Source organism: Melitaea cinxia, chromosome 19 (assembly GCF_905220565.1).
Source record: "Melitaea cinxia chromosome 19, ilMelCinx1.1, whole genome shotgun sequence".
Lineage (NCBI taxonomy): Eukaryota > Metazoa > Arthropoda > Insecta > Lepidoptera > Nymphalidae > Melitaea > Melitaea cinxia.
The window spans coordinates 9,295,027-9,397,695 of NC_059412.1; the positions used below are offsets into that span (position 1 = coordinate 9,295,027).

General features: G+C 32.4%; 2 protein-coding genes across 2 annotated transcripts; one reads left to right on the forward strand and one right to left on the reverse strand.

Annotated features, from left to right (window-relative positions):
- Positions 1-11,664: 11,664 nt before the first annotated feature.
- Positions 11,665-82,114, forward strand: LOC123662949 (paired box protein Pax-6-like). Its single transcript, XM_045597713.1, has 9 exons — positions 11,665-11,749; positions 12,496-12,661; positions 15,832-16,012; positions 47,672-47,927; positions 72,572-72,748; positions 74,927-75,009; positions 75,493-75,740; positions 81,735-81,919; positions 82,026-82,114. Exons 1-9 carry the CDS (start codon positions 11,665-11,667, stop codon positions 82,112-82,114), a joined length of 1,470 nt encoding a protein of 489 aa, XP_045453669.1.
- Positions 82,115-84,975: 2,861 nt separating this feature from the next.
- Positions 84,976-95,542, reverse strand: LOC123662637 (zinc finger CCCH domain-containing protein 11A-like). The gene is made up of 7 exons (XM_045597450.1): positions 95,364-95,542; positions 95,064-95,146; positions 94,529-94,648; positions 94,283-94,420; positions 93,810-93,939; positions 90,264-90,431; positions 84,976-86,378 (listed from the first exon to the last, which is right to left on the reverse strand). Exons 2-7 carry the CDS (start codon positions 95,121-95,123, stop codon positions 85,375-85,377), a joined length of 1,620 nt encoding a protein of 539 aa, XP_045453406.1. The 5' UTR covers positions 95,124-95,146; positions 95,364-95,542; the 3' UTR covers positions 84,976-85,374.
- Positions 95,543-102,669: the final 7,127 nt, after the last annotated feature.

Genomic DNA, 102,669 nt, shown 5'->3' on the forward strand with positions numbered 1-102,669 from the left:
TAAAAATTAATCCAATACCGTTAAGCAGATTATGTGTTATGGGGGAACATTGAGATTCAGGGGAAGAACATTCTAATGGATAAAAGTAATGATATAATAATATTTTTGCTTTTTACTTGTATAAATACCCCTATCATTAGTTTATCCCGAATATTTGTAGCCATTTCCTGTACAGACATCAATCAATAACAATTTTATTTATATGTGGATATAAATGTATCTTTTGGAACATGATTCCCTGGTACAGAAGTCGTCTTGAATGAAAATATATAAAAATACTGTATTATATGTAACATACTGTCCTACAGCTGGACCCAGAACTTATATAAGCATTAGAGATTAAACCACTATTCTGCTATTTTTTAACAAATAATTAATTGTAAAATGAAAAAAAAAACAACATGTTGATGTCATTACAAAATGATTATTAAGTAACCTATTCCAAAATCTTAGTCGAGAAAATTCGTAATTTTGGATTTCGTTCTTATCTTCTAATCGTCATATTACTTTTAAATGTATCTTAATATTTCTAAAACTAGATAATAAGAACACCAAAAGTATCTCCTCAAACAGACGATAAACGCAAAAATCCACAACACTCATTAAAAAGAAACAAAAACTTAGCACTAAGGGAGCGGTGTTAAAATGAGCATTTCAATTTTTGAAAACAAAGAAACATCAAAGTGACGCGCGACACGAGACCGTTTCGAGCACTCGATTGGCTGAAAATGGTTGAAACTCACGTGCTATTGGTCAAAGATAATGTTTGTCTATCAGTTTTGCGGGGGAGATAAACCAAAACTTAACCGCAAATGTTGACAGAAGCTTTCCTTAAAAAGAATACGAATAAAACTCAACCTTATTTTCTTTGATATAAAGTATAATTTCTTCTAAATGTTGTCATTACGACTGGGTGAAATCTAGATGATGAAGCGAGATGGAAAATCAATAGAGTTTTTAATGGGTGTGAAGAAGAGAGATACTTCGTAAAGGGGTTGCGTTACACTTTATAAGTAAAATGTTATGTTAATGTTTGAATATATTAAGCCTACGTTTTCTTTCTAATGAATATTAATTCAATGAAATTTATATTTGAGTGTAAGTGACAGAAAATTAAAGGTAAAAATCTGTCAGAAGATGTTTACTTAGCTTTTCTTTTTAATTTTAATTTTAGATATAATTATTTAAAAAAGAAAAATTAAAAAGAATGTAATATTTGATTGCCTTGTAATAGAAAATATTTTTATTTTATAATATTACGAAATAAAATTTTACAAAGAAAAAAAACCCTTAAAATAGTTTACTAACATTATAGTAAAGGTAGCTTATAATTTCGAAAGAAATGAAATACGTCATTACCAAAAATCAACTCCTTATTTTACGAAATAATTTTATTACAATAGATAATTTAAAACTGTCCAACTTCACCCCACCACTCGAGATAAAAGAGGGATGGGCGGGGCGCGAAATCAAACTGAAACACTATGAAAATCTAGCTATCCCTTTCACGCAAATGAGCAGTCCAAACTGCAGTAAGCGGCTTACAATGGGAGTTGACACTGGGTAGTATAGCCATCCTTTTCTGTCCCACTCTGTCAAATAGAGCTATCTCGTTAACAGCCCTTCGTAGATATAAAGGTATAAGCGAAGTACAGTCGGTTCCACGTGAGACTGTATTTTGTAATCAGTGAAGTGCCGCCTTTATTCTGAAGCGCAGGCACAATGTTCGCGCGTTTGACAATTTGACATTTAGTTTGGCGGGAACGGCATTTTATGTTTTCAGATAGGCAAAGGCTTAATATTATACAGTCCGGTATTTTATAAGTGAGCTCTTTTAATATAATAGTTGTTATAGTGATGTTAAAAGCCAGTTGAAGATTGTTACAGTTATTGCGTTTGCAATAACTCGGATTCTAGTTTAATTTAAACCAATAATAAGGTAGGTAAGATATTATCGTTATAAGTTATTTTAATGTTACTGCTTTCCCATAAAAACTAATGGTCGCTGAAAAAAAAAAACAATGAATAAGTAACTAAAATAAACTATACGCAAATAAATTTATTTTAAGTATATTTAGTGTTTGAGGGTCAAATTAAAAATATATAGTTATATAGTTTTAAAAATAACTTACGCCTAAAGTGCTCCTTTTTCTTTGTTTAGAAATATTCATGGAAGCTTCAGAATTTACAGATAATTTCATCGTAGACTTTCTCTTAGGTTTTTCCTTTTCTGTAGTAAGTTCTACCTTAACTGTTTCATCTTGCAATGTCTTTACATCTGTGGTAAGTAAATCTTTATTATCGTCCACGACGGTTTCCAATTCTTTAATATTTTTATCTGTTACACTAGATAGGTCTAGTTCTGTTGTTTCTAGATCTTTCTCTGTGATATTTCCTAAAGCTGTTGTAATTAATTGTTTCTTAACATCAATAGCACTTGATGATAGTGGAGTGTTTTCAGCTTGGTCGCCAATTTTCTTGGTTACGTCTAAATTTACTGTTGTTGCTGTAATTTCATCTAAGAATCGATTAGTCTGTGTATTAAATTCTTTTAATTTTTGCGTAGTATTTTGCGTTGATTCTTCTTCCTTTACTATATTTGTAATATTAGTGTAAACTTTAGTTATTATAGTTTCTGTAGTAAAAGTATTAGATATTTCTTCATGTGCTACAATGTCAGTTGAATTGGTTATTAATTCTATTTTTGTCATCAATTTAACACTATTTTCTTTATCAATGCTAACAGATGCTAATTTCTTTAATTTTGTGACATTTAATGGTATTTTTCTGGTCGTTTTATTAGGTTTATTTGTCAGTTCATCTCTTTGTTTCATTATTCTATTTGTTAGGACATTTTTAAATTCTTCCAGAGTCAGGAATGCTTTGGGTATTTTCGATTCAACGGGATTATTTATGTATATAAAAGGGTCTGGCCCAGTTCTTAGACTTTCTTTAACTATAAGGTTATGAACTTTAAATCCATTTACTTCTTTGAGTTTTTTTATATGTATTTCGTATTGTTTATCGTTTTTAAATATTCGCCGTGAGGATATATTTGTTTTATCTACAAAAAAAGAAAGATAACAAAAAATAATTATGTTAAAAAGATTAAAATAAGCAGGTATTATTATAAAAATAGCTATAAGAACTTCATTAAAACAATTTTATGTCGACGAATAAAATTGATAAATTATTAAGCCTTTAAAGAACATTTTTTTTCTACAAAAATATGTTTAAAAAATATACCATCAGAAACGGCTTCAACGTATTTTAAGTACAGATCCGATACCACATCATTTGGTAGAATTTTCATTTTACCACATGATATAAAACATTTTAAACACAAAAACAATATAAATAAAATTAATTTGAAATCAAATCTCTCCATGCGTCTCATACTTCGCTTTACTTCACATGTTTATAAATGCAACAGATTGATAAAGATTACAATTTTACACTTTAACGCATGTGTGAGTTTAATTACAAAAGTTTGAAACGATGTTGATAATCTCAGAAGCAAAAAACAAAAAAAAAAAAAACAAAAATGCTTTTATTTTAATCTCACCTAAGTAGATTGACCCAGCATGTTTTGTTCTGACAACTTTTTGTTTTTTTGTGAATAGATCGACTTTTTTTCAATTTTATAAATGTATTTCTGGTCTTTACAACAACGAAAATAAATAATAATAAAAGGATTGCCCAAGTTAGTTCAGTCATTCGAAAATATTGTTTGTACGTAGATTACGGTGATTAATTTTTATTTACATAGTCATCAAATGCTTAAATAGCAAACATACTTTTGTTATTTTAAATTATTCCTAATATATAAGTATTTTTTTAATCAAAATAAAAAGATTTAAAAAAATTATCAAAAGATTGAAAAAAAACTCTGGACATGGAAACCCTAATCTCCAAGTGCTCGGAAATATACTTTACTATTCTCATACCTACCAAATAAATATGAAATCATAAACAAATAATTGTGTTTGCTCGCAAACGAAAAAAAAAACCGACTTCAATTACATCGACGAGTAATACAACGTAAATCGACGAAAAAATGGTCAAGTATCACGCGTTAAGATTACTCAAAAAGTAGTTATCAGATCTCGATAAAATTTATATGTTACCATATGATAAACATCAGCTTTCGATTAAATTAAAAATTATCAAAATCGGTATACCCAGTAAAAAGTTATTGCGGATTTTCGAGAGTTTCGCTCGATTTCTCTAGGATCCCATCATCAGATCCTGGTTTTTTTATCATGGTACGAAACTAAGAGTATCTTCTTTCCAACAAAAAGAGAATTATCAAAATTGGTACATCCAGTAAAAAGTTATGTGGTATAATACAACGTAGGTCGACGAAAAAAGCGTCAAGTAAAAACGCATTATTAGATATAACTAGAAAAGTAGTTGTTAGATCTCAAATAAATTTAAATGGGACCAATTGACACATACCACCTTTCGATTAAAAAAAAATTGTCGAAATCGGTCCATACGATCAAAAGTTCTGATGTAACATACATAAAAAAAAATACAGTCGCATTGAGAACCTCCTTCTTTTTTGGAAGTCGGTTAAAAAGGAAAGCAATTGTCAATACATTTTGTATTGACTATTTCGGAAAAATGAATTACTAATGTGATCTATGGCAGCCTAACTATTATTTCTAAAAGTTTTGACTATTTGAATTTTTGATTCTGCCTCACGCAAAAGCTGCTCCGTAAAATGCGCTTTAACAGTTGTACTTCTGGAAATCTAAGCTTAAATTTTGTATAACTTTCCTCTTGATACACAGTTCAAAAAAGTGTTTCTCCCAATTATAGTGAAATAGAAACAATATGTTATGTTCGCTTTGTTCCTAGAGTAAACAATATGGACGAATACAGGGTATTTGTTATTAATATCTAATAATAAAAATAAGGTGTACAAAAAGTGTATTGACTTACTTAAAACGGAATTATTACTCGCATAACAATAAGACTGTTAGTATTTGTCTATTTTTTGTTAATGACATTTAACTCGTGACTATGCTAGTCCGCTGCTATGCTGTACCGGTGCAGATTTAATTTGATTTGATTTTATCATAATAATGTTGAAATTTTGCGTGCTGTTTTCTTTAAAATAATTGTAAAATTCTAAATATATCTAGCTAAGTTTCATTATATTATGTAAAATATTTATGTGTATCTAGAAAATATTCAATACCTAAATAGAAATAAGACTTATAATAATTATTTTAATAACGTCTTTATTTCTTTATTCTTTCAAACCATTAAAATAAAAAATAAAAATATTTAGTATTAAATTAGTGAAAAGCGGGTTTAGATCGTCATTTGATAGAGTATAATATATTATTTCTTATCTTTAAAATTGTAAATTATTTAGCGATTATTGAATCGAAATGTATGACAATATAATTATGTTAGTATAGCCTCTGACTTGTCCACAAACTTTTATTAACTTTGACTTTTAATTGAACCATTCCGTTTTTATGAGTGATTGTTAATTGTAAAAATCAATTGACTACCAATAAAAGATTGCTATATTAGATAATTATCTTATATTATGGTTAGTATAAGTATTCCTCGTACAAACCTCATTATCACCCTTGTACCCGCCACAGTCAGTTAATCAATGTCGAGTTAATCGAACCAATGAATAACAAGTGTAACCAAGTACCGCGACAAACCTTTCATAGGGTCCAGTGGTCGGCTGGAACTCACGCCCACATTCCTAACGTTTGTCCACTCATCGCACTTCTATACTAAACAAGTGAAATAATTATTTACTAAGATAAATTTAAAGATTTAAATCAAATCTGAAATTGGTTATGCTAATTTTTTTTATTCTTTATTTAAACACGCCTCAATTTGGTTAAAATTATTCGTACTAAATCGAATGCTAGAAATTCGAAAGTTTTTAAGGATAGACTTGGTACTCGTACTCTCAAAAATACTGAACTGATTGTAATGAAAGTAGTTACATAAATAACATTAAATTAATAATAATAAGTTTAAATAAACGGGATTAGAGCTGACGCGAGTGAAACCGCGGGATGCAATTTGTCAATATTATCTAAAACAGTATCAATCCTTTTCAAAGATATACAGAGCAACAACATATAAAAAAAATTGAAACTAGTACCACTTATTAAATTGTAATAATTTGTTTATTTTTTATCATTCATCATTACTTCATCACTTTAGATTATCGCAGTCCATTATAGACCTCCACAATTTCGCACCAAAAAATGGTGTGAACCCCGTCCGAAGTCCGTCTTACGAAGTCTGTCCGGGCAGCTAGTCTGTATAAATAAAAATGAATGTTGCTAAGTGCATAACTCGAGAATGGCTTGACCTATTCGGCTCGTTTATTTTCATTGTATGTTCCTTAAGGCCTACGGGGGCCCAAAGAAGGGTTTTTATTAAAAAAAAAATTAAAAAAAATTACTATTAGCTTTTTGGTGCTGTGTAGCGACAGCAGTAAAGAATATAGCCACCCCCTCTCTTCCCGTGGGTGTCGTAAGAGGCGACTAATAACAAAGTTCCACTACCATCTTGGAACTCAAAAAGCCGACCGATGGCGGGATAACCATCCAACTGCTGGCTTTGAAATACACAGGTCGAAGACGGGCAGCAGCGTCTTTGGTGCAACAACGCCAGTCCTGCAGTCACTAACCCGCCTGCCCAACGTGGTGAGTATGGGCAATACGCATGAGGTCATGCCATTTTTGGCGTGAACTTGTGGAGACCTATGTCCAGCAGTGGACTGTGATAGGCTGAAATGATGATAATGATGATTAACCCTTTTGAGGCGGTGTGGTTACGGCAGCAAAGAATATAGCCACCTTCTCTCTCCCTGTTGATGTCGTAAGAGGCTACTAAGTTCTAAGGGATAACACAGTTCCACTACCACCTTGAAACTTAAAAAGCCGACCGATGGCGGGATAGCTATCCAACGGCTGGCTTTGAAATATACAGACCGAAGACGGGCAGCAGCGTCTTCGGTGCGACAAAGCCAGCCCTGCGGTCCCCAACCCACCTGCCCAGTGTGGTGACTATGGGCAAAACACATGAGTTCACGCTATTTTTGTCACGAACTTGTGGATGCCTATGCCCAGCAGTGGACTGCTATTAGCTGGTGTGTGTATGTGTGTGTGTGTGTGTGTGTGTATTAACTTTTGACAGAACAAAGTCTGTCCGGGCAGCTAGTAATAAATACGCTAGCTACGCTAATACGCTAGCCTGTAATATCCCACTACTGGGCATAGGCCTCTTTTCCCATGTAGGAGAAGGATCAGAGCTTAATCCACCACGCTGCTCCAATGCGGGTTGGCGGATATATTCTCTACTATGAGTAACGATCGCTATCAGGTATACGTGATAACAACCGGGACCGACGGCTTAACGTGTTCTCCGAGGCACGGTGGGGAGACCCACAAGGACTGCACAAACACCCAGACCACGGCAAACACCTGTATGGCCAATACAAATATTTGTCATGTGCGGGAATGGAACCCGCAACCGCCAGCGCAACAGGCACAATCCATAGCTGTAACCATTGCGCCAACGCGGCGTCTAGTAATAAATAAATATAGTTAAATAATTAAAAAAAACTATAATTTATATACAATTACTAGTGGACTCGGCAGACGTTGTCGGGAAATCAGCTACCAAATTTGATAGCTTACTTGCCGATAGCAGCGCCACCTACCGGGTCCAATTATGATAAAAACTACCCTATCTTCCAAGTTGGATAAAACTACAAATGCTTACAAAATTTGATAAAAATTGGTTAAGTAGTTTCGGAGCTACAAACATTTAAAATTTTCATTGTTAACGCCCACCCCCGCAATCCTTATTAGGGATGAGTTATCATAAAATGCGCTCATCGATCATTTCAACATCAAATATATGAAATTTCTACCAAATTTGGAGTCGATAGGAGCTGTAGTTTAAAAACGGGAATTTTCCATTGTTAACGCCCCCGCAACCCACTCTTGGAAATTCTTAAAAAGGAATATCCCCACCAAATTTCAAGTCTCTACGCCTTATGGTTCCAGAGATATCGTGATGAGTCAATATATAGGTGGAAATCTCTTATATATATATATAAATGTAAATAAACATACGTTATATCCACCAGCTGTGGAGTTAATAAGAGATAAAAACAATATAACAAAAAAATTGAAAAAAGAAGATAAATAAACCAAAAATAACATATGTACACGGTAAATATAGTATCCGCTTACCTTACCAAAAGAATAACAACAAATAAGAAGAAAAAAAAATTTTTTCAATTAAACAACATTAAAAAGATTTAGTAAAATTTTGTATTGTTTAAAAACAAAGATGAATTTAAAACCGTATGAAAGGATAACAAAAAAAAGTAAATTACTATACAAAATACAACAAATCTAATACAACAACTTATAGGATTACATTAATTAGCACAAATTCAGACTTTATAGATAAAAACTAGCTGACCTTGCAAACGTTGTTTTGCCGTATTTGTCATTAACCACATTAATCCCCCTCTCCCTATAACTTAGGGGGATGAAAAATAGATATTGTTCAATTCTCAGACCTACCCAATATGCGCACAAAATTTCATGAGAATCGGTCAAGCCGTTTCGGAGGAGTTTAATTACAAACATCGCGACACGAGAATTTTATATATTAGAATAAACTTAAAAATTTATAAAACTTTACGTGTAGGTAGACAAAAATAATAAAATTGACCTTTAAATTGAAGTAAGCAGATGTAACAATTTTTTAATAGTTCTTTTCGTACGCGGAACAGTTTTCCGACGGTCTGCATTTGTTGAACCTGCGTCCGCTATATAGCTTTCTTGTGATTTCAACGGCGAGTGAGAAATCTCCTGAAGCTCCAACGCAGATTGTACCTGGTGACGTGAACCACCAGGTGCTATTACAAAGATACTGTCCTCTCGGGTAAAACACTTCCGAAACTTTGTTTTGCTAGCTGAAAAAAGTCGTGCCGAGTCTTCGTCAGAAATTTCGACTGAGTTATACATGTGCCCTTTAACTTGGTCTTGGCAAACCACACTTTATCCCGGAAAACGATGTCTGTAAACTTCACTACAATCAGCCTGTTTTTATCGTTAGAGGGCTTGCCAAGACAATGTGAAAATTTGATGCTTGCACTGGAGAAGTTGGGCAAGTCCAACGACAAGAGACACGAGCGGTTGTGTCTTCTGATTTGTTTTCCTCTATTCCATGTAGCAGTATCGTTTTACGTCTTTTTCTCGTTTTCAGGCATTCCATTTCAATACCAAGAAATTCTACTTGGCGCTGCAGTGAAGCCAAAGCTGACATGATAAATACCTTGAAGCTGTTCAATTCGGCTAATAGTGAAACCATGGCGATGAGGCCTTCTGCAATTCTTGCTGAAACTCACGCATTTTAGTTTTGAATGTGTCTGCCATTAGATACTATTTCTTTTAAGGACTCCATTGTTTTTATATTACAGGAAAGGTGGTACGTCATTTAAGACTAAATATGCACAAGCATAAGAAAAATCGCACTCAAAACTATTTAAATGAATTAAATTACTACGAGCACAAAATTTCTTATTACTTCTTTCACAACTACCCTAAACATTATAAGTACCCCTCGTTTCGGATTTCTGGAAATCGATTAAAAAGAAAATGGTATAAGCACATTACCGTGGGTACTAAAATCGTTTTACAACTATCAACAAAATTAACATAATTCCATAACCAACTGGCAATGTGAATATAGTATCCAGGTGGAACTTTTAAACCAACTTGTTCCTGATTTACCATCTTTTTAAAATGACTTGACTAGATATATCTTATACTATTAAACAAGCAATTCTTGTATATATATAGAATCTGATGATCCAACGATTTTCATGAAATTTAGTACGCAGGTAATTTTGGTGGAGATAAATAAATCTAGCGATAAAGCTTTAGATTAGAAAAAAACCGTATTTTGGGACCGTGGGGAGAAGGGGGGGACGCTACCCCTGGTACCACTGTCACACTTCGGAACCTCATGGTTATGGAGATATCCATGGTTAAAGTTTTGAGGTTAGAAGAAGAATTTCGCAGCTTTCACACGTTATTTTCACATTTCACACGCTTTTTTTACATTTCACACGCTATTTTCACATTTCACACGTTATTATCACGTTTCTAATGTTTAACAACTGAGAAATAGATGTTTTAATAAAAAATGACAGGCCACTTATCATTTCGCTCCAAAACAATGTAACCATAAATTCATTTTTTTTGTTTAAATAACTGTAAAATGAAGTAACCCTGTTTATCGACATAGTTTTGTTACAAAAAAAATAACCCTAAGCTATCTAATTTAAAAATTACACTGTTTATCGACATAGTTTTGTTAAAAAAAATAACCCTAACCTATCTAATTTAAAAATTACACCGTTTATCGACGTAATTTTATAACAGTAAATAAAAATAAAATATATTTAATTAAAAAACATAACATGAAACAAGGTTGTATGGTCTAAGACCTTTGCCTTTACAGTTATTTAAACAAAAACAATGAATTTATGCTTACATTGCTTTGGAGCGAAACGATAAGTAGTGCGCCATTTTTTTTAAAGCATCTAATATCTCAGTCATTAAACATCAGTTGTATCGTTTGTTAAAAAACCGTGTGAAACAAGTTAACGTCTAAAATGTTAATATCAAGTGCGAAATGTGAATATAACAATTGAAAGGTACGGAACTAAGCATGGTTACAGCAAGTTGTATCGTTTGTTGATCTTGGAGTCGAGACGTTTTTACGTACTCCTGTTTGAAAATAACTTAGAAAGTTGCGAAACGGCGCATGGGTGGACCGAAAAGACCACGGTTCAAATCCTCGATCGATTATTATTTTTTCTTTTTTTTTTCTAATTGCACTCGTTCTTTTTTATTTAATAATATATGTAAAATCGAAAAATATTATTTATATTTTATCATTATTATTTTTTAATTATTTTTTTTTATTTTTGATTTTTTATATTTATTTATACTTTTTATTATTGTCGGTAAAAAAATACTATTCATATTTTATAAATATGTAATTCGTATTTAAATATGATTTCCAAAAAACACGATTTACTAAAAATACCGAGCTAAGCTCGGTCACCCAGGTACTAACATTTTTTATATCCATTAAAGATATGGGTAAATATCTTTTGTAGTTCGGATCTTAAACCAATAAGATTCAATTGCTTTCTTTAATTTAAATTATACCGTCCCTAACTAGGAATCTAATTATTCAATTAAAACCAATATTGAGATCTTCTTCTTTTACTTTGCCTCCCTGAAGGATTTGAGAGGAGAATGTATAAAAATGACATGTCGTATATTCTATTTAATACGTATCAAATTTGAATGTTACAAATTATTAATGGTAAATAATAAAAAAACACACAAATTCAATATCACTCAATATTTACTTCTATTTAAACTAACTTTGATAAGTATTTCTTTGAAAAAACCATGTCAAGTTATTTATTGTAATTATCCTAATTTTGAATTGATTTTAAAAATGTTATATGTATGATATAATTAAATTATGGTTTTATAACTTCTAATCACACCCCCATTAATCGATCAATATTTGTAGGTCACCACCATAGAAGAATACGGAGTATACACCATGCTGCCGGCGCAGCAACTTGCGCCGATAACCCCATGGCCACCCGATGCCATGCTCGACCGCATGGACGACTTGGCGCACAAAGGTAAAGGTAATGGTGACCACCATTTATAAATAATTACTACAACAACAGCGGAAAACAAATCTGCTGATATCAGCTCAATAATCTATCGTTATCTGTATTTGCTTACTAGAGACTTACTTCATAATCATAATATCCATGACACACAACATTAAACTTAAGAAAAATTTAAGTTTTAATCAAAAATGTACTTAGAAGTATATAAATAAGAAATAGATATATGTGAGTAGGTTTACGTAATAGGCATACTTCTTACTAATTAACAGTAATTGTTTCTAGTTATGTTGAGTCCTCTTTATATTTAGTACACCTGCACCACAAGCATCTTGTGTTGTCTGAAACACCCGATCCCCATTGACGTAGCTAGGGATCTTCTTACATACAGGGAGATAGGTCTACCGTCTAAAATCTTTTCATAATATTTTAATCTGAGTCTGGTAATAAATAAATTAAAAAAAAACAATTACCACAAAAATATCGTATCGTCACAATTTAATTTTTATAATCGAACTAAAGTAACTCATTATACCTTAGTTTGATTTATATATATTAAAAATAAAATAATAATAATAAATGCTTAAAAAATCTTTAATACAAAGTTTTTCTTTAGTGGGAATAGAAGATTTCAAGGGGACTTTTGACCTTATTCCCTAACCCCTAGCTACGCCCATGCTGATCCCCATTACGTCTTCTAACTAGTCTGTCATATAAACGTGATTAATTGGAGTAAGCAGGCTTGTGGTGAACAGGGCACAGCGGTGTTAACCAGCTCGGCGGCGTGTTTGTAGGGGGACGACCTCTGCCTGACTCCACGAGGCAGAAGATCGTGGAGCTCGCCCACTCGGGCGCGAGGCCCTGCGACATCAGCCGCATCCTGCAGGTCTCCAACGGCTGCGTGTCGAAAATACTCGGCAGGTTTGTCGAATTTCATGTACATAAACTTTAATGTTACAACCAGTAATTGTTCCACTCTCAAACAAAGGCTTTTTCTGAAATGGAACTTCATTTCGTCAAAATAGGTGTTACTTATGTCGAGTGGGCATAAACATGGACATTATAGAAAAAATAACGCTTTTTTCGGTCCAGCATGCGTTCTTCTGTCTACTATGGTTACGGAAGTATTAAAAAAAAAACAAACAAAATTGTAAGCTAATTTTTGAACTGAACAGTTAAATCCATAAAAATAAATTTAGAGACACGTACAGTCGAAGAAGTCAACAATCCCTTTTTAACAGGTAATTGAAATTATTTATAATAACACAATTACACTATTTCATTACAAATCTGTATATATTTAAGGTTCCAATCAACGTACAACTCACATTTCATCTAAACACAAAAACACAAGTATAAAGAAAAGTTTTCAAATAAAATACGTATCTAGGAGAAAAATTCTGCTTGTACATTATTCAATTTTCTTGGTTTCATGGTTTTCACTTGACTTCTACACTAATCATGCTTCATTCTTGTCTGTGGCGACGCCCACACATCGTCACACATATTCCAATAAGATGGGATTTACGCTAAAATTATTCAGTAAATAGAAGAACGAACTTGTATAAATATTTTCATTTTTTCTTCCATAATATCACGTCACGTTCCTTCGGACGGAAAGTTTGATATTATTTGTAACTTATAAACGTACTGAATAGACTCATTTGTATACGCTTGGCGATTACAGAAGATGTTGAAGATGTTCAGTTTATTTTTGTTCTATTGCTCTGTATAATGGCACCGTTACTGAACCGCACTTTTTTAAAACCACGATTATCCGGTGTCTTTTTATGTATTTTTGTATTATGAGTCAATTTGGCACTAATTATTGCCTGTTACAATAAATTTATAGCATGTAACACTTGACCTTAAATCAAAAAATCGTACTAGACAAAGTATCGAATTAGCCCAAACCGCAATTGTCATAATACGAGCACGGAATTATGTTACACAGAACCATCCCAAAAATGCCGTTGAAACATACACCGCATCTAACTGGCTGTAACCACAGAAATGTACTCATGACCACACACCACTAGCGATAACCTTGCCAAATTAAACAGACCCCGGTTTGTTGGAAGTAGCTTAATGTGCCTATAGGTGCTTCTAAAGTGGTTACGCTATACGAGACAAGGTGACTGCAAAGGTTGGTTAGGATGTAATATGAGAACGACTATTTCACGTGCAATGAACGTAGTTTATTTTTTACCCGACTACGGCAAAGCTAAAAGGAGGGTTATGACATTAGCAGTCTATGTGTGTATGTATGTATAAATGTTAATTTGTTCCCTCATATTTCCCAAACTACTTGTTATATTTGGACAAAATAGGCATCATTAGAAACGTTTTAATTATTCGTTGATTATAGGCTATATAGTGTCACATTATATTGAATCTGGCGCCCTCTAAAGGACATAAAGTGACGTAATAAAATTTTATTTTTGGGTTCGGTTTTTAGTTTTTAACTTTATCTTGTGTTCATTTTTCTTAACGCTAATTACGTTGTTTGAGAATGTTTTAAGAATTTTAAATAATACATAAAAATTAATATGTATCTGCTTCTAGTAAAGGTCTTTAATTAAAAAAATCGACATATACATGTACCAACATATACAATTTCAATGTTGTGTAATATTAAATGACACAAATATATTTTTATGCTACCTAACTCAAATTTATGCTATGTCTACGACGCATAAGCGCTGTGGTCACAGCACTGTTGCGTTAGCGCTCCCGAGTTCGATCACCGCTCATAAAAACGTTTAAATAAGCCATACAGATTTTTGTCGTCGCATGAACATTTATAATTGTATTTTGTATTTCTAAATCTGCTACATAGAAGAAAATACGCTTTAATCTTCTTCTTAATAAGCCCATATACTTTTGACTAGCGGTGGACTCTTACAGAACCATATTGAGGTAGGATATAATAGCATATACCTGGAGCAGTCCGTCTGGGAAAGTACCCCAACCTTACAGAAAATCACACCTAAATAATTTTACTCTCATATATTTTTGTGTCCTATGCGTCTTGGTGAGTAACGTGACCAAAGCTCCTAAAAACAATTGAGGGTAAGGACAGCACCGTCTTTGCGATACTTCTGGTGTTGCAGATGTCTATAGACTACGATAACCGCTTACTATCGCTGTGCGGGCCGTACGTTTGCCATCCCAATCGTATAAAAAGAGAGTAATATAATAATTAGCATATTATTACATAAAAAGGAATGAAGCAGCAGTGACATGCAATAATTAATATTTACTTTCATTACAAAACTGAAATGAACACAGATCGACATATGCACTTAGATATTTTATTTAGATAAAATTACCAACTTATTAGGTAAAAGTGGTATAAGACGTCTGACAGCTGGCCGGTAAGGCGAAGGTACAACCAGGTATCGAACCTGATACCCGGCAACCTGATACTGTGCCCTACCGCCGATGGTATCACCTATAGGTGACAGCTTACGCAGGAAGCTTTAGGGTTCGCTTTAATTAAAAAATATGATGAAACTTGAGGTTAAATTTTAAAAAGTAAAGTTTTTTAATACAAATTAAAAACAAATGCTACCTTAGTACAAAATATTATAGCTAGAGCTATATTATTTTTTATAGGTATTTTGACAAATAAAAAAAAAGTTGCAGAGTATAACAAACCATGTAAATGTATATTTTAATATTTAGCTTGTATAGCTTGAAAGATTTAATTTTATCGATTACAAGAAAAAAATATAATAACGGCAATACTATATTGTATAGTATTGTAATACTTAGAATTGTATAGTATTGTAATACTAGAACAACACGAAAGAAAAAAGGTTTTTTTTTATAAGACTTATACTGTGTGTAAGTTCTTAACTTTAGCTACTTAACTGTTAATTTAAACTAAGAGGTTACTACAAAAAAGTATTTCTATTATATAATAATCTTTTCTTTTTATTTAGTCCGTTACGTTGCACTCCTGGCATAGAACTTTTTAATAATATAGAAGGCTTCTTGTATTCGAATAAAGATAAGAATTCAACTATAAAAAGATTGAAACTAATCATTTTATATGTCAGTATATTAATATTTTTTTTTATAAATAGGTATTATGAAACGGGATCGATACGTCCTCGGGCTATAGGCGGTTCGAAACCGCGTGTGGCCACCGCCGAAGTTGTGAGCAAGATCGCGCAGTACAAGCGGGAGTGCCCTTCGATCTTCGCCTGGGAAATCCGAGACCGCCTGTTGAGCGAGGGAGTCTGCACGTCCGATAATATTCCTAGCGTGAGTACGATTTTATCATTTTAATTTGTAAACTACCTTCATTTTTTTACCTTGTAAATTTTTTACGAAATATAAACCGACTTTAATTTGTTAAAAGTGCTTTTGCAGCTAACTTGAAATGAAGAAAATTTTGATTTCGAATTTTTATTTACTAAGAGCCTATTTCACAGATTGGTGATTAACGCTATTTAACGAATGACAGTTAAAAGTTTCTGATATATTATTCTTTATTCAAATCAAACTGCATTATATTTATGAGATAATACTATTCGCAAATGTTAATTTAAAAGTTGTTTATTAATTGACGAGAAACAATTCTTGATAGCCTATTCTACCTCCTCCTGTTATAGTTTAATTCGTAGCTTATGTACAGGATAAACTTTATCTATAATCGGCGAAATTTTATAAAAATTGCGCTGACGGAGGAGTATAAAATTTCGCACACTTATAGTTTATATAGAGAAGGAGTGCAGTTTTTTTAAGTATGCATAAAAAAAATTAAAAACAAATTTATATAAAACTAATTAAATATAAATTATTTAAAAAAAGTCGAAAAGAACTTGTGTAGAAATATAGCAAATTCAACAAATCCTTGTAAAAGACACGGGCGAGATATTATGTTTTACATGTTTCTACAAAAGTTTTCTTTCAGTACAAGTAAAACATTACATTGTACGGACGTAGAGGTAAAATACACATTTATCTACACAATTGAAGAAAATCCTTTCGTAATTTAAAATATACATATAATTCTATAATTCCATAGAACGTTATATCTTAAGAAAATACTTACTTTCCTTTCAAACTACCTTTATTTTTTCACCTTGTAAATTTTTTACGAAATATAAACCGACTTACGGCAACACCTTTCTTGAGTACTAAAAATGAAAGGGCATCGAAAAACACAATGGTTCCTATAGCTATACTTCGATTATATACAGTGTGCTATAACGCCTTATCTTCCCGAGCACTATACAGGCCTCCCCTTACGCTTTCCCCTCCCACCGTGGCAAAACAATATGACGTTATAGCTTTTTTCTTCATCTTTTCCTTTTTTTTTTGAATACGAAGCTCCCTTCACTTGGACGATATGTATAGGATGATTTAAAACACGCTTAATATAGAGATGTTTATATATGCACAATATTATAATTATCTTTTTATATGTAAAGTATGAACATCTTGTATTCTTATTTTACACCAACACAGATTAAGTATATACCTATTTGGTTAATACTTTAGAAAACCTTTTTTTTTCATGTAACTTCACCGCTATGTAAAAAATATATAAGTAGGTAGCTAAGCCGTTAAATAGATCGTAAAAGATACTAAAAAAAGCGTTATTTTTTGTTTTATATAGTATTAAAGTTAACGGCCTCACTATCAAAATTTACGATTCAACTCTTTAACGTAATGTGTAATGTAGCGAAAAAAAATACTCCTGAAACGCTATGAATACGAAAATATCATTGTAATAATGCCTTCTTTTTTAACGACAAGAGAATCTTAAACATCCTTTACGACGAAAACGTTCCCTTCGGTGCTTAACATAAATTAATTAAGAATTTCGCGCCATCACCCTGTTGCTGACGGCTTAGAAAAAGAACCGACTTTGAATACCACCAAGATCGTGAAAAACATAACCGTCATGAAAAGTATGACGTGGAAGAAGGGACAAAGATATGCATTTTTAATGAGTGCGAAAGAGTTGGCTATCTATCTCTTTTTCGACGTCTGAGAGGGAGCGATTTTGACACGGTATGAATAAAGAAAATATGAAGGTTTTGTTGCCGTAAAAATTCCAGTACAGGGGATAAAGTCTTTAAGTTATCTGCGAGGGTACGAGGGTGGTTCCGGAGACAGGTACTCTCGAAGACAAAAGATCGTTTCGTAGGTATCGATAAATTGCACGGTTATATTATTTAAATATTTAAGTTGTATATTTTTTCTTTCTATTTGTTACTTTGGTTCGATATGACTACAAATAATACTACACAATATATCCTACTGTTCAAGTGGTGAGATTTATAACAACAGAATGTCGTCAATGATACACATCATATTGATTCCATAACTATTTCATAACTAAGCTTTAGAAGACGGATTAAAAACTTATAATAAAACAACTGCAGTATATATGCTGCCAACAACTGGTGTAAATATTAGTTCGATGTTCAACCTATCGCTTAACGCCTGAGTGTCTACTTATCAAGAATACGACACTCAAAAGTTACTTTTTGATCAGCAGATAAACGATAGCTAGTTGAATTGGGCATTACATTTTTCATACACTTAGCATTTATTCGGAATATGTGCCTTAAGTCATACACCAGTTTGAAACCAAGTAAGCTTAACAAAACCGTGTGTATATCAAAATAGATCTGTCTCTTATTGTACAAGGAAAAGGAAATATGATGTGGCACCAATGATCGGCTTAAACAATAATCTAAGCTCTGACTTAAATAATGATTACAAAAAATATTTAGTAACATGATAAATCATCAACTGTTGAAAGAAAGTATAAAATGAAAGGAATATAATAATAGATTATATATATATCAATATAGATGATATGATAGGAATATAATATCTGATTTTGTCTACTAGCGTTAGATTTTTGAGCCAATTTGCATAAAGATTACTTGTCAATCAATCATTACAGCCTATACAGTCCACTGTTGGACATAGGCCTCCACAAGTTTACGCCAAAAATAACGTGAACTCATGTGTTTTGCCCATAGTCACCACGCTGGGCAGGCGGGTGTCTTCGGCCTGTGTATTTCAAAACCAGCAGTTGGATGGTTATCCCGCCACCGGTCGGCTTTTTAAGTTCCAAGGTGGTAGCGGAACTGTGTTATCCCTTAGTCGCCTCTTACGATACCCACGGGAAGAGAGAGGGTGGCTATATTCTTTAGTACCGTAGCCACACAGAACAGATTTAGAGATTACTTGTATTAACATTTTATTCATAATATTTAGTTGTATATTCAATTAGAGTCTGTAACATTATTTAAAGAGAAATTATTCAAACCCGCTTTTCAATCCCGCGGCACTGAATAGGCTGCGGGGTAGCAATACCTACGCACTTCTGTTCGAAAGTGATTGGAGGCCGAATATTTTAATATAAACAATCGATCCGTAAGGAGTTCACGTCGGAATCATCTAGCCGTGTATGTTTTATGTTTAAATTTATGTACACCGTCACACGCTTACGCACATCGGAAAGTCATTTCATGAGACAAGAGGCGTATAAAGGCACGTGTATATTTGAGATTAGTTTAAGTAAGATTTTTTATGAAGAATTAAGATAAATTTACAAAAAATGTTTTGTTCACATTATGTGTTTACAATACGTATGTAGGTATTTATGTTTCTTTTTCTCTTATATACTTCACTTATCATTACATAACTATTTATATTATTATATCCACCGCCTACCTTTTATCACACACTCGTCTCTACCTAAACGTTGTCTAGAAGAGATTGAAGTTAGGAGTCGAAGAGAGATCTATTGGTAGTAATAAGGCCGCTTTTTATATTAATATTATATTATATTTAAATTCATTTTAAAACATATATATGTAAAGCTGGATTTCTGGATAGTAAAGGATTTTTTTACCTCTTTTTCGTATTTCGTAAATAATAACTATGGAACAAGACCGGAATTTCATATTCATTTAGTTCATAATAGATAGTAGATACCTAAAGAAGAAAACTTAACTGGCTTTGGTCTTTTCTTAAAGTGTATTTGTTACGAGTAGGAAAAGGTGTTGTCAGCTAAGTGCGTCGAAAACAGTCGTAAACAGACTTAAATTGTTTTATTTGAATAAGGTCGTACAAGCAGTTTGTCCGCTAAATGTGATCATCACCTTTACAATCATTGGTAGGGATTTATGTAGAAAAACACGAATTAATAAATAATATTAAAATAGTTTTAAAATGGTTAATTTCAAGTACGGTTTATTGACAAATTATAAAATATTGTTTTATATAAATAAGTCGTAAAATTGTTACTGTTTCTTTTTAGTATTCTGGGGAAATAGAATATTTACGTATTAAAGAACTAAAACAATTTGTAAACGAGTATTAAAGAACTTGTAAGACCCATTGAAATAAATGAAACTGATCGATACAATTCCATTTTAAAATAAAAATAATTTACCTTAAACTGAAAACATACAATACTTGAAAATAAAAATTTTAACTCGACAATATTTATTTCTCTTGGAGGTAAAATAATTTAAATAAAATTGTTAAATAAAAATATTTTCAATAAAATTATATTAATATCTTGAAAGAATATTTATTATAAGTTTTACTGACATTTAAAAAGGGCTTTAATAAAATTTACCTGGAGTTTAAAACTCGATTTAATAAAAACATTTACACCGTTTTTTAATACATTACTTGTTTCTTTGTTTATTATTTATTCATTCATTTGGTTATGAAATAGTACAGACATAGACAAGAGAGTGTACTCTCTGTAGTGTTTAATAGTATTTTAAAAATGTATTGGGTCGGGGAAAAAGTTTCTTTGTATTTCATATAGAAATTCAAGGTCTAAATTAATATAAAGTTCAGTAAGTGAAAATAAAGGCTAATATGATATTTATACAAAAATGAGACGCACTTTCATACGAAACGTTACTTATTTGTGATTTTTCCTTAATTTCAAAAATGCTGATAACGTCTATGGAAAATTCTTAAAGTTTTTAACTCCAGAAATAACGGATTTCCATACCTATTTCATCTCCTATTTCACCCATTTATGATTACAATTTTCACAAAAATCGAAACACGTTAGCACTCATTTTTAATTATTAAACGCCTTACAAGACACCTCACATTCAACGACGAGCGGATGTATGATAAATATAAACTTTCAGTTTTTGAAACTATAACTACTTTACAAAAATATGTGTTCAAATTAAATCATAAACTAAAGACAATTCAAATTCTTAAAAAAAATTTTTTTTTCAGTTAACTCATAATCACATCTCACATAAACTTAAAAATATTTATAAAGAGAAGAAAAAATTGTCATTGCAGATGACATAAAAAAATAATAAAAGTATAAAAATATGGTGTTTGATGAAAACGGAAAATAATAATAAAATATAATTAATACAGAAGAATTATAAATAATAAACATAAATTGTCGTTTCTCTTATTTTCAGGTGAGAGTGTCTATAGATTTAAGTGATTTTTCTTACAATCTAAATTAAAATTTAACGAAATAAAAACTCTTATTTTCAGAGCAACGCAATTTGTTTATTATTTACAAAGAAATACCTTATATATTTATTAGATTTATTGTATGTATTAAAAGGTATTCAAGAATACTTCAAACTTAATTTTATTATTTGGAATTCAAAATAAGATAACAGAGTAAAAACGTCACAATAAGTAGTTTAACAGCAAACAAGACGGCAATAAGCCTTTAGTAAGGGCCCTTCGTTCTAACGAAGCCAGAAAAAACTCAACCCCGTTTTAAAAAAAAGAGATATGCCAATAAAAATGGAATTAACGTGTATAATTATAGGGTTCAATATTAATTGATATAATAGTTAGCTAGGGTTGTCACATGGTATCGCATGTTCCCGTAGCAAATCACTTCCGAGCCACTAAATGCAGGCCAAATTAATGCGTTTAGCACGCTCCCGGTTTGGGGATGACAACTTTATTTTATTATATCACGATATTTTCTTGTCACTTCGGCATCAGCCGTTGATATTTTTTTTTTGTTAGTAACAACCCTTATCGAAAATACACCATATTAATAACGGTATATTGATGTGTTGGCCATGTTTAGTAGCAATGTGAATACTAAAATAAAATACTTGTTAAATGTACTTTTTGTCCTCCAATGTTTGAAGTTATACTTCTTTTGACGGTTAGGGAAAAATGATGAGAGTAAATTTTTACGATGCTCGCGCACACCGTCACTAAAAACCGACACCCTGAAGTTAGCTAGCTAATAAAGTATAACTTCTTAAGTGCGTACATAAGTATACTTTTTTGTCTAGAATTCTAAACGATTCTAGGATTGAAGAGTAGTGCTTAGATTTTCTATCTTTATTATTACAAATTCACCGCCCATTATTTTAGTAATAAAGTCAAAAACGAACACAAAACTTAAAAAATAGTACAAAAGAAAGTACAATTTTGTAATCAAATAAATATAAGCTGAAGAATTATCTATTTGTTTAAACGTGGTAAAAATCCAATAGGAGTGATCCAAGTGGATATTTGTGTTTATACAAATATTAATTTCCGGTCTGGTTGTTAGTCCTTATGGGTCTCTCAACCGTGCCTCGGAGAGCACGTTAAGCTGTCGGTCCTGGTTGTTATCATGTATACCTGATAGCGATCGTTATTCATAAAAGGCAATATATCCGCCAAGCCGCAGTAGAGCAGCGTGGTGGATTAAGCTCTGATCCTTCTCCTACATGGAGAAAGAGGCCTATGCCCAGCTGTGGGATATTACAGGCTGAAACGTAAAGATCCAATATAGGATACTTGATAGCATTAAAATCTCAAAATGTACAAACAGAAATCTTATAAATTTTGTTATTATAAGTATAACTAAATCTGACATTAAATAAAACTTTACCAATATGTAAACAATAGTTTCGAGAAAAGTGTTCTAATGACTACTTTATCACTACAATACTTTTAGACAAAAATATAATTATTAAAACGCGTTTAACACCCAGTATTACCTTTTGCCTAAAAACTTACATCTTTCATTTTAATTTTAACTGTCCATCACAACACACTGACCATCACATTCTTCATATTTCACCAAAACATTACCAATATGTAATATCATACCCCCACGTTATTGGCAATGATCGGTCCAATGAATATCTCATACAGAACACTGATTTAAAATATCATTAGAGCATATCTAAGATCTCACAGGGCTATCGCAACAAATTGTAACAAAGGCTTTAGAAAAAGAGATTATCGAAGACGGCACACGACTGGCACGCGACTGCCTCGCGACCGATCTATGGACCCGTACCCTAATATTGTCACTCGTACGAAAATAAACCCTAACGCTCGTTGTATTCAGTCTAATTTTCTTTAACAGTTTGAGGAAAAGATTTAACGGATTTTACGAAGCTTAAATGACTTTTATTGTGATAGCAATAAAGTGCAATTTGCATGTAACGTTTTTTAGTAAAAGTTACTTAAAACTAAGAAGTGTCGGAGGGAAATTAATACCACAATCGATGGATTTAAAGCTTATAGTGGAGTTGAGTACGTAATGACATGAACAAATAAATACGTATCGCTACAGTTGTCTTGTCAAGTTTGTTTGTTGGGACGTCACACGCAAGTATCACTTCAGGCGAGCGAATTACATTGATTCCTTTTTAATTCTATTCCGCGTTTGCTTTTGACTCGAAGATATTTCGACATATTTTTTTTCATAATAAGTATTTGCTGAATAACTTTATTTCAATAAAATTGTTGATAATTTAGTGGATTTAAAATGAAAAAACTGTTTAGAATACAGAAAAAATTGTCGGCCTATTTTATTGAGTAACTTATAGGCACAATAGGAAGTAAGTAAAAGGGAAGAGAAAGAAAATGTTGCCAGCATAATACACAAAGAATAATGGTTGCGTTCTCAATTACCAGCAAAAATGTATAAAGTTTTTTTTAAATAGCTTTTTAATTAAATACGAATTCTCATATTATCATATTCTGTAACAGATTAGTTCTTTTTTCTTTTTTTTTTAATTAAACATCTCACGTTTGATCTATTATAATTTATCAAAATTGTTTTACTAAAACAATAAATTTTATCATATATATTCATATAGATAAGTATATTTTACACCAGAATATTTTAAAGAATAAGATGTATTAAATGTTCAAACATACTAATAGTTAAATACGTATAAAAATATTGAGTTATACACCTTTCGTATATAATCGTTGAAATGTAGGTATCAAAAAGGTCGGATGCCAACAATCTGCGGTTTCACCTTGGCAAATCACTTGTGGCCTTTTGCGGACAACCTAACTTTGAACCTATTTACCATACAGTACATTGTAGGAAAACGAACCAATTAAGAATTAGCAAAAATCTACCTAAAAAGTATTAATATTGAGTTTAATAAAACTAAAAAAAAACACAATTTTTTTATATCAAATAGAGCACAAATACAAAGTCATTTTAATACATACATTTGTCATGACCATAAATGTTTGGGTTTGTTTGTGTTTTTTTTTTCGGCTAAACACAATACAAGAATTTAATCTATTAACAAGTTATATCGTTACACTATTCGACAGTATACCTACTATGTAATATATGCTTGAAAATAATTTCACAAGATATGCTTACTTTTGACTATCATAACAAGTAAATTTCTCCTTTTATTACCATAAATTATAGACATTAACATAAATATTTAATCATATATATTAAAATTAAATATGCTCTCATTTGTTGTAATAACACACTGCGTAACAATTACGTTTAAAATACTCACTTTATTGGACGCTTGCATTTTATTTATAATATTTTAAAGACCATTAATTCCTAATAATTCCGTCGTCGATATTCTAAGCATGTGTTGATCGTTTCTCATTCATTTTACATGAAATCATAATATAGATTATAACTGCGATAAAATTAAATATAAATCTAATAATAAAGTAACCAACATTAGCCAAAACTCGATACACATTTTTTAATTTCCAACCTAGAGACTTAAATATTAAAAATCCAAAAAAAATCCCAATTTTTATATTTTCAACGACGTTATACCTACATCATTTATCTACAACGCTTTACGCATCACAGACGATTTTCTTGATGTCAATATTAAATCCCATAAATAAAATTTAATACGATCGAAATACCCCATACATAATAACTTAATTACTAGGTAAGATGCAATAAACTGGGGTAGAGACACGTGTGCTGGCGTGGCGCTCTCCGCCCTTCACGCTTATTGGTACCATTATATTATACTCCACTGTGATATCCTGTATACATCCTACTGTTGATCTTCTTCTAACAAGCAGAAGGATTTTAGCTATATGCGATATGCTGATTCTCACTAGATTGACCCATAAACAAGTCTTAGAATAGTTTTTGAAACTTGCAGCTTTTTTACCGCTGAATAGTATGAGATGAATTTTAAAGGTAAATCTTGAACTCTAAAATTGAGCGGTTCCAGATCGAATTGTAATTCTGGTATCAATTTATACTGTACACGTCACAATGCATGATATGAGTCTATTTTTAAAGTCAAGGACTTTAGGACCATCCGAAATAGTGCTCCTCAGCGGGTTTACTTATAAACATTTCGTAGTATATCTTCTTAAACTTGCAGGTTTTTCTGCTTTTTAACGCTTAATATGAGACAATTTTTAAATATCAATCCAACACTTAAAAACTTAGTTGTTCCAGGTTGAATATGAATCCACTCATATCTCTAACATTATAAGTACCTAAATGTGTGGGAATGTGTCAAGCGTACGGCTCACCTGATGGTAAGCGATTACCGTAACCTGTAGACGTCTGCAACACCAGAAGCATCGCAAGCGCGTTGCCGACCCTACCTTCAATCCTCTTCACGACCTCTGGTCACCGTACTCACCACACTCATCACTTTGTGGTGACACAGAAATACAACACTGCTTGAAAACAGAATTATTTATCTTTCATATTCTGTAAGGTTGAGGTACTAACCTGAGTTGGACTGCTCCTGATTTTAAGAAGCATATTTATTTGTTTTTTATTTTTATTTCAGGATATAATTTATATATATTTTTAATATTGAAAATTTAACAACAAAAACTCTCTTCATAATAACCGTTCGATTTCGCCTACGTTGAGCTGATGGTAATCCTTGTAAATAAAAATGAATGTTGCTAAGCGCCTAAGTCGAGAATGGCTCCACCGATTCGGCTAATTTATTTTTTGTATGTTTCTTAAAACCCACGAAAGGTTTCAATACAAAAAAAAAAAAATTACTATTAATTTTTGACAGAGCGAAGTCTGTCCGGGCAGCTAGTATTCAATAAAATGTAGTATGATATTCTTTGTGTAACTTATAATCCCAGAACCAACTCTCCGCTCTTACTTTTTCTGTTATAAACATTGTTTTTTTTTTTAACAATTTTCTAGAAGGAACATAACTATGGATTTATATTAGTAGAACATAATATCTTCGTTATAATTTTATGATTTGTGCTAATTAGACAAAGGAAATTTGCTTTGGATGTAATATTATAACAATAAAAGACGTTCTGCATGCTCAATGTTTATAATTTTATCAAAAATTCAAAAGGTACGTTATAGATACGATAAATCCATCACTAGTCATAAAAAAAATCTTTGAAATCCACTTATCAATCACTTAAGGTCAAGGAACTCAATCACTAAATCTCCATTTAAAAATATTATCACCAACTAACAGCTTCATTCCTCGCTCTTATTATTATAAATTGATTCCTATCAATATGGACGTAGGGTCTGAAATATCAAAAGAATTTATACAAATCCTGTTGGACACAAGTCTTAAAATATGTTATTCTAATATGACCTTTATTGCCGACGTTATAAGAGTTGATATTAGTGAGGAATCGTTTGTTCATGCGATGTTGTCTTTAAGGGTGAGAATGCAGTATATATTTCGAAATGATCGGATGAGAGGATGAAGCGATGCGAGATAAGTATGGCACAGGCACGTGCGAGTTGGAAACATGCAATTTTTTGTATTCTACCCCCTTATTATTATTGACTTTAACATGTTTTAACGTTGCTCGAGTGTTTTATTGGTATTTTGAAATATTATGGAGCATTATTATTCTGAAGTTAAAGTACATATGTATATAGTGTTTATTTTGTAATGTTCATAAGTATGTTTACATTAGCTTTATGGGTACTTAATGTTGTTTACATAAAGGTCTAATAAAAAACATACTTAGTAATGAAAACGTAATAAAATAATGTAACAGTGTTTCTAGATTTTTTGCTTTATTATTTGAAAACTTTTTTGATTGAGTCTAGTTATAAAAAATGATTACAGGCTATAACGCTATGATACACTGAACAGCAGTTTACAAAAAATGTTAAAAAGTCTGTGTCCAAAATAACTGAAATAAAGGCGCAGGAATAATAATTAATAAACAATTCAGAAACTTAAAGGGTTAAAAAATAAAAAAATTAAATTCCAATAAAATGAGGGATTTTTTTAAAATTATTTTTTATATTTTATATTTGAAATTTCTGTTAAATACCCGTGCGAAGCCGAGCGGAATGCTAGTTTGATATATGTATACAAAATATGTTTAAAGCTAGGCTCTTTTTTATGTAAACATATTTTTTGGTATATACATATGTATACATAACAGTACAATTTACAAAAAAAAAATTAATATAATATAGGACGATTTATCCTTTTGAAATTAAATTAAGTAAAATGTTTACTTTAATTTTTATACAAATAAAAATTTGTAATATTTAATTTGCGTAGTGTTAAATATTATTTAGAGATTCATATCCAAAGATCGGATTGCGTCTATTACCGCTTAATCCCAACATTCTGCCCACTCCTCTCCAAATAATGCCTCTCGAATCGGATCCCACACGTACAGACAGCATAATAAAATATTACACACTGATATTTTTAATTTTTTTTCACTTCGAAGATTCCGCAATGCTTGAAGACAAAAGTTTTCGAGCAATGCATCCTGCCTGTGTTAACATACGGAGCCGAGACGTGGACACTGACCAAGGGACTGGTCCACAAGTTTAAAGTCGCTCAACGTACAATGGAACGGGCTATGCTTGGGGTCTCTCTCAAAGACAGGATTAGAAATGAGACTATCCGCGAGAGAACGAAGGTAACCGACATAGCCCACAGAATTAGCAAGTTGAAGTGGCAGTGGGCTGGTCATTTGTGTCGCAGGACCGATGGCCGTTGGAGTAGACGGGTCCTAGAGTGGAGACCGCGTCTTGGCAAACGCAGTGTGGGACGTCCTCCGGCCCGCTGGACCGACGATCTACGTAAGATTGCCGGTGTAGGCTGGATGAGGATTGCGGAAGACCGGGATGTGTGGCGCGAACTTGGGGAGGCCTATGTCCAGCAGTGGACTGCGATAGGCTGAAGTGATGATATTTTTAATAATGTTTTTACTAAGAACAGACCGAAATTCCGGTTTCGGTTTTAATTTCGGCCAAATATGGGTCGAAATTTTCGGGCCCACCGAAATTTTGTGTTTGTTGAATGTCATGCGTTATTCTGCTAACTTTACTGCCCTCCGCGCCGGTTTAGGTCTCAACACGTAACTGAATATATTGTTTTCTAATGTTTACGCGAATTTTACTCATTTAATGAAACAACTTTTTTCGGATCTTAGTTTCGAATAACTTTGTAACGTTGGGACGTCTGACACCTCAGTCCTCCCGTGACCATGGTTGCTGTAAAGTATCCGAAACGTCGGGAATCAAAAGTTAATAATAAACCGCGATAAAATCCGAAAAAAGTTGTTTCATTAAATACGTAACTGAATAATTTAAAAACAAACTATGATATCAAAATGAATGTTGTTTTGTACTATGCGCAAGTAAATGCTTAAAATACACTAGACTTCAGTATATACTATTATATTATTCACTTGAGTGTAACTTTCAGTTCAGACGTTCGTGTATATACGTCAAACATATTATCTAGTATATTTATTTTTTTATATATCTATATAAAATGACGATTCAAAAGTGATTTGAAAGAAAAAATAAATAAATGTTCGAATTAATTTAACAATTGAAAACGTAGTTAAAACATTATTTTATTCTGTTAATCGTCCCTCATAGTCAGTACAATTTCAACAGATACATGGTGAGATAAAATACGTGATAAGGATCAACTTGCAACATATTGGGGTACGAAATTAAACGAATTTGTTTGGAAGCATTATGTTTCAAATAACCGGAATGTTATATATCGCGGAATTAATAGGTTTACTAATTTAGATGGTCTAGTAGATGAAACACGTGGATACTAGTTGGAGTAGTGGAGTAGTGGAGAGTTGCAGGTTGAAAAATTGAGGAGGACGATTAAATTTTTGGCATTAAAACCTTTTTTATCTACAGTGTATCTTCTACTTTTTTAATTATTTGCTAAATTGATGAATGAAGAAAACTGAAACATAATTATTGTATATCCGGGAATAATTTACTATACAATTTTAACATAGATCGCTCTCTCAGCGATAAGACCGCCTTTGTACATCTTTCATTTTATGTTTTTTTTTGTTGTTTCTTTTAATGGTGTACAATAATGAGTATTATTATTATTATTACTACACAGAATAAAACAAAGTCGTTTCCCGCTATCAGTATGCTTAGACCTTTAAAACTACGCAACGGATTTTGATGCGGTTTTCTTTAGTAAATAGAGTGATTCTAGAGGAAGGTTTATATGTATAATACATCCATAATATAAAGGAGGAACACTGATAGTTTTTAACCGACTTCAAAAAAAGGAGGAGGTTACTAAATTCGACTATATATATATTATGTGTGTTCAGGGATAACTTCGTCGTTTATGAACTAATTTTGATAATTCTTTTTTTGTTGGAAAGAAGATATCCCCAGTGTGGTACCATGATAAGGAAACTAGGATCTGATAAAGGGATCCCAAAAAATAATCCGCATAACTTTTTACTGGGTGTACCGTACCATTATTTGAAGTATTTAATGCTTATAAATGTTCCGTTAAGGCCATTTTTAAGTTCTTAAAGTAATTTTGTAATTAATTATATGTAAGACAACGTATTTCTATTGATGTACATTACATTAATTATTTTTATGTTAAATTAGATTAATACTTATTATATCTTTGACTAGCCCGTTGGCGCAGATTGTAGTGGCCCTGGTTTCTGTGCCGCGGGTTGCGGGTTCGATTCCCGCCTGAGTCTGGGTGTAATATTTGTATTAATATATTTATATTTGTATTATTTCTATGTATATTTATGTATAAAAAAGTAAAGTTTTAACATTCGGCTGTTACCTGTATCACAAGCATTAAGTTGTTTACCATAGGAACAGACGATCGTGTGTGATGTGAGATCGATATTACAAAAAAAAATCTCTACGTATAATATTTTTTTCAAGGTCATATGAGCACGCTTTCCCAGTGAATTGTAATTGTTCCCAGTGGATTTTAATGATTTTTAATTTAAACGAAAGCCGATGTTTATCATGTGGTCACATTTAAATTTCATCGAGATCTGATTACAACTTTTGGAGTAATCTTTGATAATGCGTATTTACTTGACTATTTTTTCATCTACCTACGTTGTATTACTTGTCGATATAGTTGAAGTCGATTTTTTTCGTTTGCCTGCAAACACAATTATAGAGGTTTCTATTTATTTTATATTTAGTATCAGCATTGCACCCGAGCGGAGAAGGGCGGGTCGCTAGTTTTTATATAAGCACTAAAAGCAATAATTATGTAATAATAAAATAAGCAGTAATTCTCGTTAAAATTTAATAAGTTTAAATATTAACAACAACATCACAAGTTTATAACTCGTCAATTATTTTTATTTATATTTTGATATGAAAATTAATATTTTGAACGCAAAAGCTGCGTTTCTAAATTGAGCTTCTTCACTTGACTTTATCGACAGCTAAAATTAAATGTAAGTACTTAAATTTTAATGTTTTGAACTTTTTATATTTACAAATTACGAAGAAACGTATGGACATGTCGATAGTATCACTTTCTTTGAACATAGTAAAAATCATTATAAGTATACGTTTAAGCTTAAAGCGAGTATATAAAGTAAATATATAATTCACGTTAAATTATAACATAAAACGCAAATTAAATTCCTTTAAATACGATAATTTTGTTTATCAAAGAAAGCCTAAGCGCCTGATTATGACTCTACCGTCAGCCCAGTCTGATCGTTTGATGTTCACTCAGGCGGGAAGGCCCGAAGAATGCCTTGTGGGGACCCCGGACTGTCTTAAACTGGCTTAAGATGTAAACAAACGTTTACTAGGTACGATACATGCTTATGTTAATACAATTTTACTATTTACCACGTCGATATAACTTGATCTTAACTACTGATTAAATTCAGTTGTGAACCTTGTGCCTAAACTAGTGCTAAAGTCTACTTGACTGTTCTTTTTAACGTCAGCAAAAATATGATTATTTCTATTCATTATTTGACATAAAACTGATTTTACATTTAAACGATATCTACACTAAATATCCAATTTTTGTACAATTTTAGGCAATTTCACTTTTGATCATTACAAGTATATTTAAAACTAGCATTCCGCTCCGGCTTCGCACAAATAAACAAACAAAAATTTCAATTTTTTTTTAATTCCTAATTTTTTTTCGTAAGTCTATGTCACTCGCCGATAGTGTAGCTTCCCAATGAAAAATTTTTCAAATCGGTTCAGATGTTTTATAGCCTATTCAATGCAAACAAACAATTAAATATTTTCTTATAATATTAGCATAGAAAAAATCCTCTTATTTTCTAAACGCCATTTCTATGTATCAAATATCAATATAAGAACTCCTAAAAGATTTTCTGCAAACGTGTTCGATATTCAAAACATTGAAATAAAAAAAAGTTTAAATATCAGTCCGTGAATCTAAGTTATTTGTTTTTTAAATAAAATCTTATTTAGTCGTTAGGGTGCGTCCCTCGGTGCGGCACTCAAATATCGACATATGTTATGAGTTTTACGCGAGCTTAATTTTAATCCACTCCGCTGTCGGTAGTTATGTAATATTGTTTATTATGATATAGGTATAGATAATTTATACATTAAAATTTAATTTTAAAAATATAGCTTACAACACATTGTTTATTTTAAATTTCCTCATAAAACAAAAATTTTTTGAATTATTATTGTCACTTGAAAATTTAATAAATTTGTTCACATATAATAATTAAATTAATATTTAGATAGAAAGAAGCTATCTTTTTAATTATTTATTCACGCTATATAAAAATTTCAGACCAAAATAATCGATTGATAAGTTTTTGTAAAACGAGTTGTGTATTTTTTTAAGTATCGGTATTATAATTCTGTACACTCTATGACTTTAAAAACGTTAGCAACAATCTGACAATTACAGAAATTTTCATTATTGTTAATTAATAAAATGTAATTAAAATTTTACTTTGTTCAAGTATGCTTCAAAAGCACTTGTAAATCTTCATTTTACCAAAATACATTACACCAACGCTACTTGAAGCTAAAACCGGAATCGAGTCGTCGATACTATTTATCAAACAGGCGATGTGTATGTTATATAAATCCGAATACAAACAACTAAAGTGCGAAACGTTTCTGGAGAGCGAAATCAAAAACGATAACTCCTAACTCTAGTGATATTAAATTCGAAAACTGAAAACAGTGAATCGATAAGCCTTTTGTGGCTCGCATAACGTATGTATCAAAGCGAACGATATTGGCTGGGTGTGACTAATGTTAGCCATAACTGCTCAAACGGCTAAGCTATTCATTAGCCAATCTGGGATTAGCGTTTCCGGGATTCCGTTGAATAGCCGAATTACGTTTGTATAACTTCAATAACCAGGAATAAACCGAACACATATGCGCTTATTGACTAATATTGGGTCATATTTTTTGCATTATATATAACGTACGTAGATGTTCTAAAAAATTAAATCGAAGCTTCTACTTAAACAAAAAAAGAATATAATGAAAAGTGACATGTAAAAAGAAGAATTACGTATGTATATATTATATGTATGTATGTATATATTATATTGTTAAAGTGCATTATTATTATTATTTAGCTTACCTACACGTAAGTCTATGTACCTCAATTTGTACTACCCAAATTTCATAACTAATTTACTTTTACAAAAGGTTGTCTGGTAGAGATCGCTGATAGCAATAAGACCTCCTTTGTACACTTAACTTATGAATATTTTATATTTTCCTTTATTATTATTGACTTTAAATTTAGTGCCTACAGTAAAATTTTATACATCTATCTAATTATACAATTTCTAAATTAATTGAACCTTGCATCATATATTATTTTGAAGATTTCTTAAAGATTATATCATTAATGCTTTATTTTCAATCCCATAATAAAGCCAACATAGTAAATTAATATAACAGACAGATAATAAGCCGAATATTAAAAAATAAATTAAATTAATATAATTGTAATAGTGAGTAGGCTTAATTTAATATTGAATATTCTAACTCAAAGAATAATAAGATATTACCAATACTGAAATATTGATCTCAACAACAAAAATTCTCGATAATTGTAGAAAAATAAAAAATAAGTAAAAAACCTACGAACAAGCTACGCCGTAGACGCGCGCTACGGAAGAATAGAAATTGATTATTTTTTTATGTTTTATTGACGTACTTGACGTCGCTTGAAAGTAGATAATCTTTTTTATCTGCTGCAGTAAACTTTGTCAACTTTTTAAGGAAAATAAAAATTATAAAATGGATATTTAATATTTTTTTCTTGTTCATCACTTGAAAGTAGTTTAGGGTGCATCAAATCCATAAACGATGTTCAAGTGTAACATTCGTACCCTAGTTATGAAATTTAAAGCCATTTTACAATAATTTCACAGATGACACTGCACCCCAAAAAGAAATCGTACGTTGACAACGAAATCATCTCACAATAGATCCGATCCGAATCGAAGTTCACAGTCATTACGATGCCCTTCGCGTTAACATGAGTTATGACTTATTACCGTACCTACCCCAGAACGAATGTCCCCAGTCCATGCATTGTCACCTACTAAATTTACGAATGTGGTAACATTGAAGGGATGACCTGTGTTTCTGTCTCTTTCTTTTATATAGCAAGTGTGTTTCGTCTCCCTCTATCGATATTTATTATAATTTTATGCGGCGGACGCTATGCATTGTCGCTTTTGTACTTAAACGATGTCCTCTCGGGGTTTTTGTCGTTCAAGGGTGGGTATTAAATGTAATAACAGCACTATCGAGATGCGTAACTGTTGAATATTTATGAAGTTTTTTTTTTGTCGATTGTACGAGAGATTTAATTCGGTGATTATGGAGTGTCAGTTGTCTGTAATTATGGAGACGCCGCAAGTGTGGTGTCAGTTTAAATTGTGTTGTATTTGGTTAATGTTTAATGTCCTCGAATCGATTAATTATTTCAGTTGATATATATATTTCTTTCACAGAATAAATGTATCGTTAAATTAGACAAATCAATAGATTTATTTATTAATTCAAGTGTTACATTTAAAGTCAGAAAAATCAACCGAAAATGGATTCCGTTTTATTTATTTCTTTATATTTTTTACTTAAATGATAATCTTCTAATGATATATTATGTTAAGAAAATTAAAAATATACATACTTTTTACTAATACAGCGCAGCTAATGTTAAAATACTAACTATACTTAGTAATTAAGTAGTAGTAGTAGTATTAGTATTAAGTACTTGTTATTGAACGAATAATATCTACCTATAATAATGTATAGTGTATACCTTAAAAAGTGACACCAACATATATAAAAATTTAGCACTATAATTATATATAGCAACCAATCGCAATAATTATGAAACAGCTTTTGTTTTTATTACCTACATATATTGCCAACATTGAAATCAATATAAACCTTCATACACATATCAACAAAGCGATGACATGACATTTACTTTTAAAAAGTAGAATGGACCGCTTGATATGTTGATCTAACAAAATTAAATATTCAGACAACATTATCTCTTTCATTGGTGACCTAAATACCTATCTAAGACTGAATTTGTTACCAGTCTCACATTCTAAAATATTATTATCTGTATTGGGTATCACAATTATAAAATACATAAATACATGAAAAAATGATGATAAATAAAAATATAAAATATAAAGTATTTAAGTTTGTAGTATATCCGACAATAACAATCTGTTACGACAATCTGTTATAGCCGATTTACGCGGTTTTCCTCGTGTCTATTTTGAGGGTTATTGTTCAACTTATATAAATCAAGTCTCGATATTTTATAGTCCACGGTCTCTAAAACAGATAGTAATTTCTTTTCAATTATGTAAATTAGTCAATCCATTATTTAGTATTAAATTGAGCTTTTTCCATCGTTCTTCAACCGAGCAGCATGGCTTATTAAACTTAATTCTTCTTTATTCATAGATGAATAGACATAAGCCCATTGTGAGTATTTGGGATATAATAATCTTCAGATTTCTAACTTATAATTTTTTGAATGGTTACTGACTAAGTAACTGAAATCAGTTTAAATTCTAGTAATTTAAAAAAATCTATACATATTTGTATAAAAAATAAACATACCTATTTCACGCATAAAACAACCACCAGAAGCATATATGAAATGCTAAAGTACGCTAAAACAATTTACAACAATAAAAAGACCACATACTACGAATCTGATCATTACAACCAGACTTCGTTAAAATAAAAAACTTTATACTAAATTATTTCCATAAATACTATAGAGGTACTGTAGCGCGCGTCAAACCGAAATATTTTTTTCGCCCCAAACAAAAGTAACGTTATATTTGAACAAAACATAAACGGTTCTAAAATAATTCCTCGCTCTGTCATTCTTAACCACTCATGCGTTCATCCCTCTTACAATAATACACTATTATATTATATTATTATTAATAATACTGACGTTTATTGTCATTAAAATAAAATCATCGAGTATCGACGGTTCGCGAAGTTAACACAATCAACTTTTGCTATTCGGTTGACTCTCAAAGACGAGCGTAATTATGTTGACCCTTCGATTGTTCCACTTCATTATGAGAATTTTAAAGAAATAATAAATATACTCGAATGAGGTTTTTATTAATTTTTTATTTTACTTATTGTTTATTAGTTTCTATGAAAATATAGCTTCAGATATTACGATCTATTTTACGACAATTCAAACTTTTTGTCTTCTATCGTTTTAGTTTTTTTTTTTTCATTAATAAATTTAAACATTTTATACTTACTGATTGTTTCGATTTTCTTTTTTTAGAATTAAAGAAAAACTATTTTGAACTATAATAATAATAAATCTAATCATATTCATATAATAACCGCAGTTATTGTCAATTATTTGTCATTTTAAACATGTTAATTATGTTTTCATCAAAAACATCTGTAAATTTTTTGTTTTAATTTTAAATATTACTGCTTTCTTTGTATCTTCTTTGTATATCGTAAGATTCTTTAGCATTTAAATATCTTATTTCGTTTGCTAGCTTACTTATCATCATCATCATTAGCCTTAGCCTTATTCCGTCTATTGCAGACGATTTAGACAGTGCCAGATAGACACTGTGTCGCCTAGAACACTTTTCAGGAAAACGCAGAGTTGCTTAGGCAACTCTGCGTTTTCCTGAAAAGAGCAGAGCTTAGGCTCTGCGCCACCCTCTCGACCTCACTGGCTAAGCCCACAGGAACGACGAGTCGATACGTGAGGAGCCAGTTCGACTGCAGGAGTCTTTCGCATTATAGAGCTGTGCCACAAATGCTTGACGGAGACCCATTCCGGGCTTTAAATGAATTTTCCCTTCTCCAGGACCCTGATAATTTTGAGCCAGGTTTATCCCTTGGTCGCCTTTTACGACCCTCAAGGTAAGAAAGGGAGTGGTGCTATTCTATTCGGCCGACACCACACGGCATAGCTTATTTATATACTTATATATAATACAAAAAAGTCAGGCTTTATATTATCGTATTGGGAAAAAAAATGATTGAAAAAAAAATTTGGAAAATTTCATTCAACTACGCAAATGTAATAAATTTATTCAATTAAAAATAAAATAAAACGTAGACTTTACTTGCTACCCCACTGAGAATTAGAAGATAAGTAATCGTAAATAAAATTAAATTAACCAAACGACGAACAAATCTATTTTAAAGATAATACATTAATTGATATCGAAACCATCGATTACACTTGATCACAGGTTCACGTCCGGAACAATTATCCTCCACGCATCCTTTCATCCCTATACCCTTATCCGTGTCATAAAATAATATGAAACAAATCAATAATCAATTTTCCGCCAGCTCGGCCGTGTGCTATTTTTGTCGGGATTTTATTTTTCTGCCAACACTGTCACTTCTAGCGTGTAATTTGACAACTTTAGAGAGTGTAAATCAGACGTATTTGTTATATTTTGAATAAAATATTTCTTGTTTATTTTACTTGAAATATTGAGATCAAGAATAGGGTACTTTTTATGCCACGGGACCAGAAATAACGCGGCTGAAACAGCGAGTCGCGGTTAGTAACATATTTATCAATCTATATTCCTAATTAATTTAATATGTTTTTGAATTAAAAAGGATTAAATAATAACCACAAAAATAATAATGATAATGATTTAAAACTAAATGTAGTGCCGATCAAGATGAACAGTTCAAACACTATGAAAAAAGGAGTAATTATTTACTGATTTTTTATGAAAAACTTATTACATATTTAAAATTAAAAATAAAGAATAACACGCAAAAAAGAAGAACAAAAAAAAAGTTCTATAAAGGCAAATTAAAGAATGATAAACGTCTTTTCTTGCATTTCTTTTAATTTATTTTAGTTACTTTTTATTTATTTAATTAATGTTTCAATGCAAATTTTATAATTATTTTAAAGTAGAATAGAATGTTCAAACCTATCAAGCCTAAAGCGAAACTATCACTAAAAGCTATTTCTTACAAACAAGCCTGTCTAAAAAGAAAATAATAATAAACGACACAACTGGGCACACCGAACAAATAGTTGAAAAAGCAAATCTAAATCTATTCGAATCTAAATTAAATAGATTAAAGTATGAAAATTAATTTATTTAACTAATTAAATAAAAAAGGACTTGTAGAAACAAATTTAAATGGAAAAGTTAAGAATAACTGAAAGCTTTTCAATATATTTTAAATTAGAACGAAACACCAGATTGAAGCGCGGTTGAATTATTAAACTGTAGACTAGGTAGAACTCTTTATTAGACGAAGTTCTTCGCATTATTAAAAAAAAACAATAATCAAATATTCATTTTAAGATTTATTCATATCGATTAGAAAAATAGACTAGACAAGAAATTTAAACTTTAAGAAAATAGTTACTGCAGAATAATTTAGTTCTCTGAACCGACTGACTCTTAAGTGGCCCGTATAAGCAAAGTTGGTAGTGCCCTTCTTTATTCGCCAGTTTTGGGAAATATGTATATTTATATACTAGCTGTGCCCGCGACTTCGTTCACATGGAATTTAACAAAAAAGTTATTGTTTAGTTCACAGAGTTATCTATATCTATACATATAATAAAATGGTAGAAAAGACAAAACTGTACATTGAATTTTTTTTAAAGAATACTTGGGGTGTGATCTACAATCGATACCGAAGCCAAAAATATAGTTTTTAGAATTTTTGTCTGTTTGTCTGTATGTATGTCCGGGATAAACTCAAAAAGTACTGCATAGTTTTACTTCAAATTTGGCACGAATATTATTAAGAAGTCGGGTCAACATATAGACTACATATTATCACGCAATCACCTACGGGGAACGAGCAGTGAACCTTTATTTCTTCAATGCACTCTGTAACAACGTGTAATCTAACGACGCATATATGAATGTTGTTGTTATTATGTTAATAACCATGCTATAAGCTAGCTTCACACTATAAAAATCACGTAATATAAGAAACTTAGGCCGATAAACATAATTAAATGAATATAAGTAGTAGCAAGATAATTTTAAAGCAGCGCCATCTATGAGATAACAAAAACATCATCATCAATCCCTTTTTGGATATAAATAATATATAAATACAGCGTTTTGTTTACGTATGTTAAAAAATATAAGCATAATTATAATATAATGGTTCTTTTGAACAAGACATAATTTTATAAGAATTATGAATAATATATTTACAAGTTATTTTGTTTCAGTTCAGCTATTTTGTCTGCAATAATATAAACATATAAACGATATATTTTATAAATATATAAAAAAAATGAATAAATTCTTCCCACGAAATCTCTTCAAATGTATTTACTTATAAATAAAATAAACGTACACGTACCATAAACGATAATTATAATTTAAAATGATCCCCGTCTGGAACGTGTTTTGAATATATAATAAATAACGTTACAAAGTGCACCTACCGTCAAACGGAACAGTAAAAAGTATGAAAGGTGCCCCCTAAATACCGGGTGAGGTGGAGCGGTAAAATTATCTTATATTTGCTCAGACTCCGTGAACGTAGGGCGAGAATACTTTTCAATAAGCTTAAAGAGCGATTTTTTTTTTCGCGACCCATCTTGTAAAGAACGTTTTGTGAAACGCGCAAATAGAGGGTCTTTATTGATCGATTCGATTTTGTGTATATTCAAATAATTATTAATTTTTTTAGGTGTTACCAAATAAATCTTAATAAAGTTTTTTATTGCTATTTTTAATTATTTGTTCTTTGATCTATATTAGTTTTTAATCATAAATATAATATATATAATATAATTGTGGTTGCAGACAAACGAAGAAAAACCGACTTCAATTATATCGACAAGTAAATCAACGTAGGTAGACGATAAATAGTCAAGTAAATACGCATTATCAAAGATAACGCCAAAAGTTATCAGATCTCGATGAAATTTAAATGTGACCACGTGATAAACATCGGCTTTCGATTAAATTAAAAATCATCAAAATCGGTACACCCAGTAAAAAGTTATGCGGGTTTTCGAGAGTTTCCCTCGATTGCTCTGGGATTTCATCGTCAGATCCTGATTTCCTTATCATCGTAACCAAACTAGGGATATCTTCTTTCCAACAATAAAATAATTATTAAAATAGGTACATAAACGACGGAGTTATCCCTGAACATATATAAAATATTTGAGTAACCTTTTTTTGAAGTCGGTTAAAAATTAAAAAATTTTAACTTTCATAATAAAATTACGTAAAGTATAATAACATTGAGTATAACATATCTTTAGTAGCAGTGACAAAATGCTAAATACAATAAATAATAATAAAAAATACTAAAATAATAGAAAAGATCTAGTATACCGGCAAGTTCGCACACATTAAATTGTACTAAGTACTTTGAAAAATCTTCCATTCTCAGAGAATCCCTTTCAATTTTGAACATATTTTGTGTTATTTTTTTTTTATAACAACAAAATTTATTGACATTTCTTTATACATTTTAAGTGACTTTTACAATTAGCGCCAAAGAATACTTACATATGATAATAATGTCGTCCTAAATACAGGTATGAGACATGCAATAATTATAATATTAAAGTAAAATCTACTAATGTTAAAGTACAAATAATATCAAAATTAAATAACTACTAGTTCAACTAAGATGATATATCAAGCCTCGTAAGACTCGACTACTTAGTACGGAATTTCGATTCAAGCCGAAAAAAGCAGTGCATTACCATTGTAGGGTACAGGGGTCGTCAACAATGGGCACCTGCTGGGCGTATTGTGCGCCAAGTCGGCACTTTGCGAGTCAATATTTTGGGTGACTTTACTCTCTTCAGATGTTCTCAACCTTTGCAACGTAAGCGAACAACTGCGCACCTACCCGAGTTTTGCACTTCATTTATTACGCTTTTGTTTATTTTTCTTGTTTTGAATTTCGAATTCATTTGATAAATTGAAGTTTGTTATCGATCGGGCATTGTTTATTGTTTTATATTGAGAGTATTGGAATTCAAATATGATTGCTATTGTTGGTAATTAATATTTTTTTGTTGTCTAAATATGTTTTGTATATTCAAATGTACACTTGACGTGTGTGAATTAAATAAAGGCATTAATTGTTAGACATTTTTAATTATTAAGAAATAATTATATTGAGCTAGTCCTAGTCAACTAAATATTTTTTTACACAATTTTTTTGAAGTGAATACTTCTTAAGCCGCGTAGGAGACTTTTTGGTACAGGAAAAATCTTATAAGCTCGCGTCACCGAGTGGCCCTGTGCTGTATGCGTTAGACGGTTTTTGGGTGGGTAGAATCTTGTGCGTTCGTGTCAACGACACGCTTATAGCAGTATATCTATAGCTATACAGCTGACGTATTTGTAACATTATACACATAATTTTAATTCAAACATTATAAAATTTCAAATTTTTATATTAAAAGACCTAAGTTTTCGCTTCTATCAGCAGTCTCTATAACTACCATTTTTTTTAAAATAGTAACAATGATTCTATAATGCAACTTAACGAAGGTTCAATTCATAAATCTAAACGAAGTCCTCATTAATCACAAACACACCTTTTGATTTCTTTAAGCATATGTTTAGTACTTACCTGTATTATAATTAATTTCCCATGATAACAATAAAAACTATAATATAAGAAACTTCTTCATATAATTGGAATAATGGTAACCGCACAACGCCCATCATACGCCTCCTGAAGAAAAAAAAAACTCCCGCCCATGCGCGATGACAGCTAGAGTCAAACGCTTAATTCGCGCCATTCCCACGATTCGAAATTCAAAATTTAATTGTCGTTACTTCTTTCGAAAATTAAATTTTATTGTCGTGTTATTGACCCGTTTCTTTCATTGTATGCAATCAAAGAAATGGGTCAATAACTCAATAGTTGAGGCTTGAGCTCATTTTTCATTGTTTGATTACTTATAGACTTAAAGACTTATAGGCAGTTTGTCAATAACGCGGTACATTGTACCCCGCGGGGTTGCTTCGTATGCCATATTGTACTAGTCGTCTTCTAAGGTATTTTGGGGTACAATTGGTATTCGGTCTTTTGATGGAAATGATATGCAATCGTTTATTAGACGCTTTCTCATGGGTGTTTATTGATGTAAGAATGTCGATGTGGATTAATTAAGTCGAGCTTTCTGACAACATTAATCCTATTACTATAAATGTACTGTAATTTATTATGTTTATGTTTCATGGTTATATTATTTTAAAGACAATTAAATTTTTGATGATAAATATTTTGGGGTTAATTGGCGATAGCAATTTAGGCGATTAGCGTATTTTATATGAAACACTATTTAAATTCATGAGTCACGTTATCTTATGTATAAAATTCTCGTGTCACAATGTTAGTTAAAATACTCCTCCAAAAACGGCTGGACCGATTTTTATGAAATTTTGTGCACATATCGGGTAGTTCTGAGATTCGGCCAACATCTATTTTACATACCCCTAAGATATAGGGCGGGGGGGGGATTACGGAGGTCAATAACATATATGGCAAAACAGCGACTGCAGTGTCAGCTTGTAAGTTTATAAATTCATTTTCTGCAAGTGTATATCACTGTCGATGACTTTAACTGTTACTTCCTCCCTTCGGTCGTATGTATATTTTACATATTATATTTATAAGAATGTGTATTTATAAACAGTATTTGAGTACAGTAGTAGTGAGTGATATGTAATATTTATTTGTATGTATATTTATGTGTATGATTATATGTATGATCTATATATGTATGTGTGTCATGCATTCTTTGTCATGTCCTTTCCATGCTTGAGGTTGTCTGGAAGGAATTGTTCTTTTAGCGATAAGACCACCTTTTGTACATATTTTCGATGGAAAAATTTCCTTTTTAACCGACTTCCAAAAAAGGAGGAGGTTCTCAATTCGACTGTATTTTTTTTTTTTTTTTTATGTATGTTACATCAGAACTTTTGACCGGGTAGACCGATTTCGACAAATTTTGTTTTAATCGAAGGGTGGTGTGTGCCAATTGGTCCCATTTAAATTTATTTGAGATCTAACAACTACTTTTCGAGTTATATCTAATAATGCGTTTTTACTTGACGCTTTTTTCGTCGACCTACGTTGTATTATACCGCATAACTTTCTACTGGATGTACCGATTTTGATAATTCTTTTTTTGTTGGAAAGGGGATATCCCTAGTTTAGTACCGTGATAAGGAAACCAGGATCTGATGATGGAATCCCAGAGAAATCGAGGGAAGCTCTCGAAAATCCGTAATAACTTTTTACTGGGTGTACCGATTTTGATAATTTTTAATTTAATCGAAAGCTGATGTTTATCATGTGGTCACATATAAATTTTATCGAGATCCGACAATTACTTTTTGAGTAATCTTTGATAACGCGTAGTTGCTTGACTATTTTTTCGTCGATCTACGTTGTATTACTTGTCGATGTAATTGAAGTCGGTTTTTTTTTCGTTTGCGAGCAAACACAATTATTAGTGTACAATAAAGTATATTTGTACTGTATGTGAGACTTTAGACTGACTTATACACATTTTAATAATAAAAAAAGAGTTTTAATCTGTCAACTGCGATTAAGTTGCAATTTATCGTAATGGAATCGTACTTGCGTCAAAATTTCGTTTCAAACGGCAAAATCGTAGATAATTAATTTTTCTTTAAAAAAACATGCAGTAAATTAAGATAAACACAAAGCGCAGGTTAAATTATCTATTCCCACGATTAAAAAAAGTTAAATACAACCTTTATAATCTGTCCAAAAATAGCTACTGGTATTTACCGTAACACAAATGCATTTAGGTTCAACCAAATAGAAGCTCCTTTATTATTTAAAAAAAATAATTCAGGTGTGTACATAAACAAGCATTAAAGGGTTATTTAGTAATTGGCGAATTAACCGAGTACAATTGTGGAAATAAATCATTGAGCGTGTAAATCGAATTAGGACGGTTTACATGTAGACTATATTTTTTTTATGAAAACGTTTTCACACATGGCCACACTCGCACGGATCGGTTGATGTGTATGGTTTTAAAAAAGCATTGTTTACACATAACATTAATATGGTGGTCATTAATAATTTCCATTGCCTGATATTTTTTTCGTATGCAAATTAATTATTTTAATCAATTACAAGACTTATTATATTTTTCTTAACTTTTTGCTTTTATTTAAAAATACAACAAAATTATTAATAAGCACTCACAACATTTTAAAGTAAAATAGAATTTTACAACAATTAAGCTATTTTAAAACAGACTCGACAAAGTAATTGCTATGAAGTTCACAATTAAATTGAATGTCAATAATTAATTTTAAACAAAACAATTCCAGATAATATTTTCTTTATCGCGACCGATTGATCGGCAACTCTTCGGTAGCTTGTTAAAAATTTCCGTTTCATTTTGTTTTTAAACTCGTAACATCTCATCTTTACCCTTTCGAGGAAACGTTTTTCTAGTTGAATAATCGAAACTTAAATATTTTAATTAGATAGCTTGTTAAAATTTTCTCACTGAACAGTTTTTATCGTTTATTAGTTTACTTGGAAAATTTAAATTAATATTAATATCGTTTTGCAATGAATAAGAACTTGTTTATATGTAACTTTTTATTTCTTATTTTTAAGATCAACTCTGAATCTTGATGTAACTTTAAAATAAAATGAAGTACAAACATTCGAACAGATAACAAAAATTATCATTAGTACAAAACTGTCAACTAGACTAGCCGATCATACAACACAAAATAAAAATAAATTAAAAAAGAAGAAGAAAAAAAACAAAAATTATCGTAACTAATCCGTCAACTATCCGATCCTAGACCACGAAAATTAAAATAATAAATAAAAAAACAAAAAAGCGCTCGTTTTTCGAACGTGCCGCGCTTTCTCGGTCCATCGGGCATCTCGGCAGCTGCCAGTCAGCGAGCGGCGCGGACCACCGCGGCGTTGTATCGAGTTACCATCTATCGTCTTACTTCGCCTTCCTGTCTACGTCTAACTTACGCGCTACGTCCGTTTCGCGCGCTGTCACATGACAGTGACAGTTGGTACCCGCGGACATTTTTGGTTTTCCTTTATCGCAAAGCTGGGTGGCCTATCGGTTAACTCGTTTAGTATCGAATTACTTACATTACTATAATATTATATATTTTGACAATCCAATAAAATATATATTGGGATTATAAATTAGTTTTATTATATTAGTGATTTCGTAACTATGACATATAAATATATACTAATGTAAAGTAATTTTATAAAATGAAAAGATTTCAACTTTTCTTTGTATGTAATGAATAAAGGCAAAACTATTAAGCCGATTTTAGAAATTCTTCTAAAGTAGATTGCTGCGTTATCACTGAGTGTATGTCACGTAGCGTGTTTAATAAAAGGCTATGTTTTAAAAAGTATGACATGCATAGTGTGCTAATTTTATAAAGGACATTCAGACAAACATTCATTTTTAAATATAATACATAAGAATTTTAAATTTTAAATTATCATTACATTTTTGTTTTGACATAATCATTGAACTGTTAATTCGTATTCAATTTTAATCTACGGTACTATATTTATTAAAGAACATTATATATTTTTATTATCTTTGACGTACTGTGTGGCTACGGTACTAAAGAATATAGCCACCCCCTCTCTTCCCGTGGATGTCGTAGAAGGCGACTAAGGGATAACACAGTTCCGCTAACACCTTGGAACTTAAAAAGCCGACCGGTGGCGGGATAACCATCCAACTACTGACTTTTAAATACACAGGCCGAAGATGGGCAGCAGCGTCTTCGGTGCGACAAAGCCAGTACTGCGGTCACCAACCCGCCCGCCCAGCGTGGTGACTATGGGCAAAACAAATGAGTTCACGTTATTTTTGGCGTAAACTTGTGGAGGCCTATGTCCAGCAGTGGACTGTATAGGCTGTAATGATTATCTTTGACGCCGCATTGGCGCAACTGTCACAGCACTGGTTTGTGGTTGTTGCGCTGGTGGTTGCGGGTTCGATCCCCGCACATGACAAATATTTTTATTGATCATACAGATGTTTGCCGTGGTCTGGGTTTTTGTGCAATCCTTGTGGGTCTCCCCACCATGCCTCGGAGAGGACATTAAGCCGTCGGTCCCGGTTGTTATCATGTACACCTGATGATCGTTACTCATAAAAGGCAATATATCCGCCAACCCGCAGTAGAGCAGCGTGGTGGAATAAGCTCTGATCCTTCTCCTACATGGAGAAAGAGGCCTATGCCCAGCAGTGGGATATTACAGGCTGAAGTGTATTTGTTTGACAACCTAATCGCTTCAGCCTGTAATTTATACATACCCTGATTGACAACCTAATCATAAAGCCTTGATTGGATTTTTTTTTATTTCTTTTTTATTTACCCACAACTAAATTTATTTCTTTTATTCTTTTTTTAGGGACTTGTCTACACAGACATGCCAGCCCCATCATACCTTAATTCCCACTATGTCTAAGAAATAGAGAAAGAATCATTGATGATGTAAGATCATATTAACTAACAAATTTGCTGCATCAGACAAAGGTTCTGTTAACACAGATAAAAATGATCCCATATCAAATTTATTTATACTAAAACGTTTCATCAATAATTCTCTCTCCGTTTCGTATTTATCACATTCACTTAGTATGTGATGTACATCATCTAGCAAGCCGCATGTGTCACAATAAGGGGATTCAGCTTTTTTCATTAAAAAGGCAAACTTTTTGGGTGAAAAATGCCATGAACGTAATTCGAATGCTGTAATGATGTATTTTCTATCAATCCTTGCTTTTATAAACCAAGGTAAACGAGGGGGCTGATTTTGAATAATTTTGTACCATATACCCTTTTCTTTACTTCTTTGGCCACAACTAAATTAATTTAAAGATATAAAAACATTACAAAATCTCTATGTATAACATACGATACTCAAGTCGTAGCAAGTCGTAGTTATCAATCCGTCGCACGCCTCTCCGGTCGCATGTCGTCACTACGCTTTAGCGAACATCGACACAGTGCCGAGACACGATAACGATGTATCGATATTTTACAATATTGAAAAACATGCTTATTTTTAAATTTTTTTAAATTTGTTTTAAAATCTTAAAAAAAAAGTTCATTATATCATAAAAGTATTTTGAATTACTATTTTATTATGCTAAAGTGTATTAAAGAAACTGACTGTCACTCGCCTTTATCAAAAATCAATTTAAAAAAATACATATGACACATGAGTTCACGTTATTTTTGGCGTAAACTTGTGGAGGCCTATGTCCAGCAGTGGACTGTATAGGCTGTAATGATGAATTAAAAAAAATATATGTCCTCAATTTGGTTTCAAAAGCACTTTTGAATAGTAATTTTAAAAATCGTAATTTTATTAGCCTTTTTTAAAATTAAATAAATATGTTTAATGTGAAACTACCAATGGTAATTTTCTCACCAAGTTGCTTCTCTACTAAGTTACGCAACTTAGTAGAGAATCTTAATATTAATATTACCACATATAAGGTTAATATTACCACATGTAAGGTTAATATTATAAGGTTAATATTACCGTAATAAATTTTTTTTGCGATGACTATACCTTAAGATAAGCGATTTAAATAAACAACTAAAGTTATTAGCCACACACATAGATTAAAAATTCAAGATAAATGTATTTTATTCTGGGAAAAAACATCAAATCTTTTTGCACACTTCCTGAAATAGATTTACATACCCTTAAGACTACCCATTTAATTACTGCTAGTTTAGTCTATATGATTACTTAATATTTCTTTACTAGGCTTAAGAACTGACTAAATATACTATAGTATAATATTTTAAAAAATTAGAGTATTATTAAACCGTTTTTTTTTTTTTTAGGTTTCATCAATCAACCGCGTACTTCGCAACCTAGCTGCGCAGAAGGAGAAGTCTAACAGCCAACAAAGCACTGACTGTTCGACCCCTGTGTATGAACGTCTTCGGCTACTGGGAACCCCTGGGTCGACACCAGCCTGGCCAAGAAACCCCTGGCCCTCGCAAATAGACACTAGGACGCCGCCATATCAGCTACATAGTTTGAGTCCTGGCCCTCAAGCTATATGTAACGGAACCGAACTACCGGTGCTAAAAAAAGGTAAGGGTTTATACAAAGTGCACGTATGCGTATATTTTAAAATGTTACTAGTATTAAAAAAAGTAAAAACTCATAACCACTGGCCGCAGACACGAATAATTAAAAAAGCCAGCAAAAGGGGCAGAGCATCCGCAACGGTCACACTGTCTGCGTTGAAACACAACTTTTTTCACAACTCGCCGGCATTTTGATAGTCGATTTGCGGCTCCCCCCTTGTGGGGGGCGACCCGCCTCCGGTACCGTCAAAAACATTACTCTGTTCATCCACTTGGAAGATTTAATTTTCATTTTTATCTCAAACATCCCCCTTTGTAGTGGTCTGTAGTCAGTATCCAATTAGGTGGCTTTGAACATTTTTCTCGAACTTGGTAAATTCGGTTTGGAGTTATGGAATTTTTTAATTTTCGATACAGGCAGTTGATGTATACTTAATAAAAAAAGGGTAAAGAAGTTTGACATTTGAAAGGCGGTCGCTCTCAAGCAAACTGAAAAAATCAAAAAAGTAAAGATTGCGATACATTTTAAATATGAAAACAATAAAATAAAGGCTATATGTATAATGTTCTATAATACTTATAACTTTTCAGTTTATTTATCGTAGATGTTAGAAACTTAATATAATTAAGTTCACACACAAAATAGTATAAGACAGTTCCCATCTATCATTGTAATAAGACACTGACATAAAATGACAGTAGCATCATATACTCGTATATTAATAAGGTTAAGATGTTTGCCTCCCTTTTTCGAAAAAAACCTCACAATTACTTCACCTAATTTATACATCATTTTATAGATAATTGCTTGCTCTACCGGTATCCTCAACTAAAAAAAAATATTATCGCTTTTGTTTTTGTAAATTGATTTTTGAAACAACGTTAACATGATTGACGGTCGGTAAATTTTTTACTTATTTAGTGCGACTTATTCGCACGGGTATTGCTAGTATTATTACATAATCGACAGTATAAAATGTAAAGCATCAACATCACAGCTAAAAGACAACCTAAAAAAAATATAAGGTAAAAACAGCTACCTAGTAAAAAAGCTAACTTTTAAATAATTAAAAAAAAATTGGAAAACGTTTTATTTGACAGTCACAGATATTTTACAAACTCACACTGCCTACTTAATGTACTGGATAGGTGTAGGTACCTACACTTTAAGTAGCTTGGTAGTCGAATTGCCACTTGTAATATAGACCAGTAAAAATATAATTTAAAAAGAGCTATTTTTACTGGCCTGATATGAAAAAAGATTATGATATCCTACAGCTTAAAACTCATCTCTTTGCTATATGATGAGGAATTATAATGAGCTATATATTGGCTATATATTTTAAAATCGTGACATCGATATTTCTTGCGAGAGGATAGGTACTTTAAAAACAAAAATGTTTAAAGTTTTTAATAACTAAATAAATCATCAAATTACCCTCTTTCTGTAGTTAGTACAAAACTAAAAATATTCGTATGTATTTATTCAAAACTAGTTATTTAGTAAATTATGATTTAATTATGATATGATTTTATATTGTGCATACCAATAATTTAAAAGCATATTTTTAAATGTAATTATTAATATTTTTTAAACTGTATAAATAATATAATATGTATTTAGTTGGTAAATACTTCACTAAAACAAAATAGGCTTTAAGGCTCTATAATTTAAGTCTCTATCTCATTGTACGTTGGCAGATACTTTCTCGACCAAGAGTAAACAATGTTATACATATGATGAAAACCAGGACCGACTGTTTTACATATCACCGATACATACAAACTAATATTATAATCTGAAGCAAATCCTACATGATATTAATAATATGATATTAATCATAAACGCGGTAGTATGTTAGGATGGATGGATTTTTGTTACTCTTTCACGCAAAAACTTCAAGACTAATTATTGTAATCAAGCTTCGTGTGAAGATAGCTGGAGGTTCAGAATTATACTAGGCTATTTTTATCCCAAAATTTTTACGGTTACGGATATCATGCGATTAAAATCGCTAGTGTTTTTTAGTTTCGTGTTAGGCGTCAAAAAAACTTTCACATAACATCGAAACGATACTTAATTTGAATCATGCTTGTTTAGTATTAAATATATAGGAACGATTTAATACAAAAAACCAGAACCACTAACCACTAATAACAGTCATCAAACACAGTAGTAATGAACTAGTAAGTAAGCGTACCTGTTCGCCGTGAAAGCGACCAAGTAACATGATACGCCTTGTCTCAGCTCGTACCTTGACTTATCAATATAAATTCAATTGAACGTGTAATAAGACATCGATAACAACCTACTGTTTTGTTATTTCATTTTGTAATCTATACATATGTAGAAAAATATAGCATCTATATGTTTGTGTTTGTAAAACTCAAAATGTACACGATGTGTCAATTTGAAACTTGATGCGTTTTTGCAAAATATACTTTTTTTAATTTCATTTTTTTTAATTAATTTCATTCAAAGATTGTCAACAAAATAATATCCTCCTAATATAAATAATAATATTATTATATAGGTACTTAAACAGAATAATAATAGAGATTAATAATTTTTAATCATTTTATGTTTTTTTTTTTTTTTTTTTTTTAGTTATGTGATAAATCCACAGGCTTATTATGCCCGTGCTTTTGTTATTCCATATATTGTTATTATTATTATTTTTTAACATGCATCGGTACTTAATCATTTTATGTTGCTTAGCCAAGACTATATATCCTCATATATATACGCTAAGATTAAGATGTTTGCCTCCCGTTTTAGAAAAAAACCTCGCAATCAATTCTATATCATTTTATTGATAATTCCTTGCTCTACCGGCATCCACAACCAAAAAATGTATTATTGCATTTATTTTTGTAAATTAATTATTTAATAAAATTATTTAGTGCGAATTATTTACACGAGTATTGCTAGTTCAATAAAAAGGCAACAGACAGAAAATGCACGAGATAGATTTCATCATATCATGTAGTTCACACATAAGGCACATTAATGCAAAAAAATCTAAAGTATTTTGTAAACTAATACTAAAACACTAATGCGAGGGCACAAGACCTCCCTCAATTTTGTCTTGTAGTGGCTTCGTAGTACTAACCTTTGATATTACTATTTCAATCATGATTGGTGAGATAAAAGGGTCACACTGATTTGTATCATTCTAACCAAAATTCATAACAACAAAAAAAAACATAAAAATGATCCAATATTGACCACTGAAACACGTTTTAATAACAGAGTTTTCATACTCCAGATTTCTAACTCTACATATTTCCTTACAACGCCGCAATAAGATGACCGAACGGTGTCTGGCATCTTTCATATTTATTCTACAGGTTTTCTCAAGGAATAATATATAATACTTATTATTATATATATTATATTTTACTCATCTGTCGAAAAGGGCGCCTCAGCTAAGGTTTGAAAATTTCTACAAACACTTGGAGTTGGCAAACCCCCTAATAATACATCTTCTAGTAAAATTGATATTGAACTTTTAAATAAGCACTTTTCATCTTCTAGTCTAATGGAAGATAGTGAGAAAAAACTTACTCTTACATCTCTTTCGTCAATTCCAACTCCTGATTTTCAACCGTTTAATTTCTCCTCATTTGCGGAATGTGATGTTAAAAAGTACATTTATTCAATCTCATCGAATGCCGTTGGTACCGATGGCACTAGCCGTAATATGATCTTACCTATCCTTGATATCCTTCTGCCTATCTTAACTCATATCCTCAACGTATCCATTTCTTCTGGTCAATTTCCCAACGCTTGGAAGAGTGCACAAGTTACTCCTATTCCTAAAAAATCTAATCCTTCAAATTTCTCTGACTTTCGACCTATATCCATACTCCCATTTCTTTCAAAAGTCCTTGAAAAATTAGTCTATAATCAAATAAACTCCTACCTTATTAAACATTCCCTTTTAAATCCCTTTCAACGTACGGTACGGTCACCGCACTGGTCAAGGTTACTGATGACATTCGCTGGGGTATGGACAACAAACAACTGACAGTTCTTACTCTGCTCGACTTCAGAAATGCTTTTAATATTGTCGATCATGAAATATTGCTAAAACTTTTACGTACATTTAACATATCTCCATCCGTAATGAGTTGGTTTCAGAGTTACCTCGGTGGGCGCCGGTAGTGAATAAAAATTGAAGATTCGTTATCTTCTTGGTGTGAAGTCCGAGCTGGCGTTCCCCAGGGTGGTGTGTTGTCTCCATTACTGTTCTCCATCTTCATAAACTCCATATCCCAAAAAATTACTTCTCTCTACAACATGTACCTATGCTGACGATTTGCAAATTTATACTCAGTCAAGTCTTGATAACCTATCCTCTGCTGTGGTTTCCACTAACAATGACTTCGCAACTATATACTAATGGAGTAAATTATATGGACACAAAGTTAATCCTACCAAGTCACAAGTCATTGTCATTGGTAGTCCCAATATCATGTCGAGAGTTGATAGGGGTAGCCTTCCTTCTGTAACATATAATTCCTCTGTAATACCTTACTGCACCTCTGTAAAGGATTTAGGCATTTACTTAGACCCAACCTTGTCCTGGAGCAATTATATAAATAACTGAGTAAAAAGACATTCGCGGCCATAAGCTCGTTGAGACGTTTGCAGTCATTTCTTCCCATTTCCACTAAAACTATGTTAGCACAATCCCTACTACTGCCCGTTCTTGACTATGCTAACGCAAGCTATACCAACCTAACTGAAGATCAACTTAATAAACTTGAGCGGCTTCAAAATGTTGCAATCCGATTCATATTTGGATTGCGCAAATTCGATCACATTTCTGACTTTCGCTCTAAGCTTAACTGGCTTCCTATCCGTCTTCGCCGAAATTTACACGTTCTCTCACTTCCGTATTGTGTACTATTTAAACCAACTAGTCCTTTATACTTGAAGAACAAATTTGAATTCGTTGGAGATCACAGTAAGGTACTTCGTTCGTCTGGAAATCTTACGCTTAGAATGCCTGTACATAAGACCAAATATTATCGAGGTTCATTTGCTGTTCAGGCTATTATTTTGTGGAATACTTTACCCTTACACATTGAATCAAAGAATTGGTTCATTTAAAAAACTTGTAAAAGACTATTATCTGTCTTTTAATAGGACTTAATTATATATATATATATATATATATATATATATATATATATGTATATGTATGTATGTATGTATACGTGCATGTGTGTATTATTTACCGTGTACTTATAGTTTATTGTTATGTACGTGTCTATTTATACCTATAGGAATATTGAATAGTTTATAATATTATATATTTTATTTGTATTCTTTGTATCTTATTTTGTTTGATGTACGTTTATTACAAGCCACCTACTTATTTCTTTTTTTTTCCCTCTAATCCTAACCCTAAGGTTGCCTGGAAGAAATCGCTATCGAGTGATAAGGCCGCCTCATTGTGCATTATACTTTTTTTCATGACAAATCTGTATTAAATTACTCTTTGTGGTGTACAATAAAGAATAAATAAAATAAATAAATAATATGTAGATAAGCTTGGAAACTACGGGCGACCTTCATGCAAAATCTTTCAATCCTTCAAATCTTTTTTTGAGAAATTAATTAATTTATTCATTTAAATAACATTACAAAATATTCAGTAAAATACTATTGTCATATACGATGTATTTGAAATATACGACAGTAACTTAAAATACAAAATATACAATTACTTTATTTTAAAAGTGTAAAAAATAATTAAATATATTCATGTAAATTCTCTCTAATTTTGTCTTCATATCTTGTTTAACATAATCGGTACTTGTTACATTGCAAATGACTTCAAAGTACGCCCTCAGGCAAGATGTAGCGTAGCATTACTTAAACTTTAAAATATAATTTTAACTTAACTTATAGTAGTAGATAACTTAAGCTTTATTTCAACCTTTTTAAAAGTAAAGAGGATATTAATAACCCTTAAAGAATTTTTTGTCGAACGCTTAGAAAGTCGATATTATTTTTGACATGTAATGACATGGGTCTCAACACTCAAAAAAAGGATAAGAATTCAATATAATTACAAGAATTTAAAACTTATACGTAAGATGGATTAGACTGGTCAGTGAAAATATATTCATTTTAAAGATAAGTTCTAAGGATTAACACTTAGAGACTCGAATCTATTTACTAGAAGAAAATTGGTCGTCGGAATACACATCCAACTTTAATTTATAATAAATAACATTGCCTGTTTTTCTTTTTAATCCTTGTTCTACACGGAGAAAGAGGCTATGCCCAGCAGTGGGATGCATGGGCGTATTTACCCTAGGGTCAACAGGGCCATGGCCAGGGATTGTATTCTGTTAGGGGCGGTGCAAACTGAGTATACGTACTAGGGGTGTGAAAAAAATAATCGAGTTTTCACAAGAATAGATAATTATTTGCAAATAATTTTATTAATCAGTTACATTTTTATGAGGGGCGATTAACTTTATTGGTCCGAGGTGCTCAATTTTGAAATACGCTACTGGTGGAATGTAACAGGCTGAATCGTGCACATTTACTATTTAAGAACAAAAACTTATTCCGAATGTAATTATGTAGAGTAGTTCTGGTTGTTTTGTATACGTTGTAACTTAATATACTTACAGTGACATCACACAGCAATGACAAAGTTAATGTGAATAAGAGATTTAATATGTTGTGTTATATTTCATATAATATGTTGAATATATAATTTTATATGCTATCTAAGGTTGGCCCTGTAACTGCGTGTATCAAGATATAGTAATTATTATTCAAAATCTAGTTTATAATATTTCCACACCTTATAGACCCACCAACTGACAAACACGCTAGGTCAAAGAACGGTAGTGAAGGATAAATACATTAAGGAGACAAAACTAAATAAACCGTTACGAATAAAAGGGAGGCTCGGCGCTGATAAATGTTGACGGAAAGAGATAGATTCATACATAAACACAAAAGGGAGAAGAAGACGCAAAATCGTCTGGACTCCTGAGATAAGGCGAAGAAAAATGTCACTAGATTTATTCGCAGGGACCCCAGATAAATGGTTATTACGGTGTTCCGCAGCAGTAAATTAGTGAGATGTATTGTTTGTTGAATATTTATTGGTTGACCGCTGGGACGCGGAATTTGACCAAAAAGGGCACCACCAATCTTCAAGTTGTAGGTGATAAAAATGTAAAAATAGCTATCACGACCTAGATATTGTTGTAGTTGTGACGGCTGTTTAACTATTAGTAACCCATTTCACTCATAACTAAAGTGTGTTTTATAACGCTTACATTATATACTTACAATGACGTCACATATCAATGTACAAATATTGAAACTATCAAAAAATAAATAAAGTCGTAAGAGATGGCTAGTATCTGAGGTAAAACTGAGGATTTAATGCAGTTACGTCATGCTACAATTATACAGAAAAATTAATGATAGTTTCTCACTCTGCCATAAAATACGTAAAGCCTTCTTGAACTATACGAGGAAGCTTTTCTTTCCTATTAAGCTACATTTTGTCAAACGAAAATTTTCCGATAAACTCCAACTAACACTTATCATATTATCTGACATTACTAGCAAGCCAAAGAAACTGATAAGCATAGGCGTTCTAGGGCATAAGAGGATATACACAAAGGACCCTGTCTCGGAATTCAACCTTGCGGAAGATCACAGCTAATATCAAGTAGTGCTGTGTTCGTGTTGTGAGTAAGGAAGTTAGAACTCCTGGGTATGCGCAATGATGACAGCGGGGTTAAAGCCAGCAACGCGTTTACGATTCTCCTAATGTTGTAAGTGCCCATCAGCTGTGGTAACCACTTACGGGCAGGAAGATTAGGTGGGTCATACGCTTGTTTGCCAGCCTAGCTGTATAAAAGTTGCAACAAGCTTTCATCGCTATCCACTGGAAATTAAAAAACTTGAAATTTCAGTATGATAATATCATAAAGTATTAAAATAAAAATAGTTTCTCCTCGCTCTGTGTATATACATACATATGTTAACAATTTGTATCTACAAGTAAAATTAAGTAATTTACGTAATATCCGTGCCCCCACCGTGCCTCGGAAAGCACGTTAAGCAGTCGGTCCCGGTTGTTATCATAATGATGTTACAGGCTGAATCGTGTCGTACGTTAAATTTCAAGTCACAAATTCTCAAAGTATTTGTAAAATATTCTTATTTTTGTTTTAAAAAATTAAATACATATAAAAAACAAAGGCTCCATAAATCGTTACAATTAATTTCAAAAGATAGAGAAAGAGTTATTTAAATAATAATAGAAAAAATGCTTTCTTTTTAACCGACTTCAAAAAAGGTTACTCAATTCGACGATAACTTCGTTGTTTCGTCGTTTCGGGGATAACTTCGTCGTTTATGAACCGATTTTGGAAATTCTTTTTTTGTTGGAAAGGAGATATCCCTGGTGTGGTACCATGATAAGAAAACTGATGATGGAATCCCAGAGAAATCGAGGAAAACTTGAAAATCCGCATAACTTTTTACTGAGTGTATCGATTTTGATGATTTTTAATTTAGAGAAGATTTCCAATTTCCATTAATGATTCTAAATGATTATTTAATTGAGTATTGCACATAATTACCACTAAATCAGAATTGACACGAGACACTTATAATCGAAACATACATAATGTCTATATACGAATACAAGGCCAGAATCCTATGTACACATACGTCGGCGAGCTCAAAGTGCGGCAGCCGTTTCGAACCCTTTGATCTGCCGGTCGTATGGAATACCTATATAGAGGCAGCCCTTCTATTTTGGTATACCGTCTTAGAGCTATATCTGTTTCAAGGTATGTTTAGTATAAATGATTTTTATAGGATTAGAATAATGTCACTTAGTTTCAAAAGGAGTGCGCTTTGAGAAAATATCAAAGGATAGCGTCGGATTGAAATGATTTGAGTATTACGTGTTACTTCATTTGTATATTATGTCTTATATATCGGCCATTCTCCGATTAGCAAATTTTTCGTGTCCGGGCTTGTTTAAACCGTAATATCATCCTATTCAATCATGCACTTTTTTATATATTTTAGATAGCATCCGTACCTAGCTGTAAAAAAAATATTGGCTTCTGTTTTAAGTAATTAAGACTAAATTAATTTAACTTATGTTCAAAAAACCTCTGTTCTCTAATTACCGTGGCGTGTCCGCACACCAACTTAATCTTAAAACTTGCTTGTAATTTTTATAGCGTATAGATTTACTTTGATCCATTAAACGTTTTAAACGATATTAAGCAGCGTCTATCGCATAACAAAATATCAACTCAAAAGAACCAGTCTACAAATAATTATTATGAAGTAATCGTATGTCCAACGGAAACTTCTAATTACCGTAACATCTGCTGTTCTCGAGTGCACATCCCTAAATAAAAGTATTTGGCACATCACTACCGTACGCATCGCGTCTCCTCAGTATGTACCGAGGTCCATCAGCAGTTGTATGACTCTCATGTTAGTGTACCGCCAATGAAGCACGTAAGTATATAATTACCGTAGCCTTGGTTAAAAACTTTTCTAATTACCGTTGTTCTTATTTTAATACTAGATTTTTAAGATAGACCCAAGTTGATCATGTAAATGAAGACAGTACTTTGGCCTCCGTACGTTATAATAAGCTAGAATTTGTATACTGTGTCGGTTTTAAACATTTTCATGAAAATTTATCGTTTTCTAATTACCGTATACTAATTACCATATGTTTATAATTACCGTTGTATGAAAAAGTAATACTTGTTTACCGCGGTTTTCGTAGATTATTATTATTATTGTCCGTAAATATGTCTATATTATATGCTGACCATTCATCAAATTATTTAATTTATAAGATAAACCTAAAAAGACCAAAGAGGAAGTTAAAGAAAATAGAAGACTTGCCGCGCGACAATGCCGAGAACGAATTAAAAATGCCCCTTTTTGTATTAGCAATCAAAAAAAATAAAGGAGAAAGAAGGGTACAATAAAAAAAAATACTGCCTATCTGCGAAATGTCACCAAAAGCCGGAAGAAAACTCAAAAAAGAAGTAGAGAAAATTTCAGAGCTTACTATAAAAGACAAAAGGAAAAGGGAAAATTGAAAACAATCGAGGAAGAAGTGACCTTAGATATAGAGGTGCTTGATAACAATATAACAGATCCTCTTGAAACTTTGTCACACCACATCTCAATGATTTATCATACTCGCTGCACTAAAAAGTACACTAAAAGAGTACAAAATTGTCCCGAAAATCCCAAATCAAAAAAAGAAGATAATCAGCAAGACCAAATTTTTCTGCAGTCGACTTCTTTTGAAAAAGAATTAGTTCCCTTGAAAAAGGCACCAAATTTTAAACCTTCTTTAACCACATCAACGCCGCGTCCATCTAGTGCTCTGTCATCATCTTCTACTGAAAGTATGTTATTTTATTATTAATCAATAATGAGCATTTGACCGAAAATAAAGATACAAGTGTGAATATTACGGAACGAGCGTCTTCCTTGTGTTCAACACCAACTTCACCATCTTCAAAGATAACTGTCGAGAAACCGATACGTAAAAAAATCTCACTCTTATTGTTATTTAGAAGGCATGTATAGAAAACACATAAAGAAATGTCATATTTAAGACCAAACAGTAGAGCTAAGAAGAGCAAAAGAAAAGTACAGGAAGCAAACATTAAGACTGAAATATAAAACACGCCACATCCAAAACCAAAACAAAGTCATGATAAAGAAATAGAACCAAAGTATTTACATAGTAATAATATATGGACTACTGTAGAGAAAACCAAACAAGACGTCCAAATTTTTGTTGAGCAAGATGAGATCAGTCGCATTTGTCCTGGCAAGAGAGAATATATTTCAAGAAAAACGTGGCGTGAACTTATGTGTCTTGTCTTGTCTTGCCCATAGTCACCACGCTGGGCAGGCGGGTTGGAGACCGCAGGGCTGGCTTTGTTGCACCTAAGACGCTGCTGCCCGTCTTCGGCCTGTATATTTCAAAACCAGTAGTTGGATGATTATCCCACCATCGGTCGGCACTTTCAAGTTCCAGGGTGGTAGTGGAACTGTGTAATCCCTTAGTCGCCTCTTACGATACTCACGGGAAGAGAGGGAGTGGCTATATTCTTACTGCCGTAACCACACAGCATATTCTAATATTATTTCTAATTACCGTTACATTAAATATAAAAATTTTCTAATTACCATACCCATAAATTTTTTAAGTCTCATTATCTAGAAAACCACAATTAACTGTTACATGCCAAAATAATTATTGAATTCGTATTTTTGATTTGTTTCATATTTTAATGTGTTTAAGTCAAATCAGTGAAAAATAAAAAACGTCACGGTAATTAGGCAAAGAACGCCGAATTGGAGAATGACCGATATACAATTCTCGTGTCACAATGTTAGTTATGATACTCCTCCGAAACGGCTGGACCGATTTTCATGAAATATTGTGTGTATATCTAAGCAATAAGGGGGTGGGATAAAGGGTGTTAATAACTTATATGGCAAAACAACGTTTGCAGGGTCAGCTAGTAAAGATATAGATTAACTTCGAAATTTAGAAGTTGTTTATTTCGTATTTAAAATTTCTTTTTTGCGTCATCTTTTGGAGTATTGTCATATCTTTTGTAGATATCATCTTAAAAAAAGATATAAGTATGTAGTATAGTATAGACTACTTATTATAAATAATGAAAATGAACTAGAAAATTATGAAAATATGTCGATACAGTTCTACTTTATTAAAAACTCTATACAAAAACCTCGTTAAAAATGAAAAGAAGCTTATCTACCTCAGAATACTCAATAAACAAACTTTAACATTAAAAATATCAACTAATAATATTTCTAAGCCATTTATATTTAATTCGTACTAGCTTGTGATTAAAATTAAGTTAATTCACTTGAAATTGTTATTAAATCGATGAAAGTAATTTGGTAAATAGCAAACGCTACTAATTTTATTGTTGTAATTAATTATGTGATAAATAAAATAAAAAAACTGACAATATTTACATATAATTAAAAAATGTGGATAAATTTAACCTTGTGTAATACTTGTTAGATGATTACACGCGTGTCGTCCTTGTAGATAATTGTACTGATTGTTTGTAGATGATTACACGTGTGTTGTTAAAAATGCATACAAAACAGGGATACGGAAATATTGCTACTACAAAAAATTAACGTACCATTATTTTTCATCGTCAAATCTTATAAACATTTTAATAATAATCTTTCTAAGTATAATTAAAATTAATATATTTTTTTTAATTTAATAAATAATGACTGTATTACCATTACTGAATACCATTACACACACAGAATACACCTTTTTCATGCCGCAAACGACATAACCAATAGAACAAAGACCCGGATAGGCAGTTCCCTGTCCTAATCCTCTGAAACAAGATGAAAGCCCATACTCACATGCAAAATAGCAATTAAATCTGCCTTCATTACCTATCGCCCCTTTAGGGATACCCACACGGCTGTATATAGTGTGCTAAGCGATTTAAATATTGTTTATTTGATTACACATTTTTGAATACGTAATATAAAAAATGATTTAAGATTTTGAAGTTTTTGATCAATTACTAAGTAAAAATTGTTACTTTAAAGTATAAAATAATTTATTACATTTACATCGATTGAGTAAAGTTAAATTTATTTCTACTACTCGTAACTAGACTATGGATATGCATATACGTTTTTTTTTTCAAGCTTTGTTTTTAAACCGTTTAGCTATTAATTAATTATTTTTATAATAATTTCCTAGCATCCACAGTTATTTTGTTTATTCTTCTACAATGACACGATATTTTCTTCATATCGATACGGTCATAGACATTACAAAGGTTCTAACTTTAAAGATTAAAATCGTAGAAAAAAAATTGAGCAGTGTTGCTATTAAAAAAATAAAAATAAATATGTCTCCACGTATAATAAACGAATATTCTCTATTACCGCAAAATCATTCATACGAATGGTCAAATAAACAAGTAGGAATGACGCGGTTAAAAGCGCACGGTGGTTACGCGAGCGAGCTACAAAGGGTTTGCGGGGGCCAATAACGCATGAAACAGGATTAAAACATGGAAATATTCGTTAAAGGGTTGTTACCCCTCGCTTACGTGTAATTATAGCTGTTAATAAACGTTTGTTTGATGAATTTACATAATGTTTTAATGTTTCATTTGAGGAGACTACTTGTAAATTAATTGTATTAGTATTACAGTATATACCTATAATAATATCACGAGCAACGTTTTGGCCTGTAACGTTCCTCTGCTGGGCAGGTCTCTTTCTCCATGTAGGAGAAGTATCGGTCCTCAATCCACCACGCTGCCCCACTGTTCGAGTTATGAGTATCAAACGATCGATCAGGTGTATATGATAAGAACAAGGAGCTTAAATGAGCTTAATGAGCTCTCCGAGGCACGGTGGTGAGACCCACAATGACAGACATCCAAACTGGAAAGAAATATTTGTACGAATACAAATATCCATCCCGAACAGGAATCGAACCCGCAAATCGCCGGTGTTAAGGCATGGACCATTACATTAGAGCGGTTGTTAGCGGTCAAAATTATTATAGCAATAATTTAGCCTAAGTGTTTTGTTTTGCTTTTAGCAGTTAAATACAAAAATAAAAAGTATACGGGTTTGGATACTAGATCTCAAAGGCAATTAAGTACCTACTAACTGTCGCTTGTTCGGATCAGAGACAAAAAGAATTAAAAAATCAATTTAAAAGTGTACTTAAAAAATAATTAATATATGGTAAAACCGGGAGAGATGCCGCAGTGGGATAGATGCCTCATGTTCTAAAAACCTAATATCCCGAACTCATAAATAAAAATTAATCCCATAAGTAGGAGTCGAAGTCACCCCGTACCTCGGATATCCACAGAAATTCGTGTGGCAAGGACGCGTTTGGATCGTGTGTGTAATTTTCTCCGTGGCGAAATTTAAAAACACGTCAAAGTATTTAAGGTTGTATAATTTTATAAATAGTAATAAATTCCGTTATATTTTTTATCACGTCTATATACTGGGTCATTGAGTCTGCATATAGTTGTAAATAGATGCTATTTTGTTTATAATTTATTTAAAAAATACGTGGTCATCTATCCCAATCACCAAGGATAGTTGCCCTGATTTTTTGAGGTATAGGTGCCCTTAGACTTGACGCAGAGTGATGAAAGGTACAGAAAGGGCTCTGAAATTAACTTTTCATAAATAAAAAATTCATTATATATTTGTACGAGTATTTTTTATTTTATGTTCCTACATTCGTTTTTTTTTTTGGCGGGGGGTTTGTATATTCAATTACAACCTCTCAGTGGCTCATGCAGCCATGTATGTTCTTTTAAACATCGAGAGTTTGCTAGTTCGATTCCCGCCCGGAAGGGGTGCTTGCATTTGTATAAATATTTCTTTCCAGTTTGTAAGTCTATTCTTTAGGGTCTCCCTACTGTGCCTCGTAGATTACGTTAAGATGTCTGTCCCGGCTGTTTTCATATACATCTGGTAGCGATTGTTACTATCTATCCCTTCATTCACCATACACAGAGTAAGTTTATATGTATATTTTTTTTGTGTCTGTTATATTTTTTATGTATTTAGGTATATTTATGTTTGGATGTTTTACTGATTCTAGCAGAACTATGCCACGAAAATATAAAAGAAAGGAAGGAATGCGAGCTCGAGTATGTTCTTGGACTATAGAAAACCTACAGTCAGCTTTTGATGAGAAAGTATGATTGTGCAATGTGCATGTTGACACTTGATATGAATATTTTAGACCAACAATTAAGAATTTATACTTTTGTTGAATAAATGCTTGTAAAATTTAATTAAATTTATATATATATAGTATAATCTGTGTGATATAAAAATTATATTCTAATTATAACAATTAAAAGATATAAAAAACACACAAAAATTTTTTCATTGCTTATGGCCCATGTTTCTTGGAGACAATCGATGTTTTAGGAGTAGCCTAACCTAACATTTGGTTTTTGGTTTTTCATTTACACGGTTTAAAGGGCATCTATCCTACTCACTATTTTCATGGTGAGGCAACTATCCATATAGGAAGGCATCTATCCTCGAAAAAAAGGGTTCACGAAAAGCTAATTTCTGCTTAATCTGCATTGGCTAGGTTGAAAAAAAATAGTCATAATTCAACATAAAGGATTGAGCTAGCTACATTAATAAAAATTATTCGTATAAAAATCATATTTTTAAAATTAGGTGGCTATTTCAAAAAGTGAGGCATCTATCCCGGTTTTACCCTAGACTTTTTAGAAGACATCTCAATAAGAATAATATTTTCTGTTACTAAGAAGTTACAAAAGAAACATAAAACTACTCTTTTAAAATTTGTCAATACTTATACAATTTAGAGTATTAATGGTCCGTCTCGCCGATTGTGAATTTATTAAAAATTAATTGTGAAATTATTAAAGAAATTTGTCATGAATATAAGTTACGAATAGACATTGACAGCAAGAAGTAAAATAGGCTATTAGGACCTTTCTCATCTAGACAAATAAAGAACTATTTTAGATTCACTGGTAGCAAATCCAAATATTTCATAAATATAATAGATTGCCATAGTGAAAAGAAAAAAACTTTAACTTTTATGTGTTGAAAACCGTCAGACCCTTAACAGCAATCACTTACACAGATACCTTTAACAACAGCAATATGGAAGCCAGGTCTACCAAGTCCACGAATAATTATTGTAAAGAGGATAGGTTCTCTTTCGTGCTTATGTTCTTCGCTATTGATGATTCTGAAAACTTATTTTCTTATTGTTTATTATACCTTATATTTCATCCTGAAACTCGTATAAGAATTCGTTATAAAACAACAAACTGTAGCTAACAGAAGTGAAGCCGGGAAGCTGATTAATATTCAAAATAAATGTTAATAACCAAAATGACGTCATTCCCACGTCATTTCGAGTTCATAAGACCTGTTACACCTAAAAACATAAAATTTTATTTCAACTTCCTGATATTTACTACTATCTGCATTACTATAGGTATGTGTTACGTTACAATTTTACTATTGTTTATAGAGTTACAACTCAAGGAGCGACTCGTCATTGGTGTGAATCAAAATCGAAAATAACTTTCAAATAGGCCCCAAGAGCACTTTCGAATCGTCATTTTACAAATTTAAATTTAGAACTAAATAAAACTTTTATTTATAAATATTATTTTATAAATTAATAATTTTCTCTTTTTTTAACTGATAAAAATTAAAAACGTCAATTTTGGATGATGAAATTAAGAGCAAGCATACTTTATTTCACCGTCTGTGCTGTACGACTTCACACATCTTATTCCCGTTTTCGTGCAGATTTCGGGGACAGAAGACATATCTATAACGAAGTTAGCACGCATTCAGTTAACATCATTCATTAACTTATAGATTCATCGGTAATTATAAATTTTGCCATTTATAAATAAGTTAAAATATTAAATAGCTTGAAATCGTTAAATATGCCAAGGAGAAAAGGTTTAAATCGTTAAATATGACCTGAAGAGTGCAAGATTTTATAAAATATTTTATTTCTAGACTTCCTTTTTGGCTTCTCCTATGTAGGAGTAGGTATATAAATACAGTTTTTTGCTACACAGTGAAACGTAACTTGTGGATAGTGTGTCAAACATGAAAACAAAAAAAAAATATTCAATACAAACCAACTTTTGAATTTTTTATAGAATCATCAGGTAGAGATGACAATTTGAAGACAAACGCAAGTAAAGGTTCAAAATTATGTAATACTAGCTGTGCCCGTGACTTCGTCCACGTGGAATTTAACAAAATAATTATTGTTTAGTTTTTATTATTGGTTAGTAGATATCTAAAATAAAAGAAGCCTAAGTTACTCCTTATTACCTCAGTTATCTGCTAGTGAAAGTTCAGTTAAGACAGGCAGACAAAAATTATAAAAAATGTTCTTTTGGTATATATATATATATATATATATATATATATATATATATATATATATATATATATATATACAAACAGACACTCCAATTTTATTTATTTGTATAGATTTACATAAAACATACACCTCTGACTGATATAAACCCCAATATGGTCAAATATTAAAATTAATCTAATTTCACATAAATTATATTTTAGAATCAATTTTATAGAACAACTTTGGCCTGGTAAAATATTGCGCTTAAAACTCTGACTATAAAGATATACACCTCAAAATATTGTCAAATATTCAAATTAATCTAATTCCACATAAATTAATATTCCATCATCAATTTTATAGAACAACGTTGGCAAGGTAAAATAATGTGGTAAAAAGCGGGCGTGGGCGGGGCCGAGTTAGTGCCGCCCCGCTGCGCGCCGCGCGTAAACAACACATATAATTATACTATACAACTGTACTATACAATATACGTGCCAGTCTATACACGTAACATGTGTCTTACCTACTGCTCGAGCTTGAGCATTTGATTAAATAATTGTTTTTAATGCCAGTTACATTACACAAAGTTTTCTTTAAAATGTAATTTAAGTATTTTTCGACTTAAGTACCTAATCTACCTGTACAAGAAAATAAAATTAGAGTGTCTGTTTGTAATATTAAAATAACCGCTTTTTACTTAGTGCATATAGATGCATCCACGGTCCTTATAACAAAATAATAGTTTTTACAATTTTTGTCTGTATGCCTGTCTGTCTGTCTGTCTGTTTCTTCCGGCTAATCTCTGAAACGGCTGGACCGATTTTGACGTGGACGTGACGTGAATAAGGAGTAACTTTTAGTAACGGCTACTTTTATTTTAGAAATGTATTTTATAACTCTGCGAACTGAACAATAACTCTTTGTTAGATTCCACGCGGACGAAGTCGCGGGCTCAGCTAGTACGTAAATAAAAAGAAAGGTTTTTGTCACAGAAATTAAAAATTTTACAGAAATTTAAATAGGTAACTAACTACACGCTAATCGCTTTACTACCGAACTCTTACGTGTCTCCAATTTTTGACATACTTATTGGTGTACTGCACCTAAAACGAACAAATATTACTTAACTATATATAATTATAATAGTTATTAATTTAAAATATTTCTATTTAAAATTACAATATAATAGTATATTTGAAAAAGTTGTTTTTATTTTCGGCACTATACGTCTCTACCCTTTTGTAAGAACTCAATATAGCTATGTATAACTAAATAACTCTAGATACCAAATAAAAAAATAAAAATTATGTGGTGTCATGGGACACCAGGTAGGAGCGAAGTTCCTTCGGATAGTATAGAAGTAACACAATTTGAAAAAAAAATGTTGAATTTTATATATATTTTCTAGTTCTTGATTTTTTTTTTAATTTTTTTGATTGGTTTTTAATTAAGTACTTACATAAAAGTCTTTAGGAAATTTAGTATTTTAGAAAATAACAAATACCGTAAAATAAAATAAATCAAACAGAATAATAATAATAATAATAATAATTCAAACTATTAAGTGAAATAAAAACATGTCTTTATTTATTTTTGTTGACAGTATAAAATTACATAAATAATTTAAAAAAAGATTACTAGTAATATTTTAGTTTTACAAACATCATATTATAATTTGACGTTTGTAAAACTAAACTATATAAATAAAACTATATAAACGTCATATCAGTCGTGTGACTGATATTACGTCACTGCCGTTATATATTTTTTTTACGGTTTTAGTATCACATTTTTTTCAGTTCGATCGCCCAGCCAAATGTCAAGCCTGCCGTAAGGAACTTCGTTCCAAAAACCAAACAAAATTAATTAAATAAAATAAAAAGTAAATAAACCATAATTGAAAAATAATATTGAATAAATTTAAAATTCACGTCGCATCCGTATCGGTTACAAAACACCTGCGCGCTCGAGCGGCGGCTTTTCCCGCCTTTCGCACAAAATGGCGGACGCGTGACTGGACTGCTAATGTCGAATTCATACGCTTATAAATGGTAAACATACTTTATATTTCATCTATTTCGATTTATCTTGTCGTAAGTGATTGCTACGAAATGTCAATCATTTGCTTTTTTTTAATTACAAATACAGAAGTAAATGGATATTTTACTTATATAAAATTAAACTTCCGTAATTTATTACGATTTCATATGAATATTACAAATACGTCACAAAATTATTCCCTAACCAAATTTATCGTGAAAATTCTGATACCAGTCAAATCTTATCTCTGAGATTGACAGTAATACCTACGTTTCATCATAAATACAAATATAATGGGGAACAAAACATAACTCCCTGAAGGGAAGGCACAGGGGAATCGCGAAATGAAACACGTCACTGTGACGACATTTTTGCGATAAGGCAACACCGAACGTTTTGTTTATTACTTAGCCGCCATCTTTTCTTTGGTGGCGGAAAATAGGATTATTATAAAATATACTTTCACCGTACCTTTACGGTTTTATACAGTAGATAGTTTGACCTTACAGTTTAACACAACTATCTTCATACATATTTTCATAATACCATACTTAAAGAAAGGTATAGTCAAAGAAAATTTTACAGTAAGACCTCATCAATTTGAAACTCTACAGCTAAAAATATTTCTAAATATAGACAAAATATTTTTTTAATGTGTCCGAGTCGATCCACCCTGTCCGGACTAATTTTGAGTGCCGTCAAATAGAGACACATCTATTATCTGATACGGATCTCGTACTGCCTTCATGAAACATTAATGTTTTCCCGCGACGCCTGACAGATGGGCTTCTGATACACCGAATGACGTTTCGCCTTCGACGTATTAATGTCATAGGAACGACGCCTCTATGTCGTTGAAGCGACGGTGTAAATAATAATACGGCGTGATTATAACGAGAATTTCTTACCAAGTGTCACATTCGTGTGATGAGATGTGGGTGGTTTATAATTAAGAAATGGACTAGTCTTTGTCGTCATACTACACTATTGAAAATACACGCTAAATGACGATACCAACATTTAAAAACATTTTCTCCTATCTCAGTAAAACTTTAACTTTATAATAAAACGTCAAGTCATAGACAACTTAAATCGTCCAATATAATAGATACTGTCGGTTAAAAGTATGCGCTTAAATACATTCAACTCGGATAAAAAAAGGTATTTAAATGTCATAGTGCTTCAGGATAGAGTGAGTTCGTAGTTAGTCGTTGTGAAAACACTCCAGTCCGAGGCAAGGGAGCTACCACGGTTACTTTACAAATATAAACTCGCAAACGAGAAACAATACAGAAATTTTAATTTATAAAAAAAGCTTTATTACCTAATAATACCATACAGCTATATTCTTGTGTGGAATATCTAATATCATTATTTATTTATTTTTTATCTATAATTAGAAAATTCGATTTAAAAATAATGTTAACACTTGCTAAGCTTACACAGTAACTATAATCTGTCTCGCAATTATATATATTAACCGAAATAAATCTAAAATCCATTATCAAATCTCATTTTTGTAGATATATTTATGTAACCATGACTCTACATTTCCCAAACCGGATTAAGCCAGTTTTTGCGATAACAAACTCCAGACCTCTGTTTTTCATGTACAGAATTATTAAAACGTTAGCGAATCGACTACATTATTGGGCATACATTTTTAAACGATAGCGCTATCGCAGGGTTACGTAGAACGTAGTAGGCCGGGCCGTTATCGTCTCCTTCCGCATGAACGCCCCCGTTACGGAGCCCCGAGCCTCCGCCCCTCGTACACCCTCACCGACACTTCTTGACACTTGAATTTAATTTATTTGTTAGATAGTTTGTTTTAAATTAAGATAGATGTGTTTATAGTAGGTACTTTTGCAGGCGATGACAATTTTTTCTAGTTACTGTTAAAACTTTGCAATATTTACGTACTTAATTTAACGAAATCTGAATGACAGTTATTGAAAGTATATTAACTACTTCTACGACAATGTTCTTCCTAACAGTTCTAAAGAGTTAAAAAAATATACCTAGTAAGGAATAAGTATTTACTCAATATCGTTAATGTAAGCAGATGATATTCAAACTTTTAGTTTCACAAAAACCGTGCACTCTTTTGCATTTATGCTTTCTAGATGAAACTTAGGCCAAAGAATGTTGATTAAGTTTTTATTTAAATTACACTACACGACTGAAGTTAAACTCACGAAACGTAACTCTCTCTCTGTCTCTCTTTCTATCTTCATTAACTTATATCTCCCTCTCTGTCCTCGTCCGATCACACTTTTCGTAACGCTCCCGTCACGCATTCACCAAACTTACTCCCCAAATGAAGCGTGCGTAAAGAAGTTTTACTTTAAAAAATTATAAACCTCATAAAAACATGGCTAAATGCATTCCAAATTCTCATAGACCTCATAGCATCTCATGGCTCGGTATGAGAATTTGGTTTGCATTTGTCAGTGCTTTTGTCTAGATTTTTCCCATAGTATTATGTATATATGGTATTTACAAAAATGTAGTGTTATTTTTAAAATAATGATTTTGTTGACAAGTACGTAAAATGTAGCTTCGTGGAAATAAGCATAAAATATTCATAGGATTAACTTTAAATATTTTATATAAGTACTAAATACCAAGACTATTCGCCCGCAGTGCTAGTCCCCTGTCTGCACCCCGCGGCCCGCGACTCCTCGGCGGATTACGAAAGCGGACACGCCACAGAATTACTCACTAAATATGAAACTCACATTTTTTTTCTCATTTCTATAACTCACTATTTTACAAGTTTATTTTTTGATATATAAAATTATTATTATTAATCACACGGCTGCAGTGGTTCTACCCGTTATGGCATTTATGTTTAAATACTACACCCCAATGAATTGTAACGTGATGTGTAATAATAAACTATAAGCCTTCTCAAAAATCTTTTTGAAGAAAACTTAATTTTTTGCTTAAAATCATAATATTCTAATGTCAATTGTGTTTGCTAGCAAACGAAAAAAACCGACTTCAATTACATCCAAAAGTAATAAAACGTAAGTAGGCGACAAAAATTAACAAACGCACTAGGCGTCATCACGATTTTCGCCATCAGATCCTGGGTTCCTTAAAAAAGAAGAATTATCGAAATCGGTTTTAAACGACGAAGTTATCTCCGAACATACATAATAAAATATATATATACGGTCGAATTGAGTAACCTCCTCCTTTTTAGAAGTCGATTTAAAAATAATAAAGAATATGATGTAATAAATACATTTTCGTCATCAGTCAACGCTTATCCACTGCTAGACATAAATTGCACCATTAATTTCCAATATTCCCAGCCCAGAGTAACTACAAAATAGATACGTCATCCCCAAAACTAGGATGAGTAGTGTGTTACTGCCATTGATATTGCTGCATACCTTGTCGCACGCTTCGCTGCAGTGCGTCTTAGGTAATGTTTGGTGTTACACTGAGTCTGTGTAAAAACGAACATAATATATTTTCTATATAAGCGTTTCAACACTTGAATTCACTGATAGGCGATACAATTGTGTGAACTATATACATATATGTATATGTATGTGTTAAGCTACTGTACAGTTCACTACAGATATGCCAAAATATAATTCGCTATGTGGTTACGGAATTAAGAATTTAGCCACCCCCTCTCTTCTCGTGGGTGTCGTAAGGGGCGACTAAGGGATAACACAGTTCCACTACCACCTGGGAACTTAAAAAACCGACCGATGGCAGGATAACCACACAACTGCTGGTTGCCTGCGGCAGGCGGGTTGTCAGCCTGCGGTCGCCAACCCGCCTGCCCAGCGTGGTGACTATGGGCAACACACATGAGTTCACGCCATTTTTGGCGCGAACTTGTGAAGGTCTATGTCCAGCAGTGGACTGTATTAGGCTGAAGTGTGTGTGAGTGTGTAAAGTGTGTGCCAAAATATGCGCCACATCTTACTGATGTACCTACCTAGTCCACAAAAACTATAAGAATAAGTCATACCTACTCGTGTGTGAATTAGCTTTTGTGAATCTGGTTATTGCATGAAACCCAGAACTTATTTTTAATCTAATGATTTAAACAATTCGCAATGGCTTACGAAAATAGATTGTAATCGTGACTTAGTTGCGAGATGCATCTGTGAATTTCCAACAACATATTATGTGTCTTGAACACAATATTATTCTTAATCACGTCTCTATTGACAAACTCCTTCCGCTTTCAGAAGTTATCTGGTAATTACGTCATCATACCTCTATGTTCGTCAGATACTAATCATTTACGGACTGATATCCAAAATATCAATTTAATCAACCATTCCAGATTAAGTTAGTTTTAAGGTGGTCAGACAGATCTATATAAGGTTTATGGAATATTTAACTTCTTTGTCGCAGTTTTGGCATAACACGTCGTTCCTAGATATATACTTATAGTCTTATTAGAAAAATTGTGTTACTATCGTAATATAAAATAAATTTTGTGTCAAAAATATAGTAATATTTTGCAGTATCACCTTTAAAGCAAATATACTTTTACATTTATTAAGTTACACAGTTACTGTATATCTAGCAAACTTTTATTTGTTTGTACTTAAGCATGAAAATAAAATCTTGTAATCCTGAACGTAATAACTTTTAAGGTTTTATAATGAAATACCAAAAATGCTTACATACTGTTAAGCTCACCATATTTTATACGGAAGGTACCTACTATGAGAGCTGTAAATAAATTTCACCGGTTCGAAAGTATCTTCAAGTAATGTTCTAGAATATATTTGTCACAAAAACTACCAAAATATTAGTAGACTTGTAATGGCATCATGTTATAACGATAAATTGAAATATAACACAAAACGCTTTTTTTATTTTTTATTTTTTGGTCGTACCAGCTCAGAAACCTTTGTGGACTCATACACAACACTTTGCTGAAGATCATGACATGATCAAAGGCAAAGTATACGATTCTATAAAGGACATAGGTATAGACAAACATTGATTTTTATATATATAAACGAAGACTACTAACATCGGCGCTATTCAGTAAATATGTATTGAAATCTGCAACCAAATATTCTAATACATAAAACAAAGCTTAATTTCTATACATTTTAATGGGTATTGTGTTAAAAAGAAGTCGGATAAATCACAGAACGGGACAAGATTAAAGCCTCCAAGTCGAATAAATCTGGCGTTATCGAATTGTTTGGGAAATTAATTATTACTTACTTGTTCACTTCGCGGCCGCTAAGTTTGTCGAGGGGGACTGTTACAGATTCTTAGACACAAAGTAGATAAACCGCAGCTCCACGCTTAGATTGGATTACGGTGCTAATTTCGAGCAATGATTTTATTTTGTTTAATTTTAAATGACTCCTTTGCAAATTGTGTAGTTGTATCTTTTTTAATAGATTAAGCTGCTTGTATCACTTACATTTTACAAGAACATACTAAAACTACTTAATATTTTTTTTATTGTAGTTATATTTATAGCCCGGAAACCGAACCAAAAGCAGAAAACCTGGAAAATTTTCATTGTTTTTTTTTTACCTTTGCCGAATCGAAAGACATTCATAGACAATTGAAGTACATAATATTATTTTGGTTTTAATAGGGGACGATCAGATAGAAAGTCTAGAAGGTCTCCACTCCGACGAGACGGGTTCCGGCGACAATTCCAATGCTGGCTCAAGCGGCGCTGACGAGGACGCCGCGCGTCTGCGTCTAAAGCGCAAACTACAGCGGAACCGCACTAGCTTCACCAATGAACAGATAGACAGCCTAGAGAGAGGTCTGTACTTATATTATATATGCTTTAGCTACAAGAGCACACTCAGAAATTGTAACTATTTTCCAGTTTAAAGATGGCCATCAACAAATTTTAGTGTACTATATACGACTCGTAATAATTTGTAAAATATTTTAAGCTGGACGTAGAATTTTGACGCAAAATGTAATATTAATAGAATATTTGACATTTGTACAGATTAATAAACGGGTTGGCGCAACGGTCACAGAGCAGGTTTGTGGCTGTTGCGCTGGCAGTTTCGGGTTCGATCCCCGCAATTGGTAAACATTTGTATTGATCATACATACATATTCCGTGGTCTGGGCGTTTGTGTTGTGTATGGTGTGTTTCCGGACACCGACTCAAGAATAAATCCTAGTAGGGGCCGTTTAGTGTGAGTCATTTGTTTTATTTATATTATTTTTATTTAAAAAGATAATCACTGCAGCACAATGTTTATTTTAAGTTTTTAGTTCAGTTCTTAATATACATAAAAAATTACAAACATAAAAAGATTAATTAAAAAAAACAAAAATTTAATTACATCGACAAGTAATAAGTACAACGTAAGTAGACGAAAGAAAAAACCGTCAGCGTCGGACCACTTCCTAGCCTTACTAGGCCGGACTGTCGATTTGTAGTTCTAATGATAAATCGCCTGTGGTATTTATAATGCAGTTTAACAAAAGGCATGGGCATTTTGAGCCCGGGGATGTTAATTTTATATATAAAAAAAGAAGACAAAAAATAGTCAAGTAAATACGCGGTATCAAAGATTACCTAAAAACTAATCAACAGTTCTCGATCAAATTTAAATGGAACCACAAAACAAGCATCAGGTTTCGAATAAAAATCATCAATATCGGTATACCCAATGAAAAGTTATGCGGTATAATACAACGTAAGTTGACGAAAAAGTATTCAAGTAATTACGCATTATTAGATATAACTCAAGAAGTACACGCAACACCTTTCGATTAAAGACAAAATCACAGTGTTGCAAAAGTGTAAAATAAAAAATCGGTATATTTGGCTCCGAAAAATCGGTAGAAATCGGTAGATTTTTAGTCGGAGTAAAACAAAAGTATTTTAAGTCAATAATGCGTTCATTTATTTAAATTTATTCCGTTAAATCAAATTCTTTATTTGCATGAATATAGTTAATACATAAGGTGTTATTAGTTAGAATGTCTCATATAATCTACCTTAATCGGCGTGCAAATTTTTGTTCCATTTATAATTATAATTATTTTACATTACAGAAAAAGAAAGTACTCAAAAGCGTATACGTTTTATCACTAAGAAACATTAATTATAGAAGTAGTCCATACAAGCATCATAATTACAAACAAACCAAAGATAATAATTGCATAATATCATTCTTCGCAGCAACTGCTAAATTGCTAATAATGAAACAGATTATTAGTATTCCCGACTTCCCGTGGGTGCAATAGAATAGCACATTGCCGTGAAAGAAGTTTATATTAGCGATGAATTCGCTTAACACTTCACAAAATTTCGCAACTACATTTAATTTGTTAAATGCGAATTGAATCTTCCCATGTCAATAATGAATCCGAATACTAATCCAAATCTATCGATATAATCCAAAAATAATCCATCACTAGTCCTATACCTAATTCAAGAAACAAACCCGAAGAAAGTTATCTTCAGGGATTTTCCCTTGTATACTCACCAGACAATAATAAACTCTATTATATGACGTGTTAGTACAATTTGTTTTAACACACCGCGGATTTGAACGGTCATATTCGACGTCGTGGGAAGAATTTCGGGAAGTCCCCGTGCATTGATTTTGTGTTACCGTTTTCTTTTAGTGTTATGGATTAAGAATATTATTTTACCTTTTTTTTAGAAAATTATTTTACATTAGTTGACAATTCAAAAATTCGGTAGATAACACTGCTAAATCGGTATATCGGTAGACAAGGGCCAAAATCGGTAGATCTACCGATAAATCGGTAGCTTTTGCAACGCTGCAAAATCATCGAAATCGGTCCACCTAGTCAAAGCTCTGAGGAAACGTACATTTAAAAAAATCGAATTGAGAATCTTCTCCTTTTTTGAGAATCGGTTAAAAAGAAGCTACAAGCGCAAGAATGTTTTTTGTGTTTGATAAATGGAGGTATTATCATTATATTTATTATGTTGTGCTTACAGAATTCGAGCGAACGCATTATCCTGACGTGTTCGCAAGAGAACGACTTGCGGCTAAGATAGGACTGCCGGAAGCTAGGATACAGGTAAGCTGCAATGCATTTTATTTGTCGTGTGAAATATTGCCTTTTGATTATATCTCAATTTCATTTAGATATATCTATGTTTTTTTGAAATTGAAAAAAGATAAAAAAGCTAATACTCGACCAGAAAACGATTGTTTTTGCTGTCTTTGTGTAAAACAAAAAAACCGACTTCAATTTGTATTGACAAGAAATAAAATGAAAATGTCCATGCGCATAATTAGAAATATTTGAAAAACTACTAGTTAGATGAATACATGAGAAGCTCTAGCTTCTGAACAAAAAAAAAAAACATCAAATCGGTATACCTAGTAAAAAATTACAAAATAACAGACATAAAAAAAACATACTTTAATTGAGAACCTCCTTTTTCTTAACTCGGAGAAACATTAATGAACTCATAAGACAAGTTTACACGTAATACAAGTAAGAAACGTAAGCGAAACGCGTAGCGCGCGCGTCCCGTTAACCCGACTCGACGTTAAGGTGTGGTTCTCGAATCGTCGCGCGAAGTGGCGTCGCGAGGAGAAGATGCGCAGCCAGCGCCGGAGCCCCGAGTGCTTCGCGAGCGCGCAGCCCGCGCACGCGCCGCTCGGGCACGCGCACGCGCACGCGCACGGACACGCGCACGCGCACACGCACGCGCACGCCGCCCCGCCGCCCGCCCTTCCCGCGCCGCCCGCCCAGCACCCGCAGCACGCGCCCTACCAGCCGCTCAACGTCGACACGTACAGGTGACACACTCAACGACACTAGGATTCACTAGGCTTTTCTATGCGCTGTCCTATACCCAAAGGTTGTCTGGATGAAATCGCTCTTTTAGCGATAAGACCGCCTTTGTACATCTTCCTCTAATTATACTACTTTTGTTTGTATCTTTTAATGGTGTGCAATAAAGAATATTATTATTATTATTATTTCTACGTTGTATAATCTCGGCTAGTAACCATTAAGCCGGGTAGTCGATGACACGGGCCTAGGCCAAATGTACATCAACGGGTCAGCAAATAAAGGGTTATTAAATTTATATACATTATATTTCATAATCGTTAGTGTGACAGTTTATATAAGTGCTAGTCTTTAGTCGGATGGGTTGGGCTCACTTTGGAGAAATTTTCTTACCAATCTGCATGTGTTTAGAATTGCTGCTTTTTGTAATAATTGGTAAGTGCTCGCTGGTAATTTTAGTGTTTGTAGAGACGTATGTAGTTGAGTAGGTATAACTCCTGTTGTGGAAAGTACTATTGGGACTATTGTAACTTTTTGTAAATGCCAAATTCGGGTTATTTCATTTTTTTATTCGGTATATTTAGATAGTTTTTCAGATATTGTTGATTGTAAGTTATGTGTGTTAGGTACTGCTATGTCAATAAGAAAACCAGTCTTGCTTATTTTGTCAATTAGTGTTATATCGGATCTATTAAAATGGATTGTGCGGTCTATAAGGATGCCTCGGTCAAAGTACAGTCGTGTAGTGGAGTTTTCTAACGCGGGTTCTGGGGTGTATTTGTAATATGGTAATAATGTGTCTGTTAATTTACATTCATAAGCAAGTTTTTGGTGTATGATACTGGCTATTTGATCGTGTCTGTGTTTATAGTCTGTTTGGGCTATTGATTTGCACGCGCCGGTTATATGTTGGATAGTTTCTGGATTACTGTTACATTTTCTACAAGAATCAGTGGTGGTTAAATTTTTAATTATATATTTTCTATAGTTTTTTGTTTCAATGACCTGATCCTGTATAGCTATCATGAATCCTTCAGTCTCTGGGAAGAGTGCACCTCGATGAAGCCACTCGTTCGACGCTTCTTTGTCGACGTTTGAAAGGCATAGATCCTGGCGGTGTCTTCCGTGTAGAGATTTCTGGGCCCATTCTGTGATTTTAGTTCTGTTGTCAATTAGTGTTTCATTTTTCTGAGCACTCCTAATTATTTTAAGGTTAAGAGGCGTAAAAGCTTGATCCATTTCTGTTATTATTTTATGAAGTCTGGAATATTCTATTTTAGCAAAAAAGTATTTTCTGAGAGTAGAAATCTGTTTATTGTGTAAATTTAAAATATCTACGAGGCCTCTACCTCCTTCTTTTCTGGGTAGTGTTAGTCTTTGTAAGCATGATCTGGGGTGGTGTTTGTGGGATTTAGTCATGGTGGTGTTAATTTTTCGTTGTAGGCTCTTGAGTTCCGATTTTGTCCATTTTATAATACCAAAAGAATATGTAAGTATAGGTATTGCAAAGGTATTGATTGCTTTTATAGTATTACGTGAATATAGCTGTGTTTTTAGTATTGTGTTTAGTCTGTGTTGAAATTGTTGTGACAGTCTAGTCTTAGCTTCCTTGTGATGTATTTGTAATGATTGGTCGTATCCTAAATATTTGTAGGTGTCTTCTTCATTTAACGGTTCTATTTTTTCTCCTGTTATTAGTTTATATTGATGTTGATAATTTTTTCCTGCCTTAATTGAGTTGATTCTACATTTATCAATCCCAAATTCCATTTTTATGTCTTTTGTGAACTGTTCTGTTATTTTAGTTATTTCGATTAGTTGATTTTCAGTACTAGAGTATAATTTAATATCGTCCATATACATGAGATGGTTTAAAATGTAATCTTCACTGTCTATGTCCGTCTGTTTGTCAGTTTGCCGATCAGATAAGGAAATTCCTAATGAAGTAGAGTTTAGTATATTAGAGAGTGGGTTAAGAGCAAGACAAAACCACAAAGGATGAGTCCTTTGTGGTTTTGTCTTGCTCTCAGAGCATCTCCTTGAAATATACCTCGTTGTATTTTGATTTTTTTGGTCTCTACTAGTGATGTGGCTTGCGTTGTGAGTTGGAGTACGGTTGTCCAGTTTGACATTGTAATTTTTAAAAAATTAATTATAGTTGGATGTATTTTGTAAATTTTTAAGACTTTCATAAGCCACGAGTGAGGAACTGAATAAAAAGCTTTTTTGTAGTCTATGTACATACTGAATAAATCGGATTTGGTTTTTTGGACTTTTTTAAGGATTATGGAATCTATTATTAGTTGTTCTTTGCACCCTTGGCTATACTTTCGGCAACCTTTTTGTTGTTCGGTTAGAATATTGTTTAAGTCGGAATGCGCGTATATTAACTCAGATATGCAAGATGTTAATATTTTGTACAAAGTTTGTAGGCATGTGATAGTTCTGTACTTGGCTGGGTTAGAGAGGTCGTTTTTGTCTTTTGGTATCATAAATGTTATGCCCGCTGTTAAGTACAATGGAATGATTTCTGGATTTTGTATAAAGTTATTTGTAAAGATATTTATGGATATTTGTGAGTTTTTTGTACCAGTAACTATGGATATAATCTGATCCTGGTGACTTCCAGTTATGTAAATTTCGTAAAACTTTTTCAAATGTTAGCAGGGGGATATGTTCAAATGTCATTGGTCGTATTGTTTCGTCGTTGTTTGATATTTCGGTTTGTATCCAGTTAGCCTGATCATTGTGTTGAACAGGATCTTCCCACATCTTTTCCCAATATTGTCTCACTAAATCCGGATCAGGTGTTTTTGTTGTAATTTCATTTGATATGTTATCCTGCGTGTTGGTTGTAGTTTGTGTAATTTTTCGATAGAATTGTTTCTCGTTTTGAATGAATTGGATGTTTTGTTGTTTTCTTAAAGTACATGCTTTGTATCTTTGTAGTCTACCTGCAACGACGGCTAGTTTTTGTTTTAGGGTATCTAGTGTATGTGTAACTTTTGTATTTTGTTCTTCGTGTATAGTATGAACTTTATATTGTTCTATTATTTTATTTACATGATTAATTACCTTTCTACTTCTATTGCCATTATTAAATTCTATTAATCTACCTATTTTGCTTCGTAAGTCCTTAACTTTTCTTTCTAAGCGTTTCTGCCAATTCGGTTTATGTTCTGTTTTATTTTTAGAATGTTGTGTGTGAATTTGTAAATTTATTTTTGACCCATTAGCTTTAGCAGCGGTGAAAGCTGCACAGTATATTATAGTTTGTAGTGTTAAAAAGTCTGTATTTTCATTAACATTCTCAGGTATTGTTACTTCATTCAAGTAGTTGACTATATTTGCAAATTTTTTGGATGGTTTTTGTTTGGGTATGTAAGTTCTATTTTCTGGTTCAGTGTTTTTGTAAAATTCAAATGTTTGTTGAAAAATCTGGTCAATTTCCAAATGCCTATTTCCATTAATTATTTCACTTTGTGGTTCACCTGGGTCGTTTACGGTATCCATAATTAATGACTGATTATTAACTGAAGGTTGTTGTATAGTGTTTTTACTGTTATTTGTAAACTGAGTGTTGGTGTTATCGCATACAGAATTTGTGACGTCGATGCAGTTGCTTATCTCTCTACTATTTACTTGTAATTCTTTAGATACTTCTAGCTTTAACTCACTTAATCTATTACTATCGATATATTTATTATTTACAATTGCTCTCCTCTGGTCAGCTACTCGTTGCTCATTTAGGAATGTTAATGAAGGGAATCGGTTTATGAAATCATTGTACAGTTGTTTTCGATATGCACTGTTATTTAAGCCTAAGGATGTTATTCTATAGTATAATCGCATTATTGCACTCATTGTGTTCGCGGGTCCATCTCATCCGGCGTTGTGTAGTGTTACTAACTATAGGAACTTCTGAGGGTAAACAATGTGTTTGTGACTTGACTGACTCAACTTCTAGAGCATGATGATGTTTTGGTTTTTGGGTGTAATGTGACGAAATGCTGTTATTCATTTGGGTTAATTCTGTTTTTACTTCATCGTATATCTGGTCTATTATATTTTGTGGTAACAGTTTATTTCGGACTATAGCTCTACGTTGATCTCCTATTCTTTGTCGACTAACTTGCATGTTTGGAAATTTTTCTGTAAATTTTGAGTGGAGTGGTTCAAGATAAGATCTTGTGTCTAAATTTAATTCAGTTAATTGAAGATAAGTACGCAGTATGAACGTATTCATTTCTCGTGTCCATCGCCTGCGCCGATTATGAGCACTCTCAATGGGTGCAAGCTCAGTGTCAATATTGACATCTTGCACAACACTTTCGAGTGAAGTGTTGGTGTTCAATGATTTTCTTGTCATATAAGAAGGGCAAGTAGAAGGAACAGAGGTAAAAAGAGAATTGGTTTCATCGCCCGAAGAGTCGGCTGTAGCATCAACATCGGGAGTCCGCCTAATCAACTCTCGAGGTCCGGCTGTAGTCTTCTTGTCGATAGGAGCCCGCCTGTTCAACTCCACATCGCCGATGGTTCGCATACTGTGCACCCAGCATCGGCTCCAGGTGCGCCCCGGCGACCCCCGGGCAGCGGCCGTAAATTATAAATTCGATTACTATTCTCCATGAAAAAAGGGATGTTTGGGAATCGTTCGTTGGGAAGAACCTAAAAATGCCTCAGGTGTAAGTGGCTATGATTACAGTATCTCCCTATTCCCCTTCCCGTAAGCCCACCACGACAAGGTGATTCCCCTGGGGGGTTATTATTATTATTATTATTCACTCCTTTGTCGGGATACAGAAACAAACACAGTACACGAGCACTTACGCTGAGACCATGGCAAGCATGTTTGACCTATACAAAGGTGAAAGCTTTGCAACGAGGGTATTAAACCAGTGACTGCCAGAGTAATAGATTTGACCGCTACGCCAACATGTCTAAAATTAATACAACTTTATATCTACTTTAATTATATTGATTTTACGTAGTTTTTATTGACTTTAAGTAGTTTTTATGATGTAGTACCCACTTTACCTACTACTACGAATGCAGATAAAACTCCACAGTTATTCGTATTGAGGAAGGAACTAAAACTTACAGAATCACAGCTAAATAGCATTGCTTTAGAGTGTTATATTCTTGTGCTGAGTAAGGTATAGCTAGAGCTTCTGGAGTTGCGCAATGTTGACAGCAAGATTAAGTCCAGCAATTTATTTAGAGTTTCATTTATTACTACATATTACCAACTACATACGCTTTATTCAAACTGAATATTAGGGGATTTTGTGTTGTCACTTCCTCTATCTAATGCTGAACCGAAAAGTAAATTCTGCGAAAGCAGAATATAGAGTTGGGAAGGGTAGACATAAAACTCAAGTTCTGTGTACATTAAATTCACTTGTATCATGATAAAATAGTATTACCTTTGTGATTTTAGAACTTACTCTATTAGAACTTGTTTGACCTCGGGAATTTCGGTTTAGAATATAATTTCTTAACCTTCTTCAGAAATAGATGCAGTTTTAATTTTGATCATGTAGTTCATATAAGTCACACACTCGTTTACATAGATATATGTATATATACGTACTTACTAGCGTATTGGAAAGTTTTTTCCTACCCAAAGCTTAGATATTATACGATGTGATAGTTATAATATTTAGAAAAGCTCTTTATACAGTTGAACAGTAGTTAATAACAAACCAATTAAGTTTGGACTGGTATAGTATTGCTAGTATATTAATTACCAGTAGTAAGTTTTGACCCCCATCTAAATCGGCATATTGTGATTTGTCATCGACAACATCAAAATTCTGCATGTGACGTATTTATAAAGGCAATTGGTAGGTGTATTACTTCTATGATTACGTTACATTTACAAATTTTTGATATCATACATTTACTAAGTCAATATAATTTTCAATTACAGTAGCATGGAAATTGTAATATATGAACAAATTCTGGGTCTTGATCGAAGTTATTTTAAATATTTTCAGTCCACTCACTCCGATGGGCTACAGCACCAGCGGTATGGTAGGCGACACGCCAGTTTGCGACAGCGGAGAGCCAGATCTGTGCAAAACCGGTTTTCTGGGCTACCCTCGATACGAGTTGCCCTACCGACAGCCCCATCCGTACATTAACCACAGCTACCAGCACGAACCCTCATCACCGCCGCCAGGTAAATACATCGATGATAATAAACCTAACCAATTCCGTTAAACTTAACATTAAAAATATTGCAATCTGATCAATACTTATAAAAGATAATACGAATTTTATTTCAGAGCTTGGTGGGTTACTGGGTGCGGGAGTATCTGTTCCATTAGCTGTACCAGGACAAGACTCCCAGCAGTACTGGTCGCGCATCCAGTGACCTTGGTGGAGTTAGGCACCATACAAAATACAATGTACATCAAACACGCCATAACATTACCGAGATTTTTTTCTTGGTATGACTAGAATGAAATGGGTATATGATTATTTGTGTTAATATTTAAGCTACAAAAGTGTAGCGCAATTATTACTATACAGTTAATGTTAAAATAACACTTGAAGTAATGAATCTAAATTATTAATTGTACATTATATTATCAATAAACATTTAAGAATTATCACCAAACCTTCCTTGGTTGGTATTGAGAAAAAAAAAACATTTACCATAAATCATTCATTAATTTGGTTAAATATTTAATTATTATTAAATTTCAATAATTTATAAATGTAAAAATCTAAATCACCCCAGATGTATTAGTTTGGGTAGGTTATAAACCGGTATAATTTAAACAACTTGAAGTTATGCCATTAACAAAAGCAAAACACAAATAACTCGCACAACTGACCTAGATATTTTTAAGAATTTTATTTATATTTATTAGACGAAATAGCATAAAGAATAAACATATCTACACAAGCCACAAACTGGAAAACGAGCACAAAATAAGGCTCAAATGTAATTGTAGCTGTTCATTAAACTATTCCATTCAAATAAATATGTAAGTATAGTTAGGGTCACTACGATTCAAATTAAACGATTTGGATCAGCTGTCAGTTTAATATAATGTTAAATTTTAAAAGGAATTAATCTAAAAGATTTTAAATTCCTTTAAAATTTATCTCGCACATTGTATATGGCAGCCCTAAAACATTTTTTTTTTCATAAATGTTTATATACGATTCAGAATTTGTATAAATTATAAATTATATTTTTGAATGAAATCATTTAATATCATACATATAGGTGTTAAATTTATTTTATAAAATTCTTTTGTAGTCTTAGATAGGGTAGTTTTAAGTCAATATGTATATTTGTTGTAAATGTTTCTATACAAAAACGTAACGATGCTTCAAGTAGCAATCCACCTTCGACATTTGTCTAAAAATATGTGTATTGGTCAAAGAATAATAATTTATTTAATAAAATTAAGTATGAATATTGACAAGAATTTTGCATAAAGTACCTAATTAATTATTCCCTAAAACCTACTTGTTTCAAATAGCTGTTATACTTTTCGTACTTTACTCATCCCATTCTCTTTAAAAAACATGATAGAATTAATTGTAAATAACTTTCTTAGGTGTTTGACTGTTAATTGTGATTTGTTAGTGTATAAATTGTAACAGACGTAACATTCCATTTTTTCTACATACATAATGCAAGTCCACTACACTTAAGATCAAATATATTAGTGAAGCTAAATTTCAATTATTTAGGGTATTCGTTTCGAATTTATTAATATTAGTTGTAAACTGTATAGGAACTATTGAATTGTGAATAATTGTGTGATGTCGATAACGCATTTTATTGGTTGGATTGTAACTATAACATGAAATACATTTTTGGATCAAAACTCTAGCATTATTTCATTTCAATACCTTATATACCTATATATAAAACCACCATACCCATTTTGGCAACTTTTCATTATAAAAATGTTAGAGCTCTTGTTTTTAATTCATTCTTTTAATTCTTAAACGTTAACGATAGCTTACCATAATTCTAAAAACACAGAATCGCCACAACAGCACTTTATTAACACTTGCGAGTTTTTGAAGACATTGACGAAAGCATATTATTGGTCGCCTTAATTTTTGGAGTATTACAAAATTTTCACTAAAATAAAAATAAAATGCGTCCGTACAAAGTACACATGACAGAAGTGAAACTTCTTTGGCAAACTAATTGAAAAAAAAAACGAATTGAAAAAAAGCAAAAAGCCAACGTCACGCGGTGTTCCCAGGCGGTCACCCATCCAAGTACTGACCTTCGTGACCCGTGACGCCGTGACGGGTTTGTTCCGTAAAAATTTTATCCCTCATGCGCCTAAAGAAGTTTCACTTCAAAAAAACTTTTATTTGATTTAAAAAGTTGCAACTTTATTTTTGTGTCATATTTGGTTTGAATTTCAACGGCGCATAACTATTATACAATCTTAAGGTTGGTGTCTGCAAGGGAAGTATAATAAACCCGCTTATGTATGCCTTCTGTAACTAATGTTATTATACAGCCTGACTGAATATATAATTTTGACCTTTTTCAATTTACGCAATTTTATAAGATTCATTTAAAGCAAATGCAGATTATAGAATACTGCTTCATTTAGAATATTATCTACTTTTACAATTGAAATTAGAAACTCCTACTTCACCCTGGCATAAATATGTATTTTTATGTAGGTATGTATTCTTCTGGTAAATACATAATTTACCGGTAACATGCAATTTGATATGTTATTTTTTCTTTATTTATCTATTATTTCAAAAAATGTTACTGTGCAGACTACAAGATCGTCAAAATGTCAACGTAATACAAAAATAAAACAAAGTATCAAATAGTAGTAGGTAGTAGTAGTAGTAGTAGTAGTAGTAGTAGTAGTAGTAGTAGTAGTAGTAGTAGTAGTTGTTGTTGTTGTTGTTGTTGTTGTTGTTGTTGTGTTTTTATTGGTGCAACGATAGAACCAAGTTCTTTTATGTTGTGTACTTCTGTAAGTGACTAGTTCACCATAAATTTATTTTACGAATATTTGAACCCTGTATTGTTTAATAGTGAATAAGTCGTTGAAGTACCTTTATAAGAATAAAAAAATGTATGACCTATACAAATGTTTGTCATTTGCGAGAATCGAACAAGTGACGGCCAGTGCAACCAACCAGTGCTGTGACCGCTGCGGTAACGCGTCGTCAATTTAATTTGCATAGGAAGCGAGAAATAGTTAATTTTCAAATAAAACAAGTTCGTTTATAAAATTAATATAATTAAAGCTATCAATATTTTACATTAGAGTAACAAAAAGAATGTTATTTCCATAACAAAATAATCTTCGATTTTGAACGGACGTCCAAATCACATTTTCAATTAAAATTAAATCATATTGTGTGACAATTAGAATAAACATACATAGTTACTATACCACAAAGGTGCTTTACCACGATAGAACGGTAGTCCACTAAATAACCTTACAATTTTAATAAGTCACGTTTTTGAGCTAATGTAGTACCAATAGTAATATAGTAATTTTTTCTTTTTTGTACTTCAATACCAACTAGCAATTTACTAACAATGTCTGTCTATATATCAATTGGTTCGATTCAATGTAACTATATTTAAAAAAATTACGTTCTAAAAACCAACTTAGATCATAACTCTTCGTCTAATAAAGCGTCAATTTCGTTGAGCAAAGTTTTGTCCGCGTTGTCGCTTTTGTTTAAATTTTTCTGACAGCTCGCCACAACGTCTGGTACATTTTTAGCAAAATCTAAGTCTATATCGGAAGCATTGTCTTCCTGTTCACATAGATCGACGATATCGACTGGATCGCCCATTTTAGTCGAATCTAAGTCTATAATAGCGTCATCGCTCAACACTGATACATCGGAACAACCTACTTCTATACCTACGAATTGAACTTCTGTATCGGAATCATTATTTTTACCAGTCTCATAATCATCTTTACTCTCGCTTGTAGATTTAGTCACACTTCTGTTCCTAACTAGCCTAGGTTTTGGTATTTGTTCGGCTATTTTGATTCTCTTAAATTCATAACAATTATCAACAAGCTCATCTTGTAGTTCATACAAATCGCTGTGTTCTGACAGCGTTCGTTTCCTATTATTAGTCTCTTGACTACGCTTTTGTTCCGTCTTGGCTAGATTCGGTTGTGCGGGTGCGTTGTTGTCAAGTTTCTTATAAACTACAGAATTACTTCTGACGACTTTTAAAATTTTATTACCGGACGTAGTGATCGTTTCGTGAGTCGACAGTTTTCTCTTTCTATTCAAGTTGAGTGTAATGGGTGTTTGGAGAATTGTTGCCTCTGAAACTTTTTTCCTAGCCCTAATTTCGTCTAAAGATAGAACTTTGAAATCTAATGAACCTTTTCTTTCTATTGCTTGTTTCTTGCCCGCTATCTCGTCGAGTGATAACTTATCGTATTTAGTATTTAGGGTCGTTCTAACTATTTTGCGTTCTTTGGGCATTTCGACGGGTGGGAGAGAGTCGTAACTGTAGAAGGCAGCGGCCTCCGCTTGAATCTTCTCAAGGAGCAGTAGTTCCTGAGATTTACTGCGAGCGATTTTTTGAGCATCGTCTGGATTCGCGTTTTTTGTTGGCGTCGAGGGAGGAGCGCTCTCAGTATCAGACTCTGCAAGAACACACCAAGTAATCGTTTAGTATATCTCTGTACAAGCACGAATGATTTTCGTAATTAAATTTGATACGACCACGATTACTGTCGGTGTGTTCTTGTTTAATATAGTGTTAAGCTGAAAGCGTACCTGGTGAAGGTGGGCGGTCAAAAATAATTACAAAAATCATATTATAAAACGAAATTTATTTGCTCGTTGATAAATCAATACAATTTCATTGAAAACAAAGCCAAACTACATTCTTTTCCAATACCGGTCCTATATCAGATAAGAGTTAATTAGCTTAAATAAATCGTCTTAAACACACTCAGTTCTACTATTAAACATATCATGAAATTCTTATACAACCGTAAGACTAATATTAACAAAACAACAACCCCGTACAATGCAAACAAGAATGCGGTACTAGCGCGATAAATTCATAATTAATAATTCATTTACTAATGAAAATTCGTCTATAATAAAAAACAATTCAACTTTCCGACAATCGATAAAAAATATTTCATCAATGACTCTTCTTTTCAACGGTGAGAAACATAATTAATATGTCTAAGATCTGTTCATATTTTTGTTTGTAGAAACAAAATATATATCTTAAATAAATCAAAAGTGTAATTAAAACTAAACTCAACTCCAATTAGACACATGAGTTTAAAGTATTTCAACTTTTATACTTTTATAATCATTACATATATATCACGAGCTATTAATTTCCATTTGCTTTTATAAACGTTCAAATACTAGTGTTAAAATAATGTTAAGTATCAACTAAAATAACACTTGTGATTAAAAAAATGAATATGCATTCATAAAACTAAATGTTACAATCTATTGATTAAAGAGTGAAATAAAGACATATTTATTCATGGCTTTTATTTTATTTTTAATGACGTTATGTAATAAAATTTATTTAGACTTTATTTTCACAAATGATAATAAAAATTAAAATGTATCACTCGGATATTCTATTTGCAATATTTTATAATTTCTATTCCACCCTTTAATAAAAGACCTACCTAACCAAGACAATGTTTTTACAACTAAATTGGGTAAATAATTTTTCAAAGAATTAAAAAATTAAACTTAATAAAAATTGTAATATACATAAACACTTAGGAGGTACGAGCAAAACCGATAATTAAAAAAATAGTTGCCTAGTAATCCAAGCAACCACATTTTGTACTAATAATTTTATGAAACATTAAGTTCTATTTCAAATATAGTTTATGAGTGAATTAACCAAAAAGAATTTTTTTTTAATCATTATTATTTTTATGTAAACCAAGGGAGAAAAAAAATCACGCTTATCTAAGTCTATCCTTCACCTGTTTTATTTTATTAATAAAATATGGACATTTAAGTTCCACACATAAATAATAATGACTAGGCGTACCCATGGACCCTAAATAAACACACCCCTTGACCTGTCTTATTGCAGTTCTTTGTTATAGGAACTTTGCTATCAGTGCAAATATATTGAAAATAATTTTCAAAACAAACAGTCGCCACGCTACCAGAGTACTATTATATTGGTAATTGGAAGCATTATCAGATATTTCCACGAACCGCTAAGCTATCAGTTTTTCGGTTATTAGTATAGTACTTTCCTAAAGTGTTAATACAATCGTAAGCGCGATAATTTTAGATAATCGATTGCGCAATATGGCGAAATTTTAGAATAATTTTTATCAATCGAGAATTCTGACGTTCCGTCGTACTGCGTAATCTGTGACACGTCTAAACATTTTTTTATTTTTATTTTATCATAACTATCTATTCACGGTGCGAAATGTAATACGAGGGAGACCCAGTGTGTATATACTAGAGCCCCTCTAAAAACCCTATACTAACATACAAACAATTTAAAGGCATAAAGCTTTTTTTTTTTCTTTTTTTTTTCTTCACTTATTATTAATGAGTTAGAGTAATCGTGTATATATATTTTTATTTGTATTTTCACATATTGTTTAATCCTATATGTACTTTACTATCAAAGACAAGGATTATATCAACATCTAATTTAAAAAAAAATAAGTTTCGACTTGACAGTCCTGTCGTTCGACTCGAAACCACAAATCGTTTTATAATTTAATTATCATTGTAAATCTACAAACAAAAAAGCCACAATACAATAATGAAGTATAATTAGCTAAGATATGAAAGAGAAGTACACTATAATTTATTGCACATATAAAAATACCGACTTCACGTTTCATATTTGAGTCGGGAGCTAGCTACAATGTATGACTCTACGACTCGTGACGTACTAGGATTTAATTTTCCTTCAAGCACAAGTGAAACACAAGGCCATTTCTTCTGGTAACACAAATTGCAATAAACATCGATTCAGTCGTAACTAGCTAGCTTTTAACTTTTATATTTAAACTGAATCTTGCAGTAGCTTTATAATTATTATATAATTGACTAACCAATAATATAAGAGAAAAAAAAAACTAATAACCTTCTGTAATAATAATCAGGCTCTTAGTTGCAGACCGGTCACTTCAATAACTCAACATATTCAGAACAAATCCCTTGTAAACATTTAAAACATTATCATACCAGTCTGCGTTCAAATGAAAAAGACAAATTGAAAATTCTTAGTGAGTAAAAATAAATAACATTGCTAATGCATTGTTCACACTTGTGACATTTAATGTTTGTTTATTACTTGTAACTGAATTTACTACTACAACATTAAGACCACAAGTGTAGACAATGCTACAAATAGCTACACATTATAATGGTGAATCTGTTAATTGCATTGGCACTCTACGAATATTAAATTCTGTTCACAATAAATGTCGTTTTGTCCACCTATTATCTCGACATATCATCATATATATCACGACAGAATCTACAATTTAGTGCCAAATTTAGCATTTTACTAAAGCACAGTGTTTATAAGTGAGCGTTCGTTAATTTAACAATACATCTTAATACTACATGCGCTCACTGTAGGGCTTATGAGTTTTCATTGTAATTTCATTATTATGACATTCTGGCACATCTATCAATTCTTTTATTATGCAATGACTTTATATCTAATGTTTGAATGAAAACTCTTAAACTCCTGTAATAGATCTCAAAAATCACTGAATTTAAAATTGAGTCTCACAATAAGCTTCTGTTACCCCACTTTAGTGATTAACTATAGTCCTCAGTGAACGGAGACCGTAAGCCCTGAGACGACTTGAGAATTAACTATAGACGCTCCATATTATTCTTTCAAATTTTTAATTAATGATAATAAAATAATATTTCATGCTTAAATCACGTATATGTAATCACAAGAACAATTTGCATCCCCTTGACATGTACTTATTAAACAAATTAATTCAAATCAACCTTTGAACCACAGCCTTCCTTAAGTTAAATTATATTTAATTATATTGCATTATAATTTTTAAACTAAGGCAGGTTTTCTTCGAGATAAGTGATAAAAATGAGTGATTAAGATTGTTTAACTCTCTTTTCATATTATCTTAGGTTCATTCTTTGTTTGTTTAAAATGCATTTTTAGTATTAATTACATGCAGGTAAAATATTGGACACACTGTGAAACCAGACAGTGTCATAAAAGCTTGTAATATCCTTCTCCTATGTAATTAAATACACCATGGAATATTCAGTTCAATATTCACAAGACATTTTGGTATCAATTCATAAGATGAGTAATAAACAAACATAGTTTAAGGTTTCAGAGATGTGTTATGTAAGGAATTTAATTGTATGTGATGTATTGTTTATTACCAAAATTTAAAAAAAAAAATTAAAAGATCCCATTTAATAGGGCCAAATCATCAAACTTCACTCAGTGAAGCGTCCCTCAAATCGTCTTGGCAGGGCTTAGTACATATAATTTCAGTACAAACGCATACCTTCCTCGAAGTTAACCACCAGGGGGTCGACGGGCATCGCGTACGCGGAGGGGTCGTGCGCGTGCGTGTGTGTGTGCGCGTGTGCGTGCGCGTGCGTGTGGACGACGCGCCGGGGCAGGAGCTCACTTGTGCCCGGCAACACTCCCAGGATGGCCGAGTCTAGCACTACTATGGAGATAATTAACAATTATCATATATACACTGTGTATTTATTTATTTTAGTCTATATAATATATATAAATTTTATAGTGTATATAAATTTTGTTTTTCAATCAACATCGAAAATAAGAGGAGCATTTCAATGCTACATGCATTTTTTTTTAAATATACTATGCATTAATATAGATAACCCAAAAAGTATTTGAGCACAAGTACCATAGGATCATCAAAATCGTTACACCCAGTAAAAAGTTATGAGGTAACTACACGTACACATTCAAAAAATAATAATAATACAGTTAAATTGAGAGTCCTCTATTTTATATTTCATATTGAATATTGTTGGAAATAGACTTTATTCCAATTGGCTATTACTAGTGCTAAGTATTTTATAAATCATATTGTACATTAAGTAAACAAACACTTATAAAATCTGTACATTCTTTCCTAATGACAACATTAACTAATGCATTCATATTAAAATTGTTCTAAAGGGGGCCATTGACGGTCAGTTCAACTGATCAGTTTAACTGATAAGTTTTGCGCGCTCTCCGAAATTTGATCGTGAGTGTAGAACCATCGCTCCAGAGTTTTAACTGACGACGCGCCACGTAAATCCATCAGGGCGCGTCGCACCGAACTAGGATTGTTGATAAAATATCGATATATCGAAATATCGATATTTATTACTAATACTTTTTTGGACGATATATCGATAGTTTGATATTGAAATTTTAATATCGACACTCGATATTTTGAAGTAAAACTTCTTTACGCACACTCGACTTGGGAAGTAAGCTGGTAAATACGTACTGAGAGTGTTATGAAAAGTGTGATCAGGCGAGGCAAACGGAAGTTGAGAGGGACACATTAGTTAGTGAAAGTAGAAAGAGAGACAGACTTATGTTTCGTAACGCTTCGTTTTGTTAAAGTAAATTTTTATTATTTTATTTTTTCTCGTCAATTATTTAAACTAGAACATAATGATAAGTTTATTATGTTCTAATTTAATCCACTAACTTCTTCTAATATACTGAACTTTATTTACACTACATTATTTTTTTAACCGACTTCCAAAAAAAGAGGAGGTTCGCATTCGACTGTATTTTTTTTAATATGTATGTTACTTTAGAACTTTTGACTGGGTTGACCGATTTCGACAATTTTTTTTTTAATCGAAAGATGTTGCGTGTCATTTGGTCCCACTAAAATTTATTTAAGATCTAACAACTGCTTTTGGAGTTATATCTAATAATGCGTTTTTACTTGACTACTTTTTCGTCGACCTACGTTGTATTATACCGCATAACTTTTTACTGCGTGTACCGATTTTGATGATTTTTAATTTAATCGAAAGCTGGTGTTTATTATGCGGTATTACTTGTCGATGTAGTTGAAGTCGGTTTTTTTTTCGTTTGCGAGCAAATACTATTATTTTTTTTAGTTTAGTTATTTATATACTAGCTTTTACCTGCGGTTTCGCTCGCTTTGAAGCCATTAAATAAGTTAGGGAGATCTTATTTTTCGTAAAATATATATATTTTTATATAAAGTATTCTATGTTGCTCTGATAACTCCAAGAATATATATACAAAGTTTCATGATGATCAGTTAAGTAGTTTTTGCGTGAAAGAGTAACAAACAAACACATTCACATTTATAATATTATGTCCTTAAACGAAATGTAATTTTCGTTGGCGATTCTCCACGCAGAGAAAAAGAAACAACTTCATCCTCATGGGACAGACATGAAAATATGATATTACTCTTGAAAAATTTGTCTAATGACTTTTTGTCACAATTTTTGTTACCTACATACCTGCTGAATTAAAGCAGTATTTAGATCAACCAAATATTTCAAAGTCATTAAATGCACTAAAAATTTGGATTGATAGTAAACATTTTACTCTGGTGCTATCGGAAATAGCTGTTGAATATATTAGTTAAATATTCGATTTCTTTTGCTACATCTATAGCATTTGAACGAATTACTTCTTTAATCAATCTTTTAGTGCCTAATAATCGTAATAGTCAAACAACTGCGCATATAAAACAACGAGTATTTTTAAAAACTCTTACTGAATATTGGTACACATTATTGTTTTATTAAAATTGAACAATAATTACTTAGAAGCTTACATTTTAATACACTTATAATTTAATTTGTTTTACAAATATACTGTATTATAAACTGTGTAAATTATTTTTGAGCCGACTTATGTTTATTTATTTTTTTAAACAAAGGCGATTAAATCAAATCGAAAAAATATCGATATATCGATATTTTAAAAAATATCAACAGCCCGACGCCCAACTGCCCGTGTGTGTGTGTAATCGTCATTCCAACCAATCGCGTCATTTTGCTAGCAGCGTCCGCGTTGATTGAGAGTGCACTAGTGTAGTTTTTGTATTTAAAACGTCGGCGACGGTGTCCCCTAGACGAGTCATAACGACAGAATTTATTGAAAAATATGAAAATTCAGAATGTTTGTGAAAAACGGACGAAAATTATAACATTTTAAAAAAAAGTTTTATTTTACACCTACTATTTATTTAATACATATTTATAACATATACACACGGTCGTTTCTTCCTACAGTAATCAGTGTAATGCTTGTGGTATAGGTAACTGCCGGCTGATGTAGATACTTTTTTTTATAAATACATATAAATAACACTTAGAAAAAAAGAAATACATTTATAAGTAATGGCATTAACGACACCGTGCATGATCGATTGCCCATTGACATACTTATTACAAATGAGGTACAACTAATAATAAAAAAATTTCATATAAAATTATAGATCATTGTAAACCAGTATATGGCAACAAACAGTAGCCGTTTAAGAATTAATGTTTCTTCTTCTTAATCGGAATCCATTTTTTTTTTCTCGACAAAAATAGGTAGTACCTACACGTCCTTTAAACAGCCCGGTCGGACGAAAACTGAAGGGCCGGAGTGACGCCAGTCAATGGGCAAATATTTCAACTGACGCGAAAAACTGATCAGTTGGACTGATCAGTTGGACTGATCAGTCCAACTGATCAGTTCAACTGACCGTCAATGGCCCCCTTAAGAAATCAATACATAAGTGTATAATCACCAAGATAAGAGCTAGGCAGCTATTATATCTGTCAAGTTTGATGACGAGAAGTGTGACAAGGGGTGGAGGGGGGACTAAAATTTTTCAACATTTAATTTAAAAATGTATCTATTAATATTTTGATTTACTAAAAAATAATGAATAATGTCATAAATGTGAACATCTGTGACAAGGACAGGGGCCTTCCCCCTTGTCAAAATATGTGAAATCCGTGTAACATAATTTATGGATGTCCTCTAATCACTAAGATATTCAACTGTAATAACAAAATACCAAACAAACCTTGTTGCCTTTGTTGCTGCAACAGCACAGCAACGGGAACTGGAGGAGGACCGGTGGATGGGGCAAGTACATTTGCACGCATCATACTACTGTCTACTATGGGCTCGGGAGCACTGCTGGACTCTTGGGCCTGGAAGACATAATAATAAAAATTATTATGGAGACAGCATAAAAAGCACATCATTATATAATATTGTTATTGTAGCATTGTTAGTGTATATATGTATATAAATTACAGTAATAATGATGATGATATGCTGATGCATTATCAATTATATCCATATTTACATTACTTGTTAAAAATTATAACATTTAAATGTATAGAAGTATAGAATTTAACATCACAGAATATCATAAAAACTTATGAATGGCTATAAATTAATGACCCATAAAACACATAGATTTTTATATATACTTTATAAAAAAATTTAATAAAAAAACACTTTTTTAGATTGCATAATAAATATACATACGCTGACAGTAGGCGCCGGCTGGCTGGGAGCTATGCCATCAGTGCGAGCATCGGGGTTCTTATGCATAAATGGGCAGTGCTTCTTGCGACAACCTCCTGGCTGATTTTCCCAGTAACATGGGATTTGTTTTCGGTTTTTCTATGAATAAATGGATAAAATGGATTGTTTATTATTAAATTAACATAGTATAGACAGTAGCAGTATAAGAAAAAAATGTGGTGTGACAAGAATTAAAATTCTATTTACCCTAAGTTCCATATGACGCAATTTACAATTTTTATCCAAACATTTTCCTTGTTGCCAAGCCGAGCACATAGTTTCACAGCCAAGGGCTGATGGTTCATGACGAAATACACAGTTATCACCCTGTAATACATATAAAATATAATTAAGAAGTAAATCTTACCAACTTTAGAAAATCATGAACAGTTTGTATTTGTAGATTTTTAAAGATTAGTTTTATAATACATTCGGTAAGGCTTTAGATTACGAACCGTGAATTATCTGAGCTCAAAATTTGACCTTTTATTGGCATAATTTCGTTACAAAAAAAAATAACCCTAACCTATCTAACTTCAAAATGCGGTTCTTAATCTAAAGCCTAGCCATACATTCAATAAAATTAGTTTTATTACGATACTATACCACGATTGTTACATTATTATAATACATTTGAAATATAAACAACATAGCATTGTAAAATATGTAATTATGTAAAATCCATTCAATGCTTTTATTATTTTCAATGATAATAGAGCAATAAACATGATTCAAAACATACCTTAGTGCATGTGGAATAATAATAGAAATAGCAGTCGTTAAATTTCCTCGGCGACTCCATCGTTTGATCGGTATCCCGGGTTTCTGTAATTTTTTTATGATTAAAATTTTAATCACAACCCATTTCACTGCGTCGACGAATTAAAAGATAAATATTCTATACATTTTTACGACAATAATAGGAATATTGACGCGTAAGAGACACTTAACTAAATTTTCATTTTGACGTGAAGCATGTCGCGGTTAGAAATTCCTAATAAAATAAAATTATTCAATAAAAAAATTACCACTTTTTACTCACCGTGTATTTGGTAAACAAAAACTAATTAAAACAACACGAAATATCTGTACAACACCCCTATCCAACATAAAATAATATGAACGTCACTATCAGAAAGAAAATGTAGTAGATATGGCGGACATGTGGCGGAAGGCGAACTTTCATTTCATTTCACCACAGATGATACTACTGTTCCAATGATATAATAAATGCTCTGTTCACTCTCTGTCTATAGCTGTGGTCATAGACAACAACACTACATGTATTTTATGACATTGTAATAAGGAAATAATTTGTTAATATGAAATAACGAGTTACAAAATACACAATTTTGTATATCTACGTTTTATATTTAATTTTATTTCGAGTAAACCCTTTAGAAACACATTTTTTTTAAGAAACCATATGTATAACAAACGATTTTCAACTTCAAACGGAGCTGTCAAAAATTGATCAATAGTTGTTATTTATAAAAGTCTGCAGGCTTTGCAGCCTCAAAAAAGCAAAAAGCAAACCTCAGTCTTAACTTAATATTTTATGGTATAGGACAATTTATGTTAACACTGACGATACGCAGCCGAGACGTGGACACTGACGAAGAGACTGGTCCACAAGTTTAGGGTCGCTCAACGTGCAATGGAACGGGCTATGCTTGGGGTTTCTCTCAAAGATAGGATTAGAAATGAGACTATCCGCGAGAGAACAAAAGTAACCTACAGAATTAGCAAGTTGAAGTGGCAGTGGGCTGGTCATCATCTGTGTCGCAGGACCGATGGCCGTTGGAGTAGACGGGTCCTAGAGTGGAGACCGCGTCTTGGCAAACGCAGTGTGGAACGTCCTCCGGCCCGTTGGACCGACGATCTACGTAAGATTGCCGGTGTCGGCTGGATGAGGATTGCGGAAGACCGGGATGTCTGGCGCGAACTTGGGGAGGCCTATGTCCAGCAGTGGACTGCGATAGGCTGAAGTGAGTGAGTGAGTGATGGGACAATTTAGTAAATTGGTTCAGACAAGGCTCAATTTTGGACCCGTTCTTATTTTTAATATACATCAATGATGTAGAGAGATTGTATTGTTTTAATATGATTGTCTACCGCGTTGGCGCAACGATTATAGCCATGGATTGTACCTGTTGCGCTGGCGGTTGCGGGTGCGATCCCCGCACACGACCAACATTTGTATTGGCCATATTGTTTGCCGTGGTCTGGGTGTTTATACAGTCATTATGGGTCTCCCCACCGTGCCTCGGTGAGCACGTTAAGCCGTCGGTCCCGGTTGTTATCATGTACACCTGATAGCGATCGTTACTCATAGTAGGGAATATATCCGCCAACCCGCATTGGAGCAGCGTGGTGGATTAAGCTCTGATCCTTCTCCTACGTGAGGAAAGAGGCCTATAGTAGTTAGGATATTACAGGCTGAAGCGTAGCGATTGTCTACATTACTACCTATTTAAATTGTATAGACACGAACAAAGTATAAAGAATGTCGCAAAAAAACTTTTTGCGTGATTGTTAAACTCAACCTGAAATGTCTCACTGTTGTTTTTCTCCATGTAAAAGATACGTAGGAATTTAATCCACGATGCTTCTTCACTACATGTTGACAGAAAATAAGGTGTTATGACTGACTAGTGACTGGGGCAGCCTGACCTTGGTCTTACAGAAGATCACAGCCAAATAATACTGTTTTCAAGTAGTACTGTGTTGGGGTTTGTTTTGGGGGGGCGGGTTTGGGGGTAGGGTCGGCACCACGTTGCGATGCTTGTAGTTTTGCAGCCATCTATTGACTATGGTAATCGCTTACTATCAGGTGAGCCGAACGCTTGTTTGCCGACTTAGTTGTATAAAAAAAACTTCCAGTAATATCTTAATGAAACAATGATGGAAAAACTTGCGATTGAAAAAAACTCGACCAGACTCTCTGTATATGTTCCACTCTGTCATTAAATTTAGTTACATAGGTAATATTGTGAGAATATGGGATGGGTGATTTTGGCACACACAATTAGCTGTCTAGGGTTAATCACTCATCATCATCACTTCAGCCTAATATAGTCCACTGCTGGACATAGGCCTCCACAAGTTCGCGCCAGCGGACTGAACTCATGTGTTTTGCCCATAGTCACCACGCTGGGCAGGTGAGTTGGTGACCGCAGGACTGGCTTTGTCGTACCGAAGACGCTGCTGCCCATCTTCGGCCTGTGTATTTCAAACCCAGCAGTTAGATGGTTATCCCGCATTACGTTGCAAAGTGGTAGTGGAACTGTGTTATCCCTTAGTCACCTCTTACGACACCCACAGGAAGAGAAGGGATGGCTATATTCTTAATGCCGTAACCACACAGCAGGATGACATAATAGAAAAGTAATTTTACCGAAGGCCCAGATATTATAGTTCATTAAATATAGTGATTAGCTTAATGTTTCTAAATAACGCTGGATAGATTACCAAAGTATGTAATGTACTTAATATCACAATATAGCAATTTGTAAAATATTAGTTAATTTGCTACCACAACTTAATGTTGGTTGCTTAATAATGTACATTTTTATGACGTTCGTAAAACCGTATACCTATCTAATCACCTTATGGAAAAATAAATGTTTTCGTTTAATTTCATTTTAAGTTTTTCATCTATCTTAAGGTAATTTTCAAACTATATATTTTTGATAAATATCTTAGGAATTATCGCCAAATTGAAAAAAATCGCGCCTTAAAACCACGTGCGGTCTCATATCGATGAGGGGTCATGGTAGAAGCCTTTACGCAGTTCCTGCTCTCATTGATCCCTACGAAGCTAGAGCGGATAGGTAGTGTATACTAAGCCTATCAATTTTATTTTTCTTAATGCTGTAATCTCAACGCTTATAAATTCGAGAAAACAATTAAAAACTTTGATTAAGATTTAATAAGAAAATTCGAAAATTTGTGAAAAGGCATAACTTTACTAATATTTAGACTACATTTTAAATTGATGATAAATTAAAGCGATTTTTCGTTGACCTTGTATAAGATATCGTCCAATAAAAAGAAGTCATTATGGTAAAAATAGAATAAAAACTTACCAAAATTAACAGAATCCAAAAGTAATGAGAAATTCTTTAACGAAGACACAGCACCACAGAGTACTTTATTATATCACAGCACAGAGTACGTCAGATCACTCAAGAAAGTAAAGTAGAAATATAAAATCTTGTAACTTTGTAAAGTAGCACAGAAGATAACAGAATAATGCCAAAAGTCCTTAAAGACAAGATGGAGCACGTTTGCTCACTTCGGGAAGTAAAAGAGAAATGGGGAATATTTTAAGTGCCGTAAGAGGTTTCGAAAGATGACAATACCCAAATAACAATATCTTTGTTTTTTTTTTTCTTTAACAATAAGTATACAAAAGGACTAAAAAACTTCAAGTAAAACAAAAAGCTTATAGACAATGCATCTAAAAGCAAATTGTTTTATAGCACTTCAATGTGCTGAACAAAAAATATCCCTTTTAAACAAACGGACAAACTAGCGAAATAGATACAAAAAGGTTGTAAATTATATCACAAACGGCTTATTGCATTCAAATTTGGAATTGAGAAATCATTTGTTCCTTAAAAAAATATTTAACGTTAGAACCATAGAACATAAGGTACTCAGTTCTTTAGTTAACAGTAGCAGTTCAGTTTAACTTTTATTTGCTCATGATTTTGATCATTGTTTTCAATAGTTTGTTAAAACTTAAAGGTAACAAGTTGAATTCTACTGTACCTACTGAAGTAGCCTGTTAACTTTTTATATTGGTGTTTAGTCCGCAAATTAGCTTCAATAGTAGTGATTCTCACGTGTAAATAAAAACATCGAAGGGAAGATCGACATCCTTGTGTCCTAATAAACACCTAGCGCTCAATAAATAATATTTGTTTTATTTATAACAAATACCTTTCCAAGCAATAACGAATCTGTAACCATCGGTTTTAAATTGAAATTTCGTACCACTGGGATGAAATGGCAATATTAGTAACAATTTATATAATCAAAATAACATGCTTGCTTTAAGAACATGTCTACTAAATAGTTTTTACGAGTAGTACAAGTGAAAAAAGCAAAAGAGAAAGTAAACTAATAATGTAATAATACCTCGCACGACAAACTAACATTCATAGATACATTTGAAATAAAGGTACCCTATTGTTCTCTCTTTAGGGACAGTTATTTGAAGTTTTTTGCAGCAATCGCATACATGACTCATTACAACCGATTTCCAACGGATACATCAAAACTGATTTTCGTGATAATCGTTAAAATTTTAAAAATATACATCAATTGTAACAGAAATTACATACTTACTACGTATAATTAAATATTGTATATATGTACCTTATGTTTTTAAGTTACAGTGATAGTCCCATAATCAGGAATTATAATAAAACCAGCTGACCCGGCAAACTTCGTACCGCCATATTTTATTTCTCTAATCGCAACGGAGGAAATAAAACCCTTCCAGTAAAATCGAATTAGCTAAATTGTAAATAAAACTGGAGTACTCAATTGAAAAATTCATACTGTTGTACAAAATGCGTGGGGTGCTTATTATAATTACTACAGGTAATATACTTAACTATCGTTAAAATATTTACAGCAATGAAAATCATCGACTCGATAGAATTTGATGGCCAGATTTAGATTGGCCAGAGATAGAATTTTATAGGAAAAGAAGATTACTGACCTATTATTATTATTAAAAAAAAAGACATTCCAGACCTTGGATATGTCAGCACATTCAATCTCGTCACGCAAAATGTGGTGTGATGTGGTGCGGGGAAGACAGGAGGGGCTTAGCTTAGCTCGTGTAGCTGCGCATCGGCATACACAACTAACTTAGCTTCGCATGTTTTAGTTAGCTCGCATAGCTTAGTTTGAATAGTTTGGCAGTCTCCACACAAGTAAGAACCCGTAGACGTAACCCGCTTTAAGCCACGCGACTGAAGTAAACTTTCTATCTTCACTAACTTATATATCTCTCTCTCTCTCTCAACTTCCGTTTCTCTCGCCCTATAAGACTTTTCGTAATGCTGTCGTCACGCATTCACCAGCTTACTTCCCAAGTCAAGCATGCGTAGGTATAGAAATTTTACTTAAATACTAGCATTTGAATACAAATATGTCACATAAGAAAATCAGTTAGTTTTATTCATAAAAATTACTTTACTTATTATTGGACTTAAATCCGTAGGTTCACTGTTGAAGAGTTTAATTATGTACTCAATACTGATTGATTAATTTAGCCTTGACGCCGCGTTGGCGCAACGGTCATGGATTGTACCTGTTGCGCTGGCGGTTGCAGGTTCAATCCCCGCACATGACAAACATTTGTATTGGCCATACAGGTGTTTGCCGTGGTCTGGGTGTTTGTGCAATCCTTGTGGGTCTCCCCATCGTGCCTCGGAGAGCTCGTTAAGCCATCGGTCTCGGTTGCTATCATGTACACCTGATAGCGATCGTTACTCATAGTAGGGAATATATCCGCCAACCCGCATTGGAGCAGCGTGGTGGATTAAGCGTGGTAGATTTTTTTTTTTTTTTTTTTATGTCACTAGGTCGGCAAACAAGCGTACGGCTCACCTGATGGTAAGCGATTACCGTAGCTTATAAACGCCTGCAACACCAGAAGCATCGCAAGCGCGTTACCGACCCAATCCCCAATCCCCCCAGGAGCTCTGGTCACCTTACTCACCAACAGGGACACAATACTGCTTGAAAACAGTATTATTTTACTGTGATCTTCTGTAAGGTCGAGGTACTACCCCAGACGGGCTGCTCCATATTTTGAGCAGGAAATTCCTGCTGTGCCCTACCTCAGTTAAGAGGATTAAGCTCTGATCCTTCTCCTACATGGGAGAAGAGTGGGATAATACAGGCTGAAGCGTACTAATTCAGCCTTACATCCCACAGCTTGGCATATGACTCTTTCTTCATGTCCGGAGGAGGGTCGAAACTTAATCCCTTGTCTGTGTACTAAATAGGTATGGTAGAATATTAGGGGACATCCATTAATTACATAAGCTCAGAATGGGGGGTCCAATGAAATCTCACCAAATCTCATTTAATCGAAATAAAATCGAAAATCTCTCATCAACTTCAAAAAATATAAAATATTACAGATATCAAGAAAAAAAATTTGAGTGTTAATTTTTTCCGCTAAAATAAATCTCTCATGGCTATGAAAATTATTTAGGTTTTGCTTTTAATTTAATTACATTTAAATAAATATACTATAGTATAATGTGAACAGTTTATTATTTTCCGTCAATCTCTAGGCGGTCTAGGCAAATCTCACAAATCTCACCTTACCCCTAAGGGGGGGGGGGGCTAAACTGATCGAAAATAGCTCACGTAATTAATGGATGTCCCCTTAGTATTAGTATCGTTGTCACAAAGTATATTAAATTATGCCATAAACGCGGTCTAAATGCCAGATTGAAATATCGGCAGATATTTCAATCTGATTGACAACCTATATTGTGGCATATATTCGATTACAAATTAAATATTTGTATAGTATTCTCCATTCTACGTGACATTAGCGAAATCATATGTGCACATAATGTGCTCATTTGACACAATTGAAAGCCATTTTAATTTTTAACCCAAAGAAAAAGAAGAAGGATAAAAAATGTAGCAGTTATTCTTAAAGCAATTGGTCTCGCTTTCGCAAAGCTCGGATCTTTTTTTATTGAACTTCTCAGTCTTGTAATGTAAACTTTGTTTTATAAAATTTGTTAGGAATTTAATACAGAAATCAAATAAATGTGGAGTGTTGTATGAACTTTATTTATCAATATTACATCATGATTTTAATACATTAATTTAAAATAAATAAATGCTCAAGTTATAAGTCGTTTCATAAAAAGCAATACTAAAGAGAATATTCGCAATTGTTATCATTTATATTAAAATATGTACGTTAGTATAGACCTATTTTGTAAATGATGTTTCGAACAATAATTTTTACAACTTAAGTAAAAGTAAAAAATTTTAAACAGAAATTTCGTTTTAAATTCCTTTAACCATTTAACCAATTTAACATTCCGAATTTTCATAACTGTAATACTATGTAACAACAGAGTGATGAAATAACGACCTGCACGAGATTTATATAATAAATAACTAACGATTGAATACAACACGAGTAGCACGTAGCCAGAATGGACGAATACGAGATAAAATCAGTCACAATTGTTACATAATGCTCATATACATTTGAATTAACTTAATTTTAACCTCAATCGCGACACATTTCTTTTAAAAAAATATCTTTCGAACAATTTTTTTTTTTTTTT

Coding starts and splice junctions, on each gene's coding strand:
- LOC123662949 (XM_045597713.1), top strand. CDS start 11,665: ATGCTGCCGGCGCAGCAACTTGCGCCGATAACCCCATGGCCACCCGAT. Junction 16,013..47,671: donor CGTCCGATAATATTCCTAGC/GTGAGTACGATT, acceptor TTTTTTTTTTAG/GTTTCATCAATCAACCGCGT. Junction 72,749..74,926: donor GATAGACAGCCTAGAGAGAG/GTCTGTACTTAT, acceptor TTGTGCTTACAG/AATTCGAGCGAACGCATTAT.
- LOC123662637 (XM_045597450.1), bottom strand. CDS start 95,123: ATGGAGTCGCCGAGGAAATTTAACGACTGCTATTTCTATTATTATTCC. Junction 94,421..94,528: donor TGCGTCATATGGAACTTAGG/GTAAATAGAATT, acceptor ATTTATTCATAG/AAAAACCGAAAACAAATCCC. Junction 86,379..90,263: donor GGTGGTTAACTTCGAGGAAG/GTATGCGTTTGT, acceptor GTGTTCTTGCAG/AGTCTGATACTGAGAGCGCT.